Below are 107,480 nucleotides of genomic sequence, written 5' to 3'. Positions count from 1 at the left end.
TGTGTGCGAGCAGTAATTCGTCATCATTGGTTTGTTTGACATAAGGAGTTGGACTTTGTTTAGATGTGCATGTGTGTAAATAAAAGGTGGTACGGAATCTTATCCACAAAATTTCACTGTAATTTTTGTGCCAAACGGAAGATGATAATTGCTTTTATTCAAAGTGTAAAATTGGTTTGTAAATTAAGAAATATCTATACATACTTCTGGGCTGTAGACAGGAGTCCCTTATGTTGCATTCCGTTGCTTGTGCCATCTTTTGTTTCTTTCTTGAGGTCCAGGACTAGCACTGACGAATGGGAGTGCTATGTCTGTGAATTCTTATTATATTTGTTCATATGACTAGCGCAGGCAGTTCAAACAGCAAAATAGCATGATCCCTGGACCAATAAATATATCACTTAATGAGTGAGTTAGGGCACAGAACGAATGAGCAACATGAAAAAAAGGACACCTAATTAATTCAAACAACTTCAGTGAACAAGGACACCACACACGAACGTGTCAGACAAACAAAACACTTACGGAAGCACTGTGGCGTAGCAGAAAATATAGTTGTAAAAAATGTATCCATATTATTCTCTACAAGTGAAATATTTTGTACTATTTCTTAATTTACCGCAGATTTTACACTTTATTTGAGTAAAAGCAATTCTTATCTTCCATTTGCAACAAAAAATTACTGTGAAATTTCGTGGATACGATTCATTCACGAAACCGGGTGGTGCTTCCGTACTAGATGTCCATACAGAGGAAGGAGAAAATGCACAAAAAAGTGATGTGTAGTGATACCTAACATAGCGGAAAGTAGAGGTCCTTTCCTGCCCCAAGAAGTATTCATACTTATGTAGAAGAATTAAAACCAAGACTGTGTAAATTAGCGAAATACAAATGGAATGAATGGAAGTGCTGTGTCTGTGAAGAATTCTCAATATCGTTGTCCATCATGACTAGCACAGACAGTTCAGACGGGAACATGGAGGTGAAAAGAAAATCGTAAATAACAAAAAAATGATTTTTGTTGAAAGAAAAATAGCATGATCCCTGGACCAATAAATATATTAAGTAACGAGTTGATGATGATGATAATAATAATAATAATAATAATAATAATAACAACAACAATAAGAAGCACTCAAATGAGTACTGAGTTTAATGTATTCACTCTTTGCTAGTTTGCTATATTCAAATAGCGTTTTTTGTCTCTCTTTACACTTTAGGATGTGGTAACGATCACAGACGTCATTGCACAGTGTGCAAAGACAGTCACTCGTTGGGTTATGGTATTTTGCCTTTGCACATATTTTGTGATGGAAGCCATATATTGCGTATCTGGTTATAACATGTCTTTGTTCTTGTAGTTCTTTGGTCCAGTTTTGATCGATCATAGTGTAAGTGCCGTAGAATTCAAAGTCTATATCGGCCCCAAGTCAACAACTTGCCCCTCAAAGAAACGTCAAGCAAAGCTAAGAAGTTCAAAGAAGTTGAGTGAGCAAAGACTTCACTCACTAAAGTCTTCCATGAACAAATGACATACTGAAGCACTGCAGCATAGTAGAATTCATAGTCATAGTGTAGCAAAGTATGTATATATTTCACTAGTAATAATCGTATTTATTAATTTACCGCTAATTTTACTCTTAATTTTCTTAAAAGCAATTGTTATCTGCCATTTAGGACAAAAATTATAATGAAATTTTATGGATCCGATTTGTTCATATAATTCTTTTCCTGTCCCCAATAGATCTTGATTCGTGTCCAACCACAGGGATGCCACATTGGACAAAAATAAATCTGTCCACACCAATGATCTAACCAATTCACGGTATGCTAGAGGCCTGTACAGTACTTCACGGGCTACCTTTTGCAAGCCTGCTGAGTGTCTTGTGACGTCATCCAAACAGCACCGTGTTGGATTTCCTAACCGACTGGGTATAGAAGCTTACCGGATAAAGGGTGGCTGTCATCATTGGTTTAAGAGTGTTTATTATGCTGTAATTGGCAACTACTTCTATCTCTGTTGAATTCTGGAAGTGACAGCATATTGTATAGATTTCAGTCGATGGCAGTTGGGTGTTCATGACAGTGGTACAGGAAATATCACACTATATTAGATTATAAAAGAAAATAAATTTCTGGGGAACTGTTGATTGGTCCCTCGCCTTGGCAGAGGTGGTGGTGGTGGTGGTGATTTTTGTCTTAAGAGGACGTACAACGAGGTAATCATCCTCTCTGAACAAATAAGTGGAAAAGAAATTTAAAATATAAAACAAAATTATTTATTCAACAAAGGAATTTGGAAACGCAGTACAAAATAAAACAAAAAACAACTATAGAACTAGGCCGAAAGGATTACTAACGTATCAAAAGGGAACGTACGTTCCCTGAGTAACAGTGCAGTTGTACTTTATATACCCTTGATAAGTCCACTGTCACACATAAAGCGGATGACGGGATCAGCAGTAGTCGCGTCATCGGCTAGTATGCGTTCGAGTGTTTCTTGCAGGCCGAGGCTCCGTCTTAGGGCAGAGAGATCTGCGCACTCTGTGAGGATGTGGGCCACGGTGAAGTCGGCACACTGGGGGGGTCTTCCCTCTTTAGGAGATAAGAGTGCGTGGATCGTAAATGACCTATCCTCAGCCTGCATAGTACTATGGCCTCTCTCCGTGAAGGTCGGAAAGAGGACTGCCACACGGTAGTTGTCTTAATTGTTCTCAGCTTGTTGGGAGTTCGGAAATCTAGCCACTCCGATTCCCAGGACGCCAAGATGGTTCGACGTAGCTGATAACAAATATCCTTAGCAGGTACACTGACTGGTCTTGGAGGTAAAAGTACAGCTTTCTTTGCAGCTTCATCCGCAAGTTCGTTTCCCGCAATCCCAACGTGGCTTGGAAGCCACGCGAAAGTGATTCTGGTGCCAGCATCCCCTAACCTGGTTAGAAGGTCATGTATCTGCTGTACCAGTGGGTGTTGCGAGAAACAGGTTTCAATAGACTGCAGAGAGCTTAACGAATCGGTACACATAAGAAAGTGGCTTCCTTCGTCACACAGTGCAAACTGCAGAGCCTCTAAGATGGCGTAAAGCTCTGCAGTATACACGCTACATACTTTAGGAAGCGAGATCTTCGTGTTCATATCATCAATGACGAAAGAGCAACCAACATCTCCGATTTTAGAACAATCCGTGAAGATAAGTCTTGGCAGAGAGCACGTCCTAAAAGTCATATGAGGTACAGTAAGATTATGATTGACCTTTTCAAATTACATGGTTTATGCTGGAGGCATTTTGTTAAGTTTTATCTCTCTCCTCTACATATACGCCTACATTAATACAAGGTATAACTTCACCTTCCTAAATTATGTACACTTGTATGTCTTTATTATTTTGCTATATGGTGTTTCTGTTTGAATTGGTTGCTTGGTGACTTGATGCGGCTTTGGATAGAACTGCCGTATTGCCCACCAGATGTGGAATTATCTTGTATGGCATGAAGGAAATTGATGGACGTGTTTAGCACCACCGCTGAGGACCCACCAACTCTTCCTAAGTAGTAACTTATATCCAAAAATACAAACATTTTCCGAAGTGAAGGACTACTGCTGTTGGCTGATACATATTCTGCACGGTGCCGCTCCAGGAGAATCTTTTAACTAAAAATACACCAAGTTAGGGAGTTGAATGTTAGCAGGGATTTATATGCACTTTTAATGAAGTACCAGTATGTACATGTGTTTTTATTTTTGTTGAAATACAGAATTATATATGGACTTATAAGAAAAACATATTTATTCAGTATTAAAGTTCAAGTATGTACATGTGTTTTTATTTTTGTTGAAATACAGAATTATATATGGACTTATAAGAAAAACATATTTATTCAGTATTAAAGTTCAAGTTCAATGAAGCTAAATAAAGTAGGCCTATATGAAACATAATGTTGAACTAATTTTAATACACAATCTTTATTCTGTTACTAACAACAACCTCGTTTATCCGGCCCTCATTAATCCGGTTCCCCGGTTTATCCTGATCGAAAAAAAAAAAACTTTTACTTGTACAGTATTTACGGGGTCGATTTTTCTTGAATGTCTTTTCCGCTAAGAATAGTTAAGGACAGGAATTGGAAGTAATTCGGCCACGGTCTATCAAAGGTACCATCCTGGCATTCGCCTAAAATTGGGAATGGGAAACTGTGGAAAACCATTCCCAGGACGGCCGAGGTGGGATTGAAACCCATGCTCTTCTGAATGCAACGCACTACTAATTCACTGATGGTGAATTAGAAAATGAAACCGGCGCTCCATCAGAAGAAACAATGACTCATGGATAGGCAACAATTCAACTGGACAAACTGATGGCCTATTTAGAATCCTCGACTGAAACCACACTGGCAGAACTGATATTAGTACAACGTCTTTCTGACCGTGCTGCGCGCAAAGGCTACACAAATCTAAAACAGAAAGAAAACTTGCACATTATTTTAGTGTATAAAACAGAGTCGTAAATGTAAGAAAAGTGTTGTTATATTTCTTTGTACAATTCAAACAAGGCATTACTGTCAACTTATGTTAATAAATTATATAACATTTACTGTATTTGATTTTAGTTTTTCTGGATTATCTGGATTTTCGATAATCCGGATCACTTCCGGTCCCACTTAATTTGTATAAACGAGGTTCTTCTGTACAAACTTCAAAGAATACACAATCTTTATTCTCTGTTATCAAAACAATGGATTTCAAATGTTGTTCTGAATACTGGAAAATGAATCTTCTGTTGTCTCTGAGAATGGTTTATATTGACTGAAACTTCGTTCAACATGGGGAGAAATAATGGGGCCATTATGTCTGCTGGGGTAAATCCAACATTAACTTCACACTTAAATCTCCACACATCATTACAGCAACCTTTCCCATTTCTTCTTCTTTGAAAGTAAATGTCCATCTTCAGTTTTGATGCATTTGCAACTTTACCTGTACCACGATTCAGTTATTCCACAGTATTATTCACAATTTCAAACCTTTCAGTAAGTGACAGATGCAAGTTTTGGAGCCTTTCGAGTGCTTTTGTAACTTAAGTCATTCCTCAGACTCGTGTCACAGACAAATGTTTTCACAGCTTCAACTGATGCTGCATGGCATTCAGAATGTTCTTAATAGAGTCTGTGTATTCAGCATAGGTGGCAATGTAATTTCCAGGTACATTTCTTTCAAAAGGTGAACTCTTCTGTGGGCTTTGAGGAAAACTTTTTTTTTTACTCTGAGGAAATCAACAAATCTACTTTGAGGTAACAACCTCTTAACACTTCTGCCACACGATGAAATGCATGTGCTACACAAGTTAAATGAGTCATCTTAGGATATACAACAGAATGCTTCTCTAGCTTTTATCATATAAAGTGCGACATTGCTAATATTTAACGTCCACTGGCCACAGGATACCTACCATAGCTTCATTGAACGTTTCTATAGTTTTGTTATTGATTCATCATACCGTAATGTAAAAATCTGTCTACAATATTCTTCGCTTAACAAAGAAACAATGACTCATGGAGAGGCAACAAACAATTCAGCTGGACAAACTGATGGCCTATTTAAAATCCTAGACTGAAACCACACCAGCAGAATTGATGTTAGTAAAACGTCTTTGTGATCGTGCTCGAGCAAAGGCTATACAAATGTATACGTTGCCAAGTAGCCTGCAGTCTTTGTCTGCGGTCTCATCAGTGGAAACCGAGATCGGACCATCTTTAATTTCTTGTCTTGTCTTGTGAACAGTTTCGTCGTATATGGCTTAGCAATAGGTTTTTTTTTTTTAACGTTGAATCATCAGGGATAGTTTGTTTAATATATTTCTCAAGGAATTCTCTGAAGCATTGATTATTCAGTTTGAAGAGAGGCATGTCAGCAGAGATGAGAGCGCAGCAGAGATTGGTGTTGAACTCCGACGTTACATTTGAAGTTGTTGGTTGTGTCAAAAACAATTTTGTTGTTTGTTAGCCTGATGTTTACGGTTTGAAATGTGTTGTTGCACCAGGAACCTTTGAGTAGATGTCACTATAGTCTGATACAAATTACAAAATATCATCTTATTGGCAGCTGTTTAACCATCATCTTTAAATTCATATACCAGTATGTAACTTTTTAATTTCAAACTGGTTGACTGTGCTATTGTAACATTGTTATTTTCTTTAATGAATATCAATATACAACTGAACACCCTGTACTTGTAGACATAGTGGCATGTACAAGAACACTATGATCCATGACAATGCTAATTCAAACTGTGAATGACTGGTATTGAACTAGATGGAGGTATGAAGCGCTGCAAGGGAATGCCCAAATTATGAATGAAATAATCGGGAAACCAATGGCACACTGTTGATGAAAGTGATTTCCTGAATTATGAAATTATGGGAAAAACACAGTCAAAGTTGTTATAATGCAGTGTAGCAGTTGCGTGGTGTACTGACCGGCTGACCTCACCTCCTCAGGCCTCCCACCTCTCTTCCTCTGCATCGCTTATCAGCTCAGACAGGGAAAGACATGATTGTTGAGCTGCACACCAGTTGAAATATTAAATGTTTAAATCTTAATTTGTTTCTCCATTTTTGAGAGGACTGTTAATTTTTAATACTTTTTAGCCAAAATATGCATTATATTGATTTTAATCACTAAAAATAGGGAACATACAGGTAAAGGTCGTAATACGTGATAGTTACATTCCGTGGAATTGCTGCACGTACCGAATTTGTGTAAATCGAGCATCATTTTATGTGTATAATACAGGGTTAGGTTTCCGTTTACTCACATATTAAGTTTAAAACAGCAGGCTTCTTAGTATTTTTACAAAAAATAACCATTATGTTTCTGAAACGCATTTTAATTCAAACTTTACAGACTTTCACAAAGCAAGCTGAAGGTCAACAATACGCTCAACTTTCCCATAGCGATCCAAAATTTCTAACTTTGTTTCTAATGAATACAACTTTGATATATGCTTCATTCCTTCGACAGGCACACATTCTTTCCTTTTACCCAGCGTTTTAAATACAAAGCCTGTCAAGTGCAACTTCACAGCTCTACAGACCGGAACTGACGATTCACATCTCGTCAAACACAACAGAAGACGCGCTTGCCCCATTTAAACTTGGTGCGTGACGTAGTGTACGTTACAGAGTTCTGCACGTACAGTATTTTCTTTTTCATTTGTCCCCTCAAGGGGGAGGTGGGTCTCTTAGATGGTGATGCCATCTCTCAGGCCAGGAGATTTGTTACAGTGAAGGAGATGCTCTGAGAAGGTGAGGGGGTTGGCGGCTGTGGCTTATATTAGGAACTGTTCCGGCATTCACCTTAGTGCAGGAGAATGGAAACCATTCTCAGGACAGCTGACGGTGGGACCAGTCATGAAGTCCAGCCCTCTCCCGTCTCCTAAATACATGTCTTGTATGTCTTTCTTCTTGATGTTATTTTAGCTGATGACCTCTAGGCTAGGTCAAAACATGTCCTATGTAGCTTTTTAGACATACCATTTATCAAATGGTAAACGTGTATTGAACAGTTGGACTTTATACGATTAAATTCTTTTAGAGTTTCATCTTAGATACATTTAGTGTGGCGTCACTCTCATAACTCAAGATGCTGAGATTTAATTGCCACCTATGGCACAATGAAAACTCCTAAATCAATGGTGATAAAACTTAATATACACACATAAAGAAAGTCTAACCCCTTATGCTGAGCGCTGAAGAAAATCCTATGGTGATAAATTAACACACATACTTAAAAAAAAAATTGAATCTCCTATTTATTTTCACCTCAAAACATGTTTTTGTCAACAGTTGGTAGCATTGTCTGGTGAACTCGATGACTTACAAGGGCGCTGGAGACTTACAAGGGCGGACAAGCTTGTACAGTGGAGGTTTTTTTTTTTTTTTAGAACATTTGCGGAGGAAACTCCTTGCTTTTGTAACCACTCTACCATGACAGCTTTAGTCGAAGAAGAAGTTTGAGCCTTCACTTTTATCCTGGAGTGCTATGGTGCTTGTCCATCACTATTTTAGCACCACGAGGAAAACGTGAATTAAGGTGCTGAAGAACCACTTTTCAAACAGTGCAATGTCCTCATGGTAATCTCCCATCTTATTGATTGAAATACTAATGGCGATGCTTCAATCCAAGCACTGCAACTTCCTGTGTGGCAAAGAATGAGGTGGATACCAAAATGAATTTTATGGAGTCATCTGTACAACAGTTTCTTTTGTACTTTCGTTCTGAGTGATCCAAGTTTCATCCAACTCATTCAGACCCGTAACTTTTCTTTCCCTTGTGGTACTTTCTTTTGGCGTAGGCAGAACTACGTTGGGATGAACTGGTACTTGATCCAGTCTGTTTAAGTCTACAACTTAGAGTTTTTATTCCACCTATTCAATACATTCATTTCATGTAATTGTCATTAACTCTTTCAAGAAACTTTTGGATAAGTTTCGATCTATCTTCAACAAGATAAAATCTATCCAAGAATGAGACATACCTATTTTAAACATAACGTAAAATATTCATTCAAAACGTCAAATGAGACTAAAAATCTTTCAAAGATTGAATACAATGGGCCGATTGCAGAAACGGTGTTTAGACGATGTCTATGGTTAAACAATGCCTAAGTATGGCTGCTACATTGCAGAGACATTGTTTATCACTTAGATACTGTCTAAAACTGATGTTCAACCGGTCATGTTTAAACACTGCCGAGAGCACAGTTTAACCTCAAATGAGAGGAGTGAATCACAATCGGAGGTTATGTACCATGTAACATGCAATTTGTATTATCATACTGAGACGATTCCGGGAAAGAAAGGTTGGTCCGACGGCCTCTCTGTGGGTCGCCCACTGCTAAATCGCAGCAATTCATTTGACATGTACGGGGAGATAGATCTTAAAATAAGGTTTCGCTTTTCAAGACACTTGTTTCTTGATACTGACAAATGGACAGTCCGGTAACTGTCATGAATACAATTCTTGGCAACCGATATATTTTATTATATACATGGGGTAATTACCATGGAATTATAGGTCACTTCAATTACATACATATCAGAATTACGTGTCCCGATCGTCGGAGGGCTGTCGCGTGCATCAACCGGGAGGGGTTCACTTATAGTACTGCCAAGTAAATACACATAATAGTGAAAACTAAAGAGTAGGTTGTATAAGTTTCTGGCAACTATCAGATAGGAAAAGGCAAGTGGTGGTGATTATTGTTTAAAGAACAGAACTGGGGAAGAAGAGCCGTGGTCATAATAACTGTTAGTGTTTGTCTGGTGTAAAATAAGGGAAACTACGGGAAAGGCTTAAAACTAGTCATTGTTTCTGAAATCTATCCAATGACTCAGAACACATGTATTCTGAATGCTGCGTGTATTGTCCATAATTATATGCTGTCTTGAATTCTTAAGGCGCAACTGATAATTATAACAACAACACTTTCACTCAAAGTATAGTTCAGTTCTTACGAGTTTCAACTTGACATTTGAGTGCTGCCTTTTGGCAGAGGCTAAGCGAATGAATAAACAGCGGATTGCTCCGATAGAGTGCGTTAGACTCTAGTTCCGGTTATCAGTGCTGTCAATCTGTTGTTTACTATAACTGCTGTGCTCTGTGCACTCGGTCATTCTTGACCAAGCACCAACAATAACGGTCAGAAATAATCAGTTGATCGAGTGATTGAAGGAGTACAATATTTCGGTTCGTGATGACAGGGAGAAGGGGGGACCTCATGCATCTTGTTTACATGGTGTGTGAAATAGCCAGGAGGCATGGGCATAAAGTTGTTGACCTTCCAGCACACTGTTGCCATTTTAACGCCATAAAACCAATTCAGGCCCAAGTGAAGGATTATATAGTTGTGAATGATTGACTCTTCACAGCTTCGGAAATTGCAGGACTTCTTTCGGAAACCGAAGGCCATGTAAGTGCAAGTTGTGAGACACAATACGAAATAAGTGAAGCTTGGGAGAGGGAAAGTATCACAGACCATTATGTTGAAGATGTTATTAACTCGTTACGGCAAGCGAGAATGAAACCTCGACAGACAATGACATGCCGATAGTGTCTCAGAAATGACTGGTGTGTTCCCTTTGTAGGATCCTTCCTTAGAAATTGAATCGATTAGCAATGCAAGCTCTTCTAGATAGTGAGTAGATTTAATTTCATTTTCTCACGTTTTATCTGTTTGAGCATTGATATATTTTTATCTTATAGTCTTATCCTAAATATGTTGTGTTATTGTTAATATTATGTGAGTTATGCATGTTGCTACATGCATTAATTCTGGACTTATATTTGAGTATATACATTTCCGTTTGTATTATGTGTCGTGAATCACCTATTTGTATTCATAACAATTATTTGGCACCAATATCTGACTTCCGGTTGTTAGCTGTCGAGTTGAAACTCATAGAAACGGAACTATAGTCCAGTTAACAGCTGGAGCGTCAAGGGGTATTCTGTTATATACATGGCTTTATATCTCTGCTTGCTCGTTGTTTTAAGGGGCCTAACATCGAAGGTCATCGGCCCGCTTTATATCTCTACTCAACAGCAGGATATCCCTTTCAGACTAATGCAGCAGGATTGGATGTCATTGTAAAATTTCACTCAAGACTACAACTTTGTAAATTCAAAAATTTTATGTGCCTGGGCACGCTTTTCTATACAGCAGTACAGTGGACTAATTTGAGTGAAAGTGCTATTATAATTATCAATTGTTCCTTAAGAAATCAAGACAGCATATACTTAACGACTATACATGCAGAATACAAAGCAGGAATGAGGAGTTTAAGAAATATGGTTTAAACATCAGCAAGACCAAGACGGTGGTGATGAAAGTGTATGGAGAAGGAGCAGAACCAACAGTCATGTTAAATGAAGCTCAACTGGACAGCGTTCCAGTTTTCAAATACTTGGGTAGCGTTATATCAAATGACAACCTAGCAAAACATGAGGTGAAAAATCGAATCAATAAGGCAACACAATTTTACCACCAGGTAAGACACCTGCTGTGGGATGAGCAAATACCCATGAAAACAAAAATGACATTGTACAAGTCCTATTATACACCAATTCTTACATACAGTCTCGAAACCACAACATTGGCCAATAGAGATAATTCCAAACTTCAGGCAGCTGAAATGAAATTCCTACGCACTATGATCCAGAAAACCAGGAAAGACAAGATTAGGAATGAGAAAATTAGAGAAGAAGTAGGAATAGATGATTCTCTCCTCAATAAGATTCAGATATCAAGACTGAAGTGGTTTGGTCACATAAAGAGGATGCCAGTAAACAGAACTGCAAGGAAGGAATTTGACAGAAAAGTAGATGGAAGACGACCCGTGGGAAGGCTACGAAGGAAATGGATAGATTTAGTTATGAGCGATGTACTGCTGAGAGGTCATGATTGGGACAAGTTGGTGGAGGAAGAATGGTACAAGGACAGGATGAGATGGAGGAGGCTCATATACCACACCCGGGAAACTAGAGATGGTTTAGGATGATGATGATGATGATGATGATGATGATGATGTATTATACGTGTTCTGAGTCATTGTGTTCAATCTTTGACACATTTTTATAGTCCCATTGTACTTTTTGATCAGACATTATACGTTATGTTTAAGATAGGTATGACTCATTGTTGGATAGATTTTATCTTGTAAAATCGCTGAAGATGATCGTTTTACGATCAAAACAAGTCAAAAAGTTTCCTGAATGAATTAATGACAATTGATGGCTTGATTAGGTGCAATAAAAACTCCTACTCTTATAAATAAAGTGATGATGATGATGATGCTTGTTGTTTAAAGGGGCCTAACATCGAAGGTCATCGGCCCCTGATATAAATAAAGGAAAAAAAAAGTAATATCCATCAATACAGGCCTCAATATGAAGACTGTTGCCTATACACATTTTTTCACAACTTCCAGAATGATGTCTTGACTGTCAGCACCAATAGTCTTTCGTCACTTCCCCCTGTGGGTGGGGGCTGTAGAATAACACTCACGGTATACCCTGCCAGTCGTAAGAGGCGACTAAAAGGGACCACAGGGGCTCTGAACTTTGGAGCGTGGGTTGGCGACCACGGAGTCCTCAGCTGGGTCCTGGCATTGCTTCCACTTACTAGTGCCAGGCTCCTTACTTTCATCTATCCTATCCGACCTCCCTTGGTCAACTCTTGTTCTTTTCAGACCCCGACGCTATTAGGTTTGCGAGGGCTAGGGAGTCTTTAATTTTCACGCCCTTCGTGGCCCTTGTCTTTCTTTGACCGAATCTTCATTTTTCGAAGTGTTGGATCCCTTCTATTTTTCCTTCTGATTAGTGTTATATAGAGGATGGTTGCCTAGTTGTACTTCCTCTTAAAACAATAATCACCACCACCACCACTTTCGTCACTTCACGAACTTGTGCTTTTATATTTTGAAAAGTTTCTACAGAAATGCTGCAGGCATCAGCAGTTCGTTGTGGTACTGTTTTTACATCAGGTGAAGGTTCTTTGTTCTTTCTATCACTTAGAAAATAATCAATAATACTTGCTATCAGTATCGTAGCTTGCGAATGTATTACTAGGCTCTTCTTCGCTGAAGAAGTCATATCGACTTAAACTAAACACAGCCATAAGACCTATCTCTGTCGGTGCGATGAAAAACAACAAACTACATACAAAAACTATTTTTTTAAATAAACAAATTGTCCAAATGCGAATGAACAGAAAACTACTGGTTAGTCTGAAACGTTACTCAATAACTCACAGATCATTAAAAAAAAAAATTGATAATGTCACTGTCTTTACGATTTACACTTATGAATCGTCTTTGCCTCAATAATGGTGTACTAAACATAGGTGATATTTAAGGCACCATTTCAGTAGATTATATATTGTCTGGTATCAGTTTTTTGTAATGGTGTGTAGAATTGGTATACCGTATATATCCAAATCCAAGGCAAACTACACTTTTTCCTTTAAAAAAATTAAATTAGACTTAGAAAGTTCTTTGTGAAATCATATGAATGCCTTTCTTGTAGAGTACGCATTGTTAGACTATCTTTGTCTTCACGTCAACGCCGAACACTTAACCATTAAATTAAAATTGGCATCATTCTGTAATATCGAAGATAACCCGTTGAAATACCTGTTCCATGTCTCTACAAAATGACAATCCAGCAGGAAAATATTCCTGCTGTCTATAAAACTGTTACTTTTACTAAGCATTGGGTATAACCGGCTACTGTTAGACGCACGTCTCGGCCGACTTCATTGACTAGCAATGTATAATGAAGACGCGGAACAAGTTTATTGCGCCGTGGTATGGCCATTCTGCCCTTGCGTTTTTCACGCATGTACCTCACAATTTAATCTTCGACTTTTTTAGAGTGCTCTTGTTGCGGGCCACTGAATGAATGCATTTTTTGTACATTACGCATTAAGCTATCTTTGTCTTCACGCTAACGTGGAACACTGGCTTTAGTTATCCCGTATTTCCTTGCGGCTGCACAATTCCCGTGTTTAACACATTAATGACAAGTTGTAATTCACTGTCTTACCTACCGATCACTAAAGCTTCTGAAATTGAGTAATTCATTAACAGATATGCACAGTACAGTATACCATATTTACTCGCTTATTAGGCCCCTTTTCCCCCCACTTTTACACCCAAGTTTTGTGGATGTAAAATAAATATAGTGTTTTGTGATGTTAGTCAAAATTTCTTTGTGGTGTGCCTTGTGCTACTTTCACATGAAAACAGGCAGTTGAGTATTTATTTCTTCCAGACTAAAAGGATATCTGCAATCTATTCTGATGAAATTAGGCATGAACTACTTAATGTTTGGAGTGTTTGTGTGCTTTATCAATAAAAATGAAACCACAAAAATTAATTATGCTCATAAGCAAAAATGTAATCCGCTTGACAAGAGTTAAAATGTTTAATATACCAAATTTCTACTGCCTGCTGTCATTTCTTGATGGATACAGTACTTTTGCATCCATATCTTGGCACAGGCCAGAGTAAAGTGTAGCTTCCACCAAAGTCCCAGTCAACATCCATGGCTGTGACAATATGGAAGTTGCTGGGGTATGGGTAGTGCTGAGTAATGACATTCAGACCATGACTAGTGCATCTGAGTGTTATGAAAGGTGCTGCTCATAGGGTCAGTCATGCTGCAATAGTACTTTCTGACCCAGTGAGGAAAGCAATGGCAAACTACCTCACTCCTCATCTTGCCTAGTACGCCTCATTTTGGTGCTGCCATTGGTTTTGGGGGTTTCCTTATAACCGCATAACCTTTGGTGGTGCTATTTGAGGATCCAACCAGCCTCTGGGCTGATGACCTAACAGACAGACCAAATTTTTCCAAATCCAAGACAATGTTTTTTTCTCAGAATCTCATGTGGAAAATCAAGGGTCATCTTGCATTCACGACCTAACAGTAATCAACACCACTGACAGGTACCACAGGAACAACGCTGCTTCCCTTCAATCCCCGTGCGCGCATAAAATTCTACCTTCAACGTCTGTATTTTTATTAGGCCTATAGGCTACATCGCCAGCTGCGGCAACCAGTTGTACAGTGCCTCTGCAAAACGTCACTGGTTATCGAGAAATAGTGAAATGAGAATGACATTCTACTGGGCGAGCGACAATCCCCTGAATACATTAAGAAAATGACCCTGTATTAGCCTTTACAAAAATATTTCTCAAATCGGCAGAATGGCATCAAAACATGCGAGCCTTCGAATTCTTAGAAAGGTCATGGCTACTCATGTAAAATTAACAGATTTACAGACAGCAGGAATATTTTCGTGATGGATCGTCGTATTTTAAAGACACGCAGCAGGTATTGCCGGCATATTTCCAACGGATTCTCGTCAATATTATGATGCCAATTTAAGTTAATGGTTATTAAGTTATCAAGTTACCAGTGATTCTAATACTTGCTTTTAGTGTGGTATTGCGTGAAGCAGCTGCCCTTGTGCCGAGCAGATGTACCCTGATGTCTATCAGCTAATATTACAAACATATGCGGTCGCAAAAGTGTGAAACTTAAAATTCTGGATAGACATCCTTTGCTCTTCCGGGTGCAGACGAGTTCCGAATAAACATGTTTAACTCTTGGCTAAGGTTAAAATAAAATGTCCAATAAAATAAATCAAAGTTTGATCAACTGATGTCCGCTTGGTGACTAATGGGGCGAGAGTCTGCAGTTGTGCGAACTCTGTGTGTGTGACTGGGGACACTCACTCTTGGATAACAGTATAGTATTTAAAAACTATATTGAGATCAATATCAAGAGGAGGACTGTGGGAGGACAGGAAGGGTGGCTTATGTCGAGAAATATCAAACTTTAAGTTCTATCAATACTGTATTTCAAAAAGCATTTTTCTTCCAACACAAATGATACTCAGCAACAGTTTATCTGACATTCCATTAGATCACTCAATTTCTCCGACATATTCTGGCTCAGCTTCAGAGTTACTTTCCAGGACCGCACAATCGTCGCTAAACGCAAGGTCTGCATCACCACAGTTTTCTACAGTTGGTGATCCTGACTTCAACAGATGTGCATAGTCGCCAAGTCCTGCGACAGTGAGGTCTTGAGCCAGCACCCGGTTCTCTTCGGCTCGCTGCGAAAGTCTGCGATGGTTGTGGGTCACCGACCATAACTTCGGCAAGAACCGAGGCTTCATCGTCTCGAGGAAATGTTCCCGCCACAGCTTCTCGAGCTCGACCAGTCCGCCGCTGCTCTGCGAGCTGAAGTACTGGACCACTCTCAGGCCATGAGGTCGGTAGCCTACGTTCATTACGCTGGACGACAAAAAAGTTTCCACATTATTATTTTATCCGAGTCTGCAGAAATTCCAGAACGCTATGGACAAAGCAAGTCAAACGAAGGAAGGTGATGCAACAAATATTGGATTAGAAAATGAAGTCTTCAAGGAAGTAGATGAATACTGTTACTCGGGTAGTAAAATGACTAAAGACGGAAGAAGCAAGTAAGATCTTTCTTAAGAAAATAAATCTGCTCACTTCAAACATTGATGTAGGAATTAGATGTTATTGAAGAGAGAAAAAACACCACAGAACAATAACAATAATAAAATGGTACTGATCAACAGATACAGCACGGCACAATAACGACTGGTAGGAGCACCTTACGTACATGACATAACAATGTGGCACTGAACTGAAATCCCTCCTAATATTCAATATTAATAATGAATGGCGTGTGGTGAAGCCTGCTGCAGGTCTTTCGAGTTGATGCCGAATAGGCAAGGATGGGGCCATCGGAATTAACCAATGAAGGTGAAAATCCCCGACACGGCCAGAATCAAACCCGGGACCATCTGGTTCAAAGGCAGGCACGCTAACCATTTAGCCATGGAGCCGGACATATTCAATATTAATAAATATAGACAAAGTAAGCATAATGATTTTTAAGTCCAACAACATGGCAAAGAATTTAGAATAGAGATAAAATTATTATGTAATGCATGTGCTGGCAATTGTCACCTAACTGCCAATAGAAATCAGCACAGCGGACACTTCTTTTTCCCTCTCGCCATATCTGTCGTGTTTGTTCTTTCAGAATAAAAAATAGTGAGCATAGGTGTAAAATAGCTCAAAAGGGGTACAATCAACATTCTGAAGGTGAACAGGATCAGATACCAAAAATGAAGAATTATCTGCAATCTATATGACAATTAGTCTGCAGTGATAAGAATCGATGGCTTTCATAAAGAAGAAGCAATGCCAGAAAGGAGTGAGGTAAGACTGCAGTTTGTCTCCCCTCCTTTTTGAATGTTTATATAGAACAGGCGGCAAAGAAATGAAAGAGGAATTTGGAAAGGGAATCACAATCCGAGGAGAGGAAATCAAAACCTTGAGATTTGCACGGAAATTTGGAGACAGTGTTGAATGGCATGGACAGAATCTTAGGTAAGGAAAACAAGATGAAAATAAATAAGTCCAAAACAAAAGTAAAGGAATGCAGTCAAGCAAAATCAGGTGATGCAGGAAATATTAGATTAGAATGAAGTAGATGAATAATGTTACTTGGGTAGTAAAATAACTAACAATGGCAGAAGTAAAGAAGACATAAAATGCAGACTAGCACAAACAAAGAAGGCCTTTCTTAAGAAAAAAAATTTGCTCACTTTGAACATTGATATGGGAATAAGGAAGATGTTTTTGAGGACCTTCGTCTGCAGCGCGGCATTGTATGGAAGTGAAACTTGTACGATAACTAGCTCAGAAAGAAAGAGAATAGAAGCCTTTGAAATGTGGTGTTACAGAAGAATGCTGAAGGTGAGATGGGTAGGTCAAATCACGAATGAAGAGATACTGAATCGAACTGGCTAGATTTGATGAGAAGAAGAGAGAGAATCATACTTTAAGACACCTAGGACTTGTTCAGTTACAGTAGTTTTTGAGGAAAGTGTAGCCGGTACGAAAGGTAGGAGTAGACCAAGGTATGAATATGACAGGCAGATGTAGCAGTTACGTAGAAATGAAAAGAATAGCACAGGATAGTGTGGCGTGGAGAGCCGCATTAAATGAGCCAAATACAGCACCGTGAGAGCACAAGAACCATGTCGTGAGCCAGAGACCGGCATTAGGGTGCTACGGTGTATCATAGTGGAAGCCATTAGTTTATAACTGGGTTTCTCAGTCTGTAGAAACTAATACTGTAAAAAGAAAACATTTATTAACAGATTATACTTGAGAAAGATGGCATCAGTTACAAACAGAATAACATGTTTCCTTGAAAGGACATAATCAAATTCTATCAAATCACACATTTATATACAGTAGATATAAAATAAGAGTTTTGCCTGTATATGGCTCAGAATTGAAAAAGAATGGTATTTCTGTATCAGTCGTGTCCACAACAAGAAGGTAACGCACTTTTTAATTTTCCATCATCGTTCTCTTGCACGTACGTATGCTCATCACACAAGAAAATGGCTGAAGAGAATTTAAAGAAAATCTGTATGTAAAGTTGGGAAATGAGGCACTAAAATCTGGCCTATAAATCATTTTATTCATGCTGGGTGAAAAGCTAGTTTAGGGGAAGGCCTAAAATTTAATTCTAAAATATCTATGTTAACAGTGGTCCTATCGATAAATACTACATAACAAAAGTTACAGAGAATACAATTTCCAATCATTTATACCTTATACAGTTTTTTTCTTACAAGTTGCTTTATCTTGCACCGACAAGGATAGGTCTTGCAAGTGATAAAAATCATTGTTGTCTGTATTGAAGATACTGAACGTAGGATGCTAAAGGGTTTAATGTGTCACCTATTCAATACATATAATTACAGATAACTTCCACTTCATACATCACAACTTTTGACAACACGCTAGAATGCAGCGCACACTGGCATGAACATGGCACGCCACTACGGCGCTCCTCTCCACAGACAGAAAAAGAAGATGCCTTGCCCCAGCTACGACGCTCTGACTCCGTATTAATACATTCTAATCTCTCCACTGCGGTTTATACCATAAGCAACTCCATTCTATTTCACCAGGTCAGCAGCACAAAACAATAACTTCGTCCCGAGGTCCTTCATGTTTTCATTTATGGAATAATATCAATTTAAAGTCTCACTAGCATCTCACACTGATGTTTTCACATAACATTCAAAGCTATGTGAAATTAACTAAACGAAATAGCAAAAGATTCTAACCCGCAACATATTCCCAATAAATACATTATCAACAAATAACTGCCGGCATTGTGGCCATTCAAATGCACCGTGTACTCAGTGACACCCAATTAGTCTCCGTCCACGCCGACCATTTACACCGCACTGAACCCGGGACTTCAACCAGACAACTTTCAATTTGACTACACTTACAGAACCTCATTTGACATTCTGAAATAAAAAAATAAAACTATGGAATATTTTTCCCTGCCCCCTGTGATATAAACTAAGGTTGGACCGCTCTGCATATTACAGATTTGGTAATGGTGCAAACGTCATCCAACGACTAAAACAACGGGACGCACTTGATGCTAGAAATCTTTATACCCTTTCTCACCAAGCTGCTCTCTTGTAAATATGTATATAAGCTGTAATTTCTCAACTGTTCAATTGGATATTGTAAATTTACTGTACAGTTACCCTGTCAACCTGTAATCTTTCAACCAACGGCAGTAATTAATGTTACAAACATTGATGCCAGATACTTACACCCTTTCTCCCCCGACTGTTTCAATGTAAATATTTGTATAAACTTGATAATTTCCTGTGATTTCCTAACGAGTGCCTCAATGATTCTTCGGAACACCACTGCTGGACTCTGCTAAAATACCCAGTGATTTATGCATATGCATATTTATACTATATCTATAAACTTATATTGTTTAACTGTATCACCAGTGAACAAAAAAATTTTCTTGGTGCTTAATTTTTCTCATTGTAATGTATCTTAATGTTTATAATTTAATTACTAATCAGACACCTGATTTTTACCTTGAGGAGGTAATCTGACTGATGATGCCCTCAATGAAGGGCGAAACATGTCTCAAACGGAATTAATAATAAATTCCTAATGTTTAAAAATTATGTGTATTGAATAGGTGACACATTAAACCCTTTAGGATAGGTCTGTTGATAAACTTAACCATGATGGGTTAATATGGTTGTTTGATCCGTATTGCCTGATGAAGGGAATGGATGACTTCCCGAAACATGTATGGTTATATAAATAGTTTTCCTTCATTGTATTGACAAGGCAGATTCAAGTAAAACTATTTTAAATAGTTCTGTAATACCTTAAGGATAGGTCTTACGGCGATGATGGGGTAGGAAAGCGCTAGGACTGAGAAGAAAGTGGTCATAGCCTCAATTAAGGTACAGCCCCAGCATTTTCTTGGTGTGAAAATGGGAAACCACAGAAAACCATTGTCAGGGCTGTCGACAGTGGGATTCGAATGCAATTTCTCCCGAATGAAAGCACGGTGCTGCATGTCCCTAACCGCACACCCCACTCACTTGGTTTACGCAGATTTACCATACCGACAATGATAATAGAATTCAGTACTAGAGTCTCTGAATTTAGCCAGCGTACTCATCACTTGAGATGTTTAGTAGGTTAACACTAAAAGTAATGTCATACAAGGTAGTCTTTAATTCATTACTGCAGCTTATAATATAACCATGCAGGAGGTCTTCTCCCCTGTCCGCTGAACAAAGTTATTGCCTCCCGCCTTCCCTTCACACCCTATATATCAAGCGAGGGAACTGCCTTCAGTCCAAACGTAGTAGCTGGAGGTGACGGATGGTTAGCAGCTTAAGATAAGTACAGAAAGCTTTCTCAGACTTACCAAGGGATGACCTTCGATGTTAGGCCCCTTTGAACAACAAGCATCATCATCATCATCATCATCATCATCATCATCATCATCATCAGACTTACCAAGGTGAAAGTGGGAGCCTTCTGCATTCATAATTTGTCTCACTTGCTCACAACACCACCAATTCACAAACACAGACAAGTTTACTCAACGTAAATAACAGTGAATGCATAAAGTGATTTGATAGAATGTGACGATGTTCTTGTATAGTGAAACATGTCATTCTTTAGACAAATGATGTAGGCTTTATGGGCTTATGCTGTGTCAAGAAAATAAGGTGAAATTCTTTACGTTTCACAGAGAACTTTGCTCTGCGTCTTCAGAAGAAAATCTTGACTGTTCACGAGGAAGACTTCTCAATTTAGATGTTAGTGATTGAAGTGGAAGTGGTACATTCATTCGTCACCAGACAGCTCACCGCAAACACAATATATAAACCGTGTTTGGCACTGTCAAAAAAATGCTCACATTCTAGGTAAACCTCAGGGACAAATTGTGCCCACTTTTACATCCTGGGGTATACAAAATTCCCTGTATTTGTAGCAAGGTATACATTGGCCAAACACGCCAGTCCATCGCTACTTGTATCGAGGAACAAGCCAGACAAATCAGCAATAGCCGAGCAGCCCTATCGTCGGGTCATGATGTCGTATTCCAAGATGCTCGAGCTCTTACCCACACTGAACAATACTGGTCTAGGATTATATGAGAAGCTGTGGAAATACGTAGAAATCCTAACAATTTCAACCAGGACACTGGCTATCAATTAAGTAATATGTGGTCGCCAGTCCCTTCACTATTGTTATTTCGTTATGGTGTTTTCCTCAACATCAGGCTTGTGTCACTGTCAGACTTTCATAATGTGTGTGTACCTGTTATGCTTCTGCTTCCAATAATAGCACTAATTTAGCTCAAATACAGTAAAACCTTGATAATTCAATGTGATCGGGACCAAAAATATTGGACTTTGAATTAATTAGAGCAAAGTTCTCTGCGAAACAAAGAATTTCACCTTATATTCTGACACGGCATAAGCCTATATCGTGTCTACAAGAACGGGCCATGATAACACCTCATTCTTTGTTTATTATAGGTATGTTATAGTGTTTTATGCATTACTATTAAAGTTTTGACAAGATGAAAAGCTCTGAAGTAGTATTGATTGAGTCAACAGAAAAAAAGTTTAGCTTCCTTTACAAGATAAACAAACAAAAAAACACGCTCTTTAAAATGAGCATGGACAGCACTGAGAGCAACAACTTAATTTATTACATAAACAAATAATGTGAAGCTGTTACATGCAGGAGATACAATAATACACAGAGTTGTTAATCACTTATAAAAAATAACAATACCATTGCTTTAACTAGTAATTTAGCTCAAATATAGTGAAACCTTGAAAATTTGAAGTGATCAGGACCAAAGAAATTGGACTTTGTATTATATAACTTTGAATCAAACTAATTTCTGCACAACAAAAAAAATATTGAAAATATGTACGTTAGTGTTGTATTCGCGACTCGAACCCGGATACCTCTGATCGTCAGATGAATAGAGCAGAAATTGTAAGAAAGATAATAATTCCCTTTTTTCAGTGTAGAATACAAAAAAAATAAAGGAAAGCTGCAAGAATTGGGAATAGGATACAGAGACTTACTTATAAAGAAGCCCAGGGTTCATCAGTCTTAAAATAGACTCGCTTGCTCTTCCTGGATGTTTAAAACACACCCAACCACTATTTTGATTACTTTTTCATAAATAGCAAGCGATAAACTGAAGCAACTGCCTGCGACTCCATTATAAACAAATCTAGGCTCTACAAAACTTGAACAAAGATAACTCCGCAACCGTACCGTACGTGTACCGCTTGGCTATAATAAGACTCGTTGACAACGTGATAAGAAAAAGTAACAAAGAAGCAGCAATATAAGCTTTAATTCCTAAAAGACTGAAGTAGGGCAAACGCAACGATGAGGGATACGAGACAGTCGCTCATTGTCGTCTACAATGACCTTATTTGTTAGCTGCTCTGCAGCAACCAGATTACAGTACTGATTTCGAATTACATATTAACCGTATTTCGAATTAGCCGATCAAAATAACACATGAAGACCTATATTTAAATTCGGGGAATGGCATTTACTTCAAAATACTTTGAATTAAAGAGTTTTCACATGGATGAAAAGAAAATGAGATCACAGTAAAGTTCAGGTGGCCAAGACCTTAGAGATATATAGGGAAGACAAAACGAATGAATCACAAATAAAGGGATGAAAGAGAACTCGAGTTTCCAGAACTACATGAGAGGACAGAGCTCCAGAGAAAATATTTACACAGCAAAATGGGAAAGATGGCAGAAATATTTGAAACAAGAATTGTGTGGAGGAGCCGCAGCCAATGATGTACTTGCTACACATTTAGTTAATTTTCGGAAAACTAAACTCATGGTAGTAGCAAGCAAAAATTCACCAACTCTGTAGGACAACTTACCTCGAATCTTCTTTAACTGCTTCTTGGAGCAGTTCCTCTGTCACCTCTGAATGGTCTTCATAGAAGTTGAGAATAACCTCTTCGAGCTGCTTTCTGCGCTGTTCAGGTATCTTGTGACTGGACAACAACAGCGCTTTGGCAGCCAAGCGAACGTGCTTCACCTCGGGGATTTCATACATCTGCGCAACAAAACAAAGTTTGTAGCAATGTCTTTTATTTAGCACATCAATAAGAAATATAAAATGAGAGAAGCTACAGAATGTTAAATGATCAACAAGGGGTCACTAGTTCACGACTGCACGTCCACCCTGGTTATGAGTGGAGTGAACCATCACACATAACCCACCATACCATACATAATTTAAGCACCCAGTTTTTTTTTTTTTTTTTTTTTTTTTTTTTTTTTTTTTAGCGGGCAAAATAATCTTCTTGTGTATTTTGCGCACCTATTTTCTCGTGAATTTTACAAATGTCCGTGGCAAGTATCTATTTTGAAATCTGATAATTCCAAATTGTACTGCTTGACTAGGCGTAGTTCACTGTGTAAGTCAGCACTAACCTGGCGCAGTAACGCACTCTGCAGTCTGTAACGAACATATTATATTCCATGCGAGTTCTCTGTGCGTGTTCAATGATTTTGTAACTGTTTGTTATTAAATTTACAATGAGTAAGCATACAAGTGATACTCCATCATATAAACAGATGGTATGGTGATCAATTACACTGAGGGATTCAGGAGGTCAAATGGACTTTATTGCAATTGGCCTATCTAAGGCATTTGATAGGGTGGATCAGGGGAGACTACTGGCAAAAATGAGGGCTACTGGACTAGATAAACGAGTGACTGAATGGGTTGCTATGTTTCTAGGAAATATATCTCAGAGAATTAGAGTAAGCGAAGCTTTATCTGACGCTGTAATAATCAAGAGGGGAATTCCTCAAGGCAGTATTATTGGACCTTTATGTTTTCTTATATATAAATGATATGAGTAAAGAAGCAAAATCAGAGATATCGTTCTACGTTGCGATTTTATTTTACATAAATATCACACGACAACACGTTCACTTTCTTATATAAATTACTTTATTAATCTTAACAGTGGAGCTATCGAACTGCATCATAACATCTGTCTATAAACCACCGTTCGTTCCATTCTACTTTACTGATTCAGCTGTAGGGCAAGAGAAGAAGGTTCGTGTCATTGTGGGCGAATTCAATAGCCATAGCTGCCTACGGGGATATAGAGAAGACAATGAAGATGGTGTAGCTGTAATTACAGGGTCAGAATCTAGTCAACTGTCCTTAATACATGACAGTAAACTTCCCGCTTCTTTCAACAGTCGTCGATGAAGACGTTGATACAACCCAGATCTCATTTTTGTCAGCGATACTATAGCACAGCAGTGTGTGAAGTCGGTCTGTGAACCTATACCCAACACACAACACAGACCCATTATGTGCCAAGTTTTCTCAGCAGTTCATCCACCATCTGTGCCATTCAGAAGGCGGTACAACTTTACGAAAGCTGATGGGTTGAAGTACACAAAGCGCTTAGATGAAATGGTAGCAGACATCGAACCTGTTCCAGAGGTATATGATGTGTTCATCGATGCCGTGCAAGTATGCTGTCGCACGTCAATCCCAAGAGGCTGTAGGTCTCAGTACATACAGGGTCTAGACACCAGTACAGTAGATAAATTAAATGAGTACGTACTGCTCTATGAAGAAAATCCTTTCAGTGAGGACACTATTCAGGCTGGTCAACAACTAATCCAGTCCATGGATGAAATAAAGAGAGAACATTGGGTTAAGTTGATGGAAGAACTAGATATGGCAAGAAACAGCAAAGAAGCTTGGAAGCTACTTAGACGTCTGAACAATGACCCCATGAAAAGTCCTCTACATAGCAACATTACTTCTAACCAGATAGCTTATCAACTCCTAATAAATGGCAAAACAGATAAGCGAAAAAACCACCAAAACTTCAAAGAAATATCGAACAAGAAACATCCAGTCTGTCCAATTCCTTCGCTATGAACGAGCTGGAAAATGCCATAAAAATGAGCAAAACTGGCAAGGCAGCCGGTCTAGATGACATGCGTATGGAGCAGATACAACACTTTGGGAATGCTACCAAACAATGGATCCTACAGCTTTTTAATAATTGTTTGGAACGATGTCAAATTCCTAAAATCTGGAGGAAGACTAAGGTGGCTGCAATCCTGAAACCTGGTAAGCAGCCTACAGATCCAAAGAATTTCAGACCAATATCACTCCTGTGCCATCTATATAAAATTTTTGAAAGAATGCTTCTAAACCATATAACACTGCTGTACACAGATCCTTAATCTGACAAAGCACATAGAAGACGGATTTCAGCGTGGTGATATTACTGGAGTGGCTTTTGTTGATTGCTCTTCAGCATAAACTGTACAACACCAGATAGTTCTCAGGAAGTTTTACCATCTTACTATGGATTTCAGGCTCACAACAACTATTGCCACGCTGTTGCAGAACCGACATTTCTTTGTTGAATTCCAAGGACAGCGGAGTAGATGGAGAGTACAGAAGAACGGTCTCCCACAAGGCAGTGTTCTATCACCAATGCTATTTAACGTTGTACCATTACGTTACATTAGCGGTCGTAAATGTCATGGAAACAGTGGACAAATATGGCGCACAATAGCTTCAGGCAATGTGCAAATACACAGAGTAGAGATCTAGTAAATCGATATCGTCCGGCCGCAAGGAAAAGGAATCTCAAGAGTAAATAATGATGGACTAAAAAATTTGAATGAAACCGATTCTTGACTACCTTGAGAAGAAAAAGTTACAAGTTGAAGAGGAGCAGCACGACTTACGGAAGGATAAAAGGGTCAACGCAACGTTAAATACTAAAGTATTAATATACAAACAGCAGTGAAGATTACATCTGCAAAAATATCGGCAGAAAAGGCGTAGATTTGAAGGAAAATATTTGTTACTGTAACACCTAAACTCAGAAGCGAAAGGAAACCACAGCCAAGTCATACATTGCCGAAATTAGTATTATAGCGGCAAATCCTTGCTAAGGAAGGCATAATTTATTGTTTCCAGGAGGGAGACAATATCTGTTTAAGCGAAAGAAATAGCAAAAAGTAGGCCGAATTAGAGAAATCTCTAAATTTAAAAAAGAATATTTTCGACCAATACGAGATTCTGAAGACAAATATTACGTATTGAGTAGCCTACTATTCACCAGTATAATATGAATTCTACTATGTATTTGTTCTTTTATGATTTCATGAGAACTGGTGACAAGATGGAGTCAGCTTAAACAGATGGAAATGGTCGCTCAAGATGAAATAGCTCAAGCCAAGATCCCCAGCCGGAGCCGCAGATGACGTAATCTTTGGACTGCAGGGGCTGCCTACTCCAAGATGCCCTAGACCAGGAGAGATCTAGCAGCAAAATCCCATTACGAGATAAGTATTATGAGTTGCATCGTAATGAATTTGAAATCAATTGATGAAAAATATTTATATGTATGCAGGAGTGCTAGAAGTAAGAGATTTAGTGCCAATGAACGGATATTAGAGTATAAATGCCAATTATTAGCCGATGATGTGTGCCAATTTCTGCAATATAACTATGGTGCAAATGTAATAATTTTAAGGTTAATGGAAACTAGATCTGATTGAGTATTCGTGCATGTTTAGTGCCAATCCATACATGTAGACCGTGAAACGTTTAACCAGTTGTGGTTGTAGAAAATGCAGGCGAGATACGAGACGTAACCTAAAACTTCAGGTCAATATGTGTTGCAATCATGGCCAGTACGATAATTGTATTGTAAGGAAATGTTTGGTATATTAACGAAGTTGCAGTGTATGAGAAAGTAATCAGGCTATTAAGTATTGCTACCGTAACACAGAGATTATTTTAGTGGAATTGAATGAATATATTTTAAATATGGAGGTATGTATGAAGGAAATGGAATGTTATTGTGGCAAGTTGTAATTAGAATGAGGAGATATGTTTTCTGTTCGTTGCTTGAGAAAGGGATAGATGACTGAATTGCGAATTCCTGTGTTACATATGATATTTATGTTAGAATTAGCACTGCAAGTGAAGGATTTAGGCCATGTTAAGTTGAATGTATGTCTTGAGCCAAGCATAATGTGTCTCGTAGTAACTTTCAGCGGAAGATATTGATAGGTTACGTGTTTGTTATACATTACGTAATATAAATATTCAAGAATAGAATGGAGTCTCGCATATTTATATATTTGAAGGTCAGCGCGTCAACGCTAGTATGAAGAAAGGTTTTCTTTGACAAAGTATTGGCACAGCGAAGAGATATTTGAGAATAAGTAAATATATTGGCATATGATTAGGAATTCATGGCGCGATTTTCGCAGGTTAGACTGACGTACTATCATATCTATGGCACTCTGTAGTAAGATTATTTGATTTATTTTGTACATACGGTGATGTACAGTTTTAATTTATTCATTTTTTGGTTATGATAGGAATGTTAATAACTGCATGGGTGTTTTGAACCCAGATTTAAACATGGTAATGCTTATCTCGTAACGTGATGAGTCACAAGTGAAAATCCAAACATATATCCAAGTAAATTTGGTCAAACAGACCAAAATGAAAGATGAAACCTAAATGATGCCCCAAAGAAAATCCCAAACAATATTAAAAGGAAGATATTCCACTCCTCCTTGGATTAATAAAGTTTTGGTCACTATTCTTCCCCTTGTATCAATTTAAACATGGAAGATATGGTATATTTTTGAAACTTAACGAAAATGTAAGCAAATATGATGATAATTTAAAGATTTTTCAAATATGTTTATCTCGGAAGTCAAGCATTTGAGAATGATATTTGTAATTTCACACGATTTTCCTTTCTTTATTGCCGATGGATGCATATTATTCAATTTTATAATACATTAGCATGCTAACAAACTAGATATAGTTTTGATTTTGCGTTTCTATTCCTTAAGTAACTTGTAGTACATAGTAGTATGATAATATACGGATCTATTGAATTAATTTATGCTAAATACTAGGTGATGATCAGATAATTTCCTTGACGTATGGATACGGAATGACTGGTTGAACGGACAGATACTCTTCAACGGAATCTACGATTTGTCTAAAGCGTATGGGAATATAATGAAGCGAATTTACCCTGAGAAACGAATATGCACCATGTTGTGGTAGCTCGTGTTTATAAATTATATCTCAGTTCAGAGTCTAGGTATGATTTACGACCCGATGCTTTGAATTTTGTAGCCGGAGCAATATTTAAACAGGTGTATATTCAGTTAATGCTCCAACGCGGCGTAACAGAGGAAATCACCACGGGAACATTAATAAACGAAAGGTGCAACGTATATACCAACGACCAACCTCTTCCACCTCATACAAGGAGCTTCCTGTACGCAGATGACCTGGCCCTGGCAACTCAAAGTAAAAACTTCGAGCAAGTGGAACAAAACCTTACTGCTGCTTTGAAGATGCTCTCAGATTATTATGAGGAAAATCACCTCAAGCCAAACCCATCGAAAACTAATGTGTGCGCCTTTCATTTAAAGAATAAAGAAGCCCTGCGGAAGCTGCATGTGAATTGGAAAGGAATGGAGCTGGAACACAGCAATACTCCAGTTTACCTTGGTGTTACTCTGTATCGTTCGCTGACCTTCACCACACACTGCACCAAACTCGAGGCAAAAGTTTCATCACGAAACTGCCTATTGCGTAAGGTAACTGGTTCTGGCTGGGGTGCCCATCTCCAGACAGTAAGGATAACTGCCCTAGCACTTTGCTACTGAATATGGTAGTCCTGTGTGGTACAAATCAGCTCACGCAAAGAAAGTCGATACTGCCTTGAACGAAACCTGCAGGCTAATCACAGGCTGTTTAAAACCAACACCTACCCAGAAGTTGTATTCACTTGCAGGTATAGCCCCACCTGATATTAGACGTGAGGTGGCCGCTAATATCGAGAGACAAAAGGTTTGCAGCACCTCAGCCCATCCCTTTCGTGAACATCAGCAACCACCAGCTCGACTGAAGTCCAGGAAGAGTTTTCTACAGTCTTCTGTTCCGCTTGATTGTAACCCAAAAACGGCCAAGGTTAAGCTATGGAAACAAAGGTACCCAGATCATCTGGAATGTGTTGAAATTGAAGAAAAGTTGTCACCTGGTCACGAAGAGGGATGGTGTATATGGAAGTCGTTAAACAGACTGCGGACTGGCATTGCAAGATCTAAGGACAATCTTATGAAATGGGGCATCATGCATGATGGGGACTCATTGTGCGAATGTGGAGAGGAACAAACTTCTAGGCATCTCTTGCACTGTCGTCTATGTCCAGATTCATGTACAGGGTTGGAATTAGCACTGGCTGGAAACAATGCCATCAATGTAGCCAAATACGGGTCACAACTTGTGTAACCGAGCTCGATAGCTGCAGTTGCTTAAGTGCGGACAGTATCCAGTATTCAGGAGATAGTAGGTTCGAACCCCACTGTCAGCAACCCTGAAAATGGTTTTCCGTGGTTTCCCATTTTCACACCAGGCAAATGCTGGGGCTGTACCTTAATTAAGGCCACGGCCGCTTCCTTCCACCTCCTAGCTCTTTCCCGTCCCATCGTCGCCATAAGACCTATCTGTGTCGGTGCGACGTAAAGCAACTAGCAAAAAAAAAAAAAAATAGCAACTTGTGTAAATAATGTATATATAGTGTAGATATTTTCATGTAATACTTGCTTTCTCCTTTTTGATTTTTATGTACGTTCTTCCATTTGTTATACTTAATATGCAATTTGTCAAGTGCTTCCTTCATTCATAACTATATACGATAATTTGTTCATGTAGATTCAGGTGCCTGTTGCCATTTCTTGATGGATGCAGTATTTTTGTATCCGTCTCTTGGCACAGGCCAGAGCAAAGTGTAGCTTCCACCAAAGTCCCAGTCACATCCATGGCTGTGACAATATGGAAGCAGCTGGAGTATGAGTGGTGCTGAGTAATGACATTTGGAGCACAAATAGTGTCCCGAGTGTTATGAAAGGTGTTGCTCATAGGATCAGTCGTGTTGCAGTGGCACCTTCTGGTCCAGTGAGGAAAGCAATGGCAAACTACCTCACTCCTCATCTTGCCTAGTACGCCTCTTTTGGGCTCTGCCATTGGTTTTTGTGGTTTTCCTGCTCTCTTGAATTCACCGCCTCACTCACTCAAGTCCCATACTCTGACTCCACCTCGCAGCCCATATACATATATACTATTCGATCAAACATCTAGAATGATTGACTTCTGGAAGAGTTCTTACAATACTCTAATGGAACACACTCGAAACATCGATCGACCAGCTAGTCGAATGGGCACTCAAACATTCATCGACTATTTATTAATCCATATGGAAACATCTACAACATTCGTAATGTCTCTACATGTATCTGGATAATAAAACCTTACAGTAAGTTTCCAGAACCTTTCATATATACCAAATATAGTACAACAAGTCTAACATACGAACATTATGGAATTTTCTACTGCTTTCAACTATCTAGATTTTGAGGTTAAACTTATACACAATACGTATTTGAGGTTATACAATTGTATACTACATATTTACAGAGAAACCATATACTAGTCATGTTTAACCCTTAATAAAAGATAATTTAGCATTAAATAAACTATAATTAAAATATACTGAACATTCTAATTGAAGGTTTTACACCAATTACGATGTCGTACCTACAACAAGAGATAAGGCTTTCTGCGGATGATGTTATTCTCTATAGAGTAATAAATAAGTTACAAGATTGTGAGCAACTGAAAAATGACCTCAATAATGTTGTGAGATGGACAGTACACAATGGTATGATGATAAACGGTGTTAAAAGTCAGATTGTGAGTTTCACTAATAAGAAAAGTCCTCTCAGTTTTAATCACTACATTGACAGGGAGAAAGTTTCTTATGGGGATCATTGGAAGTATCTAGGTGTTAATATAAGGAAAGGTCTTCATTGGGGTAATCACATAAATGGGATTGTAAATAAAGGGTACAGATCTCTGCACATGGTTATGAGGGTATTTAGGGGCACATAAGGCTCTGGTAAGACCTCAACTAGAGCATGGTTCCAGTGTATGGGACCCTCACCAGAATTACTTGATTCAAGAAAGAAAAAGCAGCTGGATTTGTTCTGGGTGATCTCCGACAAAAGAGTAGCGTTACAAAAATGTTACAAAGTTTGGGCTGGGAAGACTTGGGAGTAAGGAGACGAGCTGCTCGACTAAGTGGTATGTTGCAGGTTATAAATTTCATTTCTTGTCCATATTGAAGATCTACTTGTGATACAAAATTGTTATAATTGTATTATAGAACACCTATTGAATACATAATATGCTAATGTGGAATTACATCCTTACTAAATTGTTAACATGTATGTATGTTTATTAATGAACAAAACAGGCGTTCAGCCCCGAGTACATGTTCACAATAATAATAAATAAATAAATACTAAATACTGCTACTGTACACCTTGGCCGTGCCATGAAGCCTGTCAGATACTCCGGAAACGTGACCTCAAAAGTTAGGTCACCACGGTAGTCATCTTCCGTCTCTTCATGTCACGTCCAGCTACTACCCTGTCTACTTCTAAATTCACACATAAAACATCAATAACTAATAAAATTAATAAAAGTAGTCCAACCTAAGCCACCCCTCTCCACCATATACAAAATAAAATGAACAATAAAACAAAAAGACCTAACGCTACAGTTGTAGACCAGACCTCCTCAGCCGGGCCTATATTTACATTCTATTGCTGGTGTTGCAACTCTCCGCTTGTTATCATTCACACGTACCCACTCATCACGCAAACCTTCATGCTTCAGCATTTTCATCACCTTTATTGTTCCCTGACCTACTCCAAAATAAGCTACAACAGCAACATTACACTATTGCATACCAAACCAGCCATCTTTCAGATTTTGCTTACTCTCACACATACACATAGACCGCTATGCCACTTCTCTAATTACCATCTAGTTAACAGACATACTTCTACTCTCACCACATTTTAACAATGAATACCCCATCATCACAACATTTCAGCCTCCACAAATAAATACCCTAATAATAATAATAATAATAATAATAATAATAATAATAATAATAATAATACTAATAAACCACTCAGATCACAAAAAAAAAAAGAAAAAGAAAAAGAAGAAAAAATTATCGTATCCCCTGGGCATGTCATAAGGCTCGTTTGGACACTCCGGAAACGTGAAACCCCTAAAGTAGAGCCACCACAGCAGTCATCCTCATAACCTCGTGCCATGCCCCTCATTCCGTAGAATTAACCCCCCAGAATCAATAGAGTAGAACTAAAAAAAGAGAATCATAGTAATAATAATAATGAAAGTAATAATAATAGTAATAATAATAATCTATAAATCAGAGTATTATTTCTTCCTCCTCTCCATACAAACAAACCAAAATTTACAAAATGTTAGTAAACTCACCTCTCTCCAGCTCCAAAAATTAAATACTCATACCAGACACCAGCCTCCACACATAAATACCATAATAATAATAATAATAATAATAATAATAATAATAATAATAATAATAATAATAATAATAATAAACCACTCAGTTCACCAAAAAAAAAAAAAGAAAAAGAAGCGAAAATTATCATATAGTAAACTAAAAAAGAGAAACATAGTAATAATAATAATGAAAGTAATAATAATAGTAATAATAATAATCTATGCATGAGAGTATTATTCGTAACAGTCATTTGCTGTAGCAGTCTCTTACTCAATATTCAAGCATGCTCATCAAGTGTCCTTATTTCGTTCTGCGCTTTCGTCACTTTATTGTTACTGACCTACACCTAATCAATACTGCAAACAACACAAATACCAAATAAATAATTAGATGAATAAATAAATAACTAAATATACAATACCCCCTACCCACATATTAATAATAATAGTGATATCAATAATAATAATAATAATAATAATAATAATAATAATAATAATAATAAAAAATAATGGTAATACTCATAATAATAATAGTAATAATATTAATATTAATAATCAACTGGCCAACGGTAGATTCCCTCTATGAACCGTTTGCCTTACTTACAGTAAATAATAAACTTAAAATATCCCATATGCGATCCCGGAGCGCCCCATAATACCTATTCCACTCTCACATATACATATAGGCCCCTATGCACTACTTCTCTGAAATACACTATAATTAAAAGACATCTTACCCTACACCAGTACTCTATATACCAATGTCCAAACCTTACCAACCATTCTCGCTTCTCATCTCTACTTTCAGTAACCAAACCACCTACTACTGTTTTTTACTTCTAGTAACTACCCCCCTCTCATATCCACTTGTACCCCACATTTCTGTCAGATCTCTGTTCCTGTATCTGGCCCTACTCTGGTCTAGGCTCCCCAAGTTTAACCTTGCCGTTACCTTTTTACCTTGCGTTTCCCTTACTTCACTGCATACACTTCCTTTACTTCCCTCTTCACTGCTAATAGCCATATTCTCACTTCGCCTCTCTACCAGCACTTCTTCACTCCGAACACTGTTATTGGTCACTTTAGCACTTGGCACTTCTCCCTGCCTCTCTTCACACGGTACACTGATACTTCTGGTATTTTGCCTATCATCTCCACTAATCGCTGCACTACTCTCTTTTTCTTCGGCCTGCTTTGACTTCATCCCTACGTCCATCCTCAGCACACTGTTATTTGTATTTCTCCTCATTTGCCTACAGTTTATTGCACTACTCTCCTTTTCCTCATCTTGTTTTAACTTCAATTCTAAATCCATCAATCTATCCACAGACCAGATCCTCTTCCAGCTTCTGTCTGACACCACTAGATTTTGACCTCTAATAGTTGCCTTCAGCCCCTGTTTTACAGCCAGTATCTTGTGCTTTCTGAGTATCCTCTCGTTTTTGATCGCGTCACTTCCTACGTCTCTCTTTATCCATATTTTCTCCCTCTGTACGTTTCCCGCATTTGTTAACACAACATCCGCCATCAACGTTGAAAACAATTGTAGCTTTATAGGCCTGTTGCCTCTAGTTCTCCCCACTCTCTGCACATCATCAATATCTACTTCACTAAAGTTTATTTTCATTTTTCCCTGTATTAGATCCACTACTTTATAAGTTGTAAGTACTTTGCTTTCTCTCGACTCCTCAGGCACTCCATAAATAAACAAGCACTTCTTCCTTCTGTATAAAGTATTTGCTTCCACTTCTGCTTTCAGCCTGCAATTCTCCTCTTCAAGTCGTCCTACTTTTTCCCTTAATGCTACCACTTCCTCGGTGTTATTTCTCGCCTGTGCATCCATGTCGTCCGTTTTTTCTCTTATCCATACTTCCATTTTTTCAATCTTACTGGTTTGTTCTTCAATCATCTTTTATTTGCCCGAAAGGGCAAACTTCTGTCAGCACCTCTCTTACAGCTCTTTTGATAGCGTCCATATTTTCCCTTTCCTCATTTCTACTAGATGACGGGCCTGGGTTCAACTCGACCCCCCCAATACATAGTAAAATTATAATCACTGCTGCCGATAACAATAGTTCTCCTTTCCTCTCCATATCCATTTTACACCCACCTGGCTTCTTTTCTTCTTTCTTCATTTTCCTCTGCCATCTTCCTATCGTCACTCTGTACTGTTCTATCCCAATCATTGTCGACCCACTTCTCGGCGACCTTCCAACACTCCACACTCTCGAACTCCACTCCCCTCCCGGGACCCACAGCTCACTGCGACCTCCTTCGTCCGTGGCTTAGGCAAGACTGAAATTGTTAACATGGTACATGTTTCGTTCCTTTTAACGAGCATCATCAGCCAATTAACATTTACTTAAGATTTAAATAAGATCATGAACATATTCTATTGAGCTTCACAAGCATGAGTGACAATTCTTACAATATTTTACTGACCATGTGACAGTATCTTTAAGCTAAAACACAATTGTCTAAAGTCTTGGTGGACGTAACTCATGTGTTGACCATCTTTTTGAAACCTTTGTTTGAGATCTGACTAATTATATTGATTCAATTTATCTTGAATTGTATGACCCTTTTTTAGTCGTATTCTAACATTTACAAAAACCACATAGGGGGAACAACTGCGTCGTATATACCCCATTCAAATACACATTTTTAGAGATCATGAAACAAGATACAATAGGTAGTAAGATGGTAAGTCACATACCTTAGGTGGTAACGCCAGTATTCATCATAGGGCTCACCTGCGACCTTGGCATTTTTATTTAGCCACTTTTACATTTCTGGCTTTACACATTATTTTAATTCTTCCGGTTTCCTGGAAATAAAGCATTAAAAAAAAAAAAGACCCTTCACTTTTTCTTGATGAGCGCACACGGTAGACTGTATTTATTTCCACACACGAATTACTTTCTTTATCACATAAAATTTTATTCGGTACTTTGACCGTCCTATCTGGTACAATTATTCCACTCAAGAAAACTATCTGCACATGGAGTCAACACCCCAGCCACAATGGCTAAAATATGTTGGTTGAACTTAGTCTACTTTTGTTGTTTGATTTCACAGAGCAGCTCAACCCTCAGTCATCAGCTTCGTAACACAAAATGCACGAGGCTTCGTCATGGCGTCAATTCTTATTTATAGCAGTTACCCCCTCTCTCCGGGCATCTCCCTTTGCCGCCAAGAAAGTTTCTATAACTTTTCTGACTTAACTAAACTGTAATTACAAGAGTTTTGAAGGTGACTACATACTCGCTACATTTCTGGCGGTAGTGTTCAAGGACATTTAAAATTTATACATGTTTGATTTGTGGGATAAATGACCTCATTTGATAGGCACTATATTTTCGAGTTGGCTTGGGCACGCCATATACACGTGCTTTGAAATAGTTCACAAAAATGACTTAAGATTCTTCCGCCGTTGACACGTGCGACTGACGTCACGTATCCCAGAGCGTGGGACCGAAGGTAATCACCCCCTTGCCACATGTCAATTCCATGCTATCAAGAATCGAACTTCTTATTAAATTGACAATACATGATATTCTTAGGGCACAAAGGTCATGGGTTCAATATATTGGCTAAAAATCCAAATATTTGGCATTACGTCAGTCTTGTTATTCTTGAATGAACTTGTCGGTAACTTGAAAACATTCTTATGTGAAGTAGAATTTGAATATACACTACAGATTTCAAACTGAGCTTGTTGATATATCCTTCCTGTTGCTGCGCAATTGACTAATGTTACTCACAACTTCATGACTACTACTTGTATCTCCATTTGTGGTATGTTCCGAGCTGTCAGTGGAAAGATGGTGTGGAATGACATCAGTAGACGAATAAGTCTGAGTGGTGTCTTTAAAAGTAGGAAATATCACAATATGAAGATAAAGTTGGAATTCAAGAGGACAAACTGAGGCAAATATCCGTTTATAGGAAGGGGAGTTAGGGATTGGAATAACTTACCAAGGGAGATGTTCAATAAATTTCTAATTTATTTGCAATCATTTAAGAAAAGGCTAGGAAAACAACGGATAGGGAATCTGCCACCTGGGCAACTGCCCTAAATGCAGATCAATAGTGATTGAAAGGAAAAAGGCAGTGACCAAGTGCAACATGTGATAGTGGTGGAGGCAGAAGGACGCAACAACTGTCTTAAGTTTCCACAAGTCTGAAATGCGTGGTGTCGTCATGTAGTTTCTCACGACATGGTTTCTCCGGAGATAATTGAAAACATGAGTCTTGAACTCGTTAGAAGGGAGTGAAGATAATTTGCTCTGGAATGATGCAGGTAGCAGTTGCAATGATGAACAGCGCATTATAAAGGAAAGGATTTAACTTCTTTTTTGTCAGTTTACCATTAAATAAGGATGTCCAGCAGCTCCTGTTGCATCGGGTCACTTCTCCTCTTCGATCATTCTGTCCCAGTCCAGGTTCCCCTCCTGCTTCTATGTCTCCTTCTCACTCTTCATATCAATTCTCTCATTTAGCTTTTCCATTCTGACGTTTCTCATACGTCTGCAGCCCAGCACTTCTACCTCACCTGTCTCGTTACTTCTACTTCATTTCTGTGACAAAGAATGTATTCTTCGCCTGTCACATTGTTTTTAATCTCCAAGTTCAGTACAGATACAATCGAAAATGAGTCCCCGACTCTAATGCTGCCTTCACACGTACCACTTTACAACTGCAAAACTGTGGTTCTCGAGTGCTTCAGCTGTGGATACAATCGACCACTCTTAACCACAATTATGTGGTTCTTTGTGGTTATTTGAAGTTCGTATTGACCACAATCCAACCACTCTACACCTGTAGGTACAGAGTACCGAAATGGATTTCAAAGAGAAAGCATTGCTGTTGCTTTTGTTACATCAACTAAGACGGCGTCATCGAAATAGAGTTTATTGGATCCATCGTATTATAGAAAACAGGAGCGCAAACCAGTTTCATTTACTGCATCAGTTTCTTAGAATGTAGGATGACAAGTTTTTTAATTAATTAATAGAGCGGAAATATGTAAATGCTGGAAACGAAGGGAATGACTGAAGTGAGTTGGTGCACGCGAGGTTCACAGCACTATCACTGGCATGTGGTTGCAAAGTGGTACATGTGAAGGCAGCCTAACAGTAACAAAAAGAATGAACATTGTGAAAATAGTAAAGAGGGAAACAAGAGGATCACATAGCAGGAATAGGGAGTGTTCCGCCACAAACTGAGTTTTGTGTAAGAAAAGACAAGCTCAAGTTTCTCATCAACAACTCAAGGCCCAGTTTATTCAACACTAGTTAACATTTAACTGCCTGTTAAAATAATTTAACAGTGAACTTAACCAAATTAGCATTTAACCAACATTGGTTAAGACCAACAATCTGTTAAATTCTCAGTTAACTTAACTGCCCAGATTCAAGCAGTTAAATTCTCTGTTAGCTCAAAATATGGCAGGTGCATTAGATGCAGAACTTTTGCATCTTGAACATTTGGAATATGATAGGCCTTTTACAGGAAGAGTTGTTTCAGTTGCCTAATGTCAGTGTTCTGCCAAGCGTCACTTTTAGCTATCCATTAGTTTGCTTACTTTCTATAACAGGCTAGAGTGTTCTCCCCACAAATTTTCGCCAGCCGGGTGGGAAATTCTATGTAAAAAATTAATAAGATCAAATTTCAGTTTATTCCCCTCAGAGTATTAACAATAATATCAAGCAGTTTAACCTTAACTGCAAAATTGACCTTTTTTTTTTTTTTTTTTTTTTTTTGAAGTTCCGTTTGGGCCTGCCTTCTTCTTGCACTGTGAACGTCTTTCCACTCCTGAGTCCATTTCACACCTTCTTCTGTTAGTGACTGAAGAGAGTTTGATGTTCTGTACCTGTTCCTGTCATAGATTTCACTGGGAGCAATGTCCAATTGTTGAAGGTCTTTCCTGACAAGTCTTGTCCACTTGGCATTAGTCGCCAGAGATGGTGTGGAAGATTCTGGAGATGAGCCTCACATCATAACATGACAATGAAAGTTCAATCTTCTCTTCCTCATAGATGTTGTAATGCTCTCTAATTGTTGTGCCTGATTCTGTACTTGCCTCCTTCTTTAATAGGGCCCATGATTTTTCTCAGGACTTTCCTTTCCTTCAGCTCCGGTTTTCTGAGTTGCCCTTTTCTTACCATGTTTCGGCATTCTGACACGTATAGTACTGACGGTCTCACTACAGTAGTGTAATGCCTGACTTTGAGGTTAAGGGAGAGGGATTTGGATTTGTACATACTCTTACATAGGTGGTAGGCGCTTTCCAATTTGATGCATCTGCTGTTCGTGGCCTGATCTTCATTCATGTTTGGGGTTATCCATTCTCCTAGGTGTTTGAAGGAGTTAGCCCTCTGTGCTGCTTTGTTCCCCAGTGGATTGATTTGGGTGCATCTCTAATGTTGGTGATAAACTGCGTTTTGTTGATGGCAATCTTCAACCCTACTTTAGTTGCTATGTGGTCGAGAGAGGATAGTTGATGGATAGCTTCCTTCACACTGGATGCCAGGAGTGTAAGGCTGTAAGGCTAAACAGTTGACAGTTAACTTGTCTTTCTTGTAGCCTATTCTCAATCCAGTCATCCTTTAGCATTTTCGTTCACTCAAGATTGACTTTTTCGAGTAGACAGTTAAAGAGGACTGGAGATAGGCCATCCCCCTCTGAATTTGATTTTGGCTGTAGTGTTGGTAAGAGTTGCATTCGCAAGATTCAAGGTTTTTTTATTTAGTTAGAGCTCAGCAGGTGTCTGGAAGAGTGACTCTCTATCTACTGAATCGCAGGCCTTCTGGAAGTCGACAAATGTTGCCACATAGGGTGAGGCACTTTGGTTTTCGTAAGGGATGACGGTTTTGAGGTTCAGGACCAATTCGGCGCATGACCTTGACTTTCGAAACCCAGCCTGGTACTCTCCGATGCAGGAGTCTGGTTGAGCCTCTACACTTGTGAGTAATACTTTGGAGAGTATCTTGTATGTCACTGATACAAGGGAAATCCCTCTGTAGTTGTTGACATCTGATTTGTTTACATAAAATCAGCTTCATGGTCCGTATCGCACTTCAATAGATTCACAATTAAGTATTTATTTATTTTCCACCTAGTCGATACAATGATTGCTTAAGGAAATTTTTAATGGTCAAAAGTGGTACATGTTTCGTATATTATCAACATCTTCAGCCACATAACACTGTTTAGATGGAAAATATATAAAATTGACAAAGTAATGCTTTAGAGGAAGTGTCCTTAAAATTAACATAAGATTGACAAGATTAAAACAAACAAATAACTTGTCAATCTTATGTTAATTTTAAGGACACTTCCTCTAAAGCATTACTTTGTCAATTTTATATATTTTTCATCTAAACAGTGTTATGTGGCTGAAGATGTTGATAATATACGAAACATGTACCACTTTTGACCATTAAAAATTGCCTTAAGCAATCATTGTATCGACTAGGTGGAAAATAAATAAATACTTAATTGTGAATCTGATTTGTTGCCTGTTTAGTGTAACAGGTGGATGATAGCTGAGGTCCAGTCACTAGGTAATGCTTCTGTCACCCAGATATTAGATATGATTTCATGGAGACTTTGGATTGACTCCTCATTAGCGTATTTCCAGAGCTCTGCTATGATTCCACACTCCCCCGCTGCTTTGTTAGATTTCAATTCTGAAATGGCTTTCTGGATCTCCCCCCTCTGTTGCGGGGAGAGAGTGCGACTTAGTAACATTCTGAGGTTCGAAATGCAGTTTCTCCTTGAGGTCCTTTGAATTCAGAAGGTCGTTGAAATACTCTGCCAGATCTGTGGTGCACTCTTCATTGTTTAGTTCCAGCTTTCCATCAGATCCCCAAAGGTGAAGAGTAGGGGCTGAGTAGAGTGTTATTTGACATTTAAAAGTTTGGTAGAAGTCTCTAGTGTTGTCTCGTTGAAAATCCCTCTCTGCTTGGTTAATTATATTTTTATTGTACTGCCTCTTGGTGTTTCTGATCATTTTAGTAGCAGTTTTCCTGATTATCACGAACAATAGTATGGTATTTTGAACTTCTCGTACTCTGCTGCAACACCGGGACTTGCCGCTCGGTTGATGGAGAGTGCCATGCTAAACCGGACACTGCTCGTGCACAATACGTCGTGATAGTCAAGTTGAACATTTGAACTCGGATGTAATTTATGCAATTGTGCTGACAATAATGAAGATTTTTCATTTAAATAAATAGTTTTGCAGTATTTACATTTTAATTTGCAACACTCTTTGACTCAAATGATATTAATGTTATGAAACTAACATATATCTAGGTTATGTTAGGCGGGCGGTCTGTAAAAACGGCAGGAAAGTATGTCAATTAAAAAGGTCCTACGGAGATCACTTGGTATAAACTTGGAAATAATTTCCAAAAGAAGATAAATTTGAACCACACATTCTCTTCTCCGCTTTCCTTAATACTGGACTATAGAGCAACAGAAAATTCACAGTCAAGACAAACAATTCTACCTAGTCTAGCCATAAATACTGTTACAAACTTTTGACACACACTGTACAACCGGTTTGGCAGATAAAAAACTACCCGTGTGCACACGTTAACCTTGAACCATTGTTAACTTGTCTGTGAAAGAGGAAGCATCTAGCTCCAGGTTTCAACATGGAATGGAGTGATTATGATAGTCGTGTTGCAGTAATAACATATGCAAAATCTCCACGTGACATTTTCAAGACGCTGCAAAAGCTGAAAATCAGTCGTATGTTTGTGTACCGGACCACTGAGCGATTCACTGCAACCGGGACTGTAAAGGATAGTCCGAGGGAGGGTCGTCCACGCAGTGTCAGGACTTGGCAGTGGCGTCTCGTATTTGGAGAAATGCAGTGCGGAAGCAGGCTACCATGGCCCGTGAAATGAACATTTCAAAAAGGTCATTGTCAAGGCTTCTGTCAGAGGACCTTGGACTACGGGCTTATCGCCGACGCGCGCCTAAAGAAGTTGAGAGTGCTTAAATGTCAACGTCTCCTGCAGCGTTACGCACAAAATGGTCATCGAAACATCCTCTTCACCGATGAAAAGGTATTCACTATCGAAGAATCTTTCAATGTGCAAAATGACAGGGTTTATGTGTCATCATCTCGGGAAGCCAGTAAAAACATTCTGAACGTTCAGAGGGCCTAGCATCCCTCCACTGTGATGGTGCGGTGGGGGGTGAGTTATTCTGGCACCACCCTACTGCATTTCTGCGAAAAGGGTGTTAAAACCAGTGCCAGATTGTACGAAAGTACCGTTTTGGAGTCTATTGTGAAGAACTTAAGTGGCACATTGTTTCAAAACCAACCCTGGACTTTCCAGCAGGATTCTGCTCCAGCCCACAAGGCTAGGTCAACTCAAGGGTGGCTTCAGCGTCTCATGTCCCCGACTTCATTTCAACTAAAGATTGGCCCAGTAGCAGTCCAGACCTGAACCCTTTGGACTACCGACTGTGGTCAGTGCTTGAGGGCATCGTCTGCAAGAAGAGACACCCCACCATTGGAAGTTTAAAGCATTCCTTATTGTCAGCAGTGGCGGATTTCCTCCTGGATGTCCTCCGTTCCGCCACAGACGAGTGGACACAAAGACTCAGAGCCTGTATCAGTGCCAAAAGTGACCATTTCGAAACATGACTGGTGATTTGTGTAAAGAATGTCTGTAAGAACAACATACAAACAGCAAATTAAAATACTTCTCATAATATTTGCATTTTTCGCTCTCTAAGTTGTAACCGTATTTGTGGCTAGACTAGGTAATAAATGTTGACTTCACACGCCTTGGTTTACAGCTGTATTCAAACAAATGCGCATCCAAGCGCGACACACAAACTGTATGTATCTGCCATTGCCTTCTAGATTCTCACTGATCATGACTCTTGTGAGAGTTAACTCTGTGTTAGCTAACAATTTCCAGGAAATGTTTGGATAAACACAACAATCTTAACATGCTGATAAATTTTTAATGCTATGTTAACAAACAGTGCGTTAGTGTTCTTTTAACTGAGACTGAATAAGCCAGGTCCAAATCTTTCATTAAGCCAATAAATCTTCTGCAAAATAGATAATGAGTCAAATTACTTTCTGTTAGTAGCGAAACCACAAATAATCAAACGTTTTGCAAATGTGGGGGACATGCTTGAAGCGATCATGTACAACAAGACCACTAACCTTTATATCCGAACTTGCTCCGATGGGAGCATTGCATTCAATGGCTAGTCTGTTCCTGAAGTGGTTGTCGTGAACGTTCGACCGCAGGTGACAGTCCACACACATTAACAGCACGTCATGAGAGGTGTGATCCTTCATCACTTCTGAAACAGAAAGATGTTCCAATCACCGACAAAACAACCAAGTAACAAATGACGATATTACAATTTTACCGCTGAGACTGGTTTACAAGTAACTCAGTTTTGTTCTATTCATACATTTCTGGAGGTTCTGACAAAATATACATAAAAACATGTCAATTAAATCCCACTTGTATGCCACCCATTTATTCACAATTCAGTGTTACACGTATTAATGTTTGCTAAGTGCAATTTATTTGTACGTAACAAAGTTAAAACAATGTCACTGAGATCAAAATACAGGCGAGTTACCCGTGTCATATACTAGAGTCGCATTGTTGGAGGCGGTATATTAGCTGCTGATTTCGGAGGGGAGCAGTGGTGAGTGCACAAAACGAAAGTAGAAAGTTTACGTGACGTGTTTTGGACTGTAAGCAGGTTATGGAAACGAGACACATTAACACACTGACTGTCAGGACACAGTGGTCAAAGATTTCTTTTTACTTTGCAAACAGTAAGTAATATTCCAATTGATATTTCATTTAAGTGTTCAATATACGTACAAAATACACCAGATGACAGTGTATTGATTAAAAATTATGATGTTTTAGACCCCCGGAAAATACGAACCAAGTTGAGAGAAGCTGAATTTGGTAAGTGGTGCGATCTCCCACAGAAAGGGAAAGGAGTTATCCTCCAGCCAATTAATGGGTTAATTATCTTGTAGCGAATGGCGTGATGCCTTGAAAATGACAGGTAACGAAGCGGCTATACGAGCTATTCCATGCAGGACCATGGACACTAACCGTTGTTGACACTGCCACAACGAGGTAGAAATTCTTGCTCACGTTGTCGGTTACTGCTCGCATGGAAAAGCTCTACGAAATACTCGGCACAATAAAATACAATCTGCCACTGCTCAAGAGTTAAGAGACTCAGGCTTTACAGTCTTCGAGGAGGATCACAGTGTCTCTATTACAAGCAGCACCCGTCAACATAATAGCCTTTAAAGACCACAGAAAAGGCTTTATAATAAATCAGAAGATCAGATTCGAGATATGCGAAACCAACCCAATGAGGTACATGAGGAAAAGAAAACAACATACGAACCAACCATCCCATTCTATCAACAAGAATATTGGCTGGGCAATATCGAAGTCATAGAATGAATGGTTGGCGCTAGAGGAACCATTCCTCCTTTTCTGTCCAGTTCTGCAAATTATTTAACCTCAATCACACAGTAATAAGAGAAATTGCAGTGACTGCCTTGAAATATTCTGCCCAGATACTGAAGAACCATATCTCCGAAACAAACATACAGTGTGTCCAATGTGCTAACCAACTCAAAATTACTTCTAATATTCATATTGTCTTTTTGTATACTTTGTCCTCAGGAGCAGTCTCCAGTTGGGGAAAGTTAAAATAAATAAATAAATAAATAAATAAAACTCCTAGCACACGAGGTACGAAAGTTCACTGTATGGTTTGGGTAAAATCTAGTGATACTAGAAACTTGCGTTGCTTTATAGTACTAATTGCTTTACAGTAGGGTTGTGAAGTGATGGTGCCATGTTTCACCTACCTTGCAGCATTCTTAAGCGAAATGCATAGACCACAAAAGACTACATCAACTGAAGTACTGTAAAAAGTGAGATTTATTATTTTCTACTAGCTAACGGCTCTGGATTCGCACGGGAGCAGTTATCAATTTAAGGCGATAGCTTACTTTTAACAGAAGACTTATAAGATTTCCTTGTATATGACATTAGTTGTTTTTCCTCCGGTAACGAACACGAAAACATTTTGTTTTGATATAACTCACAAAAGGGACACATACAGCTGTCCATGAGAAAAAAAATCATTCTCAACTGAGATCAACTCCAGCCACACTAAGTGTCTAACACTGCACTTTGTTAACTGTCATGTCAGAGCAGACTCTTACTGGGAACTGGAGTCGTATAAAATCAAAAGGCAAATCTGAAGGACAGATATTCGCGTCATTTGGACCCTCTCAATTTTTGGTGAGTGATAACACAAGAGCCTTTACTTCTGCCCAGTTCCGGAATTTCTGTTTTGATCTATCCATTGCTCATGTAACCACCACCCTGTATTAGCCGAAGCCAAATTATGCTGAGAGAGTGAATCGTAACCTGCGATCTGTCCTCGTCGCTTATCACTCCTCAGACCACTCCAAATGGGATTCCTCATTAAATTGGTTGTCATTTGCATTTAACACTGCTGTCCATGAAAGCCACAAGCCGGGCTGAGTGGCTCAGACGGTTAAGGCGCTGGCCTTCTAACCCCAACTTGGCAGGTTCGATCCTGGCTCAGTCCGGTGGTATTTGAAGGTGCTCAAATACGATAGCCCTGTGTCGGTAGATTTACTGGCACGTAAAAGAACTCCTGCGGGACTAAATTCCGGCACCTCGGCGTCTCCGAAGACCTTAAAAAGTATTTAGTGGGACGTAAAACAAATATTATTATTATTATTATTATTATTATTATTATTATTATTAAAGCCACAAGCAAACCCCTGCTTCGTTAATGTTGGCTTTTAATTCGAATTCTCCTCTATCTAATCTGTGGTCAATTAATGGTCTTCAGCCCGATGATGCCAGCCCAGAAAAGATTCGAGCTGAAAGAACTTGAAGGTTTATTACACTAAGGTCCAGCGTAATTACAACCACGGGCAAAGGCCGCTCGATCTGTCTGTGGGTGACCAGGTGTTTATTAAAACACATCCCGTCAGTAGTGTTGCGGACCATGTTATCAGTACGTTGGCCCCCAGATTTCGAGGTCTCTGCACCATCTTAAAGTTCCTCACCCCGGTGACATTATTGGTGAGCGATCCCGAAAGGAAAAGGATCAGCAGAGTCCACCTCTCCCAGATCAAGGTACCTTAAGTCTGGTAGGGAGGGGTAAATACCATTGTTGGTGACCATGTAGATTTAGTTATAAGATAATGATAAGTTTAGTGTAAGGTATTTATAAGGTTTTAGTTATAAGATAATAATAAGTTTTAATGTAAGTTAGTTGTAAGTAATTGTGTAAGTGAATACTTTAGGTATCCTCTAGTGTAATAGATTTAGTGTTATAAGTGTCCGACTCGTTGGCTGAATGGTCAGCGTACTGGCCTTCGGTTCAGAGGGTTCCGGGTTCGATTCCCGGCCGGGTCGGGGATTTTATCCTTCATTGGTTAATTTCAATGGCTCGGGGGCTGGGTGTTTGTGCTGTCCCCAACATCCCTGCAACTCACACACTCCACACAACACTATCTTTCACCACAATAACACACAGTTACCTACACATGGCAGATGCCGCCCACCCTCATCGGAGGGTCTGCCTTACAAGGGCTGCACTCGGCTAGAAATAGCCACACGAAATTATTATAGTGTTATAAGTTAGGTAGGTTTTAGTTTAGGGTCACTCCTTGGAATTTATTCGCCTTGCTTTCAGGTTTAGGGTAAACTCCTATAGGTTCCTTTCACCCCCACCATAATCTTGTCAAATGAATTATAGATAGCAGTGCTTACCCCGGGGCTAGTGCCCTAATATTCCTGGTGTGCGAGGGAGAGTCCCTACTGCGTACTCATTAAGCCACCCATTGGGTGACTCTACACAAGATCTTTGAGCCCAACAGCATACTTTTACCTCAAGTATTCCCCTGTCTGTTGCGGTTTGTTTATGTTGCAGAGGCTGCAGTGATCACCTTCTTCTGACGGAAACCTGAAGTGCCAAGTTTGGAGGGGCACTCTGTACCTTGGGCGCTACCATCCCACACCACGATCCTGTGGCAAACATCCTAATGGTGGCAGTCTGACTGGACGGTATCTCACCTATCTGCCGATTTGGTGCAAGATACCACTGGACTGTAATTACATAGCTACCTGGGTCGGACTGAAGTTGAATGAAGGTTGGCGGCAAACGGCCGTGTCGGCAGTCGCATCATCAGCGAGAACCTGTGGCCTAGCTGTGCTGTGACTGGTGTGGAAAAGTGGTGCAAAATACTTAGTACATAACTCGCCTAATAGAGGATTTGAACGCTGTTTAGCAACAAAGTGAAAAGCTCCTGGATGACTAACGTTTGGCAGAAAGAATGTGTGTACATCCTTTGGTGGACAGTCTAGAAATTGTCTAAATAGTTGTAAAAGGTTCAGAAGGCATTTTGAAGTGTAGTGTGACTATCCATGTGGATTTTGTTATATTTATTGAATAGGTGGATTTATGAACTCCTTCATTATTTTTGAAAATTATTGGTGAATCGTAAAACCTTGGCTACTAAAAGGGCCTGTGGTGTGCTGACAGTTTGTTTTGTTTGTTATCAGAAAGTCTACTTCAAGAAATCGTGTGTGTTAGAGTAAGTATCTTTACTATCTGTACTGTGTGAGAACGTTTTATTGCTTTCTACCCAGTGAAACTATGTTAATGGTCGAGCATGGCTCGACTTTCGGGGGGAGGAAGATGTCACAGGTGAACAATGTAGTGGAAGTGGAAAATGTTTATTGAAGACTTTATTTGTAAACTGTGGTAATATGTTTTATTTGTAATGGCCTAACCTGTACTGTGTAATATTTGTTACATATGGTATGTGTAAATAGTACATTTCAGTTCTGTACTTACTGGAAATATCTAGAAAGTTACATGAATTTCTGAACAGGGTGTGTTGCCTTTTGTTGGTTATGTGTTCTAGAAGGCATTTTCTAACTATTCTGGAAATGGAAGATTCGCGAACGTGCGTATTCGAGAAGTTTAGTTAAAGTTTGCGACTGAAAGTAGGAATTGTGATTGGTGAAACTAGGTGAGGATGGGCGGACTCATGCATTCGGACTGGCTACTCCAGGGCCAGGGTTTACCTATATATAGAGAGCGAAGCTGCGTTCGTAATAATTCGGTCTGTTTGTCTGTCTTGGTCTGTCTGAAGTTTTACGTCGTGTGCGACGCCTCGCTACCGGGATAGGCCACCTTCGGGTAAACACTCTTGAATTCCGTTCCGGCTAAAATTTCTGCAATGTTGGGTTGCTATTTCATATAGGAGTCTGCCCTAGCCTAACCTAGATTCGCCAAATTAATTATTTGACGCCTTAGCTTTTCAGCTGGGCTTGCCTGTTTGTTTTCGAGGCATTCTCATTTCTTATTTCACTAAATATGCAGATTGTAATTTAATATATTTACCTTGGGGTTTGCCTCTGGTAGTTCAGTGTCACTTGATGTATGCTAGAGTTTAGCAGAGTACGTTCATTTCACTGTAAATTGTAATTGCTTTTTACGTTGCTTTTAACTTACTAAATTGCATTGTACAACTGGATTTGTAACTAGGTGTATAGTTGGTTTGAAGTTTGAAACTTGTAGTGAAGCAATTATCAAAGAACCTCTAAGATATGTGTATCACGGAGCTTATAGTTCGTAAGTTGTAAGTTGGTGGATTTTGTTTCGGAATGTATTTGTAAAATTTCACTTGTAAATAATATTTTTCAAATTTAAGGGTCATGGCGAATTATTTCGGAAACCGCAACCTAAGCCATGTCCATGCCCTCAGTAGGTCGTAGTTCCTTCCACCTTCCTGGTTTATTGTCCACTAGTTGGCCCTACTGATATTTACGTATTATGTTGTTGGCGGAGATCTGCGTAGTCCAGCTGATGTTTCGCTGAATGTGTAGTGTTTTCTGACATTGTGTAGTTGCTCTTACTTCCCCCCCCCCCCCCCCTTATTGTGTTTAGTGCTTTGTTTTTGTGTAACCACTGTAGTAAAGGTTACAACATTAGTTGTTTTTCCTCCAGTAACGAACACGAAAACATTTTGTTTTGATATAACTCACAAAAGGGACACATACAGCTGTCCATGAGAAAAAAATCATTCTCAACTGAGATCAACTCCAGCCACACTAAGTGTCTAACACTTAACTGTCATGTCAGAGCAGACTCTTACTGGGAACTGGAGTCGTATAAAATCAAAAGGCAAATCTGAAGGACTCATACGGACTGTCAGAATTAAGACGACTTCTCTTGTGCCACAGCCACTTCAATCAAATCAAATAAGTAAGTAAATAAATAAATACATCATTAAAACAATTAAAAGTAATATAAATAATTAATGAAAGCAGGTCTTTACCTGTACAAAGAGTCATCTTAAGCAAACCCTACACGGTCAATAAAACTGTCAGTACTGAAAAATATTGACAGTAATATTGATCGCGTATGGACTGGAATGATGGAATGAAGGCCAGTACTGAAGCAGATCCGGATTTCCTGATCTGCGAGCGTCAGTACTGTAGAGTGGTGGGGATAGTGACCTTGTGAGTGCGTTCGTCATTATTTCTGTCAGTATCAACGGAGCAGCGATGCGCTTCTCACCAAGGCTTGTGGAACCGTTAAGTTGGCCTATCAAGCTATATAAAACGCTGCCAGAATAAACGTAACACTATACTCCGCATGTTCCACAACTGCTGTACTGGTGAAAACTGGTGACATTATACCGGAAAACTTTAAATCTTCAAAATTCCTACCAGTTGCAAGATTCCTCAATGTCACCGCTAATCTTTCTGCTGCCGATAAACAGGTCCGCATGCTTGTATTTTGCCTTATTAGAAAAGGCTCTACCATTCCTAGTAATTTCACAAAACTAGGCCTACCTCACTCATTCGGAGATAGTTCTGATAATCTTCTGCTTCGATATATGTTGCATTTCCCTCAACGACTTCATATGAGTAGTGGTTCGTGTGATTAGCTGCCACCCCCGGAAGCCCGGGTTCGATTCCCGGCTTTGCCACGAAATTTGAAAAGTGGTATGAGGGCTGGAATGGGGTCCACTCAGCCTCGGGAGGTCAACTAAGTAGAGGTGGGTTCGATTCCCACCGCAGCCATCTTGGAAGTGGTTTTCCGTGGTTTCCCACTTCTCCTCCAGGCAAATGCCAGAATGGTACCTAACTTAGGTACACGGCCGCTTCCTTCCCTCTTCCTTTTCTATCCCTTCCAATCTTCGCATCCCCTACCAAGGTCCCTGTTCAGCATAGCGAGGTACTGGTCATCCTCCACAATTGTATCCCCTGACCCAATGTATCATGCTCCAGGACACTGCCCTTGAAGCGGTAGAGGTGGGATCCCTCACTGAGTCCGAGGAAAAAACCAACCCTGGAGGGTAAACAGATTATAAGAAGAGGAAGAAGGAAAACTTCATATGAGAATACTCTTCTCTTCTTGTTAATTTTTTTTTTTTTTTTTTTTTTTTTTTTTTTTTTCGTCGCACCGACACAGATAGGTCTTATGGCGACGATGGGACAGGAAAGGGCTAGGAGTGGGAAGGAAGCGGCCGTGGCCTTAATTAAGGTACAGCCCCAACATTTCCCTGGTGTGAAAATGGGAAACCACGGAAAACCATCTTCAGGGCTGCCGACAGTGGGGTTCGAACCCACTATCTTCCGAATACTGGATACTGGCCACACTTGAGTGACGGCAGCTATAGAGCTCGGTTCTTCTTGTTTACGTTTTGTGCAGAGTGCTAATATGATAGCTACACATGCCTGTCTTTTACGATCCATTTTGATAGAATATACAATTTCAAGTTATGAATCTCATTCTGTATTGACTTTTTATTTGTACAGTGAGAATATCGCAATGATAAGCAAGTGCACTAGTACTGACCGTGTAGGGTCTGCTTAAGAATATGTCTATGTTAAGCATTTCAGATCTATGCATGCATTTAATCCTGGTGACAGCATCTTGTATTGACATATCCTAACGCATGTTTTCCACCGGTTTTTCATCCATAACTAAACCAATGAATGCAAAAATTTAAAATTCGGCTTTGAGGTGCATTTGGACCTCGTTCCATCCAACTATGTTAAAAATTTCAGATCTCTGCGTGGCGTAGATTTGGCTGGGCATCGTGCACACATACACACACACTGCCAAACACTTCCTTTTATTATTATAGGTGCATAAATCTTACAAATAAATCAATATTTTTCCTGAACATGTATTCCTATGAATTATTTACTATTTATTCCCTGCCAAATGCTAATTTTGCTATGTTGTCAATTTAGAAAATGCAAATATGTGCACATTTATACTAAATTTATTGGGTTAAGTGTCAGGTATCAGCTCAAAGAAATAGGTATGAATGCAAGGTAACAGTTAGGGACCCTCTTAGAGGTATCCCTGCCCAGGGAGTGGCAACCCTGCCTATGTGAGTCCCAGAGCACACTGCCCCGGTGTGTAACATCTGGTAAAGGGTCCCAGCTCAGGGATTTTTTTTATTTTTGGCATTTTCCTGTTGTGTACTTTTGGCACATAGAAGTCCGCTACTAATAGATGGTGGTCACTGTCAAGGCTCTCGCGAGGTTTTACTCTGACATCTGTTACCATTCTGCTCCCTTCTTCATCTGAGATGATATAATCAATTACAGCCTTTTGTAGTCCATCCCAACTGTATTTTATGGCTCTGTCTCTTCTTGAACCAAATATTTTTCACCACCAACCCATTCCTGATACAGAAGTCAAAGAGATGTTCGCCTTGTATATTTCTTCCACCATATCCATGAGGTCCCATTACGTTTTCTTATGGTGTTCTATCTGTCCCAATCTGTGCATTCAGATCTCCTATAATAATTACTCTCTCTTTACTAATAACTTTTTCCATATAATTAAGAAACTGGTTCTTATCCTCTTGACAACATCCATTTTTAGGTGCATACACCTGTAAAAAGTTAAGTTTTTCTTTCCCTAAACACACAGTCACTTTTATTATTCTCTCAGTCAGCGACTCCTTCTAGATCTTTACTCATGATAAAACCAACATCATTCCTTATCTCTTTGTCATTTCCATGCCAATACAGTGTATACTGTTTTCTTAATTTCTTCACTCCTTTCCCTCTCCATTCGGTTTCACTCAGCCCCAGTCTCATTAATTTCGTCCTTTCCATGAGGTCCACTAATTCTTCACATTTTCCCAATCCGTATTATTCTCCTCTGGGATTTTTGCAAGACCCTGTCTATCATCAGGCAATAAACTATCATCCCTGACATGAGTTTGCTCATTCTGGCATCTTAATTTAGTTGATAAATGCATTCCGAGGCTCTTATGTGTTTTGAAAACAACTACAAATAAGCTCTTTTACTAGCTTGCTAGGCCTAACGTAATTGAGGATTTTCTTTCGGGGTTTACTCCCTTAGCCTTTGAGGATCCTTCTTCATCCCACAAGGCAGTGCGTTCCATCTGTACTACCCCCAGAGGAATGGGTTGCCTCCTCTGCCAGCTCTACCGTACCGAATCATATTCTCCCCTTTTGCTGCCGTCGAGGTCTATGATAGTGTTATAGGAGATAAGATCTAGGAGTGCCTGAGGAAAAGAAATGTACCTGAAGGACTGGTAAGGAAAATTCAGATGTTGTACAAAGACTGTACTAGCTGTGTACAAATTGGGGAAGGTTGATCATCATGGTTTGAGACCAAGAGTGGAGTTCAGCAAGGAAGTGCAGTGTCCCCATTACTGTTCATCACTGTTATGGACAATATAATGAAGAACGTCAAGGAAAAGTTCGGTGAACTGAATGCAGTGGCCTTTGCTGATGATTTCATTTTTTTGGGTGAAACAGAAGAGGAAGTACAGATCAGACTACTCGTATGGAAATCACAGTTCCAGGAATATAACCTCAACATCAGCGAAACTAAGACAGTGATGATGGCAGTCAACAAAGAAGGGCGTCCAGCAAGTGTAAAGCTGGGAGACCACCAGCTAGAGTGTGTGCATAGTTTTCCTTACCTTGGAAGTGTAATCTCCAGTGATAATTTGGTCAGAAAGGAAATTACAAACAGAGTGCAAAAGGGGTCAGAATTCATTCAACAAGTAACAACACTTTTATGGGATGAGATGATTCCAAAACCGGCGAAACTGGTGATGTTTAACAGCTATAACATACCAATATTGACCTATGGTATTGGAGCGTGCACCCTCACAAAAGGAGATTCATCATGACTGCAAGCATCAGAGATGAAATTTCTTATATGCACCATCCAGAAGACCAAGATGGACAAGTTAAGAAATGAGGTGGTGAAGAAAGAAGCCGGAATAAAGACATCCCTGTTAGACCAAATCGCCACATCCAGACTATGGTGGTACGGGCATGTGATGAGACTGGAGCCTACAAGAACAGCCAGATTAAATTTGGAAAGACAGATAGAGGGGAAAAGACCTGCAGGAAGACCTAAAACCCGATGGATGGACATGATCGAGGTTGATCTAGTTACCAGGGGATGGACAGTGGATGATGTTTTCCATGACAAATTGTATATAGGCAGGAAGAAGTGGAAGAGGCTCATAAACAGTACCTGCGAAACTGAAACTGTACAATGATGATGATTTGGAAGGAATCAGTGTGGCCTATTAATAAGACAAGCGTAAACATGGAGTGAAAATGGGAATTTAGCTGTCTTATCCCCAAAGAGACTGCAGTGTTGGAGTAGCACATTCTTTCAACTGTACTTTCTTCTTGAGGGAATGAGAAGAAAATGACATCTTCTTCCACTGAGCCACTTCTTGTTGCATAGGTACTGGCGGCTGTTTAACACAGCCTGTCTAAATCGCTGGTTGGTGTGACACACCTCTTCCAAGGAGATATTTTGGGCCGCAAGCTGCTACCTGTCTTTGATACATTTTCTTTCAGCTCATGCCCATGTACATAAGAATGTTTCTTAAGCATAAGTTTTTAAGTTGTGCACCATAACGTCAGGAGTAACAAAAATGGATAAGATAAGAAATGATAAGGTTAGAGAACTAGTGTAGGAAATGGAGAAGAGGAGGATACATGAGATGGTGGGAAGACCAGACTAGGCGCATCAGCTACCATGTACAACCATCCGTTCACATCGTTGCAAAATGATTATGTTAGTTACTAATGTTTCAGGTTACACTGGTTGTTGAAATAGATGCTACCTGTCAGAGTACCTTTATAATTAATTTTCTTGTAGTATACTTTAATTATTCATAAAATTTGTCACTTTCATAGTTAAATTTCATCTTCTTATATTAAGAATGTTCTATGATCTGTACCACGACCGTGCCTTTGCCCGCTTGATAGTTACCAACCTTCATTTTATCTTGTGATTGGTCATGTTCAAGAACGTTGGGTTATTTAAATCTTATTAACCTTTTCACTGCCGAGTTTTGATGACAAGACGAGCCCCCTGGGCCGGGTTTTATTAAAGGAAGGAGCACTTTTAGAGATACATTTTTACCGATACTATTAATGGAATTCATATCATCCTCTTAGCCCCGCAGCCCAGTACAGGGTCGGGGATGAAGTGAGATTATATTTTACACCATATTTTTACGACTGGATGCCCTTCCCGATGCAAACCTCAGTTGAGAAGATAATGAATATGAAATGAATGATGGTGAATGAAACTGGGTAAGGAAGTGGAAGGAATCACCTGTGGTCTATGAATAGGAACTGTCCCGGCATTTGCTTGGGAGTGCACAAACAAAACATTCTCAGGACAGCTGATGGTGAGGCTCGAACCCACTCACCTGCCGAGTGCAGATCTTGGCTCCATAGACGTAGCATGTTAATACGCGCAGCTACTCCACTCTATAATACTATTACTGAAGTATAATATAAAATTGTTGATCCAAGAACTGGTATTATCAAAATCATTTACGTTTGGGAAAAAAAATTTATCTGAGGAAGGGGTCACAATTTTGCCAAGATTCATCATTACTACTTTGTCTCACACTTTCCTGTAGTTCAATATCGCCACTTAGATATTCCCCATTTTCATTATCAAAATATAACCGCCCAGAATCACTATTTATGAGGAAACATTCAATTTCTTCATCAACAAGAGATGAATGTATACTTCAAGATACCATGATGGCTACACGTAAGCGGGAAACGTGTTCCACTCCAACGAAGCTGAAATAACACCAGATCGCTTTCAAAACATGCGAAATGGAGTGGTATATCTGCCGTACAGAACTTCTTTGAACATTTCCACTGAATCTCAAAGCATGACACTATATCGCATTCATTTGTGAGATCGATGAACTACACACTACACCAAAATGTATATATATATATATATATATATATATATATACGGGTTTGGCAGTGAATGGGTTAACAGTTCATTACATGTTCTGTGACGTTTCGTGTGACATCATTGGTAGTGTGATCACTTTTTAAATTCTTTCCTTGATAATGTATACTGTAACCAATGGGCCTTTTATTTTCATCTTAGATTACACGGTATTTTGTTTGATTAATTGCTACTCTTAAATCTTTAACGCCCACAAGCGCGAGCAATGAGTGTCAACTGCTAGTTAAGCACCAGCCATCTCAACTTGTTTGTGGACAAATTTGACCGATGATGCCACCACTCCAACTCCGATGACGACTGCACGAACCCACTTTGCTTTTATTAGTTCACCTGGAGAGTTAAGGTATTTTATCTTTGAGTCTTCAACCAGCTTCAACCTATAACTTATCGATTGGAATCTGGACCTCCTCGCCAGGATCTTGGACTTTAATATTTCTTCCAGATTCAAGTTTTACCTGAAGCCTCCGAGGCTCAGGCGGCAGCGCGTCGGCCTCTCTTTGCTGGTTTCCGTGGTTCAAATCCCGGTCACTCCATGTGAGATTTGTGCTGGACAAAGCGGAGGCAGGACGGGTTTTTCTCCGGGTACTCCGGTTTTCTGTCATCTTTCATTCTTGCAACACTCTCCAATATCATTTCGTTTCATTAACCATTCATTAATCATTGCCCCAGAAGAGTGTGACAGCCCTCGACAGCCGGCACAATTCCCATCCTCGCTGCTAGAAGGGGGTCTAATCACTGGAAACAGGCTGTGGGTTTTCATTTCATTCACCAATTTGTTATGAAGAGATTACAACTTCACTGAAGTTAAGTACTGCTACTATAATTATGCCTAAATATGAGTCACTCCTTGTAACTTCAAGTGAACTGAATTCAATGTACTTGTTTTTAATGCTATCCTAAAATGTCTACTAAGCCAACATGGCCGTTCTGTGTCCACGAACTGGTGTTGTCTGCAACAAGAACGTTACAGACTCACCTCAACTAAATCTAGTTATAGCATATTTTTCGCTTTTTCCGCAGCTTCAAATTTCTTCAAGATTAATGTTTTCATATGTGATATGAATTTATAATTATTTCCTATTGTTCAAAATTTCTCTCTTTCAATTAACTTGATCTTTCTTTTTCTAACTTGTTAATTTCAAAACTTTTGCTGTTGTTAACTGAATGATTGGTTTCCATTCCATCACCTGGTACGCTATAAACAAATCTTCCAAATAATTCGTCCTATTTTTGGGAATCATTATTTCCACTATCTAGGCTGCTTGCAGTCTACTAGATGGCAGGTAAACAGCAAACGTAACATCACACAATGTGGAGTGTCAAACAGATGTACGAAATACATCTGCTGGGTTTCGACCCACAACTTACTTGGGAAGTGCTTCCGATACTCGTGAGGGACGATGTTCTTGCGGAGGTAGGAATCTGTCGCTCCACAGACGACACAGCAGTTGGCCTTCACTTGAGTGTAGAAGAGGCCAGCTTCGTCGACTACTCTGCCTGCAGGCTCGAAGTTTAGCCGGATGGTGAAAGGCTCTTCGGAGACGACGGTCGCCAGGTTCTTCATAACGTACCTGAATTTCAAAAGAAACTTCAGAGTGAGTATCAAGAATGCCTTAGGCCATACCAACTACAGTATACCTTCAAGAAACAAACTTGAGAAGTTAAATAAAATGACACGTCGGAACGTAAAGAGGGAGGAACAGGAAGAAAACACTACAGCACAAGAAAAATATCTACATCGTCAAACAGATTGGCTCTCTGCTCTTACAGCCCACTTGGATTTGGTGTGTGATTTGTTTCGTGGCCTCCCACAGGCATAGAGCAAAACGAATTTCGCGGTGGATCGTGGTTTTTCGTGAGAGATAACTATCAACGAGGATGAGAAGGTCCACCTATTCAATACTGTATATAATATATAGATATTATTTATTACAAGAATAACAAATAAATTGACAGTTAAACCTCATTCAATGAAGTCGTGGGGACGCAAAAACTGGACTTCGAATTAACCGCCAATTCATAATTCAGGTGACCCGTGCCGTGTCACAAAATATTCTAAGACCCGTTACTGCATGCAATTAACCATGATTCACAGTTTAAACCTTTAAAATGTCATGAAAAGAAACTATTTCCGAAATGTATCCAACAAGGTGCATTTACATTAGTCAAATAAATTCAGTTGGATAAATCACTGGCAAACATAACCTCACACAACGAAAGGAAAAAACCCCCACAAGATTCAAAGATGCGGGTTAATTATGCTAGCTCCCTTGTGCAAATGCTTTATTTTTTGAATTATTGTACTGTTTGCATTTTTTAGATGCACGGCATGTGGCCGATGCCCTTAAAACATCGTGGCTTATCGAACTTTCCTATGACGAGGGGAGGAAGTCTCTTGCTTCAGTGTGCATTGCAACACAGTACAGTGAACCCAAACATTGTATGATTTTCCGGCTGGCACTTCTCTCCTTTAAAACCAATAGTCCATTTGGGTTCCGCATTAAGAAAAACAATGCAGTTTCATCGGCATTGACAATATTGTTCGGTGCGTACGAATTGATTATATGAGCCACGTTTTTTCGACAACTGTCGGCATTGCCAGTATTAGGGGATTCTGCTTCTCCACACACTGCCTGCTATGTGATATTGTGGTGTTCCTTAAAACGCTGAAAAGAAATTAATTACGATTTCACTCGAACTTAACAAATATGAAGCACACTGTATTTTTTTGGACACACTGAATTGAGAGAAAGTGCGGAAAGCTACCCCTTCACGTTTCCTAATATGCATTCTACTATCATGACGTGAATAAATTTTAAATTTATATTACTCTGTAAAAAGGAAGTTTTGAATTAAAAGTCTGAATTTCAGTAATGGGACCGACATTCTTCTTCGAATTATGAACTATCCGTATTTCGAATTAAACATTTAAATAACATGCAAAACCGTACTTCGTGTTTCCGGGAAGGAGAGCTCCTTCAAATTAACCAATTTCAAATTACCAAGGTTCTACTGTATCAATAATATTTCATCAGCCTTGGGACTAGTTTCAGCCAAAATAAAATTAAACAGATCATGTGATAACTAAAACATATGCATGCAGACAAAGAAAATGTTGCAGGAATAATCATAACATTAAAATATATATAGCACCAACAATTTATGGTTGTGATCTTGTCATAATATGATGTCTAAGTTGAGACCTTGCCTGCTTCCTACAACAAGTCAGTGTTGTTCTACATCAGACATACAGTACATTTCACTACAGAGATTGCCTGAAGTCTCTACTTAAAGAAATCATATTATTTATTACATACAGACGAGTTTCGACACTAGTATTGGTCATCTTCAGCCTCAAATTATAAATGGAAAAGAACATTAAATATAACTTGAAAACACCAACACCTTTTGGCATGGCTTGAGGCATTGATGAAATATGTTGTAGTTACATATGAGCCTATTAAAATTGATGTCTCTTGTACATATATCCAACACTTGTTATTTTAAGATAATCGTAGTCTTCATATAAAAGAGTACATTGTTATAATGTCCGTCAGGTGTAGCTTTCATCTTACATTATTGTTGGACTTTCAAAGAGGGTCTATGGTCATTACTGTGCATTACTACGGATAACAAGCAAATGCACAAGTATGATTACAAACGTACATACTGTATTTATGCGAATAATACCCACATATTTTTTTTTTAAAAATTGAGGCACGAAATTGGGGTGCGGGTTTTATTTGTGTCAATGTTGGCATTTTTTTTTTTTATAATCAGCCTTCCTAAAGTGTGGATTATTCGCGTAAATATGGTATATACATATGTACACTTCTCTCTTATACAATTTTACGCCACAATGTCTTCATTTAGCCCTTGCTGGCAAGATGTAGTGTTTACAGTGCACTATGTCTTCTGATATGGGTTAGAGTAATTTGTTACCTGGCTCAGTCACATCCTCGACTTTGACAATACGGAAGTGACCGAGGTATGAGCGATACTACTAGAAATACCATTCCTTATGCAGCCGGTGCCTGTTATGAATGGTGTGAAAATATCACTCAAAGGGTCAGTTGGTACATGCATTTCAGGAGGCTTGGCAGACTGGTATGCAATAGCAACTTCTGGCTCGGTGAGAAAAGCAGCGGGAAACTACATCACTCCTCATTTCCCTAGTATGCCTCTTCAGTGATGCCTAGGCTATCTATGATAGCTTTTGGTGGAGCTGTTGAGGACGAAACCAGCCTTCGGGCTGAATACCCAATATACAAACATTTCTTCATTCTTGCAAAATTGCCGACTCCTGAGGCGTTATTTCTTCTGCCTTTCATTGGGTGGACCTTGTGCATTGTCAGCCATCTGAACAAAATATAAATAAAATGATAATGTCAGCATCAGGACTCAGTTATTTCATGTTGCTCATAAATATGATGCAAGAATAAATGACGATTACAAATTCAGTCATTTCACTGCAGTATGATAGTGGAATTTATTTCAAAAGCGGAATCACTTGTAATTCTTTTGAAGTAATAACATACAGAAAATACAGTGTCTTACCTCGCATTGAGGTTGTCTTGCTGCTGAAAGATCCTAAAAAGAATGATGATGTACGACAAAAACTGCGGAGAGAAAATACACGGGAAATGGAATACGCGTGCACAAATCTGGCTACGGATGAACCTGCTAGTAGATTGGGCTTACAAGATGTGCGGGATGACAAGGACGGTCTTTCTTACCAAGCAGGAAACCTGTAATTCACCTAGCACCTGTCCCACAACGTGCTACGCACGTGAACCGCACATGCTTATAAACTAGCGTCACATGCTAAGTGCGTGATCCACACTGAACGTATTAAAAGAAAAAGTGACACAAAAGAGTTGGACGTATGTGCAAGAGACATCAATTTTAATGGACTCGTGTAACCACAACATATTTTATCAATGTTTCAAGACACGTCAATAGTATTATATTAGGTGTTGGTGTTTTTAAGTTACATTTAATTTTCTTTTCCAGTTATAATTTAAGGCTGAAGATGACCCAATACAAGGGTTGTAACTAGTCCCGATGTAATAAATAATATTAACATATTATACAGGGCGTATCCGTGATGATGTCACAAACTTTCAAGGATGATGGAGGACGGCAAATGGATCAATATTCCGGAAACGATCGAGTCAAAAGTTAAACCTAATTCTACTCATTTAAGTCCGAACAAATGTTCAGAATGGCATCCCCTTGTGAACGCATCGTAGCATGAAGTTCTGTTGTACCCGTTCGAAGATCCCCGTTATCGTTTGAACAGGATCGCAGGCAGCGAGAATTCTTGCCAAGAGATCCTCCTCAGTCTTGACAGGTGTCTCGTACACAAGGCTTTTGACATGGCCCCACAAGAAGAAGAAATCAAGTGCGGTGCTCAGACATGTACTACCCATGATGAAACAACATCTGTTGATGGACAGATATTAAACAACTTGAATTATTAATAACTTTTGACTTGAATGTTTTTTTTTTTGCTAGAGTCTTTACATTGCACCGACACAGATAGGTCTTATGGCGACAATGGGATAGGAAAGTCTTAGGAGTGGGAAGGAAGTGGCCGTGACCTTAATTAACGTACATCCTCAGCATTTGCATGGTGTGAAAATGGGAAAGCACGGAAAACCATCTTCAGGGCTGCCAACAGTGGGATTCGAACCCACTATCTCCCGGATGCAAGCTCACAGCCGCGTGGCCAACTCGCCCGGTTAAAGACTAATTTCTCAATCATCCCTGAAAGTTTGTGACATCATCACGGATACGCCCTGTATACAGTATTGAATATCTGGACCTTCTCATCCTTGTGGATAGTGTCCGACTCATTGGCTGAATGGTCAGCGTACTGGCCTTCGGTTCAAAGGGTCCCGGGTTCGATTCTCGGCCGAGTCGGGGATTTTAACCTCCATTGGTTAATTCCAGTGGCTCCGGGGATGGGTGTTTGTGCTGTCTCCAACATCCCTGCAACTCACACACCACACATAACACTATCCTCCACCACAATAACACGCAGTTACCTACACACGGCAGATGCCGCCCACCCTCATCGGAGGGTCTGCCTTACAAGGGCTGCACCTGGCTAGAAATAGCCACACGAAATTAAAATTAAATTAATCCTTGTTGATATTGGTAAATCATCAAACTGGAATTCATTTCATATGAGAGATTACTGCTCTTCCAAATAGGGTGCAGTAAAATGAATGAGTTATAAACAGGTACCCAAGAGAATGAAAGAATATTTTTGGTAAGAGGCTCAAAGGGAGACCTCTTGATGGTTGGGAAAAGGAAATTTCCAAAGATGTAGCAAAAACTGATGTAAATTGGCAGCAAAAAGTAGAACATCAGCTGCGGGTGGCAGGACGAACTGAAAGAGGCTTGTTAACAGCTGCTCAAGCAGAGTTGATGATGATGATTCATAACATAATAAAGCATCCTAAAGAAAACAAAAAAATATTTTGGTGATTTTGTCCCGAACTTCGTGTTTGCTCTTTCTTAATACATCTCTGGAGGTAGAAAGTCTTGTTAGCAACGTATGTATCATCATTCAGTCTTGTGGCTGGTTTGTCTGTACAACGAGTCTCCTTGGAAGAAAGTCGTATAAAGACACAAAATGCGAAGAGACATAAGATAAAGATGAATAGAGGTGGTGAAAGACCAGGAACACAGGATAAGGAGAAAAGGATCCGACAGATTGATTTAAGTAATGGAAAAGAGGAAACAAGTCACAGATAGAAGCAAAGGAACATGAATTCTTACCAACACTCCCCCCATGGCACTACAGCTCTGATGGATCATGGCCTACCAAGCGACCGTTGCTCCGCCCAAAGGTCTGCAGATTACGAGGTGTTGTGTGATCCTCTCGACCGTTATTCTTGGCTTTCTAGACTGGGGTCACAATCTCACCATCAGATAGCTCTTCAATTCTAATCATGTAGGCTGAGTGGACCTCGAACAAGCCCTCAGATCCAGGTCAAAATTCCTGACCTGCCCGAGAATCGAACCCGGGGCCTCCGTGTAAGAGGCAGGCATGTTACGCCTACACCACGGGGCTGGTCGCGTATTTTGCACACATTTTCTTCATAACAATTTGTAAGAGATTACAGAGAGAAATGAGAGAACGTATTGCTACCGAAAGTAGACAAATCCGATACATATTCTGACTTCAATGTAGGCAGAGCTATGGAAACTGGTGGTTAATACAGAAATGTATAAAGAAAATACGTAATAGTTCTATCTGCCGTTATCCCTAATTCAATTTCCACCAGAATTTTGGAGGAACATTTATAATGGGGGTTTTAACCATTCCCTGATTTTACTGATCAGCCTTTATCAGTAGCTGTTGAGAATAAGAAGTGTTTGTGGGGGAGGAAGAGGCAAAAATATATAGACAACAAAGAGTACCCGGGTCAGCAGCCATAAAATGGTAAATTTTGATGCTCTCTGAGTGAATTTCGGTAGAGACGTAAAGGTTGACATTCTACCGAAATATGTGTGGTAATAATAGTACTATACAATAAAACTTTTACCAAAGGACTAATAACTACGCATGTACTACAATTGAATAGAAGCATGGCGTGACTATACAGTAACAAAGTAACTGACACACGGACTGACGAAGGCGCGCAGCAAGCAGGTGACACCTCTGCTACCCATCGTCGCAGAACATGGCAGGTCTCCACTATTTGCTGTGGCGCTGCACAATCTGGTTAGTAGTGAGGAACGACATTTTGTCCCCCTTTCTGCTAGGTATTTTTTTAACAATTAAAGAAATTCAAGGAAAGAATTAGCTGAAAAGACAAGGGGGTTTGTATATATATATATATATATCTTTTTTTAAATATAAATAAGTCCTCGATTCAGGCGGCTAAAATGGAATAAAAATGTAATTTTTGCCTCCCCCCCCAATCGCGCTACTGGCCTTTATTATTATCATAGAAACAAGACATCTAGTTTTATGTGGAAGCCAAGTAATAGGAATGTGAATTTTCATTTCAACTACCCCACCTGCATTGGCAGGGACTCAAACTGAGGCTGCCATAGCGAGAAATCCCGGAAAGAGACGGAAAACAAACACAATAAAGGTTGAAATATTTACTTCTTACCACTCCGACTTTTTACGATCGCAGGTGCATAGAACCTCTCCGTCTGGAGCCTGCATGTAGCAGTTATGATACATGGTGGTACGTCGCGTCATGTACGCTCTATGCAGAGGTTTGTTGTTCGTGCGGGGCTGCTTCGTCATCCGCTCACTGGACACCTTAACTGCATCTCCTGCAGAACTACCGACTTGTCTATGTTTATACTTCATCTCGACGTAAGGTCTACACATTTCTCTAATCCTCTCATTCACGCCCTGTCTTTTCCATCGGTTCCTCTGCCAGAAGAAGGGACCCCGCCTGTTTCGCCCGCATATCAGTACCTTGAAGATCTCCATTCCCACCAGAGCGTCGCGAGCCGCGTAGTCGATCTGCCTCTCTTCGAGCGTCTCCGCTTCCCAGTTGCTGCAGCGGATGTGCCAGCTCTTGTCCAGCTTCACGCCGAGTATGTTCTCCGTCAGCCCCGCCAGGCCTCCTTTCGGCTTTCCGCCGTTCTGTACCACCAGGTGGCGCAGGTCGAGACAACCCCGAACCATGATTCCGTAGTCTTGGAAGAGATATTTGGCATCGTCTGACGGTGCTACTCCCACTTTGAGGATGGACGTATCCTCAAGGAGAGCCTGCAAGAGAAAAATTAAGATAAGCCTTAAATTGCAAGAACATTAAGATTCAGTACAGAGAAAAGAAGAAACTATGAAGTAAAAACCTCTTCCAACCATATTGCAGGTGTATGATGATAAATTTATTTCCAACACACATAGAGCAAGCTACAGGTCGGCCAAGTATGTGGTTCAGGTAAATAGAGGTTACAGCGATGCCAAGTCCAGTGCTGGAATGACATGGCCACACACAGCAGTGAAGACTTGTGTTCTGTTCAGTGCGTAAACTCCCCATTACTACCAGCACCTCCATAACTCAAATACTATAATGAACCAGTAGTTACTGGAAGATGGACGATATGAAAAAGGAACTTCTAAGTTAAAGTATCAGACTTAAACCTATTCAATATTTCACATTATAATGTTATCGATTTTTTAATCAACACTATATTGGACGTGTACATGTTTCAGCTCAATTGAGCCATCATCAGCACTACCAAGACATAAAATGGCTTTTTCTTACTAAATAAAACATCTCACAAAACAATACTGATACACTTTAAAATCCACGAGGGGCTCTGGATCGAAAACTGGTTAATGCACTTACAAACTGGGAACCATCTGTCATGATTTGTTGAAGGTTTACAATAAAAAATAAAAAAAAGGCCATTATAACGGACATTACAAACAGTACTGCGGAGTACATTAGCACGAGGTTGTTAAATTATGGAGGGAGCATCAAGATCACTGTCTACAAGTCCCAAGGACTCCAGGAGTAGAGTCCCAAACCCAGAACAATGGAAAAAAGCTGTAGCCATGAGACAGAGGTATGGAGATTTTTTTTTTTTTTTGTCAGGAATTTCTACTTCAGCAGCAAAAACTGAGGATGTGAAGATGCTAGTGAAAAAACACTTTGGGAATTCATGGAGGAATGTCCCTGATTTGTCATTTTACAGAGGTGTGGTGGATGGAAGAGTGGAAATTTACAAGATGAACTCCCAGATGCTACTTGCAAACCATGTGATTCAGAGACAGGTTCTAATATTAGTACACCGTTTGTTTAAAGTGATCAATAGTGCATAACACATACTTGGACTAAAAAGGCTTGCAAATAGTATCCAAAAGTTGTGAAATACTGTTCATAGTGCAAGTATCACTATCCGTATAAAAACCAAATTTTGAAATAATATAAAAACCAAACCAGTATTTAATGATTACTTTTAAAATGATTTGTAAGAACTCTGTAGCAAAATCTGCCTAATGTAAAAATCAAAATATAAATTTCTATTGATTCATTACAACTAATCTCATGAAACATACCATGAATATAGAACGAAAGTAACAAAAAATAAAAAATAAAAAAGAGAAAACAATTCTAACAGAAACGGTTATTCTGCTATACATTTTTCTGTTTTTTTTCTGAAAACTATAAATTATACATCTGGCAGGTTTTGCCCTCACATGTCCATTAGGTCTCTGGCGAGACTGCATGAGCTAGATGTTAAGCCCCTTAAAACAAGATTCATCATCAACCACCGTGACGTTACAAGAGGATAGTTATTTTCCCTCACAGTCAACATAGGTTCCAGAGTCGAGCTAGACTTACCTGGAGATCCATAGGAATGTGGTTCAGTTTACAAATTCTGATCAAGGCACAGAGTCCATCTTTTGCAGCCAGCTGCAGCAGGGCCACACGATGCCTGGACCCGCCGACTGTCACCCACTCGCAGTCGAAACCCAACACACCAAAATCTTCACATCTTCTGCAGAAGAAAGAATGTACACAGATTCTGTCTCTCATAAAGTCTATAGTAATATCAGCATTTGCATCCTGACAATCTGCAGACATTACGCTTCAAAATAAGGAGTCGTTCCTTGAAATGGTTCAACCAAATAAAAATAATAAGTGAGTTATTCCACCCTCCAAGGTTATGAATTTCATATTTGGTTCCATATTGAATTAAGATTACATATAATTTAATTAACAAAATTTTATTCCACCTAGTCAATACTTTACAATAATTGCAATGCCTACGTATACATTACAATGTGTTGTTTAGGGACTAGTTTCGACCCTGTGTGGGTCATCATCAGCCTAAATAAGGTACACTTTTATTTGTCAATATCCCGGAACAATATTTTGTTAATAAGATTGATAAAATGAGCTATATGTGTAATGTGATAATATGCATATAAAATGGTGAAATGCATGAAATGTTATGCAAGATAAAATTGTATCGTGGTACTGATCAATAGATAGTGAATTGTCCAAGTTTACATATATTGCAGTGAGACTATAAATATAGTACAATATTACAATAATGGTTGAAATATTATATTTTAGATATACATTAAAATTGCATAATGATAAAAGTAAAAAATGCTGGTCTGAATATAAAGTCTAGATACTTCTAGTGAATTCTATCGTTCAATTACATCTTCTGTCTCCTCCCCTTATCGACCTCTTCCCCTCCTGCTTTCCTTGCCATTCCCAACACACGCTCATTCCAGTCGCACATTACCGGTCAAGCCGCGCAAGGTGAATACTCTTTCTCTTCATTTTCCTCCCTTTCTTTTCTTTTTCTCCAAAGATCCTCACGTTAATTTTAATTTTCTATTCTCATCATCAGGTTCTGTGGGTTCCATCTTGGATTGGGAATTTCACCTCTCATCATATGCAGAACTCCTTATACTATAAGAAGTCGCTTATATTCAGCTGTATGCATTTTCTGAATCATAAAACACTGGACTTTAAGCAAGATAGTTACCCTCTGCGACAATGTTGTACATAACAAATATTCAATATTTTGACACATTATCACATTACACATATAGCTCATTTTATCAATCTTATTAACAAAATATTGTTCCGGGATATCGACAAATAAAAGTGTACCTTATTTAGGCTGATGATGACCCACACAGGGTCAAAACTAGTCCCTTAACAACACATTGTAATGTATACATAAGCATTGCAATTATTGTAAAGTATTGACTAGGTGGAATAAAACTTTGTTAATTAAATTATATATTATTCCACCCTTTCAGTACAAATTAATAACTCACATATTATTTTTATTTGGTTTAATTAAAATTCAATATGGACCCAGAAAATGAAATGGTTCAGCCATTTTCTCACAATATTCCTTGGGTAATACAGTGTTGGACAAATCCCAGGGTGACGAAAAGAGACGGGTGGGGGCCTGAAATTGAATGATCTTGTTTTCTCAGTAAACTCAACATTGCTGAAGTTCGGTTATCGTAAACAGCTTCATGTGAAATTGAATTTGAAACTCTGACTTGACTCGAAAATATATTGAGATCTTCACTGTAAACAAACTGCATGAATCACCTATCAATAAGAACGGTCCAGGTCTAGATGATTTTGAAAATAGAATACTCAACAGAGGGTTATAGGTCCATTGGGAGGAGTGAATGAACAAGAATGATGCAGCAGTGACTGTTAAGGTGATGAAATCGAACTGGTTAATACTACAGAAGTAAGCAGGTGAATTTAATTTCGATGCCTGGCTCCTAAGAAATTTTGTTAACTCCTAGATTTATTTCTGATTTGTCCAGACCTGGGGTAAGACATCTTAAATATTATACAGTTAAAAGTTACCAAAAGAATGATACAGCCTAGTGTTTCACACAAAGGTAAAACTAATTATTCCTTGTTTTATATATGGTAATGTGTTTAGATTCACATACACTTAATTTGTACATTTAACCCTCAATCTCAGATGTGCATAATGAGAGCCGTCCACACAGATGTGCGGTCTCTAATGCTACGTATTATATTGTTGGCGGCACCAGAATAACAATGGATTTAACTTCTTGGCTGATGATGGCACAAGTTTAGTGCCGACATTAGTACCTCATGCGAACGATATGTGACTCATTCACGTTAATATATATCTTTGTATTGAATAGGAGGAACCCTCTTAATTTCAATTACTGTAATCCCACTTCAATACGGATCATGAAATTTCTAAATATCAATGGATATGAAATCAACAGGAAAGGAACAAACTCAAATCCCTTTTTGAAAGGAGTAAAATTACGTTCAGTTTCTCACTTCAAGTACCTCGGAAGCATAATATCCAAAGACAACACTGCCAAGCAGAAAATACTTGGCAGGACACAGAAAGCTTCAAACTTTTAAAAAAGAATTATTTGCTTTAAGTTGCATCGACACAGATAGGTCTTATGTCGATAATGGACAGGACAGGACTAGGAGTGGAAAGGAAACGACCATGGCCTTAATTAAGGTACAGCCCCAACATTTGCCTGGTGTGAAAATGACCAACTCACTCGATCAGACATCTACTCTGGGACTGCAAAATATCACAAAAAGCAAAAACAACCCTGTAGCACACGTACTTCAAACCGATTCTCACATGGTTTAGAGACATGTACTCTATTAAACAATGACTACAGCAGAATTCAGGGAACAGAAATGAGATTCATTAGAACTAAGAATCAAACTAGTTGAAAGGACAAAATGAGGAATGAAGTGAACAGGAAGGTAGTTGGCGCTGAGGTCCCTATTACCTGTGTAATAAACATACCCTTCAGTGGTACAGGCACATTATGAGAATGAAGAGCGAGAGAACTGTCAAAAAAATACTTCGACCTTACTGTCCAAGGAAAAAGACCAGCGGGAAGGGCAAGAAAACGCTCAACTGACACAGTGAAATCGGATGTGGAGGAGAGAGGTCTCAAATGGGAAGATGTACACAGACAGGAAGGGATGGCAAGCACTTGTAGACCATACCTGGGAAACTGGAGTTGGAAAATGATGATGATTATGATGATGAAATACAATAAGTGATATCCTTTCACATTCTTCCACCCAATTAATAAAAACATGGATGTATTGTAAACAGACTCTGGGATAGGTTTAAAGCAACTGTTGAGGAATATAAAAATAGGTTTGTACCTTTAAAGATGGTAAGGAATGGTAAAGATCCACTATATTATAACAGGGAAGTAAAGAGACTAAGAAGGAGGTGCAGGCTGGAAAGAAATTGAGTTAGAAATGGTTATTGAAGTAAGGAGAAATTGAGGGAACTTACTAGAAAATTGAATCTAGCAAAGAAGTCAGCTAAGGATAACATGATGGCAAGCATAATTGGTGGTCATACAAATTTTAGTGAAAAATGGAAGGGTATGTATAGGTTCTTTAAGGCAGAAGCAGGTTCAAAGAAGGACATTAAAGGAATCATTAAGGAACAAGGGGAGTGTGTATGCGAGGATCTTCAAAAGGCAGAAGTATTCAGTCAGCAGTATGTAAAGATTGTTGGTTACAAGGATAATGTCCAGATAGGGGAGGTGAGTAATACTAAAGAAGTATTATAATTTATTATCCGCACACTTTATCTTGGTGCATTTACACCCTAGTGGTGAATCGGTCGACCTCGGTGACCTTCGAGATTCGTACTGGCAACCTTTGAAACACAAACTATGAATCGCTTAAGCATTGTTGTGTGACATCTGGCGTACACTTTACATACCGGTACTAGTACTGTTGTTTACACAACAAAGCCAAAGTATAGAATTCATGCTAGGAACAAGATTCGCATTGAGAAATGTTTTATAATGTTATATAATGTGTATGTGACATAGTTGTTGGCTTAAGATGATAACGGTTTAGAAATTTCATATCGATCGATCATATTCTCGATTCAATTCAGATTTCATTTTCATTCAGTTGGCAGCACTATCAATACCGGGACAGCTCCCTCCTTACTCCTCACCCCGTACACAAATGCACCAAGATAAAGTGTGCGGATAATGCATATGATAACAATGACATTTACAGTAAGATACAAAAGTTGAAAACTGGAAAAGCAGCTGGAATTGATAAGATTTCTGGGGATACACTAAAGGCAATGGGTTGGGATATAGTATCATATCTGAAATACTTATTTGATTATTGTTTGGTTGAAGGAGCTATACCAAATGAATGGAGAGTTGCTATAGTAGCCCCTGTGTATAAAGCAAAGGGTGATAGACATGAAGCTGAAAATTAAGGCCAGTCAGTTTGACATGCATTGCATGTAAGCTTTGGGAAAGCATTCTTTCTGATTATATTAGACATGTTTGCAGAATTAATAACTGGTTTGATAGAAGGCACTTTGGGTTTAGGAAAGGTTATTTCACTGAAGCTCAGCTTGTAAGATTTCAGCAAGATATAGCAGATATCCTGGATTCAGGAGGCCAAATGGACGGTATTGTGATTGAGCTATCTGAGGCATTTGATAGGGTAGATCATGGAAGACTACTGGCATACATGAATGCTATTGTACTAGAAAAAATAGTGACTGAATGGGTGGCTATATTTCTAGAAAATAGAACTCAGAGAATTAGAGTGGACGAAGCTTTATATGACCCTGTAATAATTAAGAGGAGAATTCCTCAAGGCAGTATTACTGGACCTTTATGTTTTCTTATATATATATATCAATGATATGTGTAAAGAAGTAGAATCAGAGATAAGGCTGTTTGCAGATGATGTTATTCTGTACAGAGTAATAAATAGGTTACAAGATTGTGAGCGGCTGCAGGGTGACCTCAATAGTGTTGTGAGATGGACGGTTGGCAATGGTATGATGATAAACGGGGTTAAAAGTCAGGTTGTATGTTTCACAAATAGGAAAAGGCCTCTCAGTTTTGATTACTGCATTGATGGGGTGAAAGTTCCTTTTGGGGATCATTGTAAGTACCTAGGTGTTAATATAAGAAAAGACCTTCATCGGGGTAATCACATAAATATGATTGTTAATACAGGGTACAGATCTCTGCACATGGTTATGAGGGTATTTAGGGGTTGTAGTAAAGATGTAAAGGCGAGGACATATAAGTCTCTGATAAGACCCCAACTAGAGTATGGTTCCAGAGTATGGGACCCTCAACAGGATTACTTGATTCAAGAACTGGAAAAAATTCAAAGAAAAGCAGCTCAATTTCTTCTGGGTGATTTCTGACAAAAGAGTAGCATTACAAAGTTCAGGCTGGGAAGACCTGGGAGAAAGGAGACAAGCTACTCGATTAAGTGGTATGTTATACTAACAATTTGTTGGTTATTTTGATCCACCTTTTCAATACAAATTAGTATTGTATTGTAATTTGTATTGAAAAGGTGGATCAAAATAACCAACAAATTGTTAGTATATCATAGCATAGTTCAATACGGGTCTAATAATGAGATTAGTAACATGTAATAAGTGGTATGTTCCGGGCTGTCAGTGGAGAGATGGCGTGGGAGGACATCAATAGACGAATAAGTTTGAGTGGTGTCTTTAAAAGTAGGAAAGATCACAATATGAAGATAAAGTTGGAATTCAAGAGGACAAATTGGGGCAAATATTCATTTATAGGAAGGGGAGTTAGGGATTGGAATAACTTACCAAGGAAAAGGTTCAATAATTTTCCAATTTCTTTGTGATCATTTAAGAAAAGGCTAGGAAAACAGATAGGGAATCTGCCACCTGGGCAACTGCCCTAAATGCAGATCAGTAGTGATTAATTGATTGATTGATTAATAATATCAAAAATTCCCATTCTCATGCCAACTACAGCTTGTGAATACAAAAGTACGTCCAGCTAGTGACAAACCCATTTGTCTGGACTGGTTAGGTCCGGCTAGTAACAAAACCATTGGTCTGGACTGGTTTCTGACTTGAGACAAAGCCATTGGTCTGGACTGATTAGGTCCGGCTTGTGACCGAACCATTGGTCTGGGTTGGTCTGGCCCGGCTAGTGACAAAACCATTGGTCTGGACTGGTTATGTTTGGATTGTGATAAAATCATTGGTCTGGATTGGTTAACCAGCTAATGACAAAACCATTGGTCTAGAATTTGATAAAGCGATTAGTCTGGACTGGTTAGGTCTGGCTAGTGACAAAACCATTGGCCTGGATTGGTTAGGTCCAGCTAGTGACTAAACCATTGGTCTGGACTGGTTTCAGTCTACTGACAAAAACATTGGTCTGGATTGGTTAGGTCCGGCTTGTGACAAAACAATTGTTCTGGACTGGTTTCTGACTAGTGACAAAACCATTGGTCTGGACTGGTTAGGTCTGGATTGTAATAAAGCCATTGGTCTGGACTGGTTAGGTCCAGATTGTGATAAAGCCATAGTCTGGATTGGTCAAGTCCAAATTGTGGTAAAACCATTGGTCTGGATTGGTCAAGTCCAAATTGTGGTAAAACAATTGGTCTGGATTGGTTAGGTCCAGATTGTGATAAAGCCATTAGTCTGGACTGGTTAGGTGCAGCTACTGACAAAACCATTGGTCTGGATTGGTCAAGTCCAAATTGTGGTAAAACCATTGGTCTGGATTGTCAAATCCAAATTGTGGTAAAACCATTGGTCTGGATTGGTCAAGTCCAAATTGTGGTAAAACCATTGGTCTGGATTGGTCAAATCCAAATTGTGGTAAAACCATTGGTCTGGATTGGTCAAGTCCAAATTGTGGTAAAACAATTGGTCTGGATTGGTTAGGTCCGGCTAGTGACAAAACCATTGGTCTGCATTGGTGGAGTCCAAATTGTGGTAAAACCATTGGTCTGGATTGGTTAGGTCCAGATTGTGATAGAGCCATTAGTCTAGACTGGTTAGGTCCGGCTAGTGACAAAACCATTAGTCTGGATTGGTCAAATCCAAATTGTGGTAAAACCATTGGTCTGGATTGGTGAAGTCCAAATTGTGGTAAAACCATTGGTCTGGATTGGTTAGGTCCGGCTAGTGACAAAACCAGTGGTCTGGATTGGTTAGGTCCAGATTTTGATAAAGCCATTATTCTGGACTGGTTAGGTCCAGCTAGTGACAAAACCATTGGTCTGGATTGGTCGAGTCCAAATTGTGATAAAACCATTGGTCTGGATTGGTTAGGTCCAGCTAGTGACAAAACCATTAGTCTGGATTGGTCGAGTCCAAATTGTGATAAAACCATTGGTCTGGACTGGTTAGGTCCAGATTGTGATAAAGCCATTAGTCTGGACTGGTTAGGTCCGGGTAGTGACAAAACCATTGGCTTGGATTGGTCAAGTCCAAATTGTGGTAAAACCATTGGTCTGGATTGGTTAGGTCCGGTTAGTGGCAAAACCATTGGTCTGGATTGGTCGAGTCCAAATTGTGATAAAACCATTGGTCTGGACTGGTTAGGTCCGGCTGGTGACAAGACCATTTGCCTGGACTGATTAAGTCGTGCGAGTGACAAAACCATTGGTACGGATTGGTTAGGTGCAGCTAGTGACAAAACCATGGTCTGGATTGGTCGAGTCCAAATTGTGATAAAACCACTGGTCTGGACTGGTTAGGTCCGTCTTGTGACAAGACCATTGGTCTGTACTGATTAAGTCGTGCTAGTGACAAAACCATTGATCTGGATAGACAGGGCTTTGTTAAGGAAAGTTTCAGAGGAAAATCTTGTTGTTCTCTATTCCTTTAAAGGTTTTATTTACTACTGTTTTTACTTTATGTGGGGTAGAAATGGAATGTATTTGTTCATTTCTGGGAATGACATCATTCATTGTATGTCAGCCAGTGGCAGTGCTAGTAGCTGCTCAACTAATGGAGAATGGCGCGTGTTACATGAGCCTCTGGGGGCAGGCTGGTGGGTTCGATATCACAATGAACATATCCAGGTAGGAGCTGCATTATTTAACATTCGTTATAATGTTATGAAAATTGGGCAGCAGATAGTACAATTCTATCATAAATATTATTCATTTAATCACTTCCCTTCTCAGGAATATGAAAGAGCAGGTGATGAGAATTTTGCAAAGAAAAAGAAAGAAAGGAAATGGGATTTTCATGTAACTGTTAATATTGTGTTTATAGATAAAGGACTGGTAATTTTATGTGAAAAGTGAATTTATGTTTATAAATTGCCTGATATATGAATCCCAGTCACCTCAGTATGATGTCACTTACCTACCATTCAACCACAAGGAGGTTTTCTATAATAACATCATACAATTGAGAAATTTAAACACAAAGGGAATAGACTTTTGTAGAGTTCCATAGGGGAAATGTAAAATTTTTCAGAAAAAGGTAACAGAAATGGCATGACAAATTATCTATAGTAGACGCAATAGCGTCTGGTGTTGGCGACAGGAACAGTCTTATACGGTAGTGATTATTGTTTTTAGAGGAAGTACTAGACAACCATCCTCTATATAACACTAATCAGAAAGAAAAAAAGGAAGGGGTCCGACGTTTCGAAAAATGAAGGTATCGGCGACAGAAAGACAACGGCCACGAAGGGCGTGAAAAATAAAGACTCCCTAGCCCTCGGAAACCTAACAGCGTCGGGGTCGTAAAAGAACAAGAGTTGACCAAGAGAGGTCGGACAGGATAGGTGAAAGTGAGGATCCTGGCACAAGTAAGTGAAAGCAATGTCAACACTCAGCTAAGGCCCCCTTGGTCGCCAACCCACACTCCAAAGTTCAGAGCCCCTGGGGCCTCTTTCAGTCGCCTCTTACGACAGGCGGGGGATACCGTGGGTGTTATTCTACCGCCCCCACCCACAGGGGGTCGTCTTATAGGCATCAAACCATTTATCGTATTCGTATGGAGTACGGATACGATTCTCTGCGTACCGAACAACTTACACTTTCAGTTTGTTAACAATATTGTCGCATTCAGCGGTTGTATTGATAATCACAGCATTTTGATGAGCTAGTGGATCTGTCAAAGCTTTTACATTCTTCTTTAAGCGCTGCAGGGCACTCGCTCGGTATTTCGCTACTAAACAAACAAGGCCAAGACCCACAGTTGTAGCAAAAAATAAATCCACTGGTGAAAATCGGTCGGAGTTATTTTCCTCAGTCATGATGCAAGTTTCAAATGTTCACTACATAAAAACTTTTCCTTTACACAATCCTAAAATATTGCTTGAGCATCCCTCCTTCCACACAATAAGATTTTCCACTGGGGTAAGTTTGTAAACAGACACATGCACAGCTGATTTTGATTTAAATTGTCAAAGAGTATACTGCTATTAATACTATTTTTATTCCATGAAAGTTGTAATTCCTATATCGCAGAGAACAAATTTTGTTAAAAAACTGCAAGATATTCCATATATTTTTAAACCATTTCTATAGTAATCAATCAGTTTTAGATACTTTTTGTCATCAGGTGTTGTCAATGCTCAACACTGATTCTCAAAGTCGTAGGGAATTAGCACAACAAACTTAATACTCATTCGAGTGCTTCTTATAAATCTATATATATAAAATAAGAGTTTTGTCTGTACATTGCTCAGAATTTGAAAATAATGGTATTTCTGCATCGGTCATGTCCATTGTAACAAGAAAATGCATTTTTTACTTTTCCGTAATTTCTGTCTGTCTGTCTGTATGTATGTATGTATGTACACGCATCACGAGAAAACGGTTGAAGAGAATTTAATGAAAATCGGTATGTGAAGTCGGGGGATGAGCCTCTACAATCTAGGCTATAAATCATTTTGCTCACGCTGAGTGAAATGGTAGTTTAGGGGAAGGCCTAAAATTGAATTCTCAACTATTTATGTTATTAGTGGTCTAATGAAAATCGGTATGTGAAGTCGGGGGATGAGCCTCTACAATCTAGGCTATAAATCATTTTACTCACGCTGAGTGAAATGGTAGTTTAGGGGAAGGCCTAAAATTGAATTCTCAACTATTTGTTATTAGTGGTCGTATTTTAAAGAAAATGGGTATGCAAAGTTGGGGAATAAGTTGCTACAATCTAGGCTATCAATAATAGTATTCACGCGGAGAAAAATGGTAGTTTAGGGGAAGGCCTAAAATTTAATTCTCAAATATTGTTGTTATTAGCAGTTCTATCTTGATGAAAATCGGTATGCAAAGTCAGAAAATCAGTCGCTATAGTCTAGGCTGTAAATTAATTTATTCACGCTGAGTGAAATGGTAGTTTAGGGGAAGGCCTAAAATGAAATTCTCAAATATTTCTTATTAGAGGTGTAATCGATGAATGCTACATAACTAAGGTTATATAGTATTAACTTTCCTATTATTCATGTCTTATACATTGTTACCGTACTGGCTATGATCACAAAGATATTCATGAATTTGGATTTTTGTTACCAAGTCTATATCAGCGCCGAGTAACGAGAAAATGGGTAAACAGTATTTAATGAAAATCGGTGTGTAAAGTCGGAGAATAAGAAACTACAGTTTACGGTATAAAATATTTTACAAATCACAGAGTCGAAAGAAAACTAAATGTGAAGGCCTACAATATAGAAAGCTCCTAACATTGATCAACAATAACATTACATTGACCATTGTTTGTCGTGATGTGCTTTGTGTCTTCTATTGCCCTTGATCTCCGGTAGATAGGATTACTGCTGCGTACAGAGTATTTTTTATTTGATTTACGTTGCACCGACATAGATAGGTTTTATGGCGACGATGGGATAGGAAAGGACTAGAAGTGCCTTAGGCCTTAATTAAGGTAAAGGCCCAGCATTTGACTGGTGTGAAAGTGGGAAACCACGGAATACCATCTTCAGCGCTGCCGACGATGGGGTTCGAATCCACTATCTTTCGGATGCAAGCTCACAGCCGCACACCGCTAACCACATGGTCAACTCGCCCAGTCGCACAGAGTGTAACAGCCTGTCTGAATATTGATGGGAAGTAGCTGAGGAGTTAGATAACTTTCTTCTTTAGCATGCCATTCCCCTGGTTTATAAATTTTCTGATACTACTGGTACGTAACACACTGGATCATCATAGCATTCGGGCTATTCAATCCCTACTGTGAGGCACTGATTGGAATGAACGGTGTGCATATTTAGCGAAATAATGGCAGATGAGTGTTGATGGCAATCTGCGGCCTGGTCATCCCAGCTCTGGAACTTTGGACTATTAGATTGGCACCGCAATCTAACCGCAGCACTGTTCGTTAAAAGTGATAAAACGTGCGGCTTTCCATTTAATCGAGTATTTTATATGATAGCATTGCTTTTAATCGTTACATTCATACTTACGTTTTTGTAATGACCTATGTTGATTTCAGGTTAGGTAAACCACAAAGTCAGTCTTTCTGAGAATCCCGTAGCGAAGCACGGGTACATCAGCTAGTATCTATATATATATAATAAGAGTTTTGTCTGTTCATTGCTCAGAATTTGAAAAGAATGGTATTTCTGTATCGATCATGTCCACAATAACAAGAATTTTCTACTTTTCCGTAATTTCTGTCTGTCTGTATGTATGTACACGCATCACGAGAAAACTGCTAAAGAGAATTTAATGAAAATCGGTATGTAAAGTCGGGCGATGAACCATTACAATTTAGGCTATACATTATTTTATTCACGCTGAGTGAAATGATAGTTTAGGGCAAGGCCTTAAAATTTAATTCTCAAATATTTATGTTATTAGTGATCATGTCTTAATGGAAATCGGTAGACAAAGACGAGAAATAAGTCGCTACAATATAGGCTATACATAATTGTATTCACGCTGAGAAAAATGGTAGTTTAGGGGAAGGCCGAATGTTTAATTCTCAAATATTTATTATATTAGTGGACGTATCTTCACGAAAATTGGTATGCATAGTCGGGGAATAAGTCGCTATAATCTAGACTGTCAATAATTTTATTCACATTGAGTGAAATGGTAGTTTACGGGAAGGCCTGAAATTTAATTCTCAAGGAAGTTACTTATGTTATCAATGGTCGTATCGATATATACCATATAACTAGCATAACTTTAGTTATGTCGTAAGTTATTAGTAGTTATGTAAGAAGTTATTAATTTCCGATCACTTATGTCTTATACATTGTTACCGTACCGCATATAATCACAGAGATATTCATGAATTTGGATTTTTGTTACTAAGTCCATATCAGCGCCGAGTCACGAGAAAATGGGTAAACAGAATTTAGTGAAAATCGTTATGTCAGGGGCGAATGCTGGTCATGAAAGTCAGGCTTGCTCTTCCATTCGTGAAAGTTGGTGGGGTGGGACATGCATAGTTCTGAATGAATACAATTCATAAACCCAAAAATCGCTAAATCACATGAACATTTTAAATATGCATTCAAACAGGTTACGTCACACCTTCAAGAATGGCCAAAAGAATAACAATCAGACAAATTTTATAATTATTAACAAATCATGACAATCCAGTGATTATATAATTTAAAGAAGTAAACGTCAAACTATGTACACAGAAAAACTGCAACTATTTATTAGATCTTCCTACTTGAAAACAAACTCTACTCTGCGGTTTCTCTTTACAAAACCATCAATAACTTCATCATAGAAAGAGAACTGTAATATAATTTTTGCAAGCAATCCTTTTTCAATCGACAACATAGCTGAGATACAGAGAACGAACGTACATATTCTCTGTTTTTCTCCCTGTGCTGTGTCTTTAAATCTGGCAGCGCCGGACAGGGCCTACCATTCTTAATAATGTCTGTTTTCGCTTGGGTAGTTCTCCGAGAAAATAGATTTGATAACAAGCTGTCAATAATGCACGGTTCGGAACCCATTGCAGCACGTCAAATCATTCAGAATAGATGATCAGGAACTTACAGTACACTACTCACTGACACAACACACTAGATATGTAGCTCTCAGACCAGTGCTTCCAACTGCACATTACAAACGTGACAGCGTGCAACCGGCCTTGGAGAGAAGAAACTTGCGCGCGCATACATTTCTCGCTGTGTCGACAGCTCCGCTGAAGCTCCTAAGATACGAGCAAGCCTCGCTGAACTCGCCAAGATAAATGCAACATGCGATTTGTATAATGCAGATCTATAACAGATTCGGTGCATATTGAATTTTTTTAACTCGCCTGCTTTAGAAAAATATTGCGCTTGCGCAGCAAGCGTAGCATGCTCGGAGAAATCGCCCCTGGACTGTGGTTATGTAAAGTGTGAGAATAACGAACTACAGTCTACGATATAAATCATTTTGTAAGACGCCCTAATATTACAGAGTCGAAAGAAAACTAATGTGAAGGCCTGCAATATAGAAACTTTATCAACAATAACATTGCATTGGCCATTGTTTGTTATGATGTGCTTTTTGTCGTCTGTTTCCACTCATCCCCGATAGATAGGATTACTGCAGCGTATCCAGGTTTTTTAATTTGCTTCACGCCGCACCGATGAAAATGGGAAACCACTAAATACCATCTTCAAGGATGCCGGCAGTGGGGTTCGAATCCACTATCTCCCGGATGCAAGCTCACAGCTGCGCGCCCCTAACCACACGGTCAACTCGCCAGCCTGCCTGCATATTGGTGGGAAGTAGCTGGGGTGTTAGATAACTTTCTACTCTAGCATGCCATTCCTCTGTTTCATACATTTTCTGATATTACTGGTACGTAACACACTGGTTCATCATAGCATTCCAGCTATTCAGTCCCTACTCTGAGGCACTGATTGGAATGAGTAGTGTGCACATTTAACGGAATAATGACAGAGGAGTATTCACGGCAGTCTGTAACCTGGTTATTCCAGCTCTGGAACTTTGGACTGTTAGATCGGCACCGTAGTAGGGCCTACTGTTCGTTGAAAGTGAGAAAGTGTGCGGTTTTTCATTTGATCAAGCAATTTATATGATAACATTGCTTTCAATCGCTACATTCCTACTGACGTTTTTGTATTGACCTATGCTGAATTCAGTTAGGAAAACCACCAAGTCAGTCTTTCTGAGAATCCCGTACCGAAGCACGGGTACATCAGCTAGTATATATATAAAGTCGTAGGGAAGGCCGAGGAGCACCATAGTGAAGCCTGTCACAAGACAAGGCTGCTGAACAGTGTAATGCAACTACACCTATTTGTAATAATTTATTAAGGTGCGCTCGAGAGAGCATTACTTAACCTAGTAAAAACATTTACAAATTAACAATTTTTTATATTCTTAGTTCATAACTTTTTGATTTCACCCTTTTCGGACATTCCGTTATATTATATATACTACACTTTTGACCAAACGACATCTGTTTCGTTGGTAATGTTATTTACTCTGATTAGGAACTCAAATAGTAAATTTATACAAACAGGAAAGAGACTGTATTTGGAGATAATCTATAGCCGACTACAGTTTTTGTAGATGTAGATGGCTCTGATCGTTGCCTACGAGATACACAAGGCCGGGAAATAGAAGCAATTTGCCGCTGAAAAAGCGGCCCGACCGTGTTCATGGCTTGGCCGCTAGATTTCAGGTTTCCGTTCTGTTCTTGGCGGACTTTTAACATTGTGATGTGCGGACTAATAGTGATGTTGTGTTGATTTTGTGCAATTTACTGTCAGTATTTTTGTGTCGGTGTGTGTATTTGAGGTTGAGAGATGGTGAACTGTTGTGTACCTCTTTGTACTTCCGATACTGCTAAAAAGCAAGAAAATGTGACGTTTCATAGTTTCCCTTCGGAGCGCGGTTTAAGAGAGAAGTGGATGCAAGCTATTTCCAGGCAAGGTGATAAAGTAGGATCTTTTTAGGTACCTACCTAACAATTCTTCTCGAGTGTGTAGCTTGCATTTTAATACGTCAGATTTTAGTGTAAGCACACCAATCAAGCGAATTATTCCCAACAAAGTTCCTTCTGTTTTTAGTGTGTACCCTGTTCATAAACAGAAAAGTAACAAGCGCAGGAAGGATCCATCTCCCAGAAATGACGTACCATCAAAAATTTTGTAGAATTTATGATTCAGATAATGATATATCTTGAGAGTGAGAGTGGCTGAGGAGCAGACACACTGTGAAACCTGCCTACAAGGGCTATCATCAGCCACCAGTGATAGTCCTCTAGCACACTTAATAAGAATGCAAGATCGGGGTGCCCTACGGTATCCATCAAGAAAGTTCGTGTATTTCCTAAGAAGCATTTTAAAGTTCACATGTTCGGCTTTATGTTACTTGGGAAAAACAAATCTCGTAAAGAAACTACTTGTCTATGTTGTGTCAAAGTTCCTGCAGCGCTTTAACTGTACTGGTTGTTGTGATCAGGAAAGACTAGGTAAAAATAATACTGACAAAGTTTCTAAAACCAATTCTGGACAATCAGGCGAAGGAAATTTCCGATCAGGATGATGCGTTCAAGAATTTCAGAAGGAACCCCCTGAACCGCAAATTGCTAAAATTGTGACAACTCCCTGCATCTCAGGTAAGCTAATCTTATGTATCGGTACATCATACATTATAGATAATATTCTATGAGATTGAATGAATCGTTCCTTGTGATCATTTGAACATTAATGCTGCTGATATGTATTTGTCTTAATTGATCACGAAGTTTTCGTGAATTACTTATTTCGTCTTAACATAGTGGAGACAAAAGCCTACGTTCTAGAAAATAAGTCATACAATTGCTCTTAGTCTATTTTTTTATCTTATATCTGTTTGGTGTCCTCTGAAATTACTAGTTTTAATTAAATTTTATAGTTTTTCGCAAACCAACGTGTTGCATTGAACGGGCGAGACAGAATAGTAAAGAGAACTCTAGCGGCGCTTGTCGGAAGTATCTCGAGGACAAGTTTAGAGTGCTGTATTTCCAGGCCTTGTGTATCTCACACTGCCTGCTCGATCTGCATCCGATGGCTGCTTATACTGCCTGCTCATTCCATACTCAAACGTGTAACACGCCTTACAAACAATCTGCCGCTAGATGGCAGCACCAGACGTACCTAGTTATCGCGTGAATACAACTAGATAAGCATACCTGCAAAATTTAAAATCTGAAAGTAAGAGAAAAATTAAAGAATTTTACGTATAAAGTGGTGCTCTAGAGAGTTATAGCTTCAGCACTTTTCAAGAAAGAGGTTTCGACGAACAAGAAAACCTGGAAACTTTGTCTGTATGGTACAGTACTTCCCTACATTACTAAGTAGAGGTTTCACGAATTTGGCCGCCACAGTTTCTGACACAAGTTCCTGGTGCTTGTTACTAAAACTCTTTAAAAACTTACATTGGCACAAAGAAGGTAGAACATAGTTTTTTTATAGTCTGGAGCAGACTTGCAGAATTCGTGCAGTACGGTAGAGCTGCCTCAACATTTTTCTGTAGCCCCATAATTAGGCCAATAAATCGTTGCTAGGGATAGCGCAGCTATCAATGGGGATGCATTAAATGAGGTAGAAACGTTATTCAAGCACGTGCTGCATTCTGTTTTTTCTTCGATTACACGCACTAAATAACCACACACTAATCCCTGGTAATCAGTTTCCAAAGTGACACACACTGACTCAGGGTGCTCACGAAAATCATCCAGTAAATCAAGTACATACTCAGGGAATAATAATAATAGACGGCCTATTAGGCAACTTGCATGTCTGTGAAGATGAAGGCCGTACCTAGGATGATTTCTAATGCTGAAGATGCCACACACACCCAGCCCCCGAGCAACTGGAACTAACCAATTAACTAAATTGGCCGTTGCGTAAATAATAATAGTAATAAAAAGAGCAGTATATTGACACGATTTTATACTGCTAGCAAAAGACTCGTAATGGAATCGTAATCTGCTTACCCTAAAGGGTTGGCTTTTCCCTCGGATTCAGCGAGGGATCCCACCTCTACCGCCTCAAGGGCAGTGTTCTGGAGCTTCAGACTCTGGGTCGGGGGATACAACTGGGGAGGATGACCATTACCTCGCCCAGGCGGCCTCATCTGCTATGCTGAACGGGGGCCTTGCAGGGGATGAGAAGATTGGAAGGGATAGACAAGGAAGGGGGAAGGAAGCTCCCGGCATTTGCCTGCATGAGAAGTGGGGAACGACGGAAAACCACTTCCAGGATGGCTGAGGTGGGAATCGAACCCATCTCTATTCAGTTGACCTCCCGAGGCTGAGTGACCCCCGTTCCAGCCCTCGTGGCAGAGCCGGGAATCGAACCCGGGCCTCCGGGGTTGGCAGCTAATCACACTAACCACTACACCACAGAGGCGGACAATGGAATCTATGACAGCATATTATTCTGTTTTGTACCTTCACATTAACAGTACAATGTCCCCAGAAATTAGATTACTTAGTACGGTATGTAATACTTCAAACCTTACGCTTACCATTTTCTGCAATGGTGTTTGAAGAGCTCTTGTTAGACGTCTCTGTGCTTGAATCCCTTCTCTTAATCATCGCTGAAATTAGCGGTTGTTTATAAGCTGGATAATCAGGGAAAGGGCTGGGTACAGATCCTGTTTTTAATTTTCGCGTTTTGCTGGTCACTTTGAAATCGGCATTTACGAAATGGAGACTGCAAACCTCGGAATAATCAGAAGGAATCCATTGACTTCCCTTGCTGTTGCCTCCCCGGGATATAATACTTAACCACTTTCGACGCAATTCTGTACTTGAAGGTATATCATGGAATGAAATATCACAACATTCTGGTTTCCCTTTCTTTGATTTGCCGAAGGACACGCAGCAGTACACCATTTTCACTGAAAACAAGTATAGTCTATCCTATTTCCCGCTATTTCATTACGACAGGTCTGGAGCCGGTTGGTGCTGCCACCTACTGTGGATATTTGAAAACGGAGTGTTTCATTTTGTGCCATGTTAAAATGTTGTAATGAGCAGGCAGTATAAGCAGCTATCGGATGCAGATCGAGCAGGCAGTGGTATCTCGTAGGCATGTTGGCCCGGTGTGTATGTTCTGTAGAAGTAGCTGACATCGGCCACTCTAGCGTGAAGATTAGTATACCTTGTGACCCTGTGCTTTTCCTATATCTCCTAGTCTTGTATACATATTTCCTCACTCTCAGTTGTCTAGGTGATACGTCTTTTCATGAACTACTTCAAGTGCTTTGAAACCATTTTGTGCGTCCGCTGCATGGTCTACTCCCCTCAATGTTCAAGTACTTCGTACTCAGAACAAATTGTGAACTGCATTGGTGTACTACTTTATTGGAATTGTGTCCGCGTGTAGAACTAGTACAAATATAATACAGTATTGTGACTGTGTGAAATAACGAGCCCAACTCAACTTCACGAACAGAACAGAACAACGACTAGTGTTGGCAGCCTTGGATTTGGATAACATCTCTTCGCGGGTCAGGTGTCCAAATAACCCTCATTTGGATACCTGCACATAGAAACATACCCGGCAATGAACGAGCCGATCGCTTAGCGAAAGAGGCTTCCCTCTTATCTACAACCCCAGCTACATTTTCTGTTCCAGCCACAGATTTCATATCTCTCCTCAAATCACGACAAATATGGCAAAACACATGGACAACATCTGCATGTCAGAAGGGCAAATTCTATCATAGTCTCCAACCCATACTACCTACTACTTTCTGGTATCAATACACCACCTACACTCGTCGTCATATCATCAATATCATACGTCTTCGCTTTAATCATTCCCTTACACCTCTATATAAATTTCGATTTCGCTTACAACCGCATCCCCTATATCATTGTGGATCTGTAGATGCTGATGTCAATCATCTCTTTTTTCAATGCCCGTACCGGTACCACTCAATGAGGTTTAACATTTCTTTACGGGCGCTCGAAGTAGGAGTCTTGTCCATTATTACAGAGTGGTAAGATGCATTGCCCATAACAATGGCAGAAGGGACTTTGAGCTGTAATAATCGTACTCTTGTCTTTGCATTACATCAGCCTGGAAATAATTAATTCCTATTACAGGATATAGCATAATTCGTTTCTTTCCCGGAGTGCTGTGAAACAAGTCCCTACTATCAGCCCCGTTTCCACTACTGCTATGTTCCCCAGTCCCAGTCCCTTTTCCCTTCTGTTCTTGGAGACGAACACCTATCTGAATAGCAGTACGGTTTGGAAGCCCTATTGTTTGATATATGTGTTCCACAACTTGATCTGCAGGAACACAGAGACGGCTATACAAGCGTACGCATTTCCTCTCCCCCTCGTAAAACTCACGAGTTCTCCCCACTAATTCTAATGCCTGACTATTAAGAGCCACTCCACGGCGCAAAGGATTATCACTTCGCGATTCATAACTATGTTGTCGTTTCCTGACATCGCACTGCGTTCGTTAAAATAAAATTTCACGATTATCTCACAAAGAAAAGAAACCTTTCACAAACGCGCAAATCACACCTGACCACGTGCTAGCGACGACATACTAAACATACTAAACGGCAACATTTCAATATGGTCGTCAAGCTAGATATAGATAGCACCACTATACTACTATCAATATTGCCAACAACAAGCAACTGAAAATAAATCCTAATTATTTTGTGGATCGCTTAAACCTTATAATATTCTTTTAAATGCTCATATTTGTGTAAGCAAATAAAAGATTATAAGCACTATACGGAATGAAATACGAATTAACATGAATAAAATGCGTAACTGTATCTGACATAAAAAGTAGTAGATTGGTGATTCTGATTGACGGGTGACGTTCTTCATTTCATTTTTGTAGTGGTGCCAACATGAATTACAACTGTCAAGTGCAACCTTGTGCCGGCCCACTTTATAGTACAAATATAATGCAGTATTGTGTCTGGGTGAAATAACGAGCCCAAATCAACTTCACGAACAGAACAGAACTTCGCGGGTTATTCTGTAGTTAACAATTGCGTTCTTACTCATTTGAAAACATACATTTCGATTGCGTCTTAATTATTTATATTAGTGTATTGAAGATGAGTGCTAAAAACCGTGGTGGGCGATCGTACGAAGGGGCAGAAATTCCAAAGCTGTTAGCTAAACAGAGGGAATTAATGAAGCATCAAGCCCTTCTTAATGAATGTCTTGCCATTGTTCGTGAAGAGAGAAACAAACTTCAGGTAAGGAATATGTTTTGAATACACAATTGTTGGTGCAAGATTCTTAAGATCACACTTTTTAAGAATAAGATGGGTGTTATTAAACCCTGGCGATTAAAACTTCAGTGGTGCTCACTGCTCACGCAACATTAGCATTAATACTATGGTTGCCGCTTGCATCGCCAATATCTACGCGCGGTATGACTGTCCTATGTTTATATCTTGCAGATGACTCGCAGCGACGTGATTGAGCGAAGCACAACGCTACCAACAACTCTACTTAGGAACTAGACCATCAGTGAGCATAGCCTCTAGTTCCCTGAGGAAACACCATTGGTCTGCACTGGTTAGGGTAGGGCCTGGGCGAGACCATTGGTCTGGATTGGTTAGGGTAGGAGCTGGACAAGACCATTGGTCAGGATAGGTTTAGGGTAGGGTCTGGACAAAACCAGTGATATGTGGACAAGCAAAGGGGTTCTGGGGGCGTAATCCCCCAGGTTAGGGCCGTAGGCCTCTAGTTACCTGAGGAAACACCGTTGGTTTGGATTGGTTAGGGTAGGGCCTGGAGAAGACCGTGCTTTTCTCCTTCACAGGTTGGCAATGCTGTGTGCTTCTAATCACGGTAAAACTTCCGCAAGCGGGCCGGGCATGGCGCGCCTCACACTCCGCTCGCTGTACACACGGAGGCTTTGTGGCAGATGATGCTGTCACCAACTGCTGAGAAAATGTGACGTTATGTTACAACCACTAAATTAACTTTTTTCTTGCCGTGCGGGCAGTATGCGCCGCGGCGATAGTTAAGAGCCTCTCGAAGGGAGTGTGGCCCCCAAAGGGGGCCACTGTTCTCATGACAGAGCTTGGCCGGGATTTACAAAGATAGGTAACAGCTACTAAATTACATTTTTTTCTTGACGAGCGAGTGTTTTTATTTTGCGCGGGTTGGTGTGGCGCACATGTGAACTCTAGCGGAAAAAAAGTTACATAGACTTCTTCACAGCTGATCGGAGCTGGCAATTTCTTCTTTCATGTTGTCTTGCTTTCAATTTTCCTATATAAGAAAGAATGTCTTTTGGGGCGGGATGGTGGGATCATAGCAAGCGTAGATGAAGGATCTCTCCTCTCTGGTACTCGAGGTATTGTAAAACGTTCCTTTTCAGTCTTTACTAATGATTACCATTGCCTGCCCGCTTGCGGAAGCGCCACCCTAATCGCTAATGGCAATGATGTAACAACGCATTTTATGACAGCCATTAGCAATACTTATTGTTATCTTCAATAGGAACAGATATGAGATTAGTTACTTGCAGGCAATAGCAATGCGCGTAGTCATTCCAGCAATGGAATATGATATGCGCTATTCTTCGTTAGGTTATAAAAGTAAATGTACTTTTTGGTGTGGGTTAGTGGGTTCCTGGCCATGGCAGTGGACACACCTCTTCTCTAAAAGGGATTCCACAAAAGTTTTGCATGCTTTATTTTACATCACCTCCTTGCGTGAGTACGACTGAAGTTTTACCCTTACCAGGATAAATAACATAGTAATCATTGCTGACGGTGGGCGAGTGGACTGCCATTGGTTGAAGATTACTCCAATGAAATGTCGTTCCCATAATTCAAGACAGTGAGAAGTTATGACCAACTTACGTGGTATAAAAGGACCTAAGAGAATGAGGCAATGGGAAAGAATAAGAATATGAGTTAAATAAGAATAACATCATCTTGCTGTCTTGAATTATGGGAGTGACGTTTCATAGGGCAAATCTTCAGGGGATTAACGTTGCTCACGTCTGCAGGATTTACCTTCTCATTGCTCTGCACATGTCCCTCGGGTGGTGCTAAGCAAGCAACAGCAATGGGCAGCCAGTCTATCCTAGGAGCTCCTGGCTATCAAATTATGTCGACACCATGTGGAAACAGCTCTTCTTAGAGCTCTTTAACAAGAAACATTGGTGCCACTATTCGTATTTTCCAACTCAATATAGAAAGTATCAGCAGAGCAAAGTGATTATCTCTTAAAGGTACTCGGAGAGAACAACATAGGTGTTGTTGTCGTCTTTCAAGAGACGCATGTTGCTAATGAAGAACAATTCCGTACTAGTGGTCGTATTGCTGGGTACACAGCACTTGGAGCAACTTACCATGAAGTATATGGAATGGCCACATATGTCCGTAATAACATCAAAGAATCTGAGCTACTATCTCAAAACACAGAAGAAAACGTTCATCAGGTTGTCATCCGAGTGAATAATGTCTCAATCATCATCTGCAAACCACCATGCATTTTATGGCCTCAGTATGTGTACCAACTGCATAACATCCTGCGATTTATGTGGGGGATTTCAGTAGTCATTGTGAACTCTGGAAGTATTCTAAAACAGATGCTTGTGGACTTAAATTAACACATTGCTACCCAGATGCTTGAGCTTGTCACATACCCTGTGGACCAGACATCTTTCTACTAAGCATACTAGGGTGCACTTCATTATAAATATGTACGTAAATATTAAACCAGTCAAGATTTTATCTTTAAAGTTGGTATGAGTACTCAGCCAATGCCCCTAGTACTACTTCAAAACATATCTAAGATAAGCAAGCAAATGCGTGTTAATTCAACAACACATCATTAATGTTTACATCGTTGTCATCGTCAGAGTCACTTGAATAAATAAGCACACTAGGTAAATTACGGCGTGTAGAGGCTTGAATATCACTTCCACTATCACTCTCACATTCAGTTTCCACTAATTCATTATCACTATATCCATTTGAACGATCATCGGCATATAATTCTTATCGTCGTCAGCTAACACCGTATTCTGCGGGTGCTCAATCTTGTAATTGACTGAACCGGCAGAAAGAAAGTCGACGTTTCGAAACTAAATCAAAGAATAAAAGAGGCCGTGAATAAAAGAAAAGTGGTAGATATACATCTACGATTTATTCTACTCAATGTGCAAGTTCGAAATAGTTCAATATATGGTCAAGAGATGTCACAGGAAGACCGAAAACAATGTCGTGAATAAAACCGAGATTTCTCGGGGCCCGTCACCTACCGCTGGTGAGCGTACTACGAGATTTCACGGGGCCCGTCACCCATGTGTTAATGGACAGGTGGGAAAGTAACAACCTCCATCTAGTATTTGACACTAAAGATCGAGGAACTTCTCGATCAGCTGCATGGGGTAGAGATTCAAATCCAGATTTATGCTTTGTCACCTCCAATATAAATGGAAATCCCTTGCACACTACATGTAAATTGATGGGAGATTTCCCTCATAGCCAGCATAGACCAGTAATACTCAAATTTGGTGCCACAATTCCCATTATACGTTCGACGCCACGTCATCGATGGAATTTTCAGAAAGCCAATTGGTCTGCATTCTCTGTAGAACTAGATAAATGCATTCATTGGATTCCCCCAATTCACCAAAGTTATCAACGTCTTGTTAGCGCAGTTATATCTACTGCTAAGAAATGTATACCCAGGGGCTATAAGAAAGAATATGTTCCTGGCTGGAATGCTGAGAATGAGGAATTATTTAAGAATTTCCAACAAAACAGGGATGCAGAAACTGCTAACAAACTTCTGGTTTCATTTTTTTAAAATTTCATGTGGCTATTTCTAGCGGGTGCAGCCCTTGTAAGGCAGACCCTCCGATGAGGGTGGGCGGTATCTGCCATGTGTAGGTAACTGCGTGTTATTGTGGTGGAGGATAGTGTTATGTGTGGTGTGTGAGTTGCAGGGATGTTGGGGACAGTACAAACACCCAACCCCCGAGCCATTGGAATTAACCAATGAAGGTTAAAATCCCTGACCTGGCTGGGAATCTAACCCGGGACCCCCTGAACCGAAGGCCAGAGTGCTGACCATTCAGGCAACGAGTCGGACAACTTCTGGCTAGCTTGAATGATTGCCGAAGACAAAAATGGGTTGAAACTGTTGAAAGCTTAGATTTCAGTCATTCTAGCAAAAAGGCCCGGGGCCTTCTTAGAAGGCTAGGAGAAGGTGCACCAGTAGTGAAGGGTCAACCTCAGGTGACACCTGACCAAATAGCTTCCCATATTGTAACAACTTCCCAAGCTCCAGCTAATAAGAAGCATACAAAGTGTGTTAGATGCCAGCTTCGTGCTCTGAAATCATCATCACTCGCATATCTAGCTATTCACGTCCCTTTACAGCCCTTGATGTTCAAGAGGCCCTCAAAGAACTAAAACTTGGTAAGGCACCTGGATTCGATGGAATTCATCCAGAATTCCTCATACATATGGTAGACAATGCAAAGAGATGGATGGCACAGTTCTACACGGACATTCTCCACACTGGACAAATCCCACCTGACTTCAAGAAAGCTAAAATTATTTCCATATTGAAGCCTGGAAAACCTGAAAGTTACAGACCAATAGCCCTCCTTAGCTGTTGCTACAAACTGTTTGAAAGACTTATCTGCAACAGAATTGGATCATCCATTCTAGAACTCATTCCTGTGGATCAGGCAGGGTTCAGACCTAACAGAAACTTCTGCAATCAAGTACTTTCATTAACATCTTACATTGAGGCCAGATACCAGCAAAAGCTTAAAATATCTGCTGTTTTTGTGGATCTCACTGCTGCCTTTGATACCGTATGAATGAAAGGATTGATTTATAAATTACTCGGAGCTATACCCTGCAGAACGATTGCACAGCTTATCAACAACATGATCGACAGGAAATTCCAGGTCTGTTTAGGTGAAAAGAAAAGCTCAGTGAGAAAACTGCATAATGGTTTGCCCCAAGGATGAGTTTTATCGCCACTACTGTTTAATCTGTACATCTCTGATCTTCCAGAAATCATATCTAGAAAGTTCTGCTATGCTGATGATTTAACCCTGGCCACGCAACACAAGACTTTTGAAAAAACTGAAGACATTTTGACTCAGGACTTATCCACATTGGCAGAATATTTCAGGAAATGGAGACTCATACCCAGTACAGTCAACACAGAGGTTTCTCGCTTCCATTTGAGCAACCAGTTTGCTAACTTAAAACTAAATATTGCCTTCTCCAATCGAGTACTTCACCACAATAGGTATCCAAAATATCTTGGACCGGACTTTATCATTCAAGCACCATGTTTTGAACTTGTCGAAGAAACTCAAAACCTGAAACAATATTATTCAGAAGCTAACTGGTACTACTTGGGGATCTACTTCAAACATCCTGCTCTCTTCAGCCTTAGCACTGGTTTTCTCTGTTGCTGACTATTGTGCTCCAGTGTGGATTAATAGCCCATATACAAAAGTATGTTGGCCCACAATTGAATACCAGCATGTGTCATATCTGGCACCATCAGATCAACTCCAGTTCACTGGCTCCCACTTTGGAATAATACCACCTGACTTACAAAGATCCATTGCTCTTGTTCGAAAGTACAACAAGATCTGCAAGAATCTTCTGCTACCTGTTCTAAAGGACATACTAGTTCTTAGTCTCCAAAGACTGAAATCACGACATCCACCCCTTTGTGATGCTGCTTTGGAGGAGTGGAAAGTCCGCTGGAATAACTCTCCTGACTTGCCCCTGCATAACATCTTCAGAGGGGAAAAAATTGCAAATGGATCCCAACTGCCACGTGCAACTTTGTCCAGACTGAACAGGATCAGGACAGGTCATGGAAGGTGCAGGGATTCTCTGTACAAGTGGAACTTTGTACCATCTCCAGAATGTGACTGGAGCCCCTCACCGGACTATTTCCCACATTATAAGTGAGTGTCAACTATGGGCTTATCCAGGTAGATTGGAAGACTTCCTATCTCCAACAGCGGAAGCACTACAGTGGATTGAAAAGTTGGACATTCAGATATAACAGATAACACTAATGCCTGAAGTGAATCAATGTTTTTTTGTTATTGTGTATGTATGTATGTATTACATATTGTGTATATAATTTCCTTGCCATATGCTAATAATAATAATAATAATAATAATAATAATAATAATAATAATAATAATTCAGGCAATGGCAGAGTCCATTCGTGCCACCGCCAGCGATGATTATATATGAACACAAAAGAGAAATAACATGTTGAAATAGTTCAGACGTAGCGATGCAGTAATTACGAATCCGAACACTGGAAAGCATGGATTGCAACTTTAATATGAAGAGGAAATGGAGGCCTAAAGCCGTGTTGTCACTAGCCAGACCTAACGAATCCAGACCAGTGATTTTGTCACTAGCCATGCAGTAATTGTGGATCTGAACACGATAAAGCTTATTGGCACTCATGATTCAGTATCGATGAGAAACACAATAATGTCATGTTTAAATAATTCAGAGGTAGTGGTACACAGTGGTCCAGGGAAAAGAAATGCTGAAAAATTATTTCATACACACTCATAAAGAAGGATATAGAACAAAGAAACATTTATACCTACATTGAACATATCTTAATGGAGAGGAGGGTAGAGATCAGCAGCTACCAGGAAGAAATTGTGGACTCTGTTAGGTATAAGTTGCACGAACAGCGACATCCATTTTCAACAGTAACTTGTTGATTACCATAGCAACGAAAAGAATAATTAAACATCGCGCGCAATCAGTGCCCCCCTTCATCGCCCAAGTTGGTACCTGGTGCTAGGTAGTATTAGGAACTAAGTTTAGTTGTTGGTATGTCATACTAGAAACTAATTAAAGTTGGTAGCGGGAACTAATTGAACTGACTTACAAACCCAATGACAAATGAACATTAAACAGCGGTTCTGCGCTGGTGAGCCTTAGGTGGAGTTGTACCGAAATAAACTTCAGGAAAGAAATGTGATGTGAAGTTTGCACTAAGATTCAAGTGAGGAAATAAACTCACTGCTGTGAACTGGTCACACCACAGAACTGACTTATTCCTGGCAATTTTGATAATATTTTTCTACATTCGAACATACACGTTATAAATTGAAATGCCTATCAATGTTTAGAATCATCTGTGAATGAATCAACCTCCTCGATAATTTTATTTTTGTGACATTACTCTATGGACTTGAAATACTTCAAGACAAGTTCTGGTATAACCATCAGATTTTTTGTCTTCCCTTGCATCCCTTGGCTTTCACAATCAAGTTCAGTGTTCTCTTAGGTTACCTGTTCTCCTCCTTACACCTTAGGAGACCCCCACCACTGAATCCTGTTAAGATGACAGCCTCAGCAAAGGTGATAATTATTAACATAGGCTGTATCTCTTCTTTTAATTTTAACCCTTAGCAGATGTTATGGATGTTAGTAACAGAACTGGTATGATGCAAAAAGCCTGGAGTCAATGACTAACCTCTCCGCAGTGTTCGTATGAAGTGAGGGCCTATGACGGGTACAGATCCCCTTGGTGTTATTGGACACTAGCTGATGTACCCGTGCTTCGCTACGGGATTCTCAGAAAGACTGACTTTGTGGTTTTCCTAACTGAAATCAACATAAGTCATTACAAAAACGTAAGTATGAATGTAGCGATTAAAAGCAATGCTATCATATAAAATACTCAATCAAACGGAAAGCCGCACGTTTTATCACTTTTAACGAACAGCACTGCGGTTAGATTGCGGTGCCAGTCTAATAGTACAAAGTTCCAGAGCTGCGATGACCAGGCCGCAGATTGCCATGAACACTCTTCTGCCATTATTCCCCTAAATATACACACTGTTCATTCCAATCGGTGCCTCAGAGTAGGGATTGAATAGCCCGAATGCTATGATGATCCAGTGTGTTACGTACCAGTAGTATCAGAAAATTTATAAACCAGGGGAATGGCATGCTAAAGAAGAAAGTTGTCTAACTCCCCAGCTACTTCCCATCAATATTCAGGCAGGCTGTTACACTCTGTACGACTGGGTGAGTTGACCGTGTGGTTAGCGGTGCGCAGCTGTGAGCTTGCATCCGAGAGATAGTGGATTCGAACACCATTGTTGGCAGCGCTGAAGATGGTATTCTGTGGTTTCCCACTTTCATACCAAGCAAATGCTGGGCCTGTGTCTTAATTAAGGCCTAAGGCACTCCTAGCCCTTTCCTATCCCATTGTCGCCATAAAACCTATCTATGTCGGTGCGACGTAAATCAAATAAAAATACTCTGTACGCAGCAGTAGTCCTATCTACCGGAGATGAGGGGAAACAGAAGACACAAAGCACATGACGACAAACAATGGTCAATGTAATGTTATTGTTGATCAATGTTAGGAGCTTTCTATATTGTAGGCCTTCACATTTAGTTTTCTTTCGACTCTGTGATTTGTAAAATATTTTATACCGTAAACTGTAGTTTCTTATTCTACGACTTACGTAGCGATTTTCATTAAATACTGTTTACCCATTTTCTAGTTACTCGGCGCTGATATGGACTTAGTAACAAAAATCCAAATTCATGAATATGTTTGTGATCATAGCCAGTACGGTAACAATGTATAAGACATGAATAATAGGAAATTTAATACTATATAACCTTAGTTATGTAGCAGTCATCGATTACACCTCTAATAAGAAATATTTGAGAATTACATTTTAGGCCTTCCCCTAAACTACCATTTCACTCAGCATGAATAAAATAATTTACAGCCTAGACTACAGCGACTTATTTCCTGACTTTGCATACCGATTTTCATCAAGATAGGACTACCAGTAACAACAATATTTGAGAATTAAATTATAGGCCTTCCACTAAACTACCATTTTTTTCAGCGTGAATACAATTATTGATAGCCTAGATTGTAGCAACTTATTCCCCAACTTTGCATACCCATTTTCTTTAAAATACGACCACTAATAATATAAATAGTTGAGAATTCAATTTTAGGCCTTCCCCTAAACTACCATTTCACTCAGCGTGAGTAAAATTATTTATAGCCTAGATTGTAGAGGCTCATCCCCCGACTTCACATACCGATTTTCATTAGACCACTAATAACATAAATAGTTGAGACTTCAATTTTAGGCCTTCCCCTAAACTACCATTTCACTCAGCGTGAGTAAAATGATCTATAGCCTAGATTGTAGAGGCTCATCCCCTGACTTCACATACCGATTTTCATTAAATTCTCTTCAACCGTTTTCTCGTGATGCGTGTGCATACATACATACATACAGACAGACAGACAGAAATTACGGAAAAGTAAAAAGTGCATTTTCTTGTTACTATGGACATGACCGATACAGAAATACCATTATCTTCAAATTCTGAGCAATGTACAGACAAAACTCTTTATATATATAGATGAGTAGACTATGTGCCAACATCAGGGTTCCCCCTCCTCGCACTCAGCTGTGCAGAACGCCGATGGGCAACAAATAGAAACACCTGCATCATATGAGCTGAACTTGTCCTCTGACACTCCTGGCACTAAAAACCATTAGTTTATTTTCAAAGCAGCAGCTGCTGCTGAAAGTCCAGTCTTTTTTGTGATTGCTGGTGTAATCTTAATAATGTCCTTGCAGTTTTCTCACATACTCTCATTGGTGACGCACATCAGAAGAAGCATCTAGAACTGCCAGTTGATGTCTACATCCCGTGTACCCCAACCACAGGTCACCACTTGCATTGCTAACATCTACATACGGAAAGACTCGTTTGTTTAATTCTCGCGGAAGATGTGGTCGGGCAGTCCACCTGTATAATTAGGAACTAAGATAGCACTAATTCGCTAGAGTTGAAAAGGTGAATTACACCTTTCTATGCTTTCCATTTTGTCCTTTCCCAAATAAGGAAAAAAGATATATGTTTGATGTGTCATACCACTGGTTACTGAAGCAAACTCGTTGTAATGTAATCTCTCAAACAGAACTCACAAACGAGAGATGGTAGACAACTGAATATAAATGATACGTCACCTGCTTGCTTGCGTGCGTTTACTGGTGAACCAAGATTCCTGGGGAGGAAAGCGATATAGAGCATCTGGTCACATGTGTACAGAAGGTTCAGGTCTAACTTCTAGAATTGTAACTATGTAATAGACTTCAGAAAATAATAGCCTACAAAGTGTTAAAAATTAAAAACATTAATTGTAGAACGTAAATTTTCGGCAATTTTCTTTTAAATTCTGTCTCACATTAGAGGCATCTGAGGGGCCAATGTAAATAAAACTGGTTCGTGATGGCTCTGCTGCCTGTTCATAGTTCTAATGCTTTCATTAGTTTGTTAAAGCATAATTGTTACACTTCATTTCACTTGTTCTACTTTATTTTGTTGTTGTTACCAGTGGAGCACAGTGACAAGTGGAAAGAGGACACAAACGGATAAGGACAGTCTTCACACACTGTCACTCTCTCCTTCTCAGTCCAGTTCTTCTACATCCATTTCTTCTTGACAGATCTTCATATCTGGAGTGGGAAGTGTAGGATAACAAGAAAGTCAGATAAACCTAAGGAAAAGGAAGAGGCAGAGAGAGAAAGATGAATAACACTGACCTGTCATTGCATTTATCCTAATTTGTATTCTGTCAACATTCCTCTCTTTCTACATATGATTTGATTTACACTTATTTGTTCGTCCCATTACATACTGTATGTTGATGGTTAACTTGAATTTTATTTTACTCTTTTATTTTCCAGATTGAACATCTGCAGCTGGAAAGTATGATAGGACAGGTGAAAAACGAAAACTGCGAAGAGCGCCTGTCTCAGCCTCCACCTATTCCTTGTTTCAAACCATTAGATCTTGAAACTGCCAGCAAAATAAATAATCAGACTTTGGATTTGAGCATGGCAAACTCTTTGACTAGTAAGTACTGTCGTCTCTATGCATCATCACCATCATCATCATTTGGAGCAGTTTCCAACGACGGGCTGGGTCTGCATGGAACATAAGCCTCTCCATTGTTTTCTGTCCATTAACCATTTCTCTTCTCACACTGTCATCGAGTTCCCTCCTCTTGCCTTGATGTTCTTTTTTACACCTTTCAGCCATGTGTCCTCTGTTTTCCTCTAGGCCTCCTTCCCTTAATTTCATTTCTAACACCTTTCTTGGTATCCTCTCTTCTCCCATTCTCTTAACATGTCCATACCACTGTAGCCTTGATTTTTCTATCTTTTCCTATGCAGCCAGTCTTATTCTTTCCTCTACCTTGCATCGCTGAAGTAATTGAATGTTTTGAAAGTGTCTCCAGTGCCATCTGCCTCTGTTATGAAGTAGCCCTGAAAGAAAATGAATGAGATCAAAGATGTCAAGTCAGTTGGTAGATGCATGTTGCTATTCAACCCAAGATCTTCATATCCAGGCCATAATAACCAACCTGGAAACACTAGTCTGCAGCTTGTGCAGCTTTAGAATTTTTAATATTGAAGCGGCCAGCATGAAATTAAGCCATTCAAGTCCACACTATACTTACGTACAGTGCAGTAAATGAACAATTTTAAAGTTTGATATTAAGTTTCATACATGCTAGAGAATTGTGTTTAACTTGTGGAACATGTTCTTATCATATTACAGTGGATGTGGCTATTGCAAAAAATATAGAAAGCAACTTCCCTGAGATTCATGAGTAGAATTTTTATTTTATTTAGCCAATAATTTTTCTTTTAGAAGCAGTGATAAAAGTGAATTGAAATATTGTTTGGAACTTCGTGAATTTAGCAGTTGCATATAGAATATGTTTAATCCATAAAGTAGGAAACCATTTGATGTATGTATGTACATACATGTGTTGAGTATTCAGCACAAAGTCTGATTTGATCCTCAACGCATAATGGCAAAAGTTGACACCTTGTCACCCAAGGTTTGTAACATTATATGAAAGTAGAAATTACACACATTTTACTCGAAATTCCTTACAGAGGAGAGATATCTAGAAACCCACCATCTCGCACCCAGAAGTACATGTACTTTTATAACCTAATAAAGAGCAATGCATCTATTGTCCATTGCTGAAGCAGCTACTTGCATTCCTATTGGCCAGCGTAAAAAGGGATTTGATGTCGTTCCCATCAATGATAATTAGATTGCATTACCAACCCCGGCAGAATAAAAGCACAAATAAATAGAACCTGTAAAGGAATCAGTGTGGAATGCAGAACAGAAAATATTTGCAGGAACGTGTCAAATCAAATGCTCTGTTATCGCCCTACAGAATGCTAGACAACTAAAAGCCGCTTCGCTGCCCTATCTCTTTACTTGGTCGCAGTCCAAGGGTTTTGTCATTAGCCAGAATGATAAATTTATTCAGCTACAGAATGATCTTTGTTGGCAGCATTTTTGACAACCCGACCACATTCACTGCCAGAGAAGTAAACAAATGACAGTCATGAATGTAGTGAGCATCAGGTGTCACAGCATCAACTGTTAATGTCATAATTAAGGCATACTAGGTAAGTGAGGAGTGAAATCGTTTTCTGTTGCTTTCCTCACCGAGCCAGAAGTTGCTGTTAGATGCCATTCTGCCAGCTCTCTGAAATGCATGCACCAGCAGAGCCTATTCATAACAGGGACTGGCTGCATAGGCAGTGGCCTTACTAGCATTAACATCGGAAGGCTATGCAGTTAAGTCATCATCATCATCATTTCCCTTTATCCAGCTGTAGCCGGGTAGGGGCAAATATGGTTCTTCTCCACTTTCTTCGGTCTTTCCACCACTCCTCCTCCAACACTGTGTCCCAGTCCAGGTTTCTTTCTATAATGTTGCGTTGGATGGTATCCTTCCATCTCAATTGTGGTCATCCATGGCCTCTCCTTCCTTGGATTTGCATTTCCATCACCTTTTTTATGAACGGCAAATACATCATCTTCATTTTACAGTTCCAGTTTCCTGGGTACTGTTGGCGAGCCTCTCCCCTTCTGTCTTATTGAGATACGTTCTGTTGTTAATGACGTCCTTCAGTGTCCTTCCCAGATCTGCAATGTCCATCCAGTGAGTTCTTGGTCTTCCCACATGTCTCTCAAAGTTAACATAAGGTGTCCATCCTCATTACATGCCCAAACCACCTCAATCTGGACATGCTGACCCGATCTAACAATCCAACTTCCTTCCTAACCACATCATTCCTTAACTCGTCCAGTTTGGTTTTTTGAATTTTGGACCTCAGGAACTTCATCTCAAATGCCTGCAACCTTGATGAGTCTTTCTTAGTGAGGGTGCACGTAGGTTAAGATTGGTATGAAGTACTAATTGAACGTCACCAGCTTTGATTTATTTTGGTACTTAATTTGCTTTATTCATTAATCGTTAGTGTTGTTCCCTTCGGAATCAAACTGTATAGAAAACTGATTCTACAAAGGTGCTCACTCATGTGTTGCATCATTAATCACATCGTGTTACAATAAAACATAATATGAAAGGAATATAGAATTGCTGTATTGCACTGTATTTCTGAAGATATTTGGAAGTTTGTGAAAAATTTAATAATGGCACTGTTCTTATTGTTCAATAGGAAATAGAAAATAATACAGCAGAAATAGTATGTACAGTTTTTCGATTCAGCTGATATAAACAGAGAAATTTGTAATTTCCTGGTTTGATCCTGTTGATATTGCTATGCAACTTTGTACTAATAGCCTAGTGCAGGGTAATATAAGCAAGTAATGTACAGGGTGTCCGAGAAGTCCCCGTACCGTAGTTTCATACGTTTCATATTATAGTGGAGTACTTGCATATAAAAACTATGAATCCAGGGAGTCTGTATGTGCACCAACATGCCTTACACAGAGTTCTATCCGTCTCCAAGTCCTCATTGAAATCTTGTTGAGCATCTCAGGAGTTATGGAACGAAAGGCTTCCTTCACACTTTGGCGCTATTCTTCATTAGTCGTGTACCGACGTTGAGCCACGTGGGACTTGATTATTCCTCATAATGAGTTGTCTGGCGTGGTAAGGTCCGGGCTTCGTGGTGGCCATTTCAACGGGGCTGGAGATGGTGAGCCATGGCCAGTCCAGCGGCCTTGAAATTGTTCATCAAGGAACTCGCGCATCTGAACAGCAAAATGTGCCAGAGCCCTATCCTGCTGTAACCACACATGACACATGACCCATGATTCCCTTGTCTTGAAGTTGAGGTATTAACCAAGATTGTAACATATGCAAATAAGATTTTCCATTCACATACCCATCAAAAAATACGGTCCGCACAAGTGACTTGATGATATCCCGGCCCATACCATAACATGGGTGGGGGTTCCTTTCCAACTCTTGCACATAATGAGGATTTTCCTTAGACCAGAAAACCACATTCCTACTATGTGAACTGTGATATATTGCACGTTCATCAGAAAATAACACTCTTGAGCGAGGCACAGCAGTTGGTAATTGTGCCAACAAAGCACGGCAGGCTGCAACTCGTTGCTCCATGTCATTGTCAGATAATTCATTCACATGCATCGGCGTAAATCCTTTCAATTTCAAATCTCTTTTAATGTGGTCATGCATTGTTGAATGCGGTACTTGAAGTTCAGCTGCTCTTTTGCGAATGGATTTCAATGGATACTGCTTAAATGATTGAGCGACGGCAGCACACGTTTCTTCCCGCATCTTCTTACGTCCACTACGCGGCCTGTCTTTGACACTGCCTGAAGCATGCGCACATTTCTCCCAATCAAGCAGAGTAGCTTTACGAGGTGGGGGTTTGCCAAAGCGATTTCTAAATGCACTCATTATCCCTGTCATTGTTTGCCCCTATGTGCTCGTTCGTGCACGCACACACACGCGCGCCACTTATCGCTCCTCGATAGTGTAGCTGTGATTGCAAGTAATCAGCTTCATTTTCCGTATCAAAATCTAATCACAAAGAGTTACAATAATTGAAAATCTTTGTGTTTTAGTGTAGCTGTGTCCGCTCACATCCGCCATGACTTAACAACTGAAATGAGACTGAGAACAATGCTAGCAGCAGGGATACCAATAAAACAATTATTGAATTCCCCAATTATATAAACTCATTTGTCCATGCCATAATATAACAAAATAGTAATATGAAACTAGGGGTACGGGGACTTCTCAGACATCCTGTATAGACAGACAGCATGAACAAAGGCAGGTCTGTGTGAGAAGAGGAGACTGCCACAGGCGCTCTCCCCATCGGTCCTAGTTCTTCTCGGCCCCCAACGAGCTCATTTCATCAGGAGGGTGGGGAGAGGCCTTCGGTCTTGATGTGGGATGTGGGGAAACATAAGCAGCAGGTGGTAAAAGATTAGGGAAAAAGATAGAAGAAGAAAAGGATCCCGATGGGATAACGTAAGTATAGGAGAGGAACAAACACTTGTCAAATTGAGTTGGAGAGAGAGAGAAAGAACAAGAAAAGGACCACAAAATAGTTGTAAGACGAACAAAAAGGAAAGTCCTGAATAAGATAGTGACTGAGTGGAGAAGAGAGAGAGACACACATTCCTCATGTTTCCAGCTGTAAATTATTTAAGTTTATTTAGTTTCCTATTAATAAAATACGCATGGATTGAGAGTCTCACAGTGTAAAGTTGTCTCCAAGTGACATCATTTTCATTAAGGTTTCAAGTCTGTATGGTTTGACTCCATGCTTCGTCCTGTTGATGCAAAAACAAAAGTTACCATCAAAAAGTTGGTAGGAGAGGTGGTGGTATACAATTTCTAACCACTAGATTGCGTGCCAAAAATCAGGATGCAATTCCAGGCCTCTCTGAAGTGTTCATATGGAGTGATTCGTCTGTTGGATGGAGACGTTCAAGCCTTGAGCAGACCCCACTGCCAGGAAGTGATGTACTCAGGTTGTGTATACAACAACAACACATTAATTGTATTAAAAGTAATGAAAAGGAGCAAACAAGTGCAAATCAAAAGATTGCAACCATGTACACTTGATGCCTTAACGAATCATGGTGATGTCTGCCCTTGGGACCTTCATGAGACCACCTTTGCGCTTCCTGTGTACTAACCGTTCAACCAGTCTCTGTTCTTCACAGCGCAAGTCCATGTGCTTTGAGATAGGTTGGGTACTATTCTGTGTGCACATGTACAGCCCCAGGATGATCCTATATAGATACTTGTAATGACCTGTCTTGTTTCAGGTATGCTGGAAGGGAAGTTCTATGCCGAGGAAGCTTACGATTATGAAGAGTACGAGGAAGAAGATGAGGACGATGAAGACGTTGATGTGTTGACCATAAATGAATGTTTAACTCTTGACTGATCTCAGTAAAATAACATTTTAGTTTGTATGTTGTCACAAGTCAGTCGTGTGGGTGTTGCATGCATCACAGACGTCAGAATTGTTGAGATACTCGGCTTTATTGGCAATACAAAAACCAGTAACAAACTCGAGGTCACCATCTAACACAAAAGCAGGGACCTAATGCAGGGACAGTGTTTTATCTATGCTGGTTGCCTGTGTCTTCCGCCAAGCACTTTGCCACAATGTGCCAGCGCTCGCCCGGTACCAAGTCATTGAGTATAGAATTTGTATGTAACCTACTTCACACTGGGTGCTGAAATATCTTTGCCATTCACTGCTGCACATTGCTGGCATCTTCTTATGAAATTGTTATTTACTTTGAGAAGTTCCTCAGCACTGATTGGCTCGATTTTGGGTCTTATAGAGTCTAAAAGCTCATTTATAGTATGATGGGTTCTTGTTAAGTGTCTTCATTAGATAGAAGTCGCACGGTGATAAGTACGGGCTTTGCGGGGACTACACGTTCCTACCTATAATCCTTGTACCAATAATTTGACGCAGTTCTGTTCTGTATGCTTTGGCAGTGTGAGCAGTGGTGGAATCTTGTTGAAAATGTGCTGAAAAGCGCTCTCCATAAGTCAGTTCATCAAAAAAGTTTTCAGGGATCTCAATCACATAACGCTCACTGTTAATTGTGCCCTCATGAAAAATAGGCCTAATAATTCGTGGCCATTAATTGCACACCAGAACCCAACTTTTTCACCAAACAAAGGTGTTTTGAGTACAAAATCTGGTTTCTCCCGACAGTATTACATATTATTTTGAGAACATATATGCCTATGCAGATGAAACCACACTTCATCAGTAAAAAAAGGATTCAGATCAATTTCCCCAGAATTAAATCTAACCTCTAATTGGGATCATATTCCTTTAACTCTTATACCATCGGAGTCATGTATGCCTTTAATTTAAGTAATTTTATTGCTTTATTAGCAGAATTCCTACTTCAGTTTCTTGCATCAAACACCTAAGACATTTGTTTGCGGACAAAGTTGTGAGCGGCAAGCAAGCTCACAGCGCTGGCGACCGTGCGAGTGACAATCTTGTGCATAAATAAAACAATGTCCATTTAATACAGCATTGTATAAGAGACAGTATATTCAGGGTTACTGTAAGTGGCCCACTAGCACTACAGCTGTCATTCATGGAAGCAGATAGTGTGGCAGATGTCGGTCACACCTATGAGCTAGATTTTGTGCTAAATATGTAACTTCTATGTAGTTATGCAACTGTCATTACGTATTACTGTGTTTACCTGCTTAATTTTCTCTTTCATCTAATTTTCTCAGCCTTCGTTTTGAAATGGAAATTTGGAGAAAAATCAAAATTTGCATAATTTTCGTGTGATGATTATGTGAAAGTTTTCTGTCCTCACTGTGTTACCTGTTTATCTCTTTGCAAAATGCATGGTTGTTGCAATAATACCTGCCAGTCGTAGGCAGCAACTGCGAGTGTAGAGCCATCACACGTACACTACAACTGTAGTGTGCGTAATCATTTTGGGGACCAAAATCAGGCAGTATCCAGAAATTGAAAAAGAATTGTTAAAATATGTAACTGTATTACTATCCAGTTTCACAAGAACTGCTACATTTAATATTGCTGGAGATCACGAAGAAAAGTATAAAACAAGGAGACGGTGACTTAGTAGATTCATGAAGAGGAACAGTCTGTGCTAGTGATCGCTGAAGGACCACCCCAAAAAATCTGGTGGAATTGCACCATTCAAAATTAAATTTACATAAGTTTTCTTCCCTCCATTTTTTTAAGGTTAATAAAAATGCTTAAAATGTATAGAAGTTAATGTGTAAGTTGCTGCCCACTTGTAGCAGATAGTGCAACCAAACAATTGACGTTAATCCATTATTAGCTGAAGGATAATCAGACGGACTGCAGTATATCATACGTTGTTTGAATATCTGACTAGAAAGTTCATTCATTATTTACGGGTGACTAAGAAATCATTTAATGATCTGTTTGGGAATATCAAGTGAAGTATCACTAGAAGCAGAGTTTTTTGAAATGATCAGCGAACCTGCTGAAGATGGGCAAGGAAGAAGCAACCCTTGTTAGATTTGGCAAGCGCGAGTTATGACAGTGGTGATCAAAAATGAGGTTCTATTTTGAAACAAAAGTCTCAGGACAATATTTCTTTAAAATTTAAATTTGTGTTTCTTTTAAACTCTGTAATGTCAGCCCATATCTAACGTGGGTATGTACTCTATTTTGTAACCTTCACGCATTACACTTGGGTTTGTTTTTATTTTCCTCTAATTCAAGCCTGTATTTCTGACTGTTGACTAGTATTTTGCTATGTTCGTCAGGTTGAAGTAGAGTGATACAGCTTGCTGTCTGTAGCCTGAGCTCCTTTTAATTCAGAATGCATTGCAACTAGGGGTGGGAAACGAGAGCGCAACACGTGAACGTCTCCAGAAGAGTAATCCTGCTTCTGGCGATAACCCACGGTGTTGTCTCCTTCCACCAGATGAATCAAGGCGCCAGTGAATAGTATAGATGTACGTGCAAGCGAGAAGAACAGGGGTAGATCCGATTTACCCATCAACCCACGAGCTGAAATAGCATAAGCTATCATTTCATTTGAGCTTTTTATTTATGGTGGATGGAGAAGATCTGGGCCCTTGTGCTCATAATTCATTGAATGCAATGTGTTTTGCTCATATTTATGGCTACCAAGAGGAAGTCATGGGCCTGGTAACATGTCAAAGAAGTCCTAGAAAATAAATTAAGTGTTGTGTAATATTTGTTCCTACTCTATTAGTTTTGGAACTAAAAAACAAAGTGAGAATGATTCACCAAGAGTCATGAATATTTATAACATAAACTATCTTCTGTTCCTCTTTTTTTCTCATTTTTCAAAAAGTAGTTAAAACAAATATTTTTGTAAGGAAAAGTAAGAAAAACTGTTTTTGACAGTTGCAAATCTTATTTTATTTGTTTTCAAAGAGTGTGTGATCTGCATTTGTTTATATTGCATTTCTTTTTGCAAATGACCTGTTTATTAATATGTTTTTAAATCCAATAGAATACTCTGAAGGCAAGACATTCTAAAAGATATTATGTATGCATTATGGGAGATAAACTGAAAGTGTTTTCCTTCAAAAAAGCTAGAGTCCTGTGCTTCATTCGAAATGTTTACTACATATGTGCAGAGAGTGTAGCACTAAGGTCAAACAGGTATTATGCTGGCCCTGAGATGTGAGTTGGGAGAATTCCCGTCCCTTATTCAAAATGTGTACTGATAAGTTAATATGAAGACAGTTGAATTACTGCATGATATGGTCTTATTTACTCATATTTGAAATGTACCTGATGTATAAAACATTGTACACATGTATATAAGTGTGTTTATACAGTAGTTGTGTGAATAGTAAGTGGTGTTTGGTATTCTGTTACTTAAATTCCTTTTCCTGCCAATAGAGGTGAGAATATTGGCTCCCTGTCTAGTTCACTTAAGTTTGATTCCAAGTTCTGTCATGGAGGATTTAATCCTGATGTGAGATTGAATCTGACTGCATTCCCCTCATGACAGCTACCGAGAGGATATGCTGACCACCGGAGTTGGGAATTACTGGTTCTTGTAACAAATACTTGGTTAAGTTTTACAGGTAATCAGTGCTTTTTACAAAATGCCATTCTTATAATTTATTTCTTGGTAGATGCAGGGAGGGGCTTAAAATGGGGCTTTATAAAATTCAACATCACCGAGCTTGATAGCTGCAGTCGCTTAAGTGAGGCCAGTATTCGGGATATAGTAGGTTCGAACCCCACTGTCGGCAGCCCTGAAAATGGTTTTTCGTGGTTTCCCATTTTCACACCAGGCAAATGCTGGGGCTGCACCTTAATTAAGGCCACGGCCGCTTCCTTCCCACTCCTAGCCCTCTCCTGTCCCATCGTCGCCGTAAGACCTATCTGTGTCGGTGCGACGTAAAACAACTAGCAAAAAAAAAAAATTCAACATCATATTTTTATATCTGCCTTGAATACGTATATCATCAAAGTTCGCTAGGTATGAGCAAACACCCCTTGAATAGTAACTGTTGGACTCATCATAGCAGTGGCCTGCGGACTGGCAACATTAGTGACTGTACGAGCACAGTACGACAAGCTAGAGGATTGCGGTGCGTTAACACAACAGTGAACGTGTTTTAGTTCATAAGTAATACTTGAAATATTAGCTGAAAGTTAACTGTTTTCTATGAGTAACAAATGTAAATTTTCTAGTGTTTCAGTTTTATCTTTAAAAAAAGAAAAAAAAAGATCTGCAAATGATGGGATAAATACTACCAGTGCTTCAGTGAAAATAGCGAACATCTCCACTATCTCAAATTATGTTGAGATTGTCGCACAGAAACAAGTAGGCATAATCAAACAGGAGCTATGTTTACTAGTAAATAGCTTTACAATAGGGATGTAGGCAGAGAAAGTTCGCGCCAGATAGCGCTCTTGTACTACTGGGTAAACGCAAGGCGATCGTCTTATGTTTCTCCCAGTCAGTTGAGAGTAATGTAGGAATGTGACCGAGTTTTCTGAGCTAAAGCGGACTGTATCTTCTCTAATTTTACTCGAAGACTACATTAATTAATTGTATAGGTATATCCCCTAGTATATTACGGACGATTTTCAGCGTTTAAGCATTAAACAGCTGCAAAATGAGCTACGGACCAGAAACGCTAAAACTAGCGGAAGTAATGAAGAATTAGTACAGCGGTAATTAGAAAATTCTAACACGCTTTATTATCCAAATAATGAATAGGAGTCGGCATGCCTTTTCCTAAAGATTACAATTACTTGAGTGTTGTACATCGATAAATATATAGATGTACCTCCACAAGACTTAAATCATGAATAGATATTTAAACATGCACTTGGTCCCCTTGCTTATAGACTTCGATTCATGTATTTTTTTAAGGTTGATGGCTTACTTACATGAAACTGCAGATACAGCCTTTATCCACCACCAAAGGCATGTGAATATTTTTGAGTTTCCCAGTGCCGGTTCCTTTGAATATTTGACCATCAGCCATAAGGTGAAGATCATTATCACAGATTTGCATCTGACGGATGATTTCGTATTTAGAAAATCGGAAATAGATGGAGCACCTGTTTCCAACTACAAATCATTGTGTTATGCTGGATACAGACTTTTCAGCGAAAAGTTTGTTTAGTTTATAAAAGGTTAATTTCAATCGGGTGAAATTCAAAAATGCAGTGCTGTGAAATCCGAGTACACAAAACATAAGGCCTATAATGTGAAGCTTATTTTAGGAGTACCCGGTGACATAGGAAGGGAATGTGAACGTTTTGCTGGAGCAGGCCCCAAGGCATGTTGTAAGCATATTGCTGCTGTAAGCTACCCATTAGAGCACTTCCCTAAGACGGGTATTATTCAGTGTTCAGAAACATGCAGCCAAAATTTATAAACTTTTCAGTACCCCCCTGTACCAAACTGTTGAGGCCAGTTAGCCCTATTAAAGTGGAATGTTTGCCCTTGGAACAAGTTTTGCTATTATAATCTCAGTTGCACCAGTTATAACTCTAGTCGAGGGATATTTCTGTCTAAAAGCAAGGGGGATGTTTTCAAGGATATTTTCGCTATCAGGCCACATGTTCAACTCTTTAAATTGGCAGTACATGAAATCAATCCAAACATTAAATATTATCCTAACAGTAGTTTCATGGATTCCGAAGTTAAGGCTTAGTTCTTTGTCAGATTTGTTGCTCAAGAAGAAACACAGTCTGGGTTCAAGAGGGAATATCTGTAAATAGTATCTGTTTTCTCCCAGAACAGCAAACACCAAATTACAATGTTGGACGTCTACAAACCCTGTATAGCGCAATATGGCATCAGGATTACGCATTGTTTGCTCAACAACCAAATTACCTGTAGTATTTTTTGAGTGCTGATGTCTTTGAAAATGGGAGTCACAAATGTAACATTCACTTCTTCGGGTATATG

At 39.5% G+C, this 107,480-nt stretch overlaps 2 protein-coding genes across 2 annotated transcripts; one reads left to right on the top strand and one right to left on the bottom strand.

Annotated features, from left to right (window-relative positions):
• Window positions 1-15,404: 15,404 nt before the first annotated feature.
• Window positions 15,405-74,598, bottom strand: Exd2 (Exonuclease 3'-5' domain-containing 2). The gene is made up of 7 exons (XM_067156266.2): window positions 74,243-74,598; window positions 65,225-65,381; window positions 63,026-63,639; window positions 56,259-56,461; window positions 42,682-42,824; window positions 22,915-23,093; window positions 15,405-15,860 (listed from the first exon to the last, which is right to left on the bottom strand). Exons 1-7 carry the CDS (start codon window positions 74,461-74,463, stop codon window positions 15,488-15,490), a joined length of 1,890 nt encoding a protein of 629 aa, XP_067012367.2. The 5' UTR covers window positions 74,464-74,598; the 3' UTR covers window positions 15,405-15,487.
• A 10,522-nt stretch (window positions 74,599-85,120) lies between these two features.
• Window positions 85,121-104,895, top strand: LOC136884345 (snRNA-activating protein complex subunit 5). The gene is made up of 3 exons (XM_067156459.2): window positions 85,121-85,387; window positions 95,927-96,095; window positions 101,340-104,895. The coding sequence occupies exons 1-3, from the start codon at window positions 85,244-85,246 to the stop codon at window positions 101,459-101,461; spliced, it is 435 nt and encodes a 144-aa protein (XP_067012560.1). The 5' UTR covers window positions 85,121-85,243; the 3' UTR covers window positions 101,462-104,895.
• Window positions 104,896-107,480: the final 2,585 nt, after the last annotated feature.

This window comes from Anabrus simplex, chromosome 12 (genome assembly GCF_040414725.1).
Source record: "Anabrus simplex isolate iqAnaSimp1 chromosome 12, ASM4041472v1, whole genome shotgun sequence".
Lineage (NCBI taxonomy): Eukaryota > Metazoa > Arthropoda > Insecta > Orthoptera > Tettigoniidae > Anabrus > Anabrus simplex.
Note: the sequence above shows the minus strand (reverse complement) of the source record. Positions and strands in the feature narration are given on the sequence as shown.

Coding starts and splice junctions, on each gene's coding strand:
- Exd2 (XM_067156266.2), bottom strand. CDS start 74,463: ATGACTGAGGAAAATAACTCCGACCGATTTTCACCAGTGGATTTATTT. Junction 65,382..74,242: donor ATTGTTAACAAACTGAAAGT/GTAAGTTGTTCG, acceptor TTTCTTCTGCAG/AAGATGTGAAGATTTTGGTG. Junction 56,462..63,025: donor GATCGTAAAAAGTCGGAGTG/GTAAGAAGTAAA, acceptor TTTGAAATTCAG/GTACGTTATGAAGAACCTGG.
- LOC136884345 (XM_067156459.2), top strand. CDS start 85,244: ATGAGTGCTAAAAACCGTGGTGGGCGATCGTACGAAGGGGCAGAAATT. Junction 85,388..95,926: donor AAGAGAGAAACAAACTTCAG/GTAAGGAATATG, acceptor TTTATTTTCCAG/ATTGAACATCTGCAGCTGGA. Junction 96,096..101,339: donor CATGGCAAACTCTTTGACTA/GTAAGTACTGTC, acceptor GTCTTGTTTCAG/GTATGCTGGAAGGGAAGTTC.